We start from the raw sequence: 144179 nt of genomic DNA, 5'->3' as shown, positions 1-144179 counted from the left end.
TCGACAGCACGCCCCCTTTGATCAGACACAACGAGCGAAGGAAAGTCCTTCGCTCGTCGCGTCTGGCGCATGCGCACAACGGAGCTCCCTCCGTCGTGCGCATGCTCAGTGCAGAACATCGACCCACTTGCGAGCGGACAGCCGCTCGCGAGTGGGTCTGAATCAGGTCCCAAATCTTTTTTTTTATTTCATTAGCTTTGGGTAAAATTGGCAAAACTCACCTTGTGGCAATAACAATTGTAGTTTAATGGGAGTATTTTCAAAATCTTTAAAGATTCCGTGATCGGCTGGACCCAGTATCTACTGCCACACCCAAGTTTTTAAAGGTTTATATAGCACTGGAGAGGAGACAGACTGAGGGTCTCATTCAGACCCGCTCGCAAGTGGGTCGATGGTGGGGCACTGTGCACGTGCCACGTGAGTATGGTGCGTGTGGGGGTCGCTACAAAAGGGGCGGCTGTCGATGTTGATCAACAGCTCGTCCCGTTTTGCAGGCGAGGGAGGGTTCGCCAGACAAACGGAAACATTCTTGAAGGAACGCCTGCCATTTGTAGGCGGCCCTACTGACATCATCAGTGATGTCAGTAGGGTGCTTCCTGCCCTGTTAGAGTAGGAAGCTGCCTGGGGCTTGCGGTAGACGAGACCCTACCACAAGGGTCTCGTCGCAAGCCCTGATGGTCGCGATGGTCTTGACCATTGCGACCATCAACCTGGCCACTCGCTAAAGCTGTGGGTGGTCACCCACAGCTTAGTGAACGGCCAGGAGGCCGGCTCTTCACATAGAAGCGGCTGCCCTCATTCAGAGTGAGTGCTCGCATTTTTCGAACGGGTCTGAATGAGGTCCTCAGATAGATCAAGTGCAAATTGAAACAATCAAATAAATGTATACAGTACTATTAAGTGATGTTAGGAAACTCTATTGTTCATATGGAAGCATATAGGTTATGCTGGAATTACGGAGGGGACCTCCAATAAATCAAGTAAGAGTTGGATTTTATTTGGTAAACATAGTATGAAATGAAACTCGTAATCCCTTAGTGTTTACACAGCGTTTTAGCAATCTCTGGTGTCCAAATTGGTAGTAATAGATTGGCCAAGGCTGTAGTATCACCTGTTACGCGTTTCAGAGGGACAAGTTACCTCCTTCCTCAGATACAGAATCACACAATACACTTTTCCTGAATTCTTCCTATAATTAATATTACACAATTCGTACAACCTCCTAAAAAAACATAATTTGTGTGTTTCTCAATTTCAGCAAAGTGAATTCCAAATATAAAGTGCATTTACCATATAGAAAGAGAAACCGTACACTGCTTTATGTTTTTCCTCTATGAGAACAATTTTTTTTTTTATTTTGCACTTCTATCAGGGTGCTGCAACAACTTTTGAAGGGACAGAGGGCCTGATTCAGACCCGCTCGCGAGAGCTGAGCGCTCGCAAGCGGGTCGATGTTGCCCAAGTACGCATGTGCACGACGGAGGCGGCTCCGTCGTGCGCATGCTCGAGACCCGAATAACGACGGCCAAGCCAAGGGGGCGTGCTGTTGATGGTGATTGACAGCACGCCCCCTTTGGTGGGCGTGTCGGGGGCATGGCTGCCCAGACGGAGGCATTCCCATGGGAACGCCTACCGCCTGGGGCCGGCCCCACTGACATCACTAGTGATGTCAGTGGGAGTGCTTTTGGCTCTGATAGAGCCAAAAGCACTCCAGGGCTTGCGGCAGCGAGACCCTACCGCAAGGGTCTCATCGCAAGCCCGATGGTCGCGATGGTCTTGACCATCGCGACCATCATTTTGGCCGCTCGCTATAGCTGTGGGTGGTAACCCACAGCTATGCGAGCGGCCAGGAGGCCGCTGTACCACAAAATACTGAATTCAATTTGAGGGTCATGACCTCACTTAGTTCTCTGTTATTACCTGGAATATTTCGTTTTGCTTTCCTAATTTTATTATATATGTTTGTGTATTTTGATGTTGTTTGTATATATTGACACAGAGTGTATATATGTGTCGGGTGTTTAACCGCACACAAAACTGCATGGCTAACTTGATCTAAAACTTTTTAATGCATATCCAATAAAAGTTATGTATTTATCTAATTAGTATAAACACAACAGAGTGCCCCCAAAAAGAGAGTTTTTCCTTCTCCTGTCTTTCTAACAGTTGTTATGTACTAAGATACCATGGCTTCTTATGATGCCATTGGTATGCCACGTGTGCTCATCGGGATGTAGTCAGGAAGCCGGCGGTCGAAATGCCGACCTCCGGCTTACCGACAGTGAAAGCCTAGCATGGGACTAATGATAGGCGTCTAAATACCGATGCCTAACATTAGCCCGATGCCGTAATCCTGACGCCCGGCATACCGAATGTAGGTAAGCCGGGCATCGGGAGCTGTTTGCCGTGGGGTGGGGGGGAGGGTTAGGTTTAGGGACTCCTTAGGGCTAGGCACCCCCATGGGAGGGATAGGCTAGGGGAAGGGAGGTTAGCATCAGGCAACCCTGGGGGGAGGTTAGAGTTAGGCACCCCCCGGGAGGGTTAGGTTTAGGGTGCGGGAAGTGGGGGTTAGGTTTAGGCACCCCTGGGGGAAGGTTAGGGTTAGGCACCACTAAGGAGGGTTAGAGTTAGGGGGGGTGAGAGGTGTAGGGATAGGGTTAATACTTACTCGGGATCTCCATCTGCCGGCATCTGTATTACATCCGCCGGGCTTAGGTCTGGCGGTATACCATACCGATTCCGTGCTCATCTAATCACTGATATAGCAAATTTGTTGTCATGCATTGTGAAGACAATATTGCATGCAATTTAACACATTGTTATGTCATGGATTAGAATCCTATCAGTAACTGTGGTATCGTAACAAATTTTACCCATGATACAGTCTGTAATATCATCCATTGTGACGCCACTTATTGGCATGTCAATAGCTAGTAGCCAGCCACACATTATCACACCATCGGTGATGTCACCCATAAGAGTCATTCATTTTAATGGCTTCATTAATGTCACCACCCATTATAAAGTCAATAATATTACATGTGTGGAATCACTAGCACTATATCATTTACATATGTATTATCGCCCACCAGGGATGTCAAATGAGGTGATGTCATCAATTTTTATTACATCAGCAACTGTGGTATCATAACTCCTTTGTGTTTCTGCTCATTAAGGTGTCAACAAAGCAGTCATTAGTAATCACACTGTTATTGATTAGTCTATCTTTGTAAAATAATTTAAGCCCAAAGCCATAATTGTGGATAAAAAAAAGGGTTGTTTATTGTCTGAGGGTCACACGGTCCTAAGAGAAGTCTGAGCACGCAGCCTCTTACACACGGTCATAAATCATATAATGTATGTGTTTACTGACTTTACTATTAACATCTTGATAATAGTATAGTCTGTAAACAATGTATGTTGCCACCTTTTTACATACTTTAAGATAATTTATTCATTCAATACTTTATTAAATACATACTTTATGCTATTTACTACACTAAGGCCCATTTCTCACATACACAGGAGTTCTCAACATTTGCTGTTGTGATGCGATGTAACTACACACCGTACACACTGCACGATCCGGTGTACTTTGGCGCGTTACATGCTGCATGTAACAGCACCGCGTCATTCATTGCATCGTCTCATCTGCCTGCAACACAACAGATGGGAAGATGTGTTGAACGACCATTGTGAATGACGCAACGGGCGTAGACACTATACGTTATAACAATATATTGTACAATACATCATATAGTGTGCTCCCCAGCTTATGAGGCCCAGTTGAGTAAGAATGCCAAATAATAATATAAAATGTTTCACACAGAACATGTTCTCAGAGCGAATACTTAGATAGTGTAGTAAGTTTAAACCATGTAAAATGCACTTTATAAATTGCACGTACATACTCTAGAGCGCCCATGCCCAGCACCTTACACAGGTCCGTCCAAGTAAGATTTTTTTTTTTTTAACTGTAATGTGTTTGGGTGGTTGCCACAGAGACAAGGACGTAGTGATGTCATCTACTGGAGACTGCCTGAAGCGTGCCCAGATGAACTCGGAAGCCAGAACCCAGTTTAGAAACGGAGCACTGCCTTTTTTTACTGACAGGCTTGTTGCCCTTGATATGCCAGATTTCAAATTGTGTGATGTATATTCAATCTATGAAGTAAATTGTACGTGATTTTAAAGTTACTACACTATCTGCGCCCCCTATCTTATCTGTGTTTGGAATGTTTTAGATCAGGGGTGGCCAGACTTTTGGACTCGGTGATCTACTTTTCAAGCTAAAAATCTTCCATGATCTACCAAGTATCTACATTTGCTCACGTCGTAGGCACACACCCGAAAAGGGGGCTTGGTGTGTAAAAAGGGGGCGTGACCTAGCAGCAAGGGGCGTGGGGACTGTCCTGCCACAATCACACATTGGCCACCACAGGAAAAAAAAAATACACACATTGACCCTCACAGCAAAAAAAACAAACACATTGTCCCCCAACAAGAAAAAACAAAACATTGTCCCTCACATAAAAAAAATAAGATATACAATAAATTGCCCAACCCCCACAGAATACTGACCTGTCTGAGAGAGAGGAGCTCCCAGTCCCTCCCTGCCCTCAGCTGTGGGCGAAACCAGCAGCCACAGAGCAGGCCCATCAGTTTTGATCGGTTCAGGATGCAGCACTGCACCCCCTTTTGGTTTTAGTGCCTTCGACCCGGATCTGCCCCCGTGCCCCCGCTTAACCCGGCTCTGACACCGATGCAATGGAGGCTGTTATCTGTGACAGCCTCAGCCAATAACAATCAGCCTGATTCTTTTTGGCTATTACTGTCACAGCCACAGGCATCAGAGACAGCCGTGGATTCAGCTAGTCGTGGCTTCAGTTCGGTTATTAGCTGCTGATGGATTGGACACCTGACCCTAAGTAAACATGGTAGCTAATAAGAATCAACCTGATTCTTATTGGCTGCTGATGGACACCTGACCCTAAGTAAACATGGTAGCCGCGCCTTCAACTAGCTGTGGAGTTAGCACCACCTGTGATTTTGTCGAATCAGCCAATAAGAATCACACTGATTGTTATTGTACACTGCTAACTGCTGCTGGACGGGCCAATGAGATTGACTGGCCGAGTGTTGACACTTTGGCCACCTCTTCTCTTAGATGCTGCCCTTCAGAAAGGGTTAAAAGGGAGCTGTGATTGATGGTACTTCTGGATACATAACTGGACTATCCTGACTTGCTGTTATAAACTCATTTGCCCAATGGATTCTGTTCTGTGACGCGCGCGTGCACACACACACACGATTCTCATTAAGTGTTTCTTTAAGATAGAAGTTATAACCAGTATATAACATTACAGGGAAACTACTATAATATAAAAACCAACAAAACATATCTGCTAGCTAAGATTAAGTCATAGTCACATGTATGCAGGCAGTGTCAGAATTCCAGAGATACACCAGTCACCAACGTCCTGGCAGATCATAATGGTTATAGTGGTAATGACACTTTCACATTGACCAGCCTCTTTCTACTTCCTTATTGTTTCTATAGGTGGAGATGACCAGTCTTCATTAGATTAGTCTTAAAAAAAAAAACACCTGTGTACACTCCCTGCTGTACTTGACCCAATGCAGTGTACCTCTCTTTCATCCACCACATGGCTGAGTCCAACTTATCGTGCTTGTTGGCCCAACATCTATTATCCCAAATAATGTCTCACACTCCACTTTGTCTTGTTTTTTTTCTTTATTTCCGCATATTCCATATATCTCTCCTTCTCTCCTCTTACCTATTCTGTCGCGGTTCTCTTTTGTATGATAAATATAAAATCTCAATACACTCTCTTTAGTAAGTTACGTTTAAATGTGTTAGTTAAACAACACTGTCTTGATACTTGCTAAAATAGAGAATAAAACATGCAAACTGTCAAAGCCGGATAATCAGCTGAGACAGAATCTGTTTACAATCGGAATCTGTGCGACGCCATCTCACGAATGGCGACAAGACTCCATCTTAGAAATAGATCACACAATGCCATTTTGTTAAAACCACAGAGTAACACTCTTCCCCAGACACATACCGACAGTGTTTAACATACATAAAAAATGACTTATTAGCATTAGAACACTTTTTAGTAATCCTTCCAGAAATCATGCCCTGATGTACACAAAGCCCATTCTGGGGACAACCTTGCATTGAGAAATACCAAAACAACTAGAAAAACAGCCTCCTGAGAAAAGTAAATAGAATAGACAATACACCAGAATACTGTGAGTGCTTTACATACAAATTGAGAATCCCTGTATATAGACAAGTATAGTTGTGGCAATTGTAATATAACCCAGACATTGATCTACACAATTGAATTTGTCTGAATCCTAAACAGGTTTTAGTCTCACTACCAGACAGAATGGCCCCAGCTTCACAGCTGGGGGTCTCCACCTTGTTTGAGAAGTGAAGCTCACTGCCCATAACACATTTGCATTGCAGTTTGAAAATGTTAGTAAGGAATGAGATATTATATATATATATATATATATATATATATATGTTAAATCCATCATAAATAGAATCTCATGCATAAACACTGCACATTATGCACAGTTGCGCTGCTAACATGATGCACAGTAGCGAATGCACAATATTCTGCATGCGAACGCTGTTTATTAGCTGCATGCATGCATATCTGCCCCAAATCAGATAAACCTAACTAGCATCTTTTCCCAAACCCCTAATACTTACATAATGCACACTCACATAAAAGGTTCCATAGCCTTAAAGTATAAGATCCAAGTTTTATTCATTTATTACAAATGTTGTGAAATAAAGTCTATTTTGGTATCTATGTGATAAGTAAGCCGTGTTTGATATCATACTGATCCGCACTTTCTCAACAGCTTCCCGGTATCATCGGTGTGAAGATCGCAACATGCATTCTCAACTTATGGACCGTAGAGATATAAAGCACCAAAATGTATTTTGTGAAACCAACAGCCTAGATTTGCATGCAGGGGAAATAGAGGAGGCAACAAGCTGTTAGAGGCTGTTCTGTGTCCATTTGAACCAACCTGTTAAATGCCCTGTAACAAATGCACCCGCACTGGGAACCAATGGGATCAGCAACAAACTCCTCTATAGTGTTGTCTGTTTCTGTGAGGGTATAAATGTGTGTGTTATGACCCCAGTCTGGAGTCTTCTTGCTGATTGCTGATTGACGGAGGTTTCTTGCTGATGACAGTATCTGGTCCAGAGCGCGTGCGTAATGTATATCTGTATCTTGGGTCTGTATAATTCTTTGCGCTAAATTGTACTTAGATCACAGCGTGTAACTGACTGTACTTTACTTGAATAATACTTTGTGCTTTGGAACACATGTTCAAGGTCTAAAGTCTTTATTTTACTGTATGACTGCGTACGCAAATAGCGTCAATTTTAGAGGTTTATAGGCAGGGTTTAGAAGGTATAGGTAGGTACGTATAGAGGTTGAAATCCAGTATCCTTAATACATAGTATTCTTACTATAGTGGCTTACTTAATCATTTATAAATGGAATATATATTTTCTTTAAAATTGCTGGCTAAAGAAAACATGACAGATAGACAAGATATAACCTTGCAGATAGAGTATGTGCCCCTGGCATTAGCTAAGCCATAAATAATTGATGGGTTTCACCAACTCCAATCAATTTTGTAATCTTCACTTCCGTTTAATTTTAGATGGGATTTTTATTTGCAGGATTTCTGCTAGCAGTGGAAGAACTGCAAAAGATGTATATGAAGCAGTCAGCTATTTTTATCATGTAATACAATAAAATGCATTATAATTAATTATTCATAGTGTATATTTTCTCAACACAAAAACTGCTTACATTATTTTGTTTCCATATATAAATGTATATATACACACATATATATATATATATATATATATATATATATACACACACATATATATATATATATATATATATACAATACAGTCAGGTCCATAAATATTGGGACATCGACAGAATTTTCATATTTTGGCCTCTATTCACCACCACAATGGTTTTGAAATGAAACAAATAAGATGTGATTTAACTGCAGACTTTCAGATTTAATTTGAGGGTAATTACATCCAAATCGGGTGAACGGTGTAGGAATTACAACAGTTTCAATATGTGCCTCCCACTTTTTATGGGGCCAAAAGTAATGGGACTATCAACTCAAAAGCTATTTCATGGACAGGTGTGGGCTATTCCCTCGTTATTTCATTATCAATTAAGCAGGTAAAAGGTCTGGAGTTGATTCTAGGTGTGACATTTGCATTTGGAATCAGTTGCTGTCGACTCTCAATATGAGATCCAAAGAGCTGTCACTATCAGTGAAGCAAGCCATCATTAGGCTGAAAAATCAAAACAAACCCATCAGAGAGATAGCAAAAGCATTAGGTGTGGCCAAATCAACTGTTTGGAACATTCTTAAAAAGAAAGAACGCACCGGAGAGCTCAGCAACACCAAAAGACCCGGATAACAACTGTGGTGGATGACAAAATAATTATTTCCCTGGTGAAGAAAAACCCCTTCACAACAGTTGGCCAAATCAAGAACACTCTCCAGGAGGTAGATGTATATGTGTCAAAGTCAACAATCAAGAGAAGACTTCACAAGAGTGAATATAGAGGGTTCACCACAAGATGTAAACCATTGGTGAGCCACAAAAACAGGAAGACCAGATTAGAGTTTGCCAAACAACATCTAAAAACGCTATTACAGTTCTGGAACAACATCCTATGGACAGATGAGACAAAGATCAACTTGTACCAGAGTGATGGGAAGAGAAAGAAAGAACTGCTCATGATCCAAAACATACCACCTCATCAGTGAAGCATGGTGGTGGTAGTGTCATGGTGTGGGCATGTATGGCTGCCAATGTAACCGGTTCCCTTGTATTTATTGATGATGTGACTGCTGACAAAAGCAGCAGAATGAATTCTGAAGTGTTTCGGGCAACATTATATGCTCATATTCAGTCAAATGCTTCAGAACTCATTGGACGGCGCTTCACAGTGCAGATGGATAATGACCCAAAGCATAGTGCAAAAGCAACCAAAGAGTTTTTTAAGGCTAAAAAGTGGAATGTTATGCAATGGCCAAGTCAATCCCCTGACCTGAATCCGATTGAGCATGCATTTCACTTGATGAAGACAAAACTGAAGGGAAAATGCCCCAAGAACAAGCAGGAACTGAAGACATTTGCAGTAGAGACGTGGTAGATCATCACCAGGGATGAAACCCAGCGTCTATGCGTTCCGGACTTCAGGCTGCAATTGCCTGCAAAGGATTTGCAACAAAGTATTAAAAAGTGAAAGTTAGATTTAAGATTGTTTAGTTTGTCCTATTACTTTTGGCCCCATAAAAAGTGGGAGGCACATATAGAAACCGTTGTAATTCCTACATCGTTCACCTGATTTGGATGTAATTACCCTCAAATTAAATCTAAAAGTCTGCAGTTAAATCACATCTTGTTTGTTTCATTTCAAAGCCATTGTGGTGGTGAATAGAGGCCAAATTATAAAAATTCTGTCAATGTCCCAATATTTATGGACCTGACTGTATATATATATATATATATATATATATAAACGTGAAGAAAACAGCGGCACTCACGGGACTGGGTAAAATAAGACTCAGGTACACAAGAGGTGTAAGGGATTCGACGTTTCAGTCGGTGAGGACTTTTATCAAGAATAAAGTCCTCACCGACTGAAACGTCGAATCCTTTACACCTTTACCTGAGTCTTATTTTACCCAGTCCCGTGAGTGCCGCTGTTTTCTTCACGTTCATACATCAGGTTCCTCCACCTCAGATGGCACCTGGGCAAGTATTGATTGGTACCATGGAGTGCCGGCTCCAGTAACTTTATATATGTATATATATATTATATATATATCCCAATTGAACTGCACACTGGACCAGATGTTATCTCTTCATGGGGTGCTCCCTTTAAAGGCATACAGCCCAAAAGTGTAGAAAAATCCCAAAAAAAAGGGCACTCACCAAACTTCATACAAAGATAGTATTCTTTTTATTCACAATCATAGTGTGTCAATGTTTCGGTCCATCGGGACCTTTATCAAGACCCAACAGCAAACAACAGCACAGCTACTACCAAGGACCATGGTCCTTGGTGGTAGCTGTGCTGTTGTCTGCTGTTACACACATATATATTATACACATACACACACACATACAGAAATACCGGGACTCATTCAGATACCATGAAAGGATAAAGCCCTCATGCCTTCCACAACCAATTTGGTAAATATTAACAGAGGGAGGGATTGATGCTATACAAAAGTTGCTTGTCACCACAAAACCATGTCCAACATCCAGATTTAATAATCTGTACAACAACAACTAAATCCAAAAGGCGGCAGTCAAGTTTTAAATGAAGTTATAAAGCATAAGTCAGTTTCCAATGTTTCAGAATTTTAGTCGACTTTCCCCAGGGATGCAAATAAACAAATACACTACAAACCTTAAGTAGAGACCCCCCACCACCCATGCACGTTACCACACACCATTTGTCTGCACTGAAGCCAGGTGCAGCTAGGTGATGTCAAGAGATGTGCACCTATCACCATAGTAACAATACGCAATGCTTAGGACTAGGGATGTGCAGGCTCGGATAGGTTCGAGTTTGCACGTTGAGTTCGGATTTTTCCCTCCAAAAAAACGGAACTCAGAAAGAGGCAAAACGTCATCTTGCATGGACGAACATCCTCATTCCTGGACAAAAGTCCAGGAATGATGATGTTCGTCCATGCAAGATGACGTTTTGCCTCTTTCTGAGTTCCGTTTCTTTGGAAGGAAAAATCCGAACTCAACGTGCAAACTCGAACCTATCTGAGCCTGCACATCCCTACTTAGGACTATGGATTCCTGTGAGGATCAATCAATTACAAAAGGCAAGGGTCAAGTGATATGAATATTAATGCCTGCATGTAAAGCAGGATACATAATCACAAATGTCATAGATTCAAGTCACATAGTAATGAATCAAACATGTAAAATACTAACTAATCAAATACTGTATAACACAATATGAAAAACACTCTATATTGATGCATAGAAAAAGGTATATGTAAAGGTAAAAACCTGTTTAATATAGAATATAATGGTATCTACATAAACTAGTAAATTTAAAAAGGAAATAAATAAATATGTAAAGGGTTATACCAACATTGTTTCATTTGAAGATCCAACAAGGCTTGAACTGTAAAAAATGTAAGACTTATGGTCTCCCCTAATAGATGGAGGCACATGGTCAATTATTTTGCAATGAAGGGTTACCAAATTGTGGGGCGCCTGGGCAATATGGGACTATAGCCCACTGTAATACCAACTTTAGCAATGCACCCAGCTGCAGCAATACTACCCTCAGTAGTATTTCTCATTTTGGTTTTAACTCACCTGGACACTTGTGATGTTAATACTTTGGATATTCTAGTTATAATTGTGTACAAACATGTCTGCATCTAATCCAGGGAAGCAAGGAGTAGCCTGTGGTACCAGTTTAACCATCGGTAATGTATTCACTTTTTCCAAAGTAGTGGGGAAACCATCCTATATAAGGAACAGCTACAGAAGTATTGGCTTCTGAGGAAATACATGGCTATGGTTGAGGAAAAGGGATGTGGACTACCTTTATCATGGAATTGCACTACAGTATCTGATTATTTTAAAAGCCAAGCAAATCCAAGATGATTTAGATTAAAAAATATTGCAATTATAGGTTGCTAGAATGTCAGTTTTTGATAAAAAAAACAACAACAATGTGTAGCAATATTAAATAAGTGCTCCCTGGACCTCATTCTTCTGGTCATAGAAAAAGCCACCAAGGAATTGACCCTTAGTAGAGGAAAACTCTATCAGTTTAAAGAAAATGATCAAAGCACCCTTGAGCCTGACTCCACAAAAAGTGGTTGGAGATATTCAACAATTAGGTAGATACGAACACAAAGGATTTAATTAGATTAAAATTTTTTAATAAATTCTGACTATGAACATCAAAGAGTCTCTAGCTGGTTGACAGGGGCACAACAAAGGGGACCCAGACAAGTTGGAAGAAGACACTTTTCTTAACATCAATCTCACACCGATTCATAAGGAGAGTGTTATACTCCTGTGAGTGACAACAATTAGTACCTTACTCCAACAGCAACATCTGTACAAAATTTCCCTTTAGGGGTCAATACCAGGGCCCAATCCTATGGACTAAGAGAACCAGGACAAGAAAGTCGAGGCAGAAGAATCCACCACTGCATCATCCAGCTTAATATTCCTCCTTTCTGATCGAACCAAGGTTCTCAGCCAGGGTTTGTCTTTCATAACAAATGTCTGTTTTATACTCTTTTCATTGGCAAATTGAGACCTACAAACTCAAGAGATCTATCAAGTTAAAAGCAATTGAAACATTCTCTAGAATGCTAAATTAACCCATCCTGAAAGACGTCCTCTTATTACCACATCCACAGTCCAATTTACCTAACAAAGAAGTCAAAGCCTTGAAAGATCTGGGACAATACTCTGATATCACCATCCGCCCGGAGAATGTAGAATTTAGCTGATGTGGAAACAAACAAAACCCTTTCAGGTGATCCTAATGTTACCTATAAACAAGAGCTAGACTCTTTATTACAATGAGCAATGGATAATATCATCACTACGACTATAGAACATGTTCTTATTATTACTTATGTGGATGGTAATTTTTACATAAAAATCTCTGGATGTGCTATGCGCTCGGCAGTAGAGAAAGCGTAGATTTAGTGTACAGGTAGAGCAGACATGTGGCAGGTCCGAAACTAGGATATCTGTCACCCGGTGCAAGGCAGCAATTTTTGCGCCCCCTCTCTTCCCGTACCTGGATTTTGTCCTTGCTCCTCCATAAGGCAGTGGACTAGTCAAACGTCCCTGGTATAGTGACTTACATTATTCCACACACCATAATGCCCATTACACATTATGCCACACACTGTAATGCCTATTACCAAAGTGCCACTTACATATTTGCCCAACACCATTTTATGCCACACAGTAAGGCTTCTAATTACTTTAAAATTACCTGCTCGTTGTCAGGGGTTTTATGCTCATTACCAGGGGTTCCTTGCTCATTGCCAGGGGGTTCCATGCTCATTGCCAGGGGGTATCATGCTCATTGCCAGGGGGTTTCATGCTCATTGCCAGGGGGTTTCATGCTCGTTAGTGTGGGGTTTATGCTCGTTGCCAGGGGTTACATGCTCATTGCCATGGGGTTTATGCTCATTGCCATGGGGTTACATGCTTGTTGCCATGGGGTTTGTGCTCGTTACCATGGGGTTACATGTTCGTTGCCAGGGGGTTTCATGCTCGTTGCTATGGGGTTTATGCTCATTGCCAGGGGGTTTCACGGGAGAAGATGCAGCTTTCAGCATCTTCTCCCGGCACTTGCGCTGGCCTAACAGACACTAGAGGTCCAGTAGGACCTCTAGTGTCTGTTTCCTCCTTGGCAGTCGCCATTTTTGGATGGCCGTTTTCAGCACAGTACATGCGGAAGGCTAGTCCGCATGGAATCTGCTGAAAATGGCCATCCAAAAATGGCCGCTGCCAACTAGGAGATAGACACTAGATGTCCGGTAAGGACCTGTAGCATCTGTCTCCTCCTTGGCGGCGGCTATTTTTGGATGGCCGTTTCCTGAATCTGCAGCCTCCAAGCCACCGTGAGTTAGCCCTTTTTCACCCCCTGCATTCCCTCACCCGGTGCACGTGCACCTCTAGCACCCCCCTAGTTACGGTCCTGCATGTGGATTCACAGTGTTATTTACAAATGTGAAAGTGGAAGGCAGAATCGTTTTCATATGATAAAGCAGCCACACTCAGGGCTGTCATCAAAAATTAGGACTCCCGATATGAAAGTGGCTGGGCAAAACTCCTACATTTGTCCTAAAGGCGGGTATCCACTTGCCGACAATGAAGGACTGAACGATAACGATATTGTTGATTCTACTGTGCAGTGCCTTGACTGAATGATATGTCGTTCAGTGTAGGCACCCTCCCTCATCCCCGAACATGCTCAACCTGGCGATATTGTCAGGTTGACCATCATGTTCGGGCGATGAGCGATGCCAATGACCAGCGGGCGCATCGCTGGTCGTTGCCGGCATATCCACTGCACGATTAATGAACGGCTGAATGATAATGATGTCGTTACTGTTCAATCGTCCATTTATATCGGCAAGTTGATACCCGCCTTAAGACTCCTACTAGACCTCAGATGCCACGTGTATTCCAAGATTCTTTCACATACCACTCAAACTGCCCCACATCCACTTTACATGTGCATCGGACCTTCCTACATGATTATCATAACACCACACGCAACCTATGTCTCCCCATATGCCCTTTACATGTCCATCGGAACACCATATGCTCCCTAGTCTGCCTCACATGCCCTTTAATTACCTTTACCTTTTAAAGTGAATAAAAAACAGGTAAATGCTGTAGATAGTCTTCTTCATCATCGGGCATCATTGCACCAGCCCTCCAGCACATGCAAGATATACACCTCCCGATAGGAATATATGCATGTGTTCTGGTATATTGTACCTGAGTTGAAATTGTGTGAATATTCCCTTACTGTATTCAGCCTATGGTCATCTCCCTCTTTCCACCCACTGTTCTGCCTCCTATAAGGTGTAAGATGCAACAAAAGCCACATTGGAAAATATGTTTTACTAAATTTTTGTACTGAAATGCGTATTTTACACAAATAAAAAAAGATGTACATCCAACTCTGCATGAGCCCCTTAATCTGATAGCACTTACTAGTATTGTTGTTGTTGCTGCCGGTTCAATGAAGGATATTCTGAAATGTTTGATGACCATAAAGGAACTGGTATTAATTACAAAAATTGTGTTGCGTATGGGATGCTACATTATTGACCTTTTATATCAGTATATTGGAAGAAAATACAATCATCTTGGTGCTGGGGTCTGTTTGACATTTCGCTGCAGTAAACACTTTACCTCCACTTTTTAGAACATTCTGTAATGCTTGTATCTATTACAGAGAACCTTTCCAGTGAATCTTTTAATGGATACATTCTATTCATTTTCAGACACTAAACCAATGATAGCAGCAAATGATTGAATATGCAGATCTGAAAACCCTAGCAATGGAAAACTCCCCTGGTATTTCTAGTGAAGTAAAATGAGTGTGAATGTAGAAAATCTAAATTTCATATGATTATCTGTTTGGATTTGGAAAAAGCAAGTCCTCTATAATGTGAAAAGAACACAACCTAATTAGTATCAATCTTGAATACTTGACATTTCGGCTTGAGGAAAGTATAAATAACGTCTTTAAATGAGAGGCAGAGGGACTCTCCATATTGAAAATGAAAGGTAGGGATTAAATAATCCAAAACATCCTACAGTAGTTAGCGCCATACAATACGTGGTGCATATTAGTGACAGTCATACAATACAGAGAGCATTTTTATAACTGCCTCACAATACAAAACACATTTTTCTGACTGCATACAATACAAAGAGCAGTTTTGAGACCACCATACAGTACAGGGAGCAGTTTTGACATCCACTCATCATTAACCCCTACTCAAAAATCATTAACTTTTTTTACATCATCGTAACAACCCTATTCAACATAAACAGGGGAGTTTCCTACTCCAAACTAAATCTAGATTGCCTTTTGGAAGTCACTAAGGGATTTTGGGAGCACATAGCTTGGCAGTATTTATAGCAGATTTAGAAAGTAAAAAAAAAAAATATAATACACATCCTACAAATCCATGAGCCCTGCAGGGAGCTTCTGGATTTTTGGTCTCTTTTTACTTTGAAAGTAAAGATGGGAAATTGCATTAGTATAGTAAGAATATGTGTTTAGATAATATGGTCTCCTGGTATTTCAGATGGAATGCATATCAAAATGTTTTTCTGGATCCCCTCTGGCAAGGTTAAGGGCAATACTTTAATTAATTTGTATATGGTAATTAGTCCTGGGCTAAATTAGGTAGCAGCATTATGTGATTTTGTATATATAAAACAGTAGACCATATATCAACAGTGCAATCTTTTATTTAGTGTTGCCTACCTAGATTCCTCAATCTCTGTATATGATTATACTGGCTGGTGCCATAGCTTTCATTAAAAGTAAAATAAAAAAAAATCAGAGGGTACATTGGGCACCCTTGTCTAGTACCATTTGAAATGGAGGAGTCTGATGAAGAGCTGTTTGTTATCTTAGCAGAAGGATCTTTGTATAGAGCATTGATACTGTGGAGACACGGGGCCAATAAGTGCCATTCCTCCTTAATTTATTTTTTCCATCCACCAACAGTATTATTTTGCAGATTTTGAAATATGAATTGTGTTGATAGTTTTGTTGGTTGTGTCTCCAGCTTCCTAGCCAGAGAGATTGCCTTAAAAGTTTTTAAAGTTTTGTGATGGTCAACCCATCTGGGGCTGGGGTTTCATTTAGAGGAGCTTAGGCTATAGCTTTACTAATACCCCTTTCAGACATAGAACCCGTGGAATTTCCTGCTCAGACCTGGGAATTTTTTCTGTGCAAATTCCTGGGTATTTGGCCGAGACCCCCCTTTCACACTACAGCATCTACCTGGGAAATTCCCAGGTAGACCCCTTTCAGACATAAGCAGGGTGTTTTAGTTTTTAATATTACCTGCCTCTCCTCTGCCCTTCCTAGCCTATCCCCTCTCCGGCTGCCGTTGATGATGCCATCATCTTGCAGCAGGCAGCCGACCAATCACTACAGGCATTTTATTTTATTAAATTATTTAACTGTGCCCTGGTGGTCCAGCGGGAATGCGGGCAGCTCACTGTGGCAGAGACCAGCTGGTGAGTGTCCCCAGCATCTGGCGCTGGGGGTGGTGAGCAGCAGCGCTGAGCATCCTATAGGATGCTCTGCGCTGCCAACTCAAAGCAGCAGCGCTGAACGTCTGCGCTGCCAACTCAAAGCATCAGCACTGGGCGTCCTATAGGACGCTCTGCACTGCCAAATCAATGTAAAAGCTGCTTGGTGCAGCCCGGGAGTAGTAAATTCCTGGGTAGCACCATTCAGACATAAGCAGGGTAATTTCCCGGGAAATGAAGGGTCGGCTACGGGTAGGTACCTTTCAGACATACGCGGCAACCCGGGAATTTGGCTGAGGCAGGGAAAATTCCCGGGATTCTCGGTATGTCTGAAAGGGGTAGAAGTCTGAGTAGCAGGAAACACTTTTGCGAGATCTTCCTTGGTAGAATTGGTGTTTCCCATGCTGTCCTTGCAATGAGTGATTTATGCGCTTTATACTCTATCTCTAATATTTTTCTCATTTTATAGTCCTATTCAATGAAGCTTTTCCTTTAGTTACACAAAGCATACTTAGCACTATCGATGAGAAGTTTGTTTCGGTCTTTACGGGCTTCTGTCAGTGTATCTTTGCCTACTGACCAATTGTGGCTAAGATTTTTATTTCTTTGAAGTAAGGATAAACATTAGTAGTAGAGTTAAACATTTGATCAATCATTAACCTTCACCAGTAAATAGTGTCCACCATCTACAGAGTGGTGTGTCATGCCAGGTTATGAGATATCTAATTAAAGGAAGGAATGCCCCTCACATTTCATTATTACTGTAGAACACCATAGAGTATGTGTTTCCAGGAGGGGTTTACCCTTGTTTAAAATGATATACCTTGCTGTTCCAAATTTAATATTAGTTTACAGCAGGCCTGGGCAAACTATAGCTCTTTAGGTGTTGTGAAACTACAAGCTCCTGCATGCTCTACTCACAAATTAGCTTTGCTATGACTTGCATGTTCACTACACCTAAAGAGCCACAGGTTGTCCATACCTGGTCCAGGTTATTTCCTCCAGAACATGGTCTCTGCTATGCAGTCCCAGTCTAATATAATGTAGGGGAAAGTGAAAACTGGTCTTAAAATTAAATATGATAGTGACTAGTAAGAGCAGTTGTTTATGGTGGATAATATTCTGATGGAGGCAGCCAGAAAGTGAGAGTCCTCCTCCTTGTGTGCCAGTTGTGTTACAAATAGTATTACACCTTGACCTGTGGGGAAAAATACAGAACAACCTCAGTGACTTATGTTTGTATCCTCAGACATGGCTTTATTTATTTATTTTTTCTAATCATGTCCTATGATTGGTCAGTAAACAGTTGGAGGGATGTCAGTAATGGCATGGGTGATATAGCTCTCACACAACTGTTCTGTGGAGGAGATACATCGATGACATATTTGATATATGGGAAGGTAGTAAATAGGCTTTTGTTAGGTTCATGCAAGGCCTAGAGACAAACATAGTTTTGACGCTATTGTTTAGACATATGAATCCAGCTCAATCATCTCAACTGCTACTAAAAAAAGAAATAACATTCCCTACAGTGATAATTCACACTAATTGTGACCATAAAGAGGTATAGTGTAAAAAAACAACAACTATAAATTGGACCTTTGGATAGTTTAAATTCTGGTGCTATGAAGATGAAAACTATTAATCATGTGAACAAAAAGTAGAAGTTTGCTTTGGCCAGCTGCACGCAGGTGCGCGCGTTACCCATATCAGGACAGTAACATTTTCTAAAATTACTCCTACAAAAAACAAAACACAATCTATAAAAATAGAAGTGTGATGGTTTCCTGATCTGGGAAATACCTATATAAAAGAGAAGAGACAATGGAGTATTCTTTTAAAAATAAAATAGGAGAAACCCAGCACAAATGACTATAAATATAACTATTTGGCATGGCGACAATTGTAGAAAGGACACACTTTTTTGCAACATTCCTTGAAACTACATTACCCTTTTTTAGTTGTCTGCTACCTGGAGTTGATGTTATTGCTTGCCATTCAACATAGGAAGTGCTTGGAATTTCCACTGAGCCACAGTAGGTTTCCTGTTGAAGTTTAACTGCAAGACTTCCAACTATCCTGTCAAAATGATCTGACATATTACCTACAGGAACACTTACTCATTGCGGATGTTCGAGAGGAGCAGGCCTGCAGATACTGTTCTGGCAACTGAAGTATGCACGCTTATCTCCTGACATTGATCCTCACGTTCCCCCCTCTCTCTCTCTCTCTCTCTGAGTGTCCAATGACTTTCTATGGTCACATTCAGCTTGAAACAGAACTTTTTGTTTAATCCACTGGACCATGCACCTTCTTCATTTCATCCATTATGAACATTGCAGCAGGCATTCCACAAGATCTTTTGTAGCATTACGTAATGTAGTTTTCTTTTTCCACCTTAAATCTTTCATGCTCAGCATAGTCACCTAGTCCTGTCTTGTGGCATCTGACTACGTGATAAGAAACCTCAAAAAACAAAATATAAAACAAATTTCTCCTGATACAAAAACATTTTTTATCTATCCAGTAGTTAACAAAAAGAGTAACAACACCACTCACTACTACTTTGATAGTAACTCATTTGTGATGTTGTGCATTTCCTTACTGCAGGACATATGGTACAAGATCTCTCTATCTTCCTGAGTTAATCAGGATGATCTTGGCTGGAAATTCCTTCCATGGCACTGAACCACATGCCTCTGATTTCCTCTGTGACCGCTGCAAACACAAGAGTTACAGTACCCCTGAATTCTCAAAGCACACCAGTTTTGCTTTGACAGTGCAGACTGTAGGGTATCCATTTAAATGATCACTTTCCTTCTGTTCCTTTTCAGTAGCCAAATAACAGACCTCAGGACACACGGCTACTTTTTTGACAAGCAAGTGTTAAATCATAAGAAGTTAAACCTTTTAAAAGTATGGGATTAATTGATTTATAAGGAACTTATAAATGTATCATGCATCATTTTATTTGCATTCTATGTACAGTCACCTTCACATTCCATTCATTGGGGTGTTCCACATTGTTTATTGAAATCATGTGTAGTAAATTGCACCAAATAACAGTGCTCAGACTAAATAATGATAATATGTGACTAGGTTCAAATATAAAACACAATTTAATGACAACATAACTGAAATGGTCATTTGTTTCACACTGAAAAGATGGTTCTTTTTTTTATACTTTGAAGGCTCACACCCTTCATTCATCCTGCTGCTTATTCAGATCTTTAGTGGTATAACGCCTACATAAAGACACCTTTAGGTGTATTTTATCTTTTTTGCTTGGTTGGTATTAAATTGCACCTAACATGCAAATTTCTTTAAAAAAAAAGAAAGCTGAATTGCTAATAGTGTGTTTAAGAAATATTATTCTAGAGAAAACTATGCAGCATATTGCAGACGCATCCCTATAAACACCATTCAAACCTTGTGTGTTGATGCATAATACAATAAAGGTTGGTGGAGATTGTCCTGTGGGCTGAAAAGATTATGAAGTGGGAAATTGGTGTAGTCTTACAAACTGGGCTTATACTGTACATCGTGATGGTATGTGGTCCCAAGGTTTCACAGTGACAATGTCAACAATCACTAGGTCGATGTCAGTATGCCAGCGCGGGTATCCCTATATGGCTGAAATGCTACTTATAGTATTTCATCCATCCTAGTGTTAAGAATTTTAAATATGTCACTTATAGGTGTAGGCATACTGGGGTCGACCTACTGTACCAAACCCTTATGGACTCTGAACAGTCAAGAATTTGAAAAGTAAAATGCCTGGAAGTATGAGGAGATCTTAGGTGAACTCACATGTAATCTGTACACTAGCTCCTGTGTGGAAACATCAAATACAAGCAGATAAATTGTTTTTGGATAGCGGATATCCCAAATTGTTATTGAAATCTGCATATGAGAAATCTTTGAAGTTAGAAAGGGCTCGTCTTCTGTTCACAAAAAAAAAATCAATAGGTCCAACAGTAGAAATAGACGTGAGACCCCTGTCAATTCCAACACTCCGATGTACTAGAACTCCAATTTAATAACAAAGCCAATGTAATTTAAAAAACAAAAAACAAAACAGAACTTCAATATATTACACATCACATTCTCAATGGTACAATTGATCCTCGATTAAAGGTGATATTTAAAAATAGGAATCTCAAATGTATTTTAGCTCTCTAGTCCTTTCAAAACTCCCTTATGTCAAGTGGCTTCCCTCCCTCTAGGTTGCTACCATTGAGGGAAAACTAGGATGTATCACTTGTAGTTACATAACAGGCCATTTACAGTAACATCCAATATTAGTATAGAAACGTTCAACATTTAAGACTATTGTGATACCAATTTCTGCATTAATGTGTTCCAGTGCCCTTGTGGCCTGCAATATATTGGCAGGACTACCCGCAAGCTAAAATCCAGATTTAGGGAACATCGATTGAATAAATATCTTCCTAGTGTTTCCCAACATTTCTCTAAATGTCATGGTGGGAACCCCTCTGGGTTGAAACTAATAGGGGTACAACATGTAGCTTACACGGAGAGGGAGAGATTGGTTTAGAACTCTTTGTGCCAAAAAAAAAGCCCTTTGGATTTCAGGTATAAAAGGACAGCTTGCCCAAGCAATAATTCTCTTTGAAAAAAATCTCCCCGACTGGAGCAAAACACGTCAGTAACCTGCAAATATTTGGAAACTGATTTAGATCATTGTTCCCTGCCAAATGACTGACTGCCTTTATAATGGAGCCACGGCTTTAAGCTGTGACACTAAGCCGGGATAAGGCATCACTACGCTGGTATACTCCCACGGTGGCACTGGCGGTCAGAGCTGCAGCTGTCGGTATATGGAGGTGCTGTGAGTCCACTCAATATATATATGTGGAAGCAACTTGCTGGACACTGAGCCCGGGTACAGTAACACTGCGCTGGTCCAATCTTAGTGCCGCTGGGAGAGCTACAGCTGTAGGTGTCTGGAAATGCTAAAGCCACTGATCACATGGTGGAAGTAACCTGCATTTTGCTGCTTTTAAATTCTATGTGGTGAGATACGGATACATTTAGGGCCAACATACAGTGACAATATAGGAGTACAGATATTTAAAAATCCAGAATTCCACTGGTAATATGAAATTCTTTTGCCAAGTAGGAAACTCGCCTATATGTCTTTGGAGATGTTATTAATCACCACAACCCCATTGTGCACTGCTGGCATGAAGTTTACTTGATCCAGTGCCCTCATAGTAGATACTAGTAGGCCTGGCCAACCTGTGGCTATCCAGTTGTTGTGAAACTACAAGTCCCACCATACCCTCCCACTAATCAGCTGGTAAAGCATGCTGAGACTTATATTTCACAACAGCTGGAGAGCCACGGGTTAGCCAGGCCTGATCTAGAATTTCTGTCAAACCTGTCTAGCTCAGTGGTTCTCAACCTCAACCCTCAAGTTTTCACAAGTCAGGTTTTGAAGATGCATGTCTGTGGAAGCAGGTGGGATAATTACTGATACAGCAAAATACATTAAATGCAAAGTGTGTAGCATTAAAGAAATGCACAAAACATGACAGGTTGGGGGTTCTTGATGACTGGAGTTAGAACCAATGGCCTAGTCTACAGTCATTGCCTACTCTGTTAGCTACGGTAAGGGTGGAGGTAGTTCTCCAACTACTGTAAGGAAGGGACATACATTGCAAAACCAAAAGTGTGTGGACAACAAAAAAAGCTCATTCCAAATCAATGGGCAATAATATGGAGTAGTCACTCTATACCGCTATAAAAGCTTTCACTTTTCTAGGAAAGCTTCCACAACATAGCTGCAGCGATTCACATACATTCACACAAAAGCATTAGCAAGGCCGGCTCGGATATTGGGCAATGAGGTCTCGCTCGCAGTTGGCAATCCAATTCATCCCAAAGGTGTTTGATGGGTTTGAGGTTAAGACTCTGGAACCAGTCAAATCTTTCCACATCAAACTCAGAACATTTTTTTAGTGACCTCACACTGAGCATTAGGGACAATGTTGAAACAGAAAAGGTCCTTCCCCAAATGAATGCCACATTCTATAATGTCATTGTATGCTGTAGCAATTAGATTTCCCTTCACCGGAAAGAAGGGACCCAAAGCTCTTGGCATGGTGATCTGAGTCTTGTGTGGCTGATCACCCATGTATACACAATCCATGAAGTTCCAAACCAATAATTTTTGTACAGACTTTGCTTCCAGTGGCAGTGTAGAACTCTGTAGTAAGTGCTGCACGCTTTAGCACTTGGAAGTACAGCTTATCGATTCGCAGTTGAGAAGCTCTTGCTCCAAGACTATTCCACTTCACACTGACAGCACTTAGTTAACCAGTGCAGCTCTAGCAAGGCAGAAATTTGTTGAACTTTAAAATCTGGCATCCTATGGTAGAGCCATGGATGCAGTTGAAATGGCCAAACAGACAGGGGGGAACGTGTTGCATTACTGTAGAACAGCCACTGTTTTGAAGAGGAGACTACATAGGTTTTAAACTTAAAGAATGCTTTCTTAACTGATATAGCATCTATCTTCTATACTTCGTTGTAATGGTTGTGTCTGTACATAGAAAATTTGTTAGGAGAAATGTACTCCTTGGGACTGTGTATGAACTACGGAGACAGTTTTTTTCTGAATATTTGTCTGTCTGTTCCAGCATCACGCAAAAACTACAGGATGAATTTGGATTGCTGTTTCAATATTGTATAGCTTTGTCACCTAGAAAGAAACTGAGGTATGCATTATCTCAATGTGAAATCAGGGAGAGGAGCAATAAAGGAAAAAACAGATTGCTTGACACTCAGCACATGCAGGCTCCTCAAGCCAAAAATTATAATTTATATAAATAAATATTTTGGGACAAATACTTATAGGGACCATTTCTGAACTATAGAGACATTTTCTTTAAATGGAATTTGCACAGGCTCCTCAAGTCCAATGTTTCGGGGTGCAACCCTCTTTCTCAAGCCAACACCACAGATATATATATATATCTCCATATATTGGACACCCTGAATGCAGTTATATATGTATGCATGTAGAAATACAGATATAAATATCAAGATCCATTTCACAGGAAAAACCAACTATATATAAACCACTAATCAGGCAGCTTATCTTTCATGGATTTGCAGTATACATGTCAATCCAGTAGATGGCTCACCAAGACAAATACTACATATCAGAGTCGCTGCTCACGTTATTACAGTCTTTGTAAAATGAGTTCCGCTGAGCAGTAACAGACATCAATGCGAGCGAAGCTGCGGGCAAACGCTAGTTATATACTAAAAGACCTAGCACAGTAATCCCTAGCATAACGCTGTTATGTCATTCTGACAAGCTGGAGTACTAAATGAAAAAAAGCACAAAATAAAAAAAACAATTTCATGTAAGAAATATAATCATCTTAATCTGTTCCAAGAAGTCCTGGAAACTATAAAAATGAAGTGTGTGGTTTTTACACATTTTGCCCAAGCTCATAATCTACATCTCCACTACTTAGTACTGCCAGCATTCATTTCCACTGCTCTCATGCCATAAACATGGCTGCTTCATATAAGTTCTCACAAGCCTACAACAGCAGCTGTCTTCACATTTAATGAAATCCTGCTCCAGTAGTACAGCATGTCCTGCATGAGCTTAATAAAAAAAAATTAAGCTAAGGACATAAAGAAATTAAGAAAAGTGCTAATCGAACAGCGCAAGAACAGAGAATTCCTGTAAATATACAGAAACGTGTACTCCAAACAGGAGAAGAAAAAACTCCACCAAAGACCACAAGACACTTTAACATTGTTATAAAATGCTTTAATAAATAGTTTTTTTCTGAAACATTTTAAGAACATGTCAAACAAAGTACACTAAACAGAACAAGATCCTGCAAAGCAATTCCTGCATTCTGGTATAAAATAATTATCTTCAAGCATTCATGTTTATTGGCCAGAGTTTATATTTTCAAATACCACCCCAACTGGTTATTTAACTATATGGATGTTGCTTTACATTGTTACTGGAGGGGGAAGAAAATAAAATAATTTAAAAAGCAGCTTGTCTATAGAAAGTAGTGCAGGTCCATAAAATAAAAAAAAAATAAAAAAAAAGACTATTTTGAAAAACCATCTTTTTCTTGAGGTAATTCAATCTGGAGCATGCTGAAAATTTGTCCCCTTCATTAGGCCTGTAACTTTAACTATAAAAAGAACATAATATAATACCCCCTTCTAATTACCATGTTCACAAAAAGGAACTGCTTGCCTCACTATGTTGTTCGGCTACAATCACGGGCACTAGGTGTAAAGCCAACTTATTTCTTTTAAAAACCAGAATACTGGGGTTGATAAACATCTCTATATACTATTTACACATCTACTTGCTGTCACAATGCAGGTACAACTGACCAGACTCCTAACATTGATTATATTAACATCCCTTACTAAATCTGGACATCTTTAAAAAAAAAAAAAAAAAGATAAAATAAAAATAAAAACAAACTCATAAAACCTCCCTTCTGAAACATAAATTAAAAAGGAATGGCATGTCAAGAAGAAAAATTCTGAAATATTGTTAATAAATCAAATATACAGAGGGATTCCTTCAATATATACATATATACAACATGTTTACATTTAGAAAATAAATGTCTCTATGAAGAGGACCCTAGCACTCTGCTTATATATATTTTTTTATTTAAAGCAGAAGGTAGTCTTTGACAGTTGCTATAGAAAAGAAGTTTAATCTCAAGGCACTTATCACATACATCAATACTGCAATCCTAAAATAAAAAATATATATAACAAAAGTAACCATAATAAAAAATAAAAGACTTTATATGCCACAGTTCAAAAGATCTTTATCTCGCATTAATGTTGTTCTTGTTAAAAGATTAATAAGGCAAAGTTTGCAGAACCAGCAATAGAAGGAAAAATAACAAACGCATGTGAGCAGGGCACAGATTTCTATACCTCCTTGTCTATTGGGGCTTTCATTGGCGTTCACTGGGCAGAGGACTTGGTTTCAGAAAACAAGTTCAAATCACTTATTTTTGTCAACCTGGAGAACTGGATGCTCATTAAGTTATAAGCAATAAAACAAAAATATATTGTAAACAACTGTACAATCTTTGTGTAATAAATTTTACATGATATAATGAAAATAGAGAATCTTCCATCTTCTCTTGACTTTTAGGATTTAAAGCAAATTTTTATAAAAATAGCAACCATCAAAGAACTTTTCTTTTGTCTTTTTACCAGTCACAAATAACTTACAGAAAAACTACAGCAACAAGAAGAAAAAAAAAATTTTTTTTTCTACATAATCTAAAGAAAATAAGAGTCCAGATTTTAGTCCTGAACCACGTGTCCAGAGGAAAGAGGGCCCACAAGCATTGCTGAGCAACATGCCAAAGACCCAACAGCGGTAGAAGGGTCAACATATTGGAGATGAATTCTGTTTCACTCCTCGTTCTATCCATAGCATAGGCACAACATCCTTTCTTTGTATAGAGATACGGCTTTATTCCTTCAGTGCGGTGCATTCACATTTTTAACACATCTGTTATCTACTTTGTCAGGACTTGTCCGATGTGGTTTCTTGACAGGGGAACTTTTTGAGTAGTCAATATCCCCTATGCTCGTATAAGTCTTTGTGTATGATTGAGGGAGGCACTCGTCCTCCTCTGTGTCCTCCTCTTTATCCACTACATCCTCTTTCACCCCCTCTTCAGGGGAAGTTCTTTTTTGATTAAAAAGAAGGTTTTTGCATTCATACTGAATGTCTTTATAAGGCACCCCAATTGGGTTCCGTATTGGATTTAAAGGCTGACGTTGGTTATTTGTTTCATCTTCTTGGCGACTATCGCGCCTTCTCTCTCGCTCTTTTCTTCTCTTTCGCATCCACCAAACACATATGATTATACACGCAATCCAAACAATGCCAAAGACAACACAGAGAATTGGGACGAGATAATCTACAAAGAAAAAGATTAAATAAAATTAAATTAAAGTAAATAAAGAATTTTTAAAAAATCCAATAGCGGTGTCAAAGGACACAGGAAAATCAAGTGCGGCATAGAAACTTCCAGGAGAGTTTTGTAAGCGGATAAGAAGGGAGTTGTTGCAAGTGAGGCTATCATGGATATCAAATGGCCATTACCAAGATGACTATTTGGGACAAACATTAAAACAATTAAATCCATTTCTGACATCCAGTACTTGATGCTCTAATCCAGCGTTTCTCAGCCCTCAAGTTTTCCCAGCAGGTCATGTTTTGAGGATTTCTATTTGTGGAAACAGGTGAGATAATTACTGACCCAGCACCTGTGCATGATTAAAGGAATCCCCAAAACATAACCTTTTGGTGGTACTCAGACTGGAGTTGAGAACCCCTGCTCTGCAATTTCCGTTATTCATTACTAAGTCAAGACCAAGCAATTTTTGCAACAATATTCCTATTCCTGACTGTTTTGAAGCTTTAGAGCACTTAAGCCCATATCAGTTGCGTTATGTAAAACCACAATTAAGAAAATTTATAATTTATATTTTTATCTGGGGGAAAAAAAAGAAGAAAAAAAAAAAAAGTTTCAAACAAATTTCAAAAATTTCCAACACCTCAATTATTCTTGTACAATGCGCTGCCACTATAAAACAAACATGCTTAAGTAAAAAAATAATAAAAGAAATATGGACGTTACCTACCTGAACTGGAGCCATCTACCACCACTGTTTCAACTTTGACTTCTGTGACCGCCAACATAACTGTACTGTTTTGCCATTTGGTTACGGCATTGACAATTGTATTGGCAGCGTTTTGAATAAGATTATTGTCTTGACTATCTGCTTGTGAGACAAATGCCTGCAAGACAAGTGTGGGCAATGATGTAATTGCATCACCTACAGAACGTACAAATTTGAATACTATAGATACTAACGTGTTATTCGGAAACTGCTAGCATTAACGTGGGGCGCGAAGCAGCTAGGCCGCTGCACACGGACTGTGGAGCAGCAGCATAGCGCATCACGCTTTACGGTCCACCACTATACCGGGGACTTCAGTCTTAGCGTGCACCAAGCACCTTAATCAAACACGGAGGTTGGGAGGCAAGTGTCATACGGAGGTGTTGCTGTCAGTACTACTTTTTCTTATCGGAGGGGATTATTGTGCGGCAACAGCAGTGGTTACACATCCAAATAAAGGCGCACCGATACCCACTAGCACTGGTTGAGGTTACCCAATTTCACCTGAAAAGGTGATGGTTGTAGATATTGTCTGATCTAGCTAATAAATGACCGCTTACCAACGCCATTAACAATTCTGCTTGGCCGACGCATACCCTGACTATTGGGGCTTGCTGACAATACTAATAACCTGTGGCCACAGGGTTCAAATGTAATGATATATATGTGATTGCCGGCATTCTCCTTTATTTTTTACTTTATTAGAGTAATTTTAATTAATTGTTATTTGATTGTAGTAATAAATCCATTATTTAAATATACACAGCTGGTTTGGCAGCACACTTATTTTCTCTTGTGTATTTTTATTGTTATTTGGACAGTTTTATTTTACATACACAGGGGATAGTTTCTCCATTAGGTCTAACAACCCCTGGAGTAACATTTGTACAACAGTTTTAAGAGGTCTCTATTCAATCTGCATTTCTGTACTGATTTCTCAATAGCTTGTCTGATAAGGGTACAAAAACCTGACAATTTCTGAAACTCCATAAAGATTAATAAAGCATTATACTTACTACTGCGACCTCCACTGCCTTTTCTGTTGAATATGATACATCACACAAGATTATGAGCTGTTGTTCTTTGGATACAGTCCGGATTGATGGCAAATATCTGATCTCGGAGCAAATATTTTCAACTGTAGTTCCCTTGAAAATGAAAAAGTTTTTGTCTAATAAAAAACACACACAAAAAAAAAACAAAAAAACAAAAAACAAACCACACACACAAAGCACACACATTGATTGTTGATCAAATTAAATTTTACCTGTGGAACTTTTTCGCTATTGAATATTAGTGTTATTCTGGCACAGTTATTATCCAGGTATCCAGAGTTAGGCAGGCACATAATCAAATGTGACTTGTCTGGGGCACTACACTCCCCCCAGTCCCGGCATGGCGGTTGAAAGCATTTTGTGGAAGAAATCTTTGGCTCACATTCCTGGTCTTGGGGGCACTGACTCCTGTCATGAAGCTTTTCCAGTAGACATGGCTTTCGGCCACACCAAGTCTAAAGAAAATTCAAAAAAAGGTTAGATTGAAATGTAAAAAAAATGTATCCAATGCTAAATTCAGGGTTTTAAAGCTGAACACACACTAGCACAACGGATCAGCCGTCCGCCCGATCTGCCATCCTTTCTGACGATTGGCAAGTGCATAAACACTTACAAATCAACAGCCCGATGTGTCATGCCTGAAGTCAAAATGGGGTGAGCATTTACATGCACCCGCCCAGTGGTGTTGTCAGTCACTGGCGGCCTCTGCAGCAAGTGTACGGGCAGTCAGCTGACCACTCATACACAGCACAATGTGTATACATACACATACATACATAGTATATATAAAATTAATCTCTTCTAAAATCAGCCAGTATGTACCCATCATTAAATTTGCAAAAAAAAGCAGTTATAATTTGTATCGTAATGGTTACAACGGCATTTATTCAAGGTCATGAAACATCCACAAAAGGCCAAATGTGAGAGTTTACTGCTAAACTCACATAATCTAAACTCTCACCCCATTACATTTGGCCCATGAAGCTTTAAAGAATATGTACATTTTAAAATATCTGGTTAACACCTTCAAATATGTAAATTTTCTTTTGCTGCCAGTAGAACACAGTATTAAAACCCCCCAAAAACACATTAAACAAAAACCCTGTTACCACTCCAACCTGCAGACAGAGGCGCAGAAGAGTTTCATTATATGGTTTTGTCTTTACATCCATCATTGATTTTTCCCATTCACTAAATTGAATGACAGGGAAGTCAATCTAGAGACACTTCTGTTCATTAGACTATACCACAGGTTCTCAAACTCGGTCCTCAGGACTCCAAACGGTGCATGTTTTCCATATCTCCTCATAGAATCAAAGGTGAAATAATTAGCTCCATCTGGGGATCTTTTAAAATGCATCAGTGAGTAATTATTACACCTGTGCACCTGCTGGGTGACCTGGAAAACGTGAACTGTGTAGGGTCCTGAATTGGTGTCTAAATGCTCAAAAAGCGAATATTGAAAGGCCATATGTACCAAAGACAAATTCCAAGGAGCCACTGGTGGTACAAATGGAGGCTGTACATGGAGGACACCCTGTAGGAAAGTCCAAAAATCAGGTAACAGCACAATCGGTCTCTGTAAGAGTACAGAAAACGGCTGAAACCTGCACCTTCAGTGAAGCAAGGCAGAGGCCCAAATCCAGCTGCACCTGCAGAAAAGATAGGACTAGAGAGTCAGAATGACCTGGGGTTAAAATTCCTAGCCGAACATCAGTCACAGTAAGTCCTCCAAACCAGATGGTAAATTCTAGCTGAAGGGGGCTTCCAGTCATAGAGCAAAGTGTTAATGACTGACCTAGAGAACTCCTTTGCTCTCAGGAAGGAGGTCTCAAAAGCCACCCTGTCAAAGCGAGACCGGCCAGATCCGGATGAAAACACAGGCCCTGAGATCTGGCCGCAGTGGTAGATGCAGAGGAGATGTAACTGAGAGGCCCTGAAGATCCGCGTACCAAGCCCTTCACGGCCAATCAGGAGCCACTAGGTTCACCGTGCCACAATCCAGCTTCAACTTGCGGAGAACCCGTGGAATCAGAGAGATTGGAGGGAAGATTTATAAGAGCGGGGAAGGTCAACCAAACCGCCAAGGCGTCCACCAGAAAGGCCTCCGGATCACTGGTGCGTGATCAGTACCTCGGAAGCTGGCGATTGTGCAGAAACGCCATCATGTCGATGTCCAGCAATCCCAAGCAAAGAACCAGGAGTTAAAAGGCATCTGGATGTAAAACCCATTCACCCGAATGAACGCCCTGGCTGTTTTGGAAGTCAGTTTTCGAATTTTGCACTCAGGGAATGTAGACTGCCGTCAGGGATGTTCGATTTTGCTCCGCCCAAAGGAGAATGCGAGTGACGTCCCTCATTGCGCTACAACTGAGTGCCACCCTGGTTTATGTAGGCGACAGCTGTTGCGTTGTCGGACTGTACCTGGACCGGACGACGCTGGATGAGAGGCAGAGCTAGACATAGCTCTGTAAAGTGCTCAGAGCTCCAGAACGTTGATCACTAGCTGGCTCTCCTGAGCCTACCACTGAAACGTTTTATGACTGACAGGTCACCACACTCCACCCTTGAAGACTTGCGTTGGTGGTGAGGAGGACCCAGTCCTGAACCCAGAAGGGGTAATCCCTGATCAGACGGGAGCCCTGGAGGGAGAGGGAATGCCGCACTTCCTGAGAGAGTACAATTGTCTGAGACTTGAGCGGTAGATCGGATCCGTTCCACTGGGCTGCAATTTCTAACTGGAGAGGCGAGGAATGAAACTGGGCATACCCCGCCATGTCAAAGGTAGAGACCAGAGAGCCCATCTCCTGAGACAGTCAGAGGATTTCTTGCAATTGATGACCCATCCATGGACCTGGAGAAGGTTGTGTTCTCTGAGGACCTTTGGAGATTGGGCCAAGAGAAGTAAGTTGTCCAGACAGGGTAATATTTGGATTCCCCTGCTCCGAAGATGAGCCGCCCTGATCGCCATGACTTTCGTGAACACGTGGAAAGTCCAAATGGCAAAGCCCGAAACTGGAAATGTTCCTCCTGGACAGCAATCCTGAGGAATCGCTGGTGACAGACAAATTGGGACAAGCAAATAGGGATCCTGGATGTGTAATGGGGCCATGAAGTCCCCTGGCTCAAGAGCTAGTATAATTCAAGAGCTAGTATAATGGAGCGAAGAGATTCCATGTTGAACTTGGGAATCCTCAAGTACTTGTTGAGTGACTCCAGGTTGAGAATCGTCCGGAAGGAACCATCCGCAGCAGGAAGAGACTGGTATAGAAGTCCTTGCTCCGCTGAGACGAAGGAACCGGAACAATGACCTTGGAGGCCAGTAGAGACTGAATGGACTCCATCAAGGCTCCTGCTTTTTTTTGATCCAAAGGAAGACCTGTGGAAAAAAAACTGGCCCGGAGGATTCTCCTGAAATGTCAACACATATCCCTGGGAGACTACCCCCTCTTACCTAGGTGTCCGTTGTGGTTGCCCACCAAATCTTGTGAAAAAAAGTAGAAGCCAGCCTCCCAAGCTGGTGTCCCCCATGTGGAGACCCACCCAGTCATGGAACATGCTTGTCAGCTGGCTTAGCAGCCGTGTGTCTGGTAGACCAGGGTTGTTTAAATGCTGGCTTAGAACTTTTAGCAGGGGATCCTTGGGACCTAGAAAACAACAAGACCTTGGCTTTGCCCTGCGGACGAAAGGAGAGAAAATTGGAAGATGATCACAACCATGGGGCTGCCCCAGAAGGGTGAAAGACCATCTTAGATGCTGCCGAGTCCACACATAACTACGCATAACCCAGAAGTAATGGCATCCCCCAGATGGATGATAAAGGAAGGGGAGAGCTTCAATGGTGGTCTTAAGAGTCAGCATCAGCACGCCAAGAAAGAAGCCAGAGGACTCTTCTAGCTGACACAGAAGATGTTACACTTGTGTCTATGGCTGCCTCCCCAAGATCGTAAGCCACCTCTCGGATATGCCCTATGAGAGACAAACACTCATTCCTGTGGGTACCTGAAGGCCATTCTCCAGGGAATCTGCCCAGCAACCTATGGCCTTAGCAACCCAAGCAGATGCCAGGGCCGGATGAGCTACCACCCCTGCATTAGAATAAATAGATTTGAGAAAAGTTCCCAACTTTTTATCAGTCGGATCCTTAAGGGATGCAGTGTTAGGAAGAGAAAGGGTGGTATTCTTGACCAGGTGGGCAACATGCGCATAAACTAGTGGAGGAGACTCCAGACTGATTGGCAGCAGGCAGAGAATAAAAGAAAGTAATGCGCTTAGAAACCTGGAAGCGCTTATTAGGGTGGGACCATGCCTCCGCCAAAAGGTCCTCAAGCTTCGCAGAGGAAGGAAACTCTGAAACTGCCTTCTTTGGACACAATCACTGGAGTGTTGGACATAGGGGCCTGCTCAGCATCCTTGATTAGCAGTACTGATATAACCGCTTTAAATCAAAGAAACTACATCTACCTGAGGTTGGGATCCACCAGAATAGAAGCAATCTCATCAGAGGCTACAGATACATATTCCTCATGGTCTGGGGAAACCTCAGAGTCTGAATCAATATCAGACAAGGTTGTAGAGCTGTCCCATCTAGAGTGCTTACAATTAGAAGTGTAGTCACTGTCCAGCATCTGTTTGAAAGATTCTGACACTAGCGCTAAACCCTGCACTCACTGCGTAAAGGACTGCACCCAAGGAGGCTCTATAGCAAATGGCAGCAAAGGGGACGGCATCACATTGGAGATATGGACCGCGCTTGAAGGGACACCTGAAGAAGGAGCGGACCCAGTGGATGTGAGCCTATTAACTCTGCAATATTACCGGAAATAGCCAGGAAGCCCAAGCAGTTTCCTGACTGGGATGAAGTTGAAGGAACATCCTGCGATGAGGTTGTAAAACGGCGTTTACAGAGACCATCATGGTCCGGAACTTGTGAAGAAAACACAGCAGTACAAGTCCAACAATTACACAGCACAGAAGCACCCACCTCCCTGGGAGCTTTTCCACTGAAAGACATAGTACAGAAAGCCAAGGAAGTCCCCATACACCAGAGCAAGGAACTGTGATGTGCCAATAAGGGATACAACAGTGAATGTTAATGCACCACAAATAAAAAAAATAAGTGGGGCTATGCAGAGACCTGAGACTATACAAAGTGCGCAAAATAGTCTCACACATAGAACATTCAATGCAGCAAAAGAAAAAGGCAGTAAGCGCTCAACAAACCAACCCCAAGAGGGAAGGAAGGAGTAGTATAACCAGACTGCTGAGGACGAGGTCTACAGGGAGTCAAGGAGCCTGCACTCTCCGGACACAAGCTGAACTAGCAGGCACTTAGAAAATGGCTCTCTAAAGAGGGGAGATAGGAGGAGGCGCCCTGGGACGAAATGCCTTATAAGGGATAGCGCACAGGGGCAGGGGAGAAGCTAACAGGGAGAGCTTACCTCCCTCTTCTGTAATGGACCCCAAGGCAAATGGCTGCCCACACCCCTGCGCTCCGCTGTCCTGGTGGTCTACTGGGGATGCGGGAAGGACTTAGGTTGCCACAGACAGCACTACCAGTGTCTCCCTAACCGGAGGTGCAAGGAGCCGCCGCCTTACCTGTCCGCCGGATGTGGCTCCCTTCTGATCCGTGGAGCTGCAGCCGAAGATGCTGACTCAGTCTCCAGAGCTGTAGCTGCCGGTGCAGGGGTGGTGGAGCGGCAGTCCTAAAGGACGCCGAGCGCTGGCCACTCAGATGTTAAAAATAGAAGAAAAAAATAAATAAAAGTATGAAGATGTCTGCACAGCTTCCACACTGTGCCGCTGCTGCAGGCACCAACAAAAAACTGAAATGCCTGTGGCTGGGGACGGGGCATAGGGGGGAGGGAGCCTGGGCTAATGGATAACAAGTATTAACTATGTGGTGCCCAGACTCTAACCTATACCCAGCGTTAAAGCCTGTGTCCCCTATGGAGGAAGAAGAAAATATATTTAACTATAATAGATCAAAGGTTCACTATAATAGATCAAAGGTTCAGCATAGTGGATAAGAGATAAAATGCAACTGTCCAAGAAAAAAGGTTAACACCCCCCCCCCCAAAAAAAAAAAAAAACCTATAACATTTAGGAATAAATTTCAATAAATGTTGTTCATTTACAGCTTCTACCAAACTAAAAAGTAATTAGCCAATAGCAACATTGATGTGCACATTGGTGTAGTACTGTGCCCCTTGTTTTACATTCTACACTGGATATAAGAAGAATGGCACAAGAGTTCCAGAACCCTAATACAACAGATTAACCCATAACCAATACAATCCATACCTTGGTACAGTCGACCATGCCATCCATACAATGACAGCTATTACATTCCTCATCCCACTTGCTTCCATGGGAATACTGCATTCCTTTCAACCAGCAAGATCTTCCAAAGCCAATCACTAGCAGAAAGTAAATAAAATATAAAGACATTGGTGCTGTTTCAAACTGCTGCAAAAAAAAGAAAAATAAATAAAAATAAATAAAAATATCTAGATACAACACTGAAGAGTCCCCAGCACTTAGCTGGAGAGAAGAAACTAATTACCTTCCTGGCAGCGTGGCCCAGCTCGTCCTGACGGACAGGTGCACCTGAAGCCATTAATTTCATCTACACAAGTGGCGCCATACGCACACGGGGAAGACTGGCATTCATCTATGTCTACAAAGGACAGAAAAACAAAAACAATGATACCCATTCTTGGCAGTGTTTCCTTGTACACATAATAGGCAGCAATGAAATGGCCGAGAACACTTGGTTTACAGCAGATGTGCGATGCAAAAAGTGCTGAATAGGTGCTTAGGGCCGGCCACAAGATACCTTCCTCTTTATCCGTAAGTTATATAACATACGCATAAGCACAGGAGGCTCTCTATTCCCTATGTTTAATAAGGCTTGGACACCATAAAAACACTAAATACAGCACTGTATATCTATATGCAAACAAAATGAAAAACAAAGACTTACTGATTCTACAGTCAGGCCCAGCAAATCCAGGGGCGCATTCACATCGAAACCAGTTCACGCCATCAACACAAATACCACCATTGTAACTGCAAAAACATAATAAAAAAATAGGATTACTACACTTTATTAATAAGGCGCCACAAGTGGTCCGCAGCGCTGTACATATAACAGCAATAAGACAGTACAGGGCAGTGGCGGTTCCTAACGCAGTCCAAAATTCAAACAGGGGAGCCACACTAACTGCCAGTGAGGTCTGGCGGCGTTTGGGGTGATGGTTGCTGTGGTTCCCCTATTTGAACTTTGGACCGTGCTGCAGCCACCACTGGTACAGGGTATACAGAACGTTACAATAGTGACCAAAAGATAAACAGAGCACAAGTCACAATTAGCACCACAATTGTCAGTACACAATACAGCTGGGAAGGTGAAGGCTCTCATAAATGTGCTAGAGAAGAGGGCTGTAGGAACAGGAGGGAGTAGAACCCTGCTCCTAGGAGCTTACAATCTACGGGAGAGGGGAAACTGGTCCTCATCCACTTGCTCATGCCTCATGTCATCTGTCTAAGGGCAGGAAGTAGGCAAGGAAGAGGCTGAGGTAGGAGTGTGGGGTGAGCCGCCTGGTGACAGCGTTATGTGGTGGAAGGGTACGCTTTGATGAACATGTGAGCTTTCGGTGCATGTTTGAAGCTATGCAAGGACGGGGAGAGCAGGATCAAAGCAAGGGAGCTCATTCCAGTGAAGAGGGTCTGCATGGTCAAAATCTTGGATTAGAGAGCGAGATGCAGTAACCAGGGTGGAGGAGAGGCAACAGTCATTGGATGACAGGAGAGGGCGGGAGGAAGTATGTAAGGAGATGAGGTTGGAGATGTAGGGAGCGGTAGAGTTAGAGAGGGCCTTGTATGTGAGGGTGACGAGTTTGGAGAGGATTCTGTAGGGAAATGGGAGCCAGTGCAGGTTTTGGTGGAGGGGAATGGCGGATGTGGAATGGAGGGAGAGGAAGTCTATCTGCAGCATTGAGAAGACATCGGAAGGGAGTGAGATGGGACCATGGGAGGCCAGGGAGGCGAAGGTTGCAATAGTTGAGCAGAGAAATGATTAGTGAGTGAATTATCAGTTTGGTAGCATTCTGGGAGAGGAATGGTCTAATGCGAGCGATGCTGTGTAGCTGGGACAGGATGGAGCCAGAAATTGAATGTGTTTAAAAAAGTTTCTCACTTTAGGACTCGCAATGAGCCACAAGTAGGGGGGTTGGTAATAAGTTTCCCCATATCTCCTGAGCAGCAAGTTAGTAAATTGGAACCCTACATGTAAGGACTCACTGATCTGCTTATTACCACTTTTGAAAGAGAAAACAATGACTCAAGGTGACCAGGAAAATGATAGGTTGTCAAGTATAGCAGACAGCTGTACCATCCCCTGATAACTGATCATTACAGAGAGCCCAGTGTTTGCCTGATAACTACTGTATGTGAGGCAAATACTGAGGCTAGATTACAATCTAACAAGAGTAAAGTAGCATATTAATAAATAAAACGACACAAAGAACACTCACCAAGGGTATGGATTGCAGTCATTTGTATCTATTGGGTAAAGAAACAAAAATACTACTTACATTGTGCCAAACTGAACAAAAACATATAAAAGTAGTCCAAGTCTACACACCCATGTATAGTAAATAGGACCCACTGGATGCACCCCTGTAGTCTGTTTTCTATTATTCTGGTTAGGACAACAAGTGCAATGAAGGGGATAGCTGCTCTCTGATTCAGATAATGGGTGACAGAGGTGCTTCCACTATAGACTACATGGTTAAGGAGACATTAGATTACTACTGGTTTTATTATAGGACTTCTGACTTTGTGTAAACTGTACATTATACTTCCAGAGGGAGGAGAGCGAGAAAAAAAAATAAGTGCAGCCTTTCATAGAAAGGACCACCGAAATGTAAAATAACTTCTAAATATACAATTAAATATTCTCATACCATGACAGGACATGAGATGTCTGACATTCAATGAACAGTTTCTGCACAGATGAGTGCAATGTCCTACAAAACACTTAAAAGACAAAGTCTGTGGCACCTACACAAACTATTCCCCCCCCCCCCCCAAATAAAATATCTGCAAAATCTACAGATCAGATTTGAGATTCCGACTAGGAGCCCTTTTATATATGGGAACATAGATTTCATGTTTGTTAGCCTTTTAATACGTCCCATTCTTGTCAGACAGGCATTCTCGAACAATAAAGAAACAATACCTTATATTGTCCATTCAATAGATACAGACTTAGGGGTAGTTTTACTAAAACTTCTAATAAAAAAATAAATAAATAAAAAAAGGAAAAGGCTAAAGTAGCAACGAGATTCAACCATAGCAACCAGATTCTAGCTATCATTTTCTACAATGTACAAGAGCTAGAATCGGATTGGATGCAAATAAAATAGTTAGGATGCATTTATATTTGTATATACAAGTATGTATCTCTCATTTCACATCTGCCTTTTTCACGTACTCTTTTTCATAACCTCCAGCCATTTCCCATCCCGAATGAGTCAAATATGTTGGCAAATAAATAAAGGGATAAATCATGTTACGAGACACACCCAATATATAGCCTAAAGGAATAAAATAAAAGCTAAGGCTTACTCTGCGTGCAGGTACGTCCCTCCCATCCTTCCTTACACATGCATGAGAAGGAATCTCCGCTGCCCACGCAAGTACCTCCGTTTGCACAGGGGTTAGGGAGGCAGCTGCTGTTCTTTGCTGTTCACAAAAACAAGACATAAAAATATATATTTAAAAAACCCCATTGTTTTACTTTTTTTTTTCCAAATGACTGTAAAAACCATAGAATTACCCCATAGGGTACAGCAAACTTCAAGAAATGCAGGTTTATGCATTGTATTTAAAAAAACAAAACAAAAAAGAAGTACACTCATTCCCATACAGCTCTGACCTAGTCACGTAATACTCTCCCCTCTCTGCAATCAATACGTCTGACCTACACCTCTCCTCCTCTCCAGTAACCGCCTCTCACGCCAACCTCCACAACTTCTCCCGTGCTTCTCTACGCTTATGGTACACCCTACCTGCCTGACCAGAGTATCCCCCAACCTTCAGTCATTCAAATCCCGTTCCTTCACTATAGCCTATCCCGATATTTCTCCCACTGCATGTTCTACCACCTCCGGTTCCATGCCCACTATTGTTCCACTAGCTTCCATTGTGTCATTACTGCCATTTCCCTAAGGACAGTCAGCTGCTTTAGCTCACGTCTGCATCTATTAACTTTATCTGGATTGGGTGATTGTATTTTCTATGATCTGTAACTGCCCGCCTGTCGCTGCACCATTTCGGGTCTTCTTACAAAAAAACATTGATTATTCTAAAGGGTTTATATCAATAAGTGGCAATTAAGTATTATATATTTTCATACTCTGAGCTTGAAAGTAGGTATGGGTTTTTTTTTTTTTTTATTGATCTAGAAAATTTTAAGATCACCTAGGTTGATCAACCCAAATTGAATGGCTTCATAATTATTGACTCCATATATGGGTGACTGTTACAAACACAATACATGTACCATTAACTACACAGTACAGGATAACAATACCACTATACAGACTGGAGAACAGCACCACAGCATAAGCCACAATACAAGTAATAATTATGATACAATAGAGCAACATCAATTCACAAAGCAAATATCAGCAACAACCAATTGATTCTTACTGTGCTCTTTGGCCATTAGTTGAAATAATCCAGCAAGAGTGGTTGGGGAAAAAAAAAAAACAACATTCAGGACACGCAAAATTCACAATACTGTTACGTAGCACTGTCTGTTTTTGTTGCCCAAGTGCCATTGCATAGTCTCTACCATCTACAGATGGCACACCTTGGTATGTGCCACGTGACAGGCTTGCCACTTGCCCTCAAGCTGTGCAGCACTCTGATACAAACACAGGCTAAGCTAATGTGGCACAATGATGGAAAAGCAGATTAAGATGCTCTTTTAGCTCTATCTATAGTGCGACAAAATATGGAGCTGTACGTTGATGGGATCATGATGTCAACAAGTGACACAAACCAGAAGATAATGGTGGTCCTGCCCAAACGAGCTTACAGTACAATACGGTACAATTCAAGATCACAGAACTCAACAGGCAATATTCATTCTTACCAAGGTTACAGGTGGCTCCTTCCCATCCTGAAGTGCAGAGACAACGGAAAGTGTCACCAGTGTCATAGCATGTACCGCCGTTGCTGCAGGTGTTAGGGTCACACTGATATTCACCTGTTAAACAAATAGTCGAAATTTGCATAAATCCACCATAAAGCAGCACAAGGCTTACAATACATAAAATAAAGTAGCCGTCCCTTATGAGTAAGACTCATAACATAGGGAGGTTCTGAATTAGCTTTAAGTGTGTATAAAAGTTTGTACACACATGAAAAAGAGCACCGTACAATAGAGGAGGGGTGCAAGTACAGACTAAGGGGCATATTTACCAAAGTGCAGGTTTTTAGAAGTGGAGATGTTGCCTATAGCAACCAATCAGATCCTAGCCATTATCTTCTAGATGGTCCTAGCTAAATGTTAAGTAGAATCTGATTGGTTGCTATGGGCAACATCTCCACTTTAAAAACCTTCACTTTAGTAAATACACCCCTAACAATGCAGGCAAGTGAAATCAAAGTCTGCGGTTGGCAAACCATACCTGAAAGGACTGAAAGCAAATGGCTATTTGTTACTTACGCGAGTGACAAGTTTTGCCTTTCCATCCATTTTCACACTGGCAAACAAAATCATTTACCAAGTCAATGCATCGGCCGGCGTTCTGGCAGGGATTTGGGTTGCAATCATTATAGTCTAGAAAAAGAAAAAAAAAATCACAACTGTAAAGCATGTTTTAACAATAGCTAAAGAAAAATAAATAAAATAAATAAAAAAATACTTGAAAAAAACAGGCAAAAAAAAAGTGCCCAACAGCATGTAAAACATAAATATGATCTCCAATGAAATACCACATCATATGGACAAGCACACATAATTTCCAACTTACTTATGTCACAGAATTCTCCGCCCCAACCACTTGGGCAAAAACATTTGAAAGAGTCAATTTCATCTGTACAAGTTCCGCCATTTTTACAAGGAGTCCCAAGACAGTCGTTGATATCTAAAAGATGCAGACAGGTCTATTTTAAGAACACTAGAGGCTAAAATGCATTAACATGCTACTAACATAGTAAACACAACTTATAATGTCTATACAATAATACAAAAAGTACTTTTCTCAAACACTTACTTTCATGGCAATATGCACCAGTGAATCCTCGATTACAGGAACAGGTGAAATTTCCACCAGGCCGACTAATGCAGCGACCGTGAGGCCCACAGACATTAGAGGAGATGTAACGGATACCTTCCTGGGTGGCATTAGTAGAAATCGCTATTGTACAGCTGTCTATGACTAAAAATATAAAAACAGGGTCATATTAATGGCACACAGACGCTCACAATCAGCTGCATAACAAGTTCATTGGGGGGGGGGGGGGGGGGGGGGGGGGCGCTCCAAACTAGAATAGCAGCCAACTACTATTGCATTCTGTAGAGCATTTTCTCAGCAAAATCCAGATAGCTACAGCGGTCATAGGGCCCGTGCATCTTGGTCAAAACCGTGCTGCACTGCAGGCGGGGCAAACTTAATATGTTCAGAGAGATTTAGATGTCAGAGGGGTGTGTCCAAACTGACATCTAAATTGCAGTGAAAAACAAATGGTCCAGCATTTTTGGGCTACATGCAAAAGCAGCCAGTATTTACTCCATATGAAAAATCAAATGTATGTATTTGCACCCCTTGCATTGCAACATGGTTTGTACAGGTTCACAGTTACTTGCTATATTTTACTCTATTCCCAAAGCTGAATCAGGCCCACAGTCTGCAGAGTCGCTATTGCAGCTGTTGCACCTCTAGTTACCTTTGCAAGAGCCATTTTTGCAGTGGTCTTTAAGATGAGAACAGTTCTTTCCATCATAATCATCGGAGCATGCACAATAGTAATCGCCGCCTAGGTTGTAGCAAGGCGCTTTATTTTGGCAAGGGTTTGGGTCACAAAAGTCAATGTCCACCTAAAACATATAAAAAATAAATAAAAAAAAAAAACACCACAAAGCAATTAAAGATAAAGAAAGCGCAATGGTCACAGTCTAATTAAAACATGACTATTTGAACATGCATCTAACGCCACGAAATACTGTATAGAACAATTATAGCACGTTGTCTGCCCGGCACTCCACACCACCTTCCAGCAATTCACCCGAGTGCCTAACCTTAAGTCAGAATATATAGCCAGTAGTGTGTTATGATCAAAGTTTCAGTATTTTATGGTCTTCTGACTGAAACGTTGATCTTCTGCTGCTGTAGCAGTGTCAGTTTATGAAGACCTGACTGCCGCTCCTCATCACTTGTTTGCATGCATTTTATGCTGCACAGGCACCAGGCACAGTTTAATGGAGTGCTGGACTAAGATATAGATATATCTCACACAGCAGGAAGGCGGCACTAAGGGTCTCAGTACACAAGTAGAAAAAAAAAATCTGCAACGTCTTCAACGTTTCTGTTTACTCAGATATATACTTGGATATCTATATGTTTACACACACAAAATATATTATATTACAAATATACACATATATATTATATATATATATATATATATATATATATATATATATACATACACATACATATATATATATATATACACATACATACACACACACACACACACACACACACCTATACAGACTATATACCTCAAGTAGACCATTATTTAAGTATTAACATTTTGTCAAGCTACATTTACAAAAACCCAGGGGCAATCAGTTTTCTCCAGAAATGACAATACAACTTTGGAAGCTGCAGTCACACAATTAAAGTGCGCCCCAACCTGGTGCTGCAAATCAACAATGGGACATCTAACAATCAGGAGGAGGAGGAGATGAGAGTTTTACTATCCCTAGTGTAAAGAGATGGAGAGAATGGCACAACTGACACAGTCTACAATAGACCATCATCCATCAGGACACGGACGGGTCACTATGGCAACGTATCCTGGTACTACACCCTGGGCACTTCATCAATCTGAGCTTTATGGAAGAACAGCATAGAGCAAACCATCGTTGAAGAAGTCTCGCCTAGCATTTGTGAGTACATCAGAGACTCACATACAGTACCAAATGGAGAAAAGTACCATGGCTTTAGGAGAAAGACTGAACTCTTTGGTGTCACCACTAAGTGCCATGTTTGGAGCAAGCCTAATATTGTGGATGTCCCAGATCCATGTTGATGTGAACGGAATCGGTATGAGATGCCGGCGCTCAGGCTCCCGGCTGCTAGAATCCAGAAAGGGCTAGCATACAGACACTTGTTGGTCGGTATGCTAACCCCCCCCCCTCTCCCTACCCTAACACCCTAACCCCCCCCCCCAATACTTACCTTCAGTATCCTGGCGGTCGGGATGCGGGTGCCGAGCTTCTGACCGGCGTCAGGATTTTGTCGCCGGTAATAGGAGCACCTGCATCGAGACCGCTGGGAGGCCGAACGCATACGGATTTGAACAGGTTAAGAAAAGAAGGGAAAATGCCAACAGGGGGTAAACACTTTTTTCACAGCCACTATAGCAGTGTATTTTGGTGCTGATTAGACCATCATAACTTCTGCTTGTAAAACACGCTTTCAGCTCCTACAATTACTGTATGCAGTTTGTATTTCCAGTTCAACAAATCACCAATGCAGAGGGATTGCTACTGACTGCCATAAAACTCAGCTAAAACAATTTTAAGCCTTAAGGTGCATACACACTAGACGATATGCTCCCTGAGCGATATCGTCTAGTGTGTCCCCGGCAGGCTGTGCTCAATGTTGTCCATGACATTGAGCACAGCCGCTGAACGATATCATTAGCAATATCGTTCAGCGCCGGGCTCTCTCCCCCATTCCCTGACATGCAGCAACCTGACGAGGTCGTCAGGTTGGCCTGCATGTCAGCCCGATGAACGAGGATGACGAACGACCCGCGGGAACGCGCGTCGTCATCGTTCATCTTTTTTGTGTTAAAAATGGACGATAAAGTGGACGACTGAACGATAACGATATCGTTATCGTTCAGTCGTCCACTTTAATCGCCCAGTGTGTACGCACCATTACACAGGAATGACCAACACACCCAAGACTACTTAAGACCGTTTTAAAGATGCTGTCTAACTTCTGATGAATTTAATGACTTTGCATATGCCCCCCTGCAACTATTACTAAATCTATTGCTTCCCCCTCCTTTCTACTACTCTTTCAGAAATGTAACATTAAGGGCCGGATTCAGTTAGCCACAATAAGCCGCGTTTGTGAACAGTTTGCACAAAAGCGGCTCATCATGCAATCCTATTAGCAGATTTTCGGAGGTGCGAAATCTTCATAGATAAAAGCCGCAGAAAGTTTTCGCCATCTAAGAGCAGGTGATAAATTGCGCAAAATCCCTATTTATGGCTAAAAACGTCAGAACTTGGTTCAGAACCCCTTGGACTAAATAGTGCCTAAATAGGTAAAAATAATTGTTTAATTAGCTTAGTTTGGCCAATAAGGACGTGTCATTTTTGGGGTGAAAAAAAAAAAAAAAAGAAGTGTTGGAATTTGGTTTTAAAGTAGTGGGTTAGGTATTTTGGGGGGAGGCTGTACGGATGGGGCAGGTGCTTTTATAGTTGCAGGTGCAATTGAGAGGTGTATTTTTAAAAAATATGCACTTTTATGACAAACACTCACACCCATTTTAATGTACCCACAATTTAACTACAGCATATATTTTTCCCAAAAAATATTGTTTTCTATCATTTTTACACTGTTGGAGAAAAATGCATATAACAGCCATTTGACACACATGAAAAACCCCAAACCCTTTGGTCATGGTCACTAACACTCCTGCACTATTACTTTATCTTTGTTTGACTCATTTTGGGGTACAGGCAGATTTGCCCATTTTCATCTACACTTTTCTCCGTTAATGCCAAGAACATTTTTCGGGCGAAAGTGGCAATGTGTCTTTTGCAATAGGATTGTGCGAAAACTGGCAGACGCGATACATTCAAAAAGTGACATTTGGGCGAACAGTGCGAAAAGTTTACACATGCAAAACGTTAACGCGTCTAATTGAATTCCACCCTAAGTGATAAAGAGAACGCAGACAGAAAGATAAAAGGAATAGAATTAGCAACAGTTACAGGAGACCATGTGAAAGTCAATAAATTAAATAAATCCCAAGGCAGACAACTGAATGACTGGTACATCTGTGCGCACGCAGCCCGCGGCCGATTCTGGACATAAACAGCTTCCCACATCACAAAGTGCTAAACACTGAAACCCATGCAAGAGGACACAATCGTGCTAAATTTAATAGCCAGACAGATTATTTTGGAGGACCACAGTAGTGTATATCTAAAGATCCATATAAAAAGATTGAAAAGAGAAAACACAATTGGAATGAGGGACAGGCAGCGTAGGACCCAGAGTAGGGACGATTATGATACAGAGCAATTGGATTATCCAAGGTTTAAAATAGACTGGACCCAAAATAAGTCAGTAAACCCTACGGTTTATAGACCAGTTTGAATTTCATTGCATGCAAATATTAAACACTAAATTAGGGTCAAGGATACTGCATCTGGTCAAAAGATCCAAGCGCCATTTTGCGGTGGTCAGAGTGTGGGGAAAGTTACGCATGTATGTGTTTAATACATCTCCCTATACAGCAACAGCAGCATAGCCAGGCTACAGCCAGAGGTCTCTCTGTGATCAACGCAAGACAACAGCAGCGTAGTAACACATTTTACACAACACTTTTTCTACAGGTTGAAAGCCTGTCTGCAATTCACTATTAGGAAAAAAATGCCCAACTTAAACAAATGGTAAACCATGTAAACCTTTAAGCAGTTATGGCCTTTTAAGGAAGTCCATCTTAATAAATGGGCTTCGACCTGTCTTGACTGGTTATTGAAACCAGACAAGATTTTGTCATAAACCTAAAAATGTAGCCATTTTCAGTGTTCATTTTTTATTTTTGTTTAGCCTGGAAAATGTTAGTGTCAATGCCTGTTTTGGGGCATTTGTACAGGATAGTTTAATGCTATATTTTTTTTCCCCAGTCTTTTTTTTTTCGTTTCAAAGAGACAAAAAAAAAAAATAATTGTCCCCTTGCTCAGATCTCAGAGGAGATATAGTGTAATGTAACCAATAGGATGCCACCTATTGAAACGAGTTGAAACAGACTGGTTGGGCCTGTTGTACAATGAGCAGATCACCCCAAGGGGGCTGCTATATGCAGTCGGTTAAGCCACAGGCAATGCGGCTGTTGAGCCCATGTACAGTAACCTAGACTGTTTGCCGACACACAAAGGAGGCAGCCATTCTGATCTCAAGAATGCAGCCTACCACATCACTAGGAATTGGTGAAACAAGGCACCTGGCAATGTCATTGGTTCTCTAGTAAAGGGATGGATGCATTCGCATGAATAATGCTCCAGCCACTTTAAAATAGCAATATGGTTGTTTAATGTGTTGTAAACGTAGTCTAACTTACGATACCAAGATTAAAAAGAACTTTCCATTTCAACAACCTGGTCAAATATAAAAGCCAAAGTACTGTATGATGAAGTTGATTTATGGCTTAAATATGCTGTACATGGGGGAGGGTAACAGCTTCCACCTGCATGACCAAATAACTTTCATGTTTCCTATAAAAGTTAAGAAACGTGAAGCTCAGACAGTGGACAGTAAAAAGCAGAGGAGAAAAACTCCTCGTCAGGGTGTTGGCGACCAATCAGCCAGATGCTGCTACTTCAAAGACGAATGCCAAGCAAGGAAAGCCATGCCTGCCACCTCCCTGATGTAACGCAGCTCTGCTAAACACAACGTTAATAATACACCCAAGGTTTCTGGAGGGAGATTTGGCAGTACAGTACACTTGCAGACATTTTGTTTTTACACACAGCGGTTCTCTTCTGCCACATGCAGAGTCACATGGCTGATACAGTGCATAGCTTTCCTGTTGTCTCCTAACCTCTTCATGACTGGAGGGCTCCGTCCCCATGTGGCTACAAGCCCATTGTGTGCGATGTCCAATTATCTGGATTTGCAGCGATTTGTTCATTTTAGTTTGTGACCAGGGGCCCGATTCTAAGTTGCATGCAGGCGCAGCTTCATTTTATGCTAATGCTGTGGACGATATTGTGAATAAAAAAGACAGCCACTGCGGCAGAGCAATTCAGTCTCTGTCTTTAGCTACACCATCGAAACTTGTGCAAACCCTATGGCAGGTGCAGTTTGAACATGGCCTCCTGTGCGTGACACGCCCGCATCCGCTTAACCACACAGTTATCTCCCGGGAACTCCCACTTGAATCCATACTTCCTGTGTTCAAATCCTTTCTACGTCTGCGAGCGTCAAAATTAGGACACATGCAGTGTGTGACTCCAACGAAAAAGCATCAGCCAACTGCAAGAATATCGGCTAAGGGTCGTATTCAAGTAGCGGCGAAAACAGCTGGGTTTTTTTCGCCAAAAAAAAAAAAAAAGAAAAAAAGTTCTCCATTCCACACCAGGCGAAAAAAATGCAAAATCCCTATTTTTGCCTAAAATTGTGGGGATTTCTTTCAGAACCCTTTGACCACCCCCCCTAATGATAGATGACCCCCCAAAAATGTGTAAGTTGCGCACTTTGGCAAAAAACGACCGCACAAATTTTGGATTAAAAAAAAAGAAACTTTTAAAATGGTTTTAATGTACTGGGTCTGATTTTTCGGGGGACGGTATGGATGTGTGAAGTATTTTAAACATCGCACGCGGTCGTGACAGGCGTTTTTTTAAGTTTAAAATTGCATTTTACGACACAAAAATATACTTGCACCCATTTTAACGTACCCCCAATTTACGTTGCACAGTAATTTCATGGAAAAAAATAGCTTCCCATCAGTTTCAATTTTTTTTTTTCCACCCAAAATTGCGTGGTCGTTTTCCGGCAAAGTGCACAACTTACGAAAAATGTTTGGGGTAATTTATCATTGGGGGGGTTGTCCAAAGGGTTCTGAAAGAAATCCCTATATTTTTGGCAAAACAGAGGGATTTTGCATTGTTTTTCGCCTGGTCTGGGATGGAGAAAACTTAGCTCCAGTTTTTTTTCGCCAATTGCGTTTTCGCCTGTTTTTTTGCGAAAAAGGCCAGTTTTCGCCACTAATTGAATAAGGTCCTTAGCGTGTACGTCAGAATCATGGCCAAGATTTTGTTTTTTGATCATGAAGGAAAAAAAAAAAAAAAAAAAGTCAGAACTTAAGTTAATTTGAAAAAAATCTAAATAATTTTGTGCAAGAGAAATTAGGTGTGCCCCATCACTCTTTAGAGTCCACCAATATTTTCAGCTAGAAAAAAATTAAACAAAAAACGAATTTACTTTACATTTTCGTAACAAAAACTTTTCTCCATTTTCAACTAGCCCAGACTGGTTCCTCCCCAATAGCCAACCAAGACAGAAAATTGGCATATCCATCTAAACACACTGATGTACCCAGTTTCACCCAGGTAGACCTTAGATATTTCTGGTTTCCATTTCCATCTCACCACTCCAGTAACAGTAAAATTCCCCTCCATCACCTGTGTAGTAACACATTCCCCTCCCTCATCTGTGTAGTAACATTCCCCTTTCACTGCTGTTGTAACACATTTTCCTCTCACCTCTGTACTAGCACATTACCCTCCCTCATCTGTGTAGTAACACATTTTCCTCTCACCTCTGCAGTAACATTCCTTCCCTCACGCCTGTACTAACACATTCCCCTCCCTCACCTGTGTAGTACATTCCCTTTCCTCACTATTCAAATAGGGGAGTCACACCAATTGCCAGTGATGATTGGCAGCACTTGGTGTAACATTGGATGTTTGAATTTTGAACTGTGCTGCAGCCATGATGATTCAGTCATGAGCATTGCACAGTGGGAGGAAACATTTTAGCTCTTCTCAAACCCCTTAGGAGTCGAATATTGAAAAAAAATCCCTGCTTAGTGGGTTCCTTAGTCATGGAAGGCACATACTCCCTGTTTCTATTCTAGGTCCAGGGGTTTGGGCTGGGCGTTGAGGAGTCCGTACACTTGATTACAAAATACACATATATATTTGTGAAGTTCCCACACATGCCACCAAAACAACTTTGCCCCGGTCTAGGCATGGACTACACAAGACATCTAAAAGAGTCCTGTAAGTTGCGAGGTGGGTCCCCATTGCTCAGACTTTTTTTCAAGCACATTTCACAGTTGCTCAATCTGATGGAGATCTGGGGAGGCCAAATGTACACCTTGAATCTTTGTCTTGTTCCTCAAACCATTCCTGAACAATGTTTGCAGCGTACATTGGGCACATTCTCCTGCTGAAAGTCCCTGCCATGAGGGAATACAGTTGCCATGAAGGGTTGTAATTGGTCTGCAACAATGTTTAGGTAGGTGGTATCAAAGAAACATCCAAATGAATTCCAGGACCCAAGGTTTTCAAACAGAACATTGCCCAGAGCATCACACTGCCTCCGCCAGCTTGCCTACTTGCCATAGCGTATCCTGCTGCCATCTTTTCCCCAGGTAAACGACGCACACACCAGCTGTCCACGATGTAAAATAAAATGCGATTCATCAGACCAGGCCACCTTCTTCCATTGCTCTATGGGTCCAGTTCTACTGCTCACATGCCTGTAGGGGCTTTCGGTGGTGGACAGGGTCAGCATGGGCACACTGACCAGTCTGCAGCTACTCAGCAAGCTGTGATGCACTGTGTGTTCCGACACCTTTTGATCATAGTCACAATTAACTTTTCCACCAATTTGTGCTACAATAGCTGGTTTACCGGTTGTCTTTATTTGGACTACTTTTGGTAGGAACTAACCAATGCATTCCGGGAACACCCCCACAAGATCTGTTTTGGAGATGCTCTGACCCATCTACTCATCACAATTTGGCCCTTGTCAAAGTCGCTCAGCTCCTTACACTTTGCCATTTTTCCTGCTTCCCACACATCAAGAACTTAAAGAACTAAGTGGTCACATGCTGCACAATATATACCAGGCCCTTGGGCGGTGCCATTGTAACAAGATAATCGTTGATCGGTTAGATCGCTCTCTCGTCAAAACTCTAACATATCCATGTAAAACACAGAAAAGGACATGCCACCCCAGAAACATACTGACTCTGCAACATTTTCAATATCAAGTTACTCAAATCTCCCATTCTGTTAAGGTTTTTTTAAAGGAATCTTAAAATTTACTTATCATTGTTAAGGAATCAAATTTGTCATGTTGGGAGTGGTGAACAAAAAAATAAAATAATGAATAAAAATACTTTCAACAGACCAAAAATTTGCCACAACACGATTACAGATACAACAGACTTAATGCCCAGAGAGGAATGTTCTTTGTGCTAGCATGTCTGATTGAAGTCCTAAACTGTGATTTTGAAAAAGAAAAAAATAAATACACAAAGCTGAAGGTCAGGAAAAAAAAAAAAAAGTCTACATGTTTCAATTCAATGAAAAATTATGTATGTTCAATTCTCAGCGCTAAGCATGCGAGGAAAAGCTAGCATTTTTTCTTTAGATGTCCTCCTATCAGCTGCATTCACATGTTTCCTATTGTAGTATATATTTCCCTTTCCAGTTCAAGTTTAACAGTATGCAGCGAGGATACAGACAACCGTGAACAAAACTTCCTGCAATTCATATGGTTTTTAATCTGGTTCCTTGATCGTCTACAATAAAAAGAACAAGTAAAAAAAAAAAAAAAAAAAGAAAGCCGACCCCTTAAAAGTTACAATGCAGAAGAAAAAAAAAAATGACCTGCTTCCAGTAAATTGAATTCTGTCTGCTCTAAAAAAAACAAAACACAAAAAAACACCTTTCACCAATTGACTACAGATCATGAAAGCTAGAAGAAAATGTTAAAAAATATTGGGGGCAAATGTGCAGTGATTTATGTATTAATCCAACTAACAAGACGAAACCCACTGGTCGGTTTTCTGATAACCCTGACAGAGACCAATGGACTAGGAGAGCGAATGTCCTGCTTGAATCATTAAGGTTACCCGCAGATCCACCGAACGTTAGTAAGCGATGTCAAAGGTAATTTTCTCTAAGGCAAGAAGCACTTAATAAATTAACAATGTTAAGGACAGCTATTAAAACTACTAATAGAAAATAGCACAGGGAATGGTTAAGGACCACACTAGCCTAATTACTGTAATAAAAACATACAAAAGCTTTGCAGAGAACATCTATGAAAGGTATTTGTTGAGAGACGGTGCCTTGATAACTTAATGCAGAATAAGACTGATTTATTAATTATCAAGACTGCCGTTGGATCTATATAGTTCATATAAAGAAAAGAAATTTTTTTTATAACCCTATAAAAAAAAAAAACAACACATGACCTATATACAATTCCATCAAATTTACAGAAATACTTAGTGTTGAGGCTGATTATGTTGCCATGGTAACAACTTGCTCCCCTGTCTCCAACTAAGCACAATAAACAGAGTGGAACTAGACCCATGTCCTGGTTCTAAGTATCCAGAATACTGGTGGGCTTTAAGGATAATTTTGCTTTCAAACAAATGGCTCCAATTTACCATATGAAGACCAAATACAAACAAATATTTGCTAGTACAACATGATATCGTTAACTTCAGATTAGGAGAAGACCATATGCCTGCTCTTCTGTGACAATACTGTTGCAGTCTTGTTGCCATCAGTAACATAATACTATGAAGTCTTTGCCCTGCCTGTCCCCTTCCACCTCAACTCCATTTTGAGTTACCTTCTCTGCAGGTACTAGGGATCACAATTCAAATATTAGTCAATGCAACCATACTGCTGGTAGTTGCAACTGATGATGGCATATTCAGTAGTCACAATTATTGCACACAAACTTGTTATGCAACGGTCCTTCTGCTCATCAGGATAAGATCATCTTTCAATTTAAAAAAAAAAAAAAAGACAAAGCAAGAAACCTGCTAGTGAAATTCAAAAAAAAGTCTAAGAAAAACATTTAAAAAAAAATTATAAATTTCTGGTATCCAAAACACACACAAATAAATAATGAAATACCCCTCCAAAGGCCATACAGAAATTCCACTTCAAAATGGTCTTTTTTTTTCTCAATTACGCATCTCTTGAATTAGTGTTTAATAGATGCTGCACCAACTCAGAGGCAGCCTTACCTCGCACGTGTTGCCAGCAAAGCCAGGGAGACAGCGGCAGTGGAACCCGTTGACCAGGTCATCACAAACACCTCCGTTTTGACACGGGTTGCTTGCACACTCATTCACCTCAATCTCACAGTTCTTGCCAATATAACCACGAGGGCAAAAACAGCGGTATCCATTTGTCTTATCCTAATGGAAAGAAAGAAAAATTCAAGCTTTTCATTTCACAAAGAGCCAGAGACAGTCAAGTTTGCTTATCTGATGTTAAAAAGCCTCAGCAAAAATACCTACCTGTTATTCTATTTACAAAACAAGGATGCACGTACCAGCTGGGTTCATGCAGGCATAAATCCATCCATTAATCCTATCAGCCCTTCAGATATTCCTTTTAAATCTTACACATTTTTAATACAATAAAATACCGCTCTTCATGGTTTGATTGCTAAAGCAGGGTACATGACTACTTGAATGTTGTTGGTGAATGATCCTAAACCATTATCATCAAATTTCAAGATGATTTCATTGGTTATCACAGACTACAGTCACATGCCCACATCAAACACATTAAAGTCAGTTGGAGGTCTGTAGTAAGAGTCCTTGACGATAAAGGAAAAAAAATGTAATATATAGAAGCCCTATTTAAATATAATGAGGTTTATATCTGAAAATATGCAATTTTATAACAAGGTCTATATTCAGAGTTTTGAGTGTAGGACCAATAATATACCCTGCTTTAGAGATCGCAAATGAGGATAAAAGGAGGACGGTTCATTGAATAAGCCAGGACCTGAATGTGTGGAGTGACTGTAGGACCAGATTTGGAGACCAATTCAGAGGTGGAGGCAGGAGCACCCGCGTCTATTAGCGGTCTGTAACTTTATACAAACGCCGATACAAAGAGTCCGTACATGCAGTAATACAGATTGGTGCGTCCCTACACGCTACTGGTTGCACCTTAGGAACTAATACCAGCCCTATGTCATGTGCAGTATCTCAGTCAGAGTATGTGAGCGGTCAATCATCTGTGTGCACAACCCCTTCTCCCCCCAAAGATACTCCATCTCCATATGTGTCGCCCAGGAACGCTACATTTTTCAACACAATTCTCTGTGTGCTTCTGAAATTACAGCTGCGACTCTGTACAGACAGACAATTGAGATGTATGCGCACTAGCAAGATTTTATTTATTTTTAAATCGCTCTACTACGTCCGGCATCGGCAGTGCGCCCACCTCTGAACTGGAGCCTTGTGTGGCAGTTACCAAGAAGCGGATGTCCTGGTGTGGACAACTATCTTGACGTAAACAACCCTTAAATTAATATTCCAGCACTAGACCTTTAAGACCTCTCTAAAGCCAATACTTTGAGAGTAGAGGAAGAAGTGGAGAACTTGTTGTTTTAACGTATCTGAAGTCAAAGTGTATATACAAAAACACTAATCCTACTAAACAGTCACAGTTCAAACTAAGGCATTCAGAATACGCAAAGCTCACCTTACAAATACCTCCATTTTTACATTGACCATGGCAGTCGTCAATATCTACAAAATGAGAAAAAATTGATTTATAGACTACAAATCAATAATGCAAATAGAAAAAAAATTAAAAAAGCAAATAAAATAAAAAAAAAAGGAAAAAGTTTAAAGCATGAAGTTAGGATAGGTTGGAAATCCAGTCAGATAATAGCATGTTTTCATGGAGTTTGCAAGCATCTTGCAGATCATTGATGCACTGACAGCGGTGCACCAACTCATGATTTGACAGTGTAGTGACAAAACAAGTTTTGCTGGAATGTTTTTGAGTGGATAGGAAAATTAGCTTAAAATTAACCATTCAATACTAACTGATGTGACAGTTTATTCCTGTCCATCCTGTAATGCAGTTACAGTAATATCCACCAATCAGATTTTTGCAAGAAGCAGCATTAACACAGGGTTTTCCCTCACACTCATTAGCATCTGTGAAACAAGACAAAAGAAAGAAAATAAAAACACCATAAACACCATCCCAAGCACCAAGCAGTATACACCCACAGATTAAATGCTACTTGCTGATTACTATGACATTGCATGCAGATTGGACACATGTTCATGCATCCTAGTCGTAGCAATTTCATGCTGTTAATATTCAGTCAGAACCAAAAACACAGAACAGATGTGGAACAGAACAGATTCTATTCCGTGGGGACAACAGGGAAGGGATGCAGAAATAGGCAGCCATGGCAAGTAAAAAATTACTTTCCAGGCCAGTCAAACTATGGTCAGTACATCTAAAAAGGAACAGATTGACTAATATACACATTCTGTGGCCACTTTATTAGGTACAGCTGTTTATTAACGCAAATATCTAATCAATCATGCGGTAGCAACTCAATGCATAAAAGGCATATAAAATGGTCAAGAGATTCAGCTGTTGTGCAGACCAATAAAGAAAAAAAAACAAAAACAAAAACACATGTGATCCAAGAAACTTTGATCATGGAATGATTGTGTTGCTAGACGGGATGGTTTAAGTAGCTCAACCGTGCATTACTAAAATTGTATGCAGAAGTGTATCTCTGAATGCACAGCACGTCAAATCTTACTAACAGTAGAAGACCACACTGGGTTCCACTCCTGTCAGTTAAGAACTGGGAATGAAGGCTAAAGTAGATACAGGCTCACTAAATCTGGACAGTTGATTGGGATGAGTCAGACCAGGCTATGGTTTTTCCAATTCCTGCTTGGGTAGGGTCAGAATACATCAAACAGAATTCTGTGGATCAATCTTGCCTTGTGTTAATGGTTCAGGTTGGTGGTGAAATGGTGTGGGGGATGTTTTTTGGCACACATTAAACTCCTTAATACCAACTGACCATTGTTTAAAGCACTGTTGCTACCTTCCCATTTTGGCAGGGTCTACCCATCTTCTATGGCTACTTTCACCAGAATAGCGCACCTTGGAGATAATTCAATTGCAGGTGAAGGCAGCGAATTGCCGTGGCGTTTAAACGCCGGCAACAGTAGCCCATCTCGCACCCTTCGCCTGGCCTGAATGCCTGGTGTAAACAACACTTTTGTGAGAAATCCCACTGCCGTAAACCGCGGCAGCTAGCGCGCTGATTTGACCGGGTGAACAGATTTGCCCTTAATTTAATTCCCCCCCTATGGCACAAAGCACAAGTCATCTCAAAGCACCTTTAAGATATGGTGGAACAGGAGACTTGCATCATAAATTTGCAGCAGACAAACCTGCAGCAACTGCGTGATGCTCTCATGTCACTGTGGACCATAACCTCTGAGGAAAATTTTCCAGCATCTTGTGTAACCCATGCCACCAAGAACTCAGGCTGCTCTGGGGGCAAAAGGGGAATCCTACCCTGAGTTACAGAGATGTACCTCATAATGTGGCCCTTGAATGTATACTATATTTAATATAATATGTCATGTGCACAAATAGGCAGACATATTATAACACCAATATTTATTACAATGCAACATAACTAGGAACTAGTGACATAGGTCCTATATGACCTAATATATTAACAAGGAATATTCTCCTCATGAATCGATTGAAGCAATATTGCTTCAATCTACAATATGGCTGCCCCCTCAACAGCTGCACAAAAACCCACGGACTGGACAAAAATGTTTGTTTATTCAAAGCTCATAATGAAAGTAGTCAAGCTGTACATACTAGTAAAAGGTCTCTATAATAGAGATCTTTATTATGTTTTTATATGCTCCCATTACAGCCTCTCTTTAGTGTACTGACCAGTTTTACATTGTGCCAGTCTTCCATATACACAGTGGAAGCCATTTTGTCTGTGCATAGGAAACTAGAGCGCTCTACACAATTATTAAACAGCATCTCCACAAATAAAACAAAACAAAAAAAAAAACACACAATCGTCATGATGCACATTAAAAATCCCATCACCAGTTAAGTTACAAACTAAGGAAAAAAAAAAACCATCACCATTAGTATATATTATGTAAAAACACCACATGATGCATGATTAATAAGATATAAACCCACAAACTGCACTAGAATTGGACTTTGGAATTCCAAAATCTAAAAGGTGGTTTTCCTTTATAGAACTGTACAATATAATGCAAACTGAAGTGTGGCGATCAGAGTTCCATTTGTCAAGTGCATGTTCAGTGCTGCTATAGAATGTCACAGAGATATTGTGGCTATGTTTCCAGGAATGACTTACCCAGCTGACAGGTGGTCCCAACCCACTGTGGAGGACAAATGCACTCAAATCCATTAATAAGGTTTTTACAAATCCCTCCACTAGCACAAGGGTTGGATGCACACTCATCAATGTCTGGAAAATGGACAGGAAAAAGAAAAAAAGTTATGTACACATTATTCCTTGTTCCTCCATTATATGTAAAATGCTACATTTAAATCTGGCATAATTTACATACATCCTTAGGATTACCAGGTTGTGGGGGAAAAATAAAAGTAAAGCTATAAAAACATGATTTGAATGCATAAATGACACCAGTATATTCTTGCCCTACTGTGACCGTGTTTCAGTCTGTGTGGCTTCCCACTTGTCCCCCATTCACCTCCTAACATCACTGCACTGCCCCCATCACAAGTATCCTTACCCGAACTATAAATTAGATGAGGGAACAGGTTCCTTTTCTTTGTTTATTTTTAAAAACACAAGATCAGCACGCTCCTCTCCTAAAATGCTGTGCGCTGCAGTGAACGTTATGATGATCTGATTGGCTACCACATTGCATTGTGACTGTCCAGTCTAAAACCAGAGATATCTGGATGAGCAGGAGATGAAGACTGGGAACAAAAATGCACTAGACTAACCTATTCAAACACACCTTAATTCAAAGCGAATTTAGAGGACACCCTAAACTTGGAGGAAATCAAACTTTACAAGGATCTCCTCCGGCAATGCTCAAGCCTCCCCTCTGCCATCACTTCTCGTCTATTAGAGTAAAATATAACCAAGAGTCACCTAGTTGTTGCACCAGTACATCGAGGCAGCAGGGTAGTTGAGTATCTACTTGTGTAATAGGCACAGGACTACTGCAGTTATACTATCAGGGGGAAGGGGGAGTTCCTGGGGTAGTTGGCTCTTTACCAGTTCTTGTTCTTAAAGCAATTCTCTGCAAACACATCTACCCAAGTCATAAACCCATAAAACACCACAAATGCTAAATTTAGTGTAAAAAAAAAAAAACCTACCAACTGCGCAAGTTGGACCGGTCCAACCTGGTGGGCAATGGCACTCGAATCCAGAGGAGACTTCATGACAGATGCCATCATTTGCACATGGGTTAGAAGCACAGGCATGTTCAGCTGCACATAGAAACATTGGTCTTGTTAGTATGCGGGTTAAACTACAATGACAACCGTGTGCATTGCAAACTTATTGAAAAAAAGGACCTATATGACTAGCGTACTATATGTTATCATTTAGACTTCTAGAATACTGTGACAAAATATGGGTGATCACTGTAAGCATTGCTAAAGTACAGTGCTGGGGCAAAATAATAACGCATAATTATATATCTCTCCCTATAAGAGTACACTTACAACAAAGGGAAGTGGCTACTGCAAAATAGGTCAACACAATAAATACCATATTAAATCTATACATTATTATGGAGAAAACTATTTTAAAGACCTTCTAAAAAACAGACAAATGCTAGCAATTAAAGACCACAATTGTTCTACCTATTTCACAGTTCTTTCCAGAGTAGCTGTCTGCACAAGCGCAATGATATTTGTCAGGTTCAGTGTTCATGCAAGTTCCACCGTTTAGACATGGATGATGCGTTCCGCAGTAATTTAGATCTTTAAAACAAAGAGAAATAAAAAACATCTATGAAATAAGCATAGAACCTTCAAAGATCCTTCGTCTGGCTGGCAGTAGATGGACCTACAGCACTTTATGATAGGTCATTAGCGTAGCCCATCACCTTACATTTGTGTGTGTGCGCACAATAGTAACCGATAACAGAGAACGGGGGAAAAGGTTGACTAATGCCTAGCATTATTGCCAGCAAACTGCTGTGAGGGTTTATGCTGCTTTTACTAACCACTAATCCTTGTATGGGCCATAACCTAAGGAATGCGTAGTAATAAAAATTCTAGGCAAACATGAACACAAATGAAAATGTACTTTCAGAAGAATATTCACTTGTGTAGTATTATGCTGCTAGTGGACCTAAGGAAAAATAAAATGACATCCCTGCGTGTATAAAAATGCTGGACTGGCTCTGGTTGCCTTATGTGAGCAGAGACGTGCAGTGGCTTTGTAGGGACATATTTGGCAGGAGCTTCAGTGACGAAGACAGAGGAACTTGCCAAGGTTTCTAGAGCGATGGTGCCTAAGGTAATGTCAGAACATAACTCCAAGGGAAACCCATCAGTGGCGCAACCAGCAGGTGGCATCAAATACAGCCAGACGAGAACTTCACAGGTCAGGGTACTCTAGTCTGCTTGCAGGGTATAAACCACTCATCACACATGGCAAAGTTCTGCAAGTCCAGTGGAGCAAATGAAGGGCAATGAATTAGCAAGCGATGGAGGAAGGCTATATGGTCCGATTAAACATCCTTCAGCATGTTAGACAAAACAGGAGTACACTCCTTGATACATAGATCCCATAGAGTTCTTTTGGTTTGTATCCAGCAGTGCAAAGGAGTGGATAATATGGCCATAGTAACCAATAAGCTTCTACCCATCACCTTATAGAATGTACTCGATACCTCAAACCTGATTGGTTGCTATAGGCAACTTCTCCCTCCATTTATACTGCTTTATACATCAGTCTGTAAAGATTTTAGCGTTTGGTCCCAACGGTGAATGATCCAGAGGTACAGTACCATGGTGGGGTCCATGTCCTGCTATGGTTTGAGCGCAATTATTCCCTTCAAAAGGCAAGATCAATAGTTACTTAATGTTACAGAGTGCTCAACTTCTCCCCATGCTGTAGCAACTCCTTCATGGCGAGAGGACAATGCCCCCAAACAAAAAGCATGTGTGGCCATACAATGGTTTGAGGAGCACGATGCTGATGTTATCCATGTGTCATGGTCTTCTCAGAAACCAATTGTGGAGGGTCACTACATAAGATGGTGATACATACAGTAGTTTTAAAACCAGAAAAATATAAAACTTCCATACATACATTAAATATATTCTTGCAACCAAGTCCTGGAGATCATTGGAAGCAATTCAATCATTACAGTAAGATAATATTTATTAGTTCACAAAAATATAAATAAAATCTACCTTTATCGCATAGAAGGCCGCCCCAATTGGTTTCACAGTTACATTCCCATGGCAAGCGGCAACTCCCATGGACACAGCCGGGGTAAGAAACGCAGTTGTTGCAGTAATCGCCTTGCCATCCATAGTGACACCTACGAGACATGAAATGAGGCAGGGCTTATTTATTTATTTGGATTAGAGGTACCAGACAATAGGTCGGTCTGATTTGCCAATTTATTATGTCATAAGCTGCCAGTGATTTTTGTAGTGTGTACAGGAGCAGTGATGAATCATATACGATCAAACGATACAATATATCGTCCGGATGTATGCGATATTGGACATTGTGTATGCTTAATATCGAATATTCTGGCCTCAAAGCAAACTGGATGTAAAATCAGTCCAATTACAAGTCGTTCAGGCATGTACCTACCCTAAAAGAGTCTAGCCACCACACTAAACTATAGAGAAAAGAAGGTGAAAGTCTATTTAGGAAGAAGTGAAATAAGAAGGGATTATACTAGTAAATGTGGGAGAGGAGTGTATGAATTAATGTTGCTGTAGTATCTTGTGAAGGGTTAGCTTATTATGGAGGTAGATTAGATGCATCCCGAAGGCTCTGCATAGAAATTGGAAGAACATTAGAGAGTAAACGACTGTTTTCAATCAATCATAACACCCATGCAGTAAGCTCCAGGAGTAGAGGTCATCGTCTAAAGCTTGAGCTTGTTTTAGTTTATTTGCTTCTATACACACAGCCCTTACTTATGCTGGTTACACACTAGGCGATATATGTCGTTTGTACAGCAGACGGACAATAAACCGCTTAGTTCGTCTGACAGTGTGTGTACACGCAATATACCTGTGAAAGGGGTCTTTCACATATATATCATCAGTCGCATGGAGATATATCGTTCACATCTGCTTCTGTATATACACGACCCATCAATATGCTGGTCACAGGAGCCAGCAATAATAACATTGAAGCGGATTCTTCTGGCCAGACCTACTCAGCAGCTAATTGTGCATACACACTTGCCAAATTGTTACATCATCCTACCGACCATATGTAGAAATGCAGTAAGTGAAGAAAAATTAAATAAAAAACCCATACAACCAAACCCGCACTGCAATGAATTGATTTTGCAGGAGACCGTTGTAGAGTCTGCTTAATCAGGAACTTACTTGGTCATTGCGTGCCACATTCCTACTAGTCACTGACCAAAATAAGTCAATAAGGACCTTAAAAACACATGAATAAACCCCTTACGCCGTGGGTACACACTGCACGATGCAGTGGACGGCGGTGTGATGTGTAGTTCCATGCTGCATTTAGCAGCGAGACATCGTAAATCTTATCGTCCCATCTACCGTGCTGCACGGCACATGAGAACGTGATGAACGACCCATGAGTACACGCAATTGGGCGTACACACTAAGCGATCCGCATTGGAACAATAGATCGTGCAATGAAGCACGTAGCATGTACCAAGCTTAACACTCGTTTTCCACTAATATGTTCAGCAGATGTTTTATATTTGGAGACATAAAACAGGTATTTTTCTAGCTAGCAGTCAAAGCACATCTCAATGCATTCTAGTGACTAATCAAGCAGCCAAAACATTGGTCTGTCTCTTAAAACCCAGTTTTGTTCTATTAATGTTGTTTCAAATTGTAAAGCGCAATGGAATAGGCTGCTCTATGTAAGAAACTTAATAAAATGCATTTATTTAAATAAATAAAATATTTAAATAACCCCAATGTCGACATTTCAGGTGTGGACATTTCCCAGGTGTCGACAATGTAACTGCATACCTTTCATTTGTATTCATCTACACATATAAAAAAAAAAAAAAAAAAAAAACACTTTGAAACTATAAAAACCAATTGCAGTCTCGGTCATTCTGGACCAGACTATAATTCGGTACACATTTCACGACCATCATTTATTTGTACAGCACCACCACATTACACAAGATATAGAATACCAGTATGGTATCGGCATGTGGGAGACAACCAGAGCAACTGAAATAAGCCCACGCACACAGAGAATATACAAACTCCACACAGATGAGAGCCTTGGTCAGAGCATAGAATGTAACCATTACCAATACAAACTTTTGAAACAAACAAATTTAGCATCACCAGGCAATTTCCAGGACATACTTTTGGGCGCGATCACTAGGTTAGCCAATGTGTTGTTTTAGAGAGTGGAAGTGTTATTTCAAGGACTGGGGTGGGGGTGGGCGAAGAGACAGCTGTCTTGTCAGTTTTCAGTGGAGTTATTTTAAGAACCTTTTCCATACAATGAGTGTTATGTATTCACAATGTAGGCTCTCTGATCCTAATGGATCTCTCAGCCATAATGGCACTATATTTACAATGTGAGCCCCTCTACCATCCCACTATTAAAAAAGGCTAAAAGTAACAGAGTGGTAGAAAACTTAAACAACCATGCTCAACATATATGGAAGCCAGCAGTGAGTACATACAAACTAACTTTAAGCAGCCGTTCCTATTACACACAAGCCAGGAGCTTCACAACGTACCCTGTGCACATAACAGCAATTACAGTAAGCTAATTTCTGCTCGTATCTCCATGTCAAAACACAGCACAAATACTTACTGGCAGCATCTCGCACACGCAACTGAATAGGCACATATGTAGTATATTTTAAACACTATACCCGCTCACACAAAACCCACTTTTTGGAACGGTGCCAAGTACAGATGTGCCCTTGATTCAGGCTTGCATGGAAGCCGGTGCACATAAACGCAGGTCTCCACCCGTATTCAGAGTTGGCATCTATGCCCTTATCCATCACTTTAGGTAAAGTAGCCATCATCAAGATCAGCCTGCATTGCACCAGCACTATACCATATATAAAGTAATGCTTTTAATAAAGAATTGGAAACACCACCTGAATGTACCCTTAGGGGAAAGGTGCTAAAACCAGAATTGCAAACTCATATTACAGACACAAATTATTCAGGTTCTACGGTAGATTGGATCACTCTGTCCTACCCAGTTTTACGTTGGCTACAGAATCTATGCAAGCAATAGGTCAGTAAATAAGGGGACAACTTGGCAGAACTATAGGTGGAGCAAATTATTTCAACTGTGATACTGAGGAGATCTATATAACATGCACTGCTAGGGGTTCCAGAGGATTGGAGTTGAGACCCATGTTTAATCTATGCCAGTGATAGCAATGTCCAAAAACAGGATTGTTTTTTTGGATAAAGAAAAAACAAAAACAAAACCATTAGGTTAGAAATTATTTAGGTGCTGAATTATGGGACAAGGCTAAGTAAGCATAGGAATCTCCATTTAAAAGTAAATATAGGTGCAGACAGAGGAGAGGAGGTATTGAAAAGACTCCAGGTCATGAGTATGGACACCTAATAAAAGGGGAGGTAGAGTGTACCAATAGAGTACTACTGGAGGTAGTCAGGTTAAAGATCTCATTCCACCTTGTATCTGGTTTAGACCACTTCCATGTAAGCATCATGGGGACTTACCATTGAATTTTAAAAAATGTATAAGCAATAGGTGAATCGACCAAAACAAAACTCTGATTAATGGCTTGGCATCTATCTGTACCTATGCCAGAAAGCCATTCACCCTGGATGAATAGTTGGCCAAAGGGACACATAAAATAGGAGTCATCAGCATACCTCTACCCAGATTATGAATGATAACTGAGGGGAATATTCATGAAAGCTTAAGCTGGGTACACATTAAACGATATTTGCACCCAGCGATGCATCAATCGATCCCTCTGCTGGTGGGCCGACATATCGGGCAGCAGCAACACATTAGACGATCCGGTATCAACCGTCCAATGTCGGCCCATGCCACATCCCGCTTCATGGGGTCGACAGTCGAATAATCAGATTGAGCTGCATGTAGGGCCGACATGACGATGCGGCCGATGATCCCGCAGGGAAAGTACAACAGCCGACAGTGAGTACACAGACGATTTTGCAGATATGTCGGCCCGGTCCGTCAGATCGGGTCAAAAATAGCCTAATGTGTACCCAACTTAAGAGTTTTAAAATTGTGAAAGAAAGTACCAACCAATCAGCTCCTGTCATTTTTCAAACACAGCCTGTATTACCTTATAGTAATGGGGGCTTGTATTCCTGCCTAGATCTTTTGTACTGTATAGATTACATGCCTAATCACTCTGCTGAAGATTTTAGCTGACCTGTATGAAGTATCAGGTCGAGTGATCTGCAGATGATGGTCGTTCATACACACTGAACAGCCATCATCTGCTTGTGCCCTCGGGTCCCGGCGGCGTGTCCCGCCCACCTACTCGCAGCAGCCGCTGTGTGTTTACGGGCGGTCCGATGGACAGATATGTCTGCAGACATATCACATCGGCTGTGCTGTACAGCCGACGGACTTATATGTCTGAATGGCGACGTTCACCGACATATCGCGGGTACACACTGGCCGACGGGCAGCACATACATTGGGCGATCAATTGATCGGCCAATGTATCTGTCAGTGTGTACCCAGCATCGTTAGTCAGACAATTGGATGAGATATAAATAAGTGTACGTTGCCACAGTAATTACTGTATAGTGACCTCTTAAGTGTATCCAGTCTTCAAAAGGTTTTAAAATAACTACATTATTGTACAAGGAAGGACAGAACTGTCCTACTTCCTGGATCAAACACACAATATATATATATATATATATATATATATATATATATATATAAAAAAAAGTAGGATGTTTTGATCCTATGATTTGCCCAGGAAACCTAAGAGATAAATCGGTTCAACTAAGTTTGGGAAGTTCCTTCTTACGCAAAAAAAAAACCCCAAAAACCTTTCAATTAATTCCAAGTCAGAATTATGAATACCTTTACAGAAGAAAGATGCCATTATAGCATCCCTGAGAAGCAAAACATTTTGTTTTTTATGATTAGAGGAAAACACAGTGTTTATGAATCCAGGATCACTACGTGTTAAGTCCAGCAATTCTACCATGACATAGGAAGAGTAAATCTAGCCTTCCTCTGCAGCAGGAAGTCTGCTATGTCCTAATTTTACAGGTGATGGGCCAGCTTTAATTCAACTTCCTCATCGGAAACAGATTTACGCGATTCCTATGTCACAGTGTACTGGATCACTATGCACAAGTTTTAACAAGGTTTTCAGTGTCCTGCAATGTCCTATTGTTTCAGTCATGTCATCTTGTAACAAGTATGGTTTGTTCCGGGGGTGATGGACGATTAACCCTCTTCTGTTACTTATCCTGACCTCGCTCTGCATTTCCATGCCTAGCTGGGTTGTCTGCGGCAGTCAGTCCTCCTTGTAATATGGCCAGGAACAGCTTTAGACCACTCCCAGTCATACAATCACTGCGCACAGCATTCAATGGGAATGAAGCGTGCCGCAAATTCAGAAGGCTGCGAGAGCAGGCATACTGAATTTGGCAGGTTATGGCTGATCCATTGTTATTGGCACCTGACATTTTACATATTTTATACCTTTCAAAAAGAAAACTGAGGCCAATTAAGAAAAGTTAGCGGCTAAAACAGGGGTATTCAAATTTATTTATTTTTTTTTAAATGCGACCCTCAAGCTGCTGTGGAACTACACATCCCAGCACGCCCTGCCACAGTTTTGCGATTAGGGCATGCTAAAACTGTGGCAGGTCATGCTGGAATGTGTAGTTCCACAAAAGCTGGAGGGCCGCATGTGAAATACACCTGGGATAGGAGAATCCATTTTACACTTTCGGTCACATTTTGGCACAGTTTCAAAACACTGAGGAAAATCATGGAAGAGTTTTTTTTTTCGGTCATAATTTTAACAAATCTTCACCATAAAGAATGTACTTGAAATAAAAAGATTTATACTATAATATTATTATTACTGGAGTTAACATTTTGGTCTGCCCATGAAAGGGTTAAACAAAAAAAACAAAAAGAAAAACATTGGGCCAATATTGCTGCAGCATCACATCAATGTGTTGTGTGGTACCTCCAAATTCTTTTAGAGTCACTGTTAACAATGAGGAAAAACAAAATGTAAGAAAAATGTGACAGCAAGTATATTAGATTTTTTTTTTTCTCAACAAAGTATGTAAACCAAAACGGATTTGTTGCTATGCCTTACGGCACTTGTTGCAGTTACACAAGCAAAAAGTTACTGGTTCGCTAAAGCAAAAATTAAATATCTCAATAAAAAAAACAAAAAAAACACACAATGGTCACAAAAACAGTCAGACAAGCTGAATACAGCACCACATGAGATCAATAATGTTCTAATCTATACTGATTGCTGCTTTTTTTGTATTTGATTTAATTTTGGAGTTCTGTTTCTATCCATATTTAAAGTGCACGCATAAAGCTGGAATACAGAACAGGATACAGAGTTTAATCAGAAAAAATTTCAGTGTCAAGATGTTTTTAGTTTCATTTATGGACAATTGGAACCTTCTTTTTCGACCGTTTCCCAAAATAGCAGAAGAATGTGGGCGTTGTGTATAGAGCCACACCATCACATGTAGGGAATACAGAATGTGTGCCGCACCACATTTAAAATTGCTAAGCCATGCCCACAATGGTGTGTTACCTACTGTTAATATGTTTTTAGTACTGTCCAATACCCATACAAACAAATGAAAGCCAAGGTATGCCCTACTCTGGGATGTCAATGGTATGATTCCCATGAATAGGGATGGCTGCACACTGCAAGTTTGTCTATAGTCCTTCTGGATGGCTAGTTGAACAGGAGAAAGCAGTTTTGTTTTTTTTTCAAATGATCAAACATCTTTAGGACATTAACTATGAAAAAAGTGCTATTGTTTGAAGAAATGTACTAACACTAATGTGTGCAATAACAATCCACAAAACATATAGAACTCATCTAGCCACCCTCAGTCGAATGAGGAATTTGTGGCAAGTATTGGTTTATGGACTTAGAGGGGGGTTAGTGACTAGGGAGGGAAGTTAGGGTTAGGCACCCCTAAAGGAGGGTTAGGGGGGGGTAGTGACTAGGGAGGGAAGTTAGGGTTAGGCACCCCTAAAGGAGCGTTAGGGTTAGGGGGGGGGGGGGGTGTCAGGTTAGTTAGTACTTACCTTTACATAGGTCTGGCGGTATTTCATACCGATCCCGTTGAGCACAGGTGGTTAGATCAAAATTGACTGAGGTACTAATTAAGTCATCTGTGCTCAACCAAGGATCGCTCTAAAACCTGAACTGTTGGGGAGCCTTGAGGACCGCGTTTAGCAACCTCCGGTTTAGGTGGAAGGGTTAGTGTTAGGTGTCGGAATTCCGGCGTCTGGATTGTGTTGGCGCCTAATGTAATGAATATGTAAAAAGTTAAATTTCAATGAATAGCAAGAGATCCCTATGAAAAACTTTGCAGTCAGAAATTGACCCAAAATAATAAATTCTTATGTTCCATCCATTAAAACGCTGTAAGGTCAGCAAATACCCTTATAGATGCATCTAAATGACAGATCTGTATGAAATAAAATAAGCGCTCTTGAATCACAACTGAATGCACAGCTAAGCTACAGTAAACAGCTTTCAGACAGAGACCTAAAATGACTTGTTCCATAGAGCATTATGAACAAAAAAGTCTTTTCACTAAACACATTAACAAATTGTAAAATACAGAGCGGGATGGAAACACAAACAAATAGCGTTTGTGTAGTCTAGGTAACCTTATCAGGCTCCCAACTCCTATGTCTGCACCAAGGCAATTGTTATGTGTAGGATACAGCGACCTTGCAAAAGAGAGGAAGAGGCTTCAAGGCGGAATTTCATGAAGGTACAAAGTCATTCTTTAAATTGCATCCTTGAAAACCAGCTGGCATCTTGTATACAAGGAATATACGAGGGAAGGAAATACAGCAGAATTGGTTCTGAGGACATCTCTGTATACATATATGTATTTTGTTATTTAAGACAAGACAAAGTTCGGAAAGTGGGCTGGAGAGGATGTATGGCTGGAGCTTTGTCGCTTAGATCCACATTAAGGGCCCGGTTATGGGAATGGGAGCAAAGCAAAATAGAGCAAGTAACTTTGCATTTGGAACCAACTATGTTGCACAGCAAGGGGTTATAATAATTTTTTGCATGGGGGTATATACTGGCTGCTTCTGCATGTAGCCCAGAAAGCCTGGCAACTTATTTTTACACTGCAATATAGATTTGCGTTAGGAAACGCCCCTCCCACATCTAAATTTTGGCACATTTTACATCTGTCCCACACCTGCAGTGCAACGTGGTTTTACTAAGGGGCACAGTTACTTGCTCTTTTCGGCTTTGCTCCCAGCACAGAATCAGCCCTTAATTTGCCTGGTCAACCTGGGTCCTTTTTCTGTGTGAAAGGGTCAACCAGAGTCAAAATTCCCGGGACTTTGACCCTGGTTGCTACCAGGGTTATTCCCGGGGTCACGATGACCATGGGCTTGTCAAAAAGGAGCTGATTGTAGGGCACAGTGGGTGCATGGAGATTACATTATCTCCAAGCACCCACTGAGAGACCAGTAGACCCCTGGTCTGGTGTGAACGGCAACGACCAGAGTGTAACTCAGGTCCATCCGCTAGTGTGAAAGGGGGTAAGTACTGAAACCACAGCTTCAACCAGAGTTCACTGTCCCGGCTATGAGCCGGGGTTTCTGTCTGAAAGTGGTATTCGTGAGTATTTGGGAACAATGCTCATCATCTTGTGTCAATATACTTCTGTTTACCTGCAATATTGTGCAGGATAACACAAAACGGAACATGGTTTTCTGGATTTAGTGCAAATCTGGGTATTAGTTTGTGCTAACAGCAACAGACAGAAGTGCCATTATTTATAGAACCATTGCGGAATCCATGTGAATGTCATCAATAATATTACATGCTCATACCGTCCACTATTCTGGACCCAAACCACCCCTCTCCTCCCTTCTATAGATGAAGCTTCTTGCCTCTATTGCCAATCACACCAGAGCTTTAGAAGCAGAACACTCCAAGGAAACCAATGCCAACACAGATAGAACCATACAAACTCCACAAAGATTGGGTCCTGGTGTCCCCAGTGCTGTGATAGCAATGCTGAATACGATGCAACCACGTTGCAAAAAAAACTCTTCATCTCCTATGTAGTGTACAGGGCGTAGTGTATATTTCATTCCTTTGTGCAATCATGGTGCAAGTTTATTAAAACACAACATGACTGCATTTTGTTTTTTTAAACAGGACCTTCTGAGGGTGAGGAGAAATCCGACTAAAGTACCAGACGCGAGGCTGTTTTCTGCATTTGTGCGCCGCTAGAGGTTTGAGGTCGGCGCTTTATTAGGAAAATGCCGGTTCTCGCGACTAAAACACCCTGCTTTAGTCGTTAGAACCGGCATTCTCAGACTTAAGCGATTTTAGTCGGACTAGAATTGAATAGCTCCGGGACCAACATCCCAGAGCTAATACCATCCCGGTGAATTGAATCGCCCCCATATTGTACCAAATGAATAATTTACATTGCATTATTCTGTATAGACAAGAACTATGTGTTAGTTACATTCTCCAAAACATCATGGTCACAGAGATGGGGGAGAGGTGGTTTGCAAAGCCAAACCTGTGAGCACCTATAATTTTTGGGCAGCGCTTCATAGGCTTCTTGCATCATTCATGGCCCATTACAACTGTAAATGTTTACCAAGTACGTCCAACTTGTTTACACCCCTTTAGGGGTCTCTTGGAATAAAACGTAGGTGGATGTTCAAAAGAAAATAGATTGCTCTTTTAAAACATGTATTCTTTTTTTTTTGTATTAAACTTATTTTCAGTTGAATTTAAACTAGAAAAAAATAAAAATAAAAGCACCCCCTACCCCAGGAACACATGCAGCAGGTTGAGTAGCCTGACTTTAGAGTAAGAGTTTGCACATTGTACCATGTAAGGTACCTTGACAGATCTATCAGCTGGTCAGTGCTATACAATATATGCACCAAGGTCAAGTAGAAGAGAACACATCCAAAAATGAAAAAAAAAAAAAAGTCCCGTCCATATTACTTACTATGTTCTCATCAAGACAAACCAACGTAACGATTATATATTCAGAGTAAATAGAGGCCACAAGGAACACAAAATTGTTCCACAAGTCTCTCGATTGGTGAAACAATTTACATATTTAGGCAACCAAACTTGGCAAGAACGGTAATAGGCTTAATTTGCAGATGGTTAATGTCCTATCAAACACAAGTCAGTCACAGTTTCCAAGTAGCAATGAGGAAAAAAAATAAAAAAAATTGAACTGACGGCAGTGGTAGACTCTGTGCACTAGAGTGTGCCCGGAGTCTATTTCGCAGATCACTGGGAAAATGGCGCTGCAGCCGTCTGCCTGGTGATTTCCTACTGCGCAAAGTGCAGGGAAAATGCCCACAGCGGCTATTTTCCAGGCATTTTCTGTAGCGCTACTCCGTGGGACATCGGAGTGGTAGGTATAAAAAAAAAAAAAGGTATGGGTGCAGAGTGTGCGGTGCGGGCCCCCCCAGGGGCCCGTGTACACCATAGCCCCTGCACCCATTATAAATATGACCCTGATACAGCCATACTTGTCTACCATCCAGAGGGATTTTGAAAAGGAGATAAATGTATTTCAATTCAGCAAGAAGTGCGCACGTTGGGTACTTATAGTAGAGTCGACATCGAAAGTTTCCAAGCTATGGGGCAAGAGAAAGCTTGCGATACATGCAGGACAGAGTGTGCCGTTCCAGAATGGCACACCATGTTGATGCCAGTACTTGAATTTTCCCCAATGATTTGTAGGAATATAGGTAAGAAAAATGAATATCACACCCATTGCTTATAAAAAGGGTACTTATTTTTATTTTATTTTAAATAGCAGGTTATGTGAAATTGCTGCTTTAAACCATAATCGCACGAAAAAAATAAAAAAAATAAAAAAAAGAGGATTACACGCAGTTTCATTTTAAATAAGTCGTTAATAAAAAAACTCATTGTCTTGAATGATAGATATTTGGAGTGTTTGGCATTTATAAGAACGCAAACGTCCTGTAGAAGATTAAGATACAGTAATCAGCTCAAGCCTCCAGGTTGTAAATGGATTGCTGCTATGTACTTCCCAGATAAACAAGGCCAGTACTCTACTTGTGGCTGTGGCCAGCCAGATGTTAATCAGGTTATAGAAAAGAAAAACACTGGGATCAAAGGACTGCTGACAAGTCTTGTGGACGAGTTAGCAACACTCGGTCTTTACAGGGCTTTATTTTGCTAGATAAATTGGCTTTGATCAAATGCTGACCAACACACAGAACCCAAACATCAACTGATTGAGTGACTGCAGCCCAGTCACTCAATTAAAATAGTCAAAATCATACAAAGTCAGTGAATTAAAAATAAAAAAAAGTTCTACAATTGCAAAAGTATTTTTTATTTTTTTTGTTTTGTTTCTGGTCCTTCAGCACCTTAATGAAGGGTGTTCTCTCCTTCTATTTAACCTGTGCTGGGCGATCCATTGTGAAATTGGTTTCTAGTGGAGTAGGTCAGGCTGGCCTGCTGTCATGCCACCACTTCATTCTGATTCACTCATGTAAGGTCATAAATGTACAGCACATTAACTATTTTTGGTCGGACTGCAAAAATGTTATGTCAGCAGAACACGGACTACAGGAGGTAGCAGTGGACAGGCCCAAAATGAACCTCTGAGCAACAGGCTCTGTAAAATCATCCCAACCCATTAGTGCCAAGATATCACCAAAGAGCCTGCCTCGAACCAGCAGGGGGTTGCCAGTGGAACAAACCATCCAACACTAATATAATGAAGCAAAGGATGTGATAACTGGGCCAGTTAAGTTTAAAAAAATGTTCTATGTCGCCCCCCTTTAAACTTGTTAATAGGCAAACATACATCTTGCTGGGCAAATAAGATGTATTAATTTTTGCTAACATTAAACCAGGGGTGGCCAGCCTTTGAACTTTGATCTTTTGCCATCGATCATAGTATGTAATGTAGTACTTAAGCCAATTAGGCAATAAAATATCAAATCCTTCCTGTATAAGATTGAATTGAACAGAGTTATAAGAAAAAATTAAAAATTCAGAAACATCATTAGTTTCACCTATGTAACCCTGACCTCACTACACTTAAAAGTAAGTAGGCCCAATCCGTTCTGCTTAAGGCTACAATCAGTGCCCAAAAGCAGAACAACATTGAAAGGGGATATTGATAATGGACATTACATACATCAAACCTAAGCATAATGGTGACAAGTGGCAGATCAATTGCTAATCTCTTGCATGACCAGCATTATTAAAACCAAAAGACACATCAGTTCCAATCTTGTAGGAGTGCAGAGATGTGTTTGCTTCATAAATTTGCCAGCAGAAGCAGCAAGTCTATAGCGATTGTCTAAATTGGCCACAATCTACTAGTAAACAGCAATTTACCATTTGACCATCACTGCATTAAGAGATTTGAAGCAAACAGTGCTTCTAGAAGTCACTTGTACTCAACTGGGAAAGTTGACCGAGAGGGAGATGTATCAAACCTTGGAAAGAGGACGTGGAGACAGAAAATGTCAACAAATCAGCTTTTAACTGTCATTTTTTAAACAGCCTATAAAATGCAAGTTTGAAGCGGATTGGTTGGGTACTTTCTCTAGCCAAGGTTTGATACATCTCCACCTGGTACTGTAGGGGTACAGTACACATTAGTCAACATGGACTACCCCTTTTTTCAAGTGAATACATGATTTTGGCAGGTTTGGACAGTTGGGAAGAAATGTCTAAGGTGCAAGAAAGCTGAGTGAATTATGCAGAGAATACACCTGCAGGACAAGGCCTACGTAGTGACTAGTGATTGTCATCTTCATCATCCCTTATTTATATGGCACCACAAGGGGTTTGCAGCGTCTTATAAAGTATATAAACAGGAACAGTATGAACAAAAAAAAAGTGTGACTTACAGCATAAAACATTGCAGAACATTGAGAAGATTTATTTATACACATTGCTGCATTAGTCATAATGCCAAATAAGCAGTAAGGGCGGCAGAACCCAAAGGTTTGGTGCAGTCGTTGGCAGTGGGGAGAGGATTGTATAAGTGAGGGAAGGAAACGCACAAGAGGCCCCTGTGAGAGATATATACATACATATATGTGATAAATTTAAATATGTAAAACTGTTTGAGCTTAGCATAACTAAAGACATTTAATAACAGTTTGGTCTTGAGTAATTCTACAGGATACAAGTGCCTGCCAATCGATACCTTCATTTTGTATATACTTGTCTTCCTTTACGCACACGACTTCATGACCAGCAGAGAATTATAGCTCATCAGTGCAGTAGATTGGTTCATACAATATCAAAAAATGTCAACTCCCCATCACGGTATAGGAAGGTTTACATGTACATTTATGTATGTTTCAATGGGACTTTTTACAATGCATCTTCCTGGAAGTTTCTCTTAAGAATATCAAGCTTAAGGCAATAAGAGCTTGAGTCCATTAACTGATCTAAACATTCAGACACCAGAGTAGAAAAGTACAAGAGGATCGCAGACAAATATAACAGAGTATTATAGTGTGTTTTACACCACTGTCGTGAGTCAGCCAATATACAGATGACAACACAGTTCAGCAATTTGGCACAAATACGGCGACACACGCCTATACTGCTTCCTCTTATTCCCCCCCCCCCCCCCCACTCAATTCAAAGAAAAAAAAAAAAAACTTTACCTGCCAAGTGAAAAGTGGCAGCGCTCCAGGAATAAAGGCAGGGGGTCGGGGTACAACTCCAACAAATAAAACACTAATAAAAGTCCAACATCCTTTATATATATATAATAAACCAAAAACCACGAGAGTTTATAGAAGAGCCCATGCATCTCCTGTCCGTTTGACAACGCACACATACACCTACAAACAAGCATTGGATTCTTCATTGCATGAATAATTCTTCCTACGCAAAAAGTCCATTATTTCTATATAGGCAGCATATTTTATAAGAGGTGCACTGTAAAGAGTCTCTGAACACTACCCAGAGGGAATAAAAATAAAATAAAAAATGAAAAAAAACTTACTTGCATTCTCCAGGAACAGTACATCCACCATGGATTAAGTCACATCCCTGTTTGCATATAGCTGGAAAAAAAAAAAAAAAATAGTAAAATTTGAAAACAAAATTGGTAAAGTTTAAAAATACGTCATGGCCTAGACCAGAGCTGTCCAGTTGGAAGCCAGATGGTCCCTTCCAAGGCTCTATGGTGACCACCAATTTGCCAGAAACTCAGAATATTGTGTTTCAACATATTAAAAATTTGGTCTAGGAACACAGACTTAAAATAATTCAAAATGTTTTCACCAGCAACTCTTCAATAACGGGTGCCAAACAGAGCAATTCAATTGTTGCTCCATTCGTGCATGATTGTCGCCGACGCAGGCATTTCTGCTCGCACCCTCCTATGCAATAAGTCCCTAGCTTGGGAGCCCTAACCAGGCCATTAGATGGGTTTAGCCGTTTTACGTGGCTAAACTGGGTCTAATTGGGCGGGACAAGTGCAACATTTAATGGGCGCCTCAAAAACAATTGAATTGCTACATTGGGCACCTATTAATTAGTGCACCTAAATAAATAATTGAATCGCCCATACCCAAGACAAACCTTAACTAAAAAACAAACATGAAAGCACAGTTTCAGGTTAATATAAAAAGTAATACAGAATATGAACATTATTTTTACACCTGCTCTCATTTAAACCATGGATTAAAATTGTTCCAGATCTTACAAACAGAAGGCAACTAGCTTTGCTTTCTTATACTTGAGACCATGTAATCAATATAGGTGGCAAACCTTTGAATATACAGATTTAAAGTGACAAAAATATAAACAGGTCGTCAACGTACCTTGTTTACATTCTTCTCCCATCCAGCCTTCCATGCAGGCTTTATTTCCATTATGGTCGCAAGTGTAATGACCGACAAAATCATCCCTGGGCCGGCAAAGCTTGTTGCATGTAACCCCATAGTAATTTGCATCACATTTGACTCGGATTTTCACGTCAAAGTGGGCAATGTGGCCATGCAAGGTCAACGGGGTCCACTGGTCTTCCGGGTTGATGACTCCAGTATGGGGAACACGATCAATCAGAAGACTGTCATCTGGAAAGAGACACCAATCAGTTGAGTAGAAGACTGCATTCTTAATGTGCTGGCTAATCGGCCAAATTACGCAATTTTGTGGAATTGCAATGAACCTGGCGGCAAAGTCCTATAAAGGAATAAATTGTTTTCCCATTTAAAATCGGATCCAAATCTTCCTTCCTATAGCATAGCATTTGGTAGTGGCACATGGGACAATATCACACGCATGACCAGAAAAACCATTATCAACAGAATTACCAACCCTGTAAGTTCTCTTAACTTTGCTCAATACGAAAAAAAAAACACACCTGACTGAAGTCTATAGTGACTGAGGTACTATATGAGGAAATAAAATAAACTTAAAATGGGAAACGTGGACCCCTACGTGAAGCAACATTTTTTTTTTTTTTTTTTTTTTAGTGGTGTAGGGTTCAAATCAGAATATAAAAGAAAAAAAAAAAAGCCATTTCCTTTACAACAATTTGCACAGGATACAGACTGTACAGCTCATCCCTGCATTCTCAGACTGTTCCGTGTACCACTGCAGAACATGCATGATGGAAACACAAGCTGGCTTCATTTATTATGGTTCTTGTTGCCGTAAAGCAGAGTAAAACATCATTATTTTAAAACCAGGGCAGCGTCAGTCTGTAGAGTGAAACAACGGTAATATCTTACTCTAAAACAGCTACAGTACTGCCAAAAGCAATCTATTAGCCCATAGACCAAAAGACAAACAGATGTCAGCCTTACATGTAAATTTAGGTTCTGCAGGACATGATTGCATTACCAATGCTGGCAGAGCTAGATCCCGTAGTCCCTAAATGATGATGCAGTACAATGCAGATGGAATAACAGCCCACATGGAGAATTCTAAAGGTAGGAGTCCTAAATTTGTATACAAGTTAAGGCATTATAGATTTATTCACTTAATTCGTGACCAGTAGTAGCCTAGATGAATTTACCAAATCATTTACTAGCTCCTTTTAGGACCTTCACATTTGTCAAACAACTCTCAAGAGCAGCTCATTTGTAGGGCATAAGAAAACTAGGCTTTGCCATGCTTATTACTGGCAGGCAGATGAAAGCAGTCTCGTTCACTAAATCATGCCCGTGATGAAGCCTCTCAAAATGCTGCGCTGTATTTCTGCATAGATGTAAACAATTTTAAACCTTGTACAGAACGCCCTGCAGTACAGATACGTGCTCCAATCCTCAGCTATTATGTGATCAGTGAGCACCCCTTATGCATGGAGCGATATCTCGCTCACTGTGTACTTTACTTTCTTCGGTGGGATTGGGAGGTCAGCATCTCCATTTGTTAAGCAGCTCATAATGTTGGGACTACACAGTTCAATTATCTGGCCAATCAACCCACTGATCAGGCCGATAACTGAACAGCGTATTGCTGTGAGCGAGCAGTAATGGTCAGTCTGTCAAACATGTCTAATAGATCCGATAATTTGTGCTCGGATTTCAACTATTTGACATGCTGAAAGCATCCAATATATTGGATGTTGTCAGCATGTCAAATAATTGATCTGCCGCAGTCTAACAGACATTTTAATCTCAAGGTGTATGCCCATCATAGGTGATCCCCCGATCCGACCTATGCAGCAGCGTTTGAAGCAGTTTATCGGCTAACGCTCCTGTATACACACCTATGCAACCATCAGGCTTATTATCCGATATCGGGTGATCGGCCCTTCAATTGCAATGGTGTGTACTCTGCTAAAAAAAAAAAAAAGTCACGTGATAAAATCTGCGCGCAATGTGCATGTCTGCGGATATTAGCCGGTCTATTGGTCCGTATAAAAATGTTAAAAAATAATAATCTGGTATTGCTGATAGCAACCAGATGTTAGGTGACAAAATGCATGAAACCATTTGAAAAATAAAATCGTATCTGATTAGTTATTTCTTTAGCAACCAGGTTTTCATACAGTTCTCTATAGATCAAATGTCTACGCCATGGAACATTTGGAGCGCCTTCCTCTATCCTCTACTCTGCACCCTTCTGATCACAGCAACAGACAATCACTTCTCAGCCCAAGGAAATAAAATGGTGAAGAGGAAGAAGCTGTATTAATAATGATTTTAAAACTAAAATATTCAGTAGCTAGGGTTACTGAAATATGCATAGCTGATCTGTTCTTATTCCGGCAGATCTCTATTATGGTAACACATGGTAATTTACAGACGCGACAAACTGCAGTTTGCAATGTTACCACAATCTTTCCTTTTCAGAACATGGATTATCTCTGTAGAGAAAAGACCACTGCAAGTAGTAGTTGGACTTTACTAGTTAAATGCCAAATCAAATGACCGCAGCCTGTTAGTCAGAATATATGCCAGGAGTCCTGGTCAAGTAAGCAGAAGACCAATTTTAGCTAGGAAATAAACTTTAAACTCCTTCCACTACCGGCTATAGCTATGCCATGTGGGTGATTTAATTCAGCGCAAAGCCGAATAGCCCCGGGCAGGAGTTCCCGGAGCTACTCAAGTGACTGCGCTGTTAAGCCCGAATACTGGATTTCTGCTAACACCCTCCTGAGGTGCGAGCAGAAATCCGACTGAAGTGCCGGAAACTATGCAGTTTTTCAGTTTAGCACGGCCTTGCGGCCAGCACTTTAGTCAGAGAATGCCGGTTAGCACGACCAAACACCCAGCTTAAGGCGCAGTCACCGGAATTGTTTGACTTAAGCGTTTCTAGTCTGACGTAACAGCGCGGTCAATGGAATAGCTCCGGGAACTCCTTTCTGGGGCTATTCAGCATCCTGCTAAATTGAACCACCCCATCCCTATGTGACTGTTGGAGTTTAAATCAAATTGCCATAATTGCTCCTGATGTGCATGGAAAAACATTTATACAGTCACTCTCTTGCAGAATTGTACAGATCTCTGCCAGCACCGCCCCTATCTTGATACTTCGTCTCGTAACAGTCATTAGCAGGTCGCACAATTCCGCTGAACCAGTACTCAGTGAAATTTATCTACTTCCCAACACATGTTCCCTACCAGTTTTGCCTCTTCGTGTGCACTCAACTCCGGAGAATGCGCTGCGCAAAAACACACCAGATCTGTTTGCCAAATAACTTTCATTCAACTGTGCATTAGCCCCTTTGCGTCTACACAACTATATAAAAGGAAAAGTAGATGGCGAACATATAAGTGGATCATGATGAAAATGGTTTTACAGGTAAAAACACTTCCCACAGCAACTTCAGATTTTTCCCTTGTTTGATCCACACCACCTACTGTTCTATTACCTCTACAACAGTTTTCATAAAATGTCCTCAAGTTACATCTAGATAAGTAATTCTCAACTCCAACCCTAAAGTCCCCCCCACCGGGCAGATTTTCAGTATTAGTCTGTGGAAGCAGATGGGATAAATACTGATCTAGCATAATAGATCAACTTAACTGTTTGCGATTAAAGAAATCCAGAAAACATGACCTGTTGGGGTACTTGAGGACTGGAGTAGAGAACCACTGATCTAGAGGGAATTAGACATTCACCAAGCACAAAACACATTAACGCAGGTGACGAAAAGCTAAAGTAGCCAAAGTATAAAATTAATTTAGGGAAGATAGATCAAAGCAAAAACAGACAGGTGCTCTATTCCCATGGAGGACAACATGCTGGCTTGGTTACAGAGAGCAGACAGGCTAGATTGGGAGGAAACCTCATTACAACGTGCATATTCTTATGCAGTCATTGAGCAGATGTAACCTACAAGTAGACTAAAAAAAAAAAAGTTTTATAAATTTAATCACACAGCTATTAAATAAGGTGCTTATAAAATAAAATTTAGTTAGTGTCACAAGACGTGCTCAAACCAAAACAAATAAACACAATATAAGTCAATCAGCATTACCATTGGAAACTATTGTGTATTTGCCAGTCTACAAGCAACCAGATTATACTAGTGTGCCATTAAAACATTGCCCATTTCAGCATTTTTTTTTTTATTTTTTTTTAGAGCAGAGGTGGCCAACCCTTGTCTTTGAGAGCTACCAACAGTGCATGTTTTCCAGGTCTCCTCATAGAATCACAAGTGAAATAATTCGCTCCACCTGTGGATCTTTTCATAGATGTCAGTGAGTAATGACTACACCTGTGCACCAGCTAGGTCAGTGGTTCTCAAACACTGTCCTCAGGACCCAACACAGGTCACGATTTCCAGGTCACCCCAGCAAGTGCACAGGTGTATTCAATACTCACTAAAGGCCCCCCATACTCTGTGCGATATGCACCTTGCGATGCGACGACCGATCCAATGGCCGACATAAAGGGCGGTCCACATAGACGGAGCGATCGGGTGGCCGACCATCCGATATACCAGCACCCCCCTCCCCCACACGCATAGTGCTGCATGGGATCGTACATCGCTCCCCCAGTTCAACTGAACATGCAAAAATATCTGGAGGAGCGACGTACGTTCCCACAGGAGCGCGCATTGGCCGATATCATACCCACACACGGAACGATATAGCAGCGATAATGTTCCAAATCAGTCAGATCAGCTGCTATATAGCACAGTGTATGGGGGCCTTAACACATTTGAAAAGATTCACAGGTGGAGCCAATTATTTCACTTGTGATTCAGTGAGGAGACCTGGAAAACATGCCCCGTTTGGGGTCCTGAGGACAGAGTTTGAGAACCTGTGAGCTAGGTGTTTTGGAAAACGTGAACGGTTTGTAGCTCTGGAGGACAGAGGTTGGCTACCGCTCTTTTAGAGGAGAACTAGATTTATAATGGAATAGAATATAGTATTGAACCTCTTGGACATGACTCCATGCAAGAAACTTCTAATGCTCAGAATCAACTAAAGTTTTAAGAGATTTCCCTGCCGATTTCTAAATAACTATTTAAATGACGGTGACATAGCTTTTGCATTGCTGCAACCAAGTCATTAGTATCGTCCTCAGAGGTCTCGTTAGTCGTAAGCTCAGGAGAGGTGTTTGGGTCCCTGTACTTTATTGGGAACAGTCACATCACCATGCAGAGGATTGTAGGAGATGCTGATAGATTCAGTCACACAACGTAAAATAAAGGCACTTACCCACTTTGGTGTCATTATCCCAGTCCCACGCCTCCAAAATTAATGTAAAAGATCTCTGAAAAGAAAGAAAGTAGATTAAAAACAAATGTGTTAAAAAAGACAAAACCAGCACAGCTCTCTCAGGCACGTGCATTACTCATGGATGACAGCGAACAGTCTCTCCCATGGCATACTACAGATGTCTCCTCACTTACTGCTTCTCCGTATGCCATATGGCAGGGAGATGCCCAGCATGACAGACGCTCTGAGAGCAGTAGCGTATTTTTCTTTCAATTCTGCGTCTTAGTCGCATTGCAGATGCAGCGGAAAGCCGCTCACAGTGTATCAGAGACGCTGGGCCGCGACTTTAACCGCACAGGAATTGGTTTTACACACATACAAAGTGGCAGATGAAGCCCAGCAGGCGTATGTTAAAGCCACGGCCACCCGCATCAGAGCCTTTTTATGACGCACATTTTGAGCAAAAAAAAAAAAAAACTGGCCAAGTCACATGGGACACATCTGTAGGTACCAGGATTCAGAACTACAGGTCAGACATGTACTAAATCTCAACAAATAAGATGGGCAAAGAGATAGTCTTACAGGGAGCACAATTCATTCAATTATTAAAATATACAATGTAACATAATTAATAATTAAATACAGAGGGCAAAATACACAAATAAATAAGTAAAATCTGTATATCTCCGGTACTATTAATTGATGGAAGTGTATATATAAAAACAGAGTAAGTCCATATAGTGAACGGTGAGTAAAGCGCTCATATCATTAATTGGGATCAAGAGATTTAGTCATACTGCCGAAAATTCACACTCATCAGTACAAGGTGCTGAATTATAAACCAGCTATGCTCAAGCACTCTCATATAATGCAATCAGCCGGAAAGAGGGGAGGGGTGATAGAATCCTCTTTTACCCTCCTTTTGGAAGCTGGCATCCTCGTATTATGCAGCCACGGCAGTACCAGTGTGGTAGGTATAGCGCTTGGTCTCAGTTCTTTGGTGCATTTGGCAAAACAATATTGCCAAGCTGGGAACCGCATCTAATTAATTTCGGAGGACATACATAGTTTGGTGGCTTAGGTTTGCGCTAGGGTTTATTTTGTTGATCTTATGTATCAAACCTATACAGTATCTACTAAGGTATAAATCATAAATTAGCCAAAGCATCATTCATGTTTGCACAAATCTTTAGTAGGATGATTGGCAGCCTTAAGGCCCCCATACACTGTGCGATTTGCAAACGATCCAATCTCGTTTGAGATTTCCTTTGAACTCCTGGACTCTCCCGGTCAAACGATATTGTGCCCACACACAGAACGATTGTACAAACGGCCAAATGATATAGATATGTCATGTACGATATATCGTTTTTAGCAAACAACCTCACAATGCTTGAATTTAAATAATGGGAGGAAAAGTGACATCGATCAAAAATGGCCAAATTGTGTAAAAAAAAAAAAATTAAATAAATCGCACCATGTATGGGGGGCCTTTACATTTTTTGGCATGAACAAAATGCTGATATTCTAGGTTGCAGTGATTCAAAACGTTTGGGGACCACTGAAATAGGTGATTCCAGACACAAAAGAGGAAGAGGGGAGAATCCATCCAGTCCTATGACTAGGCCTACTTGTGTACTGATTGAGAACCCATATTGCAGAGACCAGTGCTCCACGTTAAAAACGAACATTACTGTGAATGCTGATGCTGCCTGTTTCACAAGTGAAGATCGCCAGTGCTGGTGTCCCCATCTACAGTATTGTATCCACAACCAATCACAGAGAAGTTTATTTTTGCATGCATAGGTTTACTTTGGTTCTTATGGACCATTGGACGAATTGACGACTACATTTGAGGTCACCAATATATCCAGCCCACCACTATTTTATAGAATAAACAATGCAGAATCCTAATACATGCGGCATATTTAGTCCTTTAAAAAACACTTAACATGGCACTCACTTCAACAAAACATTTAGGGGCAATGTGCCACGGAATATCCCATGTTTGCCTGTGTACATACAGTATGTGTCCTCTATGGTAGGATCAACATTGCAAGTTGTCCTATGTACCTGCACGGGGTGTGAGTAAAATCTAGCCATGCTGCTGGATGAAATGTGCCTCTGTGATGTTTGACAGCATAAAATTTGGAAATAAATTATCCATTAAATTGCCCCCTCACAGACTTTAGGGATAGTTTTTTTTTATTTTTACCAATAGGCTCCTGCAGTACTGACTGACAGAGAGCATTATTTTTTTTTATAGTTTTATTGATGGTGATAAATCATTTTGTTTTTTCCACTTTTGTAATCTCAATAACCCGTCAGTTTTCATAAAGCAATAGGCTCGTAACATTAGCAGTGCCATTGTCAGCAGAGTTAAAGCCGAGAGTTCCGAAGTGCCTGCATGGGAGCAGTGTTCTAAGTATGTGGGCTCGCTCTGGCACAGGAATTATGTTAAAAAGTAAAAGATCATGGGACGGATTTAGTAGAGCGGAGGTATTCAACGTACAGCCTTTAAGTTGCTGTGGAACTACACATCTCAGCTCACTCTGCCACAGATTTGCTATTAGATCATACTAAAACTGTGGCAGGGCATGCTGGGATGTGTTCCACAGCAGCTGGAGAGCCACATGTTGAATAACCCTGGTTACAGCACTAAGGTCTTGGGTTTAATTCCCACCAAGGACCTGTGTGGTGTTTGCATGGGTTTCCACTGGGTGCTACGGTTTCCTCCAACAACCCAATATAAAAAAACAAAAAAACAAAACACTAACCCTAGTCTGTGTGTACGTGCGAGAAGAAATATGGATTAGAAGATTTGTGAATGGCCCATTATTCTCTGTAAAGCTCTGCAGAATATGTGCACTATATAAATAACGGTTGATAAATAAGTCATGTGAGTATGCTGAAGTACAGCAGCAGTGTAATGCCGCGTATCCACTATGCGACATTATGACATCATCGTGCAAACGCTCAGTAATCTGGCACAAATTGCGCACACTGTCGGAAACGATCAGCGATGCGCGCTCCCGCTGGTCGCTTCCGACATCAATCATCGCCCGAACATGCTGGTCAATCCACCAACAACGACAGATTGACCATGTTCGGGGATGATTGATGGTGCCTACACTGAACGTTCAGTGTAGGCACAGCACAGACTGTTAAACGACTGCACGATTACAATGGCGTGATCGTGCAGTCGTTTCATAGTCTGCTAGTGGATACGCACCTTGTGACAGTACCACAGAGTGAGATTGTTAGCTCTGTGACAAGAGATTAGTATAGAAGTTGATAGTTCTATGTGGGATAAAAGCTTTTTCCCCCCAATGCATAGCAATCACAGGATTTGTAATGCCAAAGTAAATTTATCACAACTAAAACCAACCTATGTGATAAGAACATTTGAAATACTTAATAAAATAAAGATAATTATATTATTCAAAATCAGGATAGCCTGGTGGACATTAATTTCATCACTACACTTGATGCATATATACTACATGTACCCTAATGCTGTCAATGTCACATGTAAGGACACTTGTGAGCTAATGTATGGCTCCCTGGCACCTAAGATGGACAGAGAAACTGAGTCACAGGTACTACAAGATAGGCAGCATTAAAGATAACACTACCACAATCAGGCAAAAGGAAGGGGCCATTATTCCATTGAGGAGCTAAGGAGATGCTCTCTATAGGAAGTGATCTTCTGCTTTCTGTGTCCAGCGATGTTCAGCAGCACCTGGAAGGTGAGCACACCTCAGAGAACAGAGTGTGGAAACATGTGGAAGAACAGCCTCTGAATGGAGGAGGACAGAAGCTATGCTCATTACCTCTTGGGATCATTAAATATTCAGAAGCACATAGAACCCTGTCTTTGTAAGGAGTGAGCACATATCCTGTAGTGACTGCTTCCTAGCCTAAAAGGACAATGTAAAAGATGAAATCATGGACAAAAAGAACTAGTATGCATTTCACTAGTCCCAGATGCACTCTCCCATTGTCCTATAGAGGGGAGGGGGAAGAGTTATTGCAGCACATTAAACTTTATTTTGCTGTAGTGTCTAGAAAGATCACCAAACCATAACTTTATATGCATGTCATATAATACTAATTATATATCTATAAATCTCAAAACGTGGAAGGCAACCATCCAGCCAACCATCCATAAACTACATGTTCATAGGTATCCTATTTATTACACTGCTATTTTAAAGTGAACCGTGCAATGAACACACAATGGGCTATATTTACCACAATCATTAAAATGCAGATTGTAGTGTGATAATTCCGACTGCAATATCACAGGGATTAAAAATCCCATGCAGGGACAGAGCTTGTGATAAAGCTCTGTCCCTGCGAATCCCCTCCGCAGCCTTATCACGATATTTTTAATTAAAAATACAGTGACAAGATTCTGCGCATGCGCCGACTGGCCGCCGTTACCAATCCCCCCGCCAAAGTGACCCCCCCTTGCGCCCCTCCCTCCTCCTGCGACCCCCCCTTACTTTTACTTACCTCCGGTCAGGTCAACGCTGCTCTGGTGATGTCCTCCTTCCGGGGCTTTGGTCAGCTGGTCTCCCATCCAGCATTGTGACCTGGTCAGCTGTTTGATGTAGCAGTTGACCAGGGTCACAGTGCAGTAGCCGGGAGACTAGCTGACCGGAGGGAGGACATCACCGGAGCACCAATCACCGGCCCTGGATTCAGGCAAGTTTTTTTTTTACTATTTTTTTGTTGTTGCAGTGATCAGCTTGTGGTCGGTTTACACCACAAGCTGATCACTGGGGCCGGCTGCGGGCTCTGCCTGTTAGAGCAGAGCAGGAGTTCGGTAACCGGGGGAAAGCCTGTATAACGCCACCTCCAGGTGGCATTATCATCACAGGGCTTCCCCCGGGATATTTTTCACATTTTATTTTTAGTAAATCTCAGGCAGATTGCATTTGCCATTACAATTATGGGAAATGCGATCTGTTTACTAAAAATGTGTGATAATTAACTCTTGGAGTAGAATTTTACGAATTCTACTCCAATTGCCCTTTAGTAAATTTAGGTGAAACTAAACGAATGTGAAAGCACCGTTTTTCACTTTATTTTAGTAAAAATAATGTTAAAAAAACAGATCCCTAAGTGACACCAGCAGCTGTTTTGCCACAATACTAAAGATGGGTAAAGCTTACAATTATGCAACCCAGCAATGTGATATAGCGATACATCGCAAAGTATAGTTACATGCTGCATGGAACAGCACTGATGTGCAGCACCGCAGATGAGATGATTCAATGATAGTCGGCCAGCAATGATGGATTGGGCATAGATCGTATAGTGCAGTAGTTCTCAAACTCGGCCCTCAGGACCGCACACAGGTCACATTTTCCAGGTCAGCCAGCAGGTGCACAGGTGTAGTCATTACGAACTGACAGTTTAAAAGATCCACAGGTGGAGCTAATTATTTCACTTGCAATTCTGTGAGGAGACCTGGAAAACAAGCACTGTTTGGGGTCCTGAGGACAGAGTTCGAGAACCTGTGGTATAGTGTGTACTCAGCTTTAGTTATTAGAATAGCCATTTTTACAGCTGAGAAATACACTCCTTCTCCCCAACTGGTATTCTGTACCTCATGTACTACCCCCCTCTTCCTCCAACAGTTATTACATTCACATACTAGAATTATACGACACCTCAAACATGGTAGAGAAAAAGGTTTTGAGGATGAACCACTTGGATTCTTGTACACTGTACACACAATGTGTGGTCTGGTTTCCAGCACTGGATCATCAAGTCTGTCCACAGCAAGATAACAGATAATCCTCAAATGCTCTCAAGTCAAAGCACAAAAGGAGACCACTTCAGCCGCTTTGCCCCCCAACCTCACATGATTTTCCAGGGTCCTAACCAAGTGATTCTATCAAGCCCATATAATGCAGCGTATATTTCTCTAACACAACTAGTGTTGACACAAAGAAACGGTTTCTTCTGATTACTTTTTTCCTTTCGTACAATAGGCACCACATAGTTGGCAAGAGCAAAGGTGTGGGCAAACCCGACATTAATCCCTTCAAGTATAAACTTGACTAAAATGTTTCTGTAGAGTAAATGAAGTGTGACCAGGTCTAAACTTTGAATACTTGTGGTTTCCTCAATGTGTGTCGTGTACCTTACTTGTGGTTCTTAAGGAGGAACATTTTAATTATATTGCTCAGTCTATCGAGGGTAAATGTTCTAGTCCCCACACAGACACGCTGGCTGGCAGAAGTTACCAAGGTGGTAATTTTGTTACGATTTAATATGCATTTACTACAACGTCCACATCCAGGTGATCAGATAACAAAGTTACAAATAAAAAGAGAAATGAGAATTGCATATAGCAGTCACCAGCAATTTGCGGGTTTGCAGCTTGGCGCCACAAGTTCCAGCAGGTGATGCCAGAGAGGTTCTACAGTGGTTATGGAACCACAGGTATCCTAAAGCCTGACAAACAGGTTTAAGACCAGTCTTTTCTGGAGAACACCTAGTCAATAGACTTTCATTTCTTATTCTACATCTTTAAACCTTTAAGACTCTGCCCTTGTATGCACAGCCACTCCATAGTGCAGAGGTGGTAATATAGGTCCCTATAGCAGCCCTGAAAACATAGGGGGTTGTTGATTCAATTATTCTAACTGCCAGAAGGTGCCGCACTTTCTAATTGCCTGTAGGGTTGAGTCTAAAAATCTGCGCGTCCAGGGCAAGATTGGGGCGCAAAATAAAGTGCCCTTGCTAGTGTTTCCACAATGATACAGTGGCAACTCACCCCTCTGGTGCCAAACTGAGATGACCCCTTATTTTGAATTCCAAATTTTTAAACAACTATATTGCAATATTTTGCACAAGTCAATTTTCTATCAAATGAAAACTGATCTATGGGGCGATTCAATTGCAGATTGCTCCTGTAGCTCCCATTTTAAGTGACCATGAGCTATTCAATTGTTTCGGGTGACCAGTCCCGAGAGTGCACTTCTAGCACCCTAACGAGGTGGAAGCAGAAATCCACATTAAGAAGGGCTTTAGGGTTGGTGGTGAGTGCCGGGCTCGCCTTAAGTGCAGTGCGCCCAGCACTTGAGAAGCTTAATACAGCTAACCCCAAGCATTAGGGCGCAAGAATGCAGCCATCGCAACAAACACTGGGCTGGTTGTGCAAACAATTAAAATGCTTCCGGTCACTTAAGACGCCAGCAACAATTACATTCCGCCCTATGAGACACAAAACACATTCCTGGTTAAAGATCCACATAAAGAGGTGTCTTCACTTGACTTTGCTGTAGTCGCACCAAAACAGAACCTCTCAAGGCTCCTGGTCCCATGAGACTTTGCTATCGCCGGAGGTCTTTTTAGTTTGCAACATAGATGCATTTTCGGCAATGTGATGCGACTAGGATGAACCAGAAGACTGCGCTGTTTAATTTGATATGCGAGACTTGTATATTTGTGTGCACCAGAGTCTCTCAATCAGCATGCAAAGTGCTACGATGCAGCAGCCACAGCTTTTTTCCACGCAAAGTTCCATTTACAGTCTTAGCTGCATGCAGATATGAAAGTGTCACATTGCAAATAAAAAATTAATCAGTCTCCTGGTGTGCCCTAGTCACATCGCGACTTAGACACATTTTCAACAGGAAAAAAAAAAGACGCTCGGCACATCAAAAAGACACTAGGCCTATCAAGCTGCATGGAGAATTCAGGTTAGATGTGCAAGGGACTCAACTAAATTTGTGGACTTCAAAAGACTAAAATTTCTTCCATGCCTTTGGGATGACGCTGCTTCTTTGTAAACAGCAATGTCATGATGGATGTAGAGACATGAATATGCACATGTATACGCTTGGTGTCTGTTTTAGATATGTTTATGTGCATTCTATTTAAACAGTGTATACCTACTCTTACCTTGCAAAATCCATTAGGTTTCATATATTTCCCTCCAAGATTTAAGTCCCACTACGGCCAAAAGTTGAGAATGACACAAGTATTGATTTTCACAAAGTTTGCTGCTTGTGTTTTTAGACCTTTTTGTCAGATGTTACTATGGTATACTGAAGTAAAATTACAAGCATTTCATAAGTGTCAAAGGCTTTTATTGAAAATTACATTAAGATTATGCAAAGAGTCAATATGTGCAGTGTTGACCCTTTTTTAAAACCTCCAATTCTCCCTGGCATGCAGTCAACCAACTTCTGGGCCACAAACTGACTGATGGTCGCCCATTCTTGCCTAATCAATGCTTGGAGTTTGTCAGAATTTGTGGGTTTTTGTTTGTCCAGCCGCCTCTTGAGGATTGACCACAAGTTCTCAATGGGATTAAGGTCTGGGGAGTTTCCTGGCCACGGACCCAAAATGTCGATGTTTTGTTCCCAAAGCCCCTTAGTTATTACTTTTGCCTTATGACAAGGTGCTCCATCATGCTGGAAAAGGCATTGTTCATCACCAAACTGTTCTTTGATGGTTGGGAGAAGTTGCTCTTGGAGGATGTTTTGGTACCATTCTTTATTCATGGCTGTGTTCTTAGGCAAAACTGAGTGATCCCACTCCCTTATTGGAGAAGCAACCCTATTTAAGCTTTACTATTGGCATGAGACAGGACTGATGTTAGCGTTCGCCTTTCCTTCTCCGGACAAGCATTTTTCCAGATGCCCAAAACAATCTGAAAGGGGATTCAGCAGAGAAAATAACTTTATCTCAGTCCTCAGCAGTCCAATCCCTGTACCTTTTGCAGAATATCAAGTCTGTCCCTGATGTTTTACTAGAGAGAAGTGGCTTCTTTGCTGCCCTTCTTGACACCAGGCCATCCTCAAAAATGATTGGTCTCTGTACGTGAAGATGCACCCACACCTGCCTGCTGCCATTCCGGAGCAAGCTCTGCACTGGTGGTACCCCGACTGCGCAGCTGAATCAACTTTAGGAGACGGTCTTGGTGCTTGCTGGACGTTCTTGGGCACCCTGAAGCCTTCTTCACAACTATTGAACCTCTCTTCTTGAAGTTCTTGATGATCCGATAAATGGTTGATTTAGGTGCAATCTTACTAGCAGCAATATCCTTGCCTGTGAAGCCCTTTTTGTGCAAAGCAATGATGACTGCACATGTTTCCTTGCAGGTAACCATGGTTAACAGAGGAAGAACAATGATTTCAAGCTCCACCCTCCTTTTAAAGCTTCCAGTCTGTTATTCTAACTTAATCAGCATGACATAGTGATCTCCAGCCTTGTCCTCGTCAACACTCTCACCTGTGTTAACGAGAGAATCACTGAAATGATGTCAGCTGGCCCTTTTGTGACAAGGCTGAAATGCAGTGGAAATGTTTTTGGGATTAAGTTCATTGTCATAGCTGTACAGTAATTGGCCAATATGTGCACAGCCACAACATATAGTGCCAAACTGAATTCCCCCCCCCCCCAAAGAATCCAGATGCAGAGCCTTTAGCGACGGGAAGCCTGTGAGACGTGACAAATCACAGCACAGATCTCTAGAAATAGAAGTAATAGCGCATTTGGGCCTTTCAGTCGCATCAAGGAACGCTGCGCACACTAGTCTCTTTTGGCCAAGGAAAAAAAAAAAAAAAGCTATTGCATTCAGTCATTCATTACTTGTTCTCCCCTCGCCTATATTGTTTATACAGGTCAGAGACACCATTGTTTGATACATTAAATCCTCACCTTCCTGTTTTAGAAAAGTACTAGTCCTTTACATACAGTGGAAGCAGCTATTTTGTGGGATAAATATTAAGGAGCATAATTTTTTTTTTTTTTACTAGGAACCAGGGTACAAGTAAAGGTGCCTACACACATAGCGATGTGCTCACGTTCCCACAATGTGTACGATTTCCCCCTGAACTCTCCCTGGGAGCTCCCCGACAGTCGTGGGCACGATTTGGTCTGAAAAAGCTGCCAATTTGACCCACGATCTATCGTGCCTCCTAAACTGTCCAGTGCATCGTGACTTGAGATTGTCAGATCTGCCTTACAGGACGGCAGATCTGAAGATGCGATGTGCGACCTGCGGGAACAGGCATCGTGATAGTGAGTGGGGACTCACAATTTGGGTATATTTTACACGATCTGTTTCGATGCATCGGAATCAGCCAAATTGGGTAAAAAAAAATCGCCGTGTGTAGGCACCCTTACTTTTGTGAGGGATTGGACTTCTAATTAATGGATATGCTGCGTTCACATGTAGTTTGGACACCCAATTTACAGATAATCTATCCAAACAAAAAATAAATATTCAAACTCATCAGATATTGCAGTAAAGAATATTTCATACCTTGCTATACTCACTCAATCTCGAGTCTTTGGGAAAAGATAATAAAACAACACATAAGCAACTCCTTTCAGAGCACGTAGCTATCCTTCACCAGTGGCCCTTGGCTTTTTTGATACGGCGCTAGCAATGTGTGGCACTTGAAAAAAAAAGCCACACATGACCCATAAAGAGTTCCGGTTGCCCATTCCCGCTATAGAATGTCAGATTATCCTGCTAAGTGCAGGAAAATGCTCTATAGCCAAGGATGCTGGCCTGGCACCTTAAGAGGAGCACTGTACTCACTTTGGGCCAGACTCAGATTTAGGAGTGTAAAAAAAATTAAATACAAAAAAAAATAAAAATAGTAATTTTTTACCTTAGTAAAACCATGTTACGCTTCAGGAAGGGCAAATTTAAAAGCTGCAAAAAGATTTAGGGTCGGGTAGTAGACATGACCTAGCGTAAATGTTAATGTACAGTAAAAACAAAGCTAACTAGTATTCTCCACATGCAAAAACAGTCAGTAGTTCCCGGTATGCAAAAAAAAAAAAAAAAAATGCATTTGGACGTCGTGCGTTGCAATTTGGGGGGAGATGTAAGAGGAGGAGGTAAGTGCAAAATGTGCTGTAACCAGCACTTGACATTTACAACAGACCTCGGTATGTATGAAAGCAAATAACATAGAAAAATATTTTTTTTTTTCCTACGTTCTCTGCAAATATCTAACTATTCTGCTGTCACCAAGCTATTGTACGGGAAAGGAAAATCATTCAGGTGTTATTAAATAAGCAAACTTGTGGTTTATCGTTTTTTTCACATATCGGTAGGATTACCTGCCAGTATGTGCGCCAACATCGGGCAGCTTCTGAGGTCGTCCCAGGCTGCACACAAGATCCTGCGCATGCGCAGTGGAACCGGCATCTAGGCTCATGCACTGTGGGTCTTGCAGGGATCACTGGAGGGTAAGTTCTCTGCCCCACTCCGGTGACCAAGATGTTAATACATATGGTCATTATTGCTTCCTGCTTCACCTTAATAAGAAGCAGGAAGAGCTATGGTGGCACAGTAAGTACATGGTTTGTTACAAAAGCAAATTACGCCTTTTATTTGCTCCCAACTCTGCAGAAGAGCCTTTGAGCATGACTCGGAGTCAGATGCATGTGGGATTGCGGACAGATTTTGCGGATTTCAGCATACTGAGCATCTGACATTGAAATATATTAGGAGACTAGTATTATGTTCTTTAATAGATATAAAACATATTATAAAGCTTTTATGCAGAGCGTTGGAATGCAGACACTACCGTACACCATAAGGACGATATCATGCACCAATTGTTTTTGGAATTAAATGCCCCTTAAAAATATTACGAGGAGCAATTGTACTCCACGAAAGGGAAATCAAACACACACACACAGCGCTACCACTGTAAATCATGGACACACATCCATATACACACACACACACACACACACACTTAAATGCCATCACAAATGGTATTTACTGACCCATACCACAATTGGTGAAGCAATATACAGGACAGCGCAGTAGAAAACGTAAGACACCGTATTGGTGCAGCCAGCCATTTTTTTACCATAACAGCAAGAATATTAAAATGCAAAATACACATTGAGAATTGGTGGCTGCTTAGTACAGTAAATCTAGACCTAAAAATCAATGAATCTTATTTGCATGGGCAGTCAAGTTGTAAGATCTGCATGGTTGCCAGAACAGTTCATGTAGATTTACTAGGTCATCCTTAAAGGGATTGCTTCATAAAGATACTCAGCAGGATTACACTGCCGACATGGAACACATAAAAGTGTAATAATGACAGGCCAGTGAGGAAGCAACATCACTGTGCAGAGAATACAAGGCATTGTAGAATCACTGTCTCAAGGTTAGACTGTCATTCCTACTGGTATGCGTTTCCTCGCTCCAGTTTCTAACAGCTTGCAGTCTCCAGTGTAGTTGGATCCCACCAGTATCAAATAACATTGCTTATTCCTGGCAACCTTTAGAAAGAAAATGACGCTTTCATGTCATACATCCAGGGTCGCTTTGCTTGCTTCACATCAAATCTTTGGTTATTTGCACATCTCTAAATGAAAAAGGGTGGGAGGAATAGGGTCAGCGAGTTAATACAGAACGAGCACTTAATTAGTCTCAGAGTTCTGTAAACAGTCACTGGGGAGTATATGCTACAAGTGGGGTCTGTGACCTAACCACTCTCCTGCTTTACTTTTATAAGTGGGGAAAATTATAAACCAAAAAATAATCAGCGATCACACAGCACTTTTGCCTAAATTGAGACAGTTGACATGGTATATACAGGTACACGCACTAGATTCTGGCGCACTAACACGTTACCAAATGTAGAATACTGGCTGATGATGTCAGAGACATGTTTTTGTAGCCTTTAAGATTTTCCATAAGAAAACAAAAGCGAGTAAAAATAAGGAATAAAGATTAAAAACGTAAACATGAATTAGCAAACACCCCATGCCATTAATCTGTCTAGGGCAGAAGTTCCCAAACACGAGCTTCAAGGCTCTCCAACGGTCCAGGTTTTATGGATAACCATGCTTGGGCACAGGTGACTTAATGAGTACCTCAGTCTTTTGATTTAGCCATCTGTGCTCAACCATGGATATCCTTAAAACCTGCACCGTTAGGGTGCCTTGAGGACAGAGTTTTGGAGTCTCTGGTCTAGAGGGTACCATAGTCATGAGTACACAATACAACAGCATCGTGTGGGATTCCTCAATAGTCATATTCAATAATCCTAAGAGTGCGGCCTGCCAATTCAATAGAAAACATTACCCAATTAAGTTATTTGCTCAAAAGGTGCAGCAGTTAGATTCCTGCTTGCTAGGAAATGGATTCTTCACGCCACAAAATACCACCATCCTATGTATGCTATAAACTTGGCTACTCCTTAAAACCCACCAATAACTCACACTCAAAATCCGCTGGTAAAGACATACACTTAGGCGGCCATACAGGAGCGCACATCTCTCTACAACGGTCAGTAGTTTGTAAGCACTTAATATGGTTTCCAAATGGACAGGACATGTCTCAGTGGCCAATCTTAGAGTCGGGGCAGCCAATTAAAACAATCAAGCCCATTATGCTGAACAAGGTTACAGCAACCACAGGTTGTCACTAATTTTTTAAACAAGATTCCCAGGAGCAGACTTCACATAGTTAATGTATTTATCTGCACCAATATGGGCATTTCATGTTTGCTTGGTAGTGTGATCTTGGTAAATTTAAAACACTCTGTTTCAATAAATAGCCTTTTACAGAAAAAGAGGGATTGTACTGTGCTGTTCAACATTGAGAAAACAGGGACTACGGTCCTTGAAATCTGATACAGTATATGGACATAATGGAACATTGACAACAAATCCACTGTCTAATTATTTCCCATTTGCTTCCATGAATCAGTTGGCTGTTGGCAGAGCAGGGGTAGGCAAAGAGCTGCACTCCCGGCTGCTGTGGAACTAAAGATCTCAGCATGCCCTGCCACAGTTATGCAAGAGCATTCTAAAACTGTAGCAGGGCATGCTGGGATATTTCATTCCACAACAGCTGGTGTGCTCTTGTAGAGCCTTTAGAACAGCATTATCCTGCTAGATGCCTGCATGAACTTAGAGATATTGAAGTTTTGATTGGCTCAGCTACTTGACCTTAAATTAACTTGCAGCCAGCGTTTTATTCCTGTGAGAATTAGAAGACGAGTTTCACAACTACCAGAACAAGATACAACTTATCACAAAAATGTGATGATGTACTGAAAGTGGTAATATTAAGGGTCACATGCACAGAATTCAGTTAAGGAGAAAAAAAAAAATGTCAGACTAAAAAGTGATTGATCAGCATGTGTTCAGTGACATTTGGATAAAGAATACAGTGTACGTGAAAGGATCTAGAATCTGTTTCCCACTGCAGTGTCCTATAAATAACTCGGAATTAGAGCGTGCAAGCCAGAGCGGCTCCTCTCCAAAAGCAGGCCTATAAACACTCGCAGGCTGCAAAGCACTTCTGTGCATTTAAAGTGTACGTACCACATGCAAACATACAGGACAACAGCTACATCTGGCTCCAGAAGGCTGGGATGTGATAGAATGCTGGAGATGGCGGACACAGTAACAGCCCGAGTATAAAGGCGTCAATTTCAAAGTCAACCGAAAAAATGAGGAGCTGTAAACAAAATTTGGATGCGAGAGTCCCTCACGAGAGCCAGACTGGAGCTAAAACTGAGAACGGCCTCCTAAACCTTATAGGATCATTTCTTTGGTTGAATCGCCAAAAGATTCCCGTCTTACACCAAGAGATGTTAAATTGGATCATCCCTGTAGGACAAAAGAAATGCTGTGTTTGGAAGCAGCATATATAAGTACCACTTACAAATTAGCCAAAACGATTTATACTGCGGTATCCAGTAGCCAAAAGACCAAATAAAGGAAAAAACCTTGACACATTTATTCATATTTCAGCTTGCAGGTAACCAGCTGCCACTCACAGCCATCACCAGCACTTAAGTACAGCTTGCTCATACCGATGAGTAGCATGGTGATGGCAGAACATCGGAGAACAGTACCAATGCTCTAAGAAGCTTGCTGCTGGCGACTTTGATTACTGGCAGTGGCAATGACCAGCTCCCAGTTACGTATGCGCAAGACTGTCGCTTTGCTTTTATGACCCACAGGTCTGGAAATATTTTCGAGTCACCATGGAGCCCGATATTCATAAAGCAACCCTTTAAAATTGTGATGAATCCTAGTTTTGGTGCAAGAATAATCTGAAGATACTAGTTTGAACAAGTTAGCTACTTTAGCAGATTTAGGTCATGGTACATGGCTCATTTGTATTGTCCCAAATCTATAAAACTTTTTTTTCTTAAAAAAAAAAAAAAAAGGTGTTACATGTACATTACAAAAGAGTATTAGTACTATGCCGAGAAGCAGCCTTCCATCCATTTCACCTGACAAGGCAATAAAGTACCCGTCTCCATGGATGAGAAAACACTACTGAAATATTTAAGTTCCCCGCAGAGCTGAGTGAAAACTGCATGGGACGGGTAGCACTTGCAAGTAGATGGAATGGTGTAGTCAGAGCTTTCAGGAGTACTGGGAGACAAGCCAGCATAGCATTAGTAGCAGACAATGTACATTAAGGGAATCAGAGCTTTCTTGCAGCTGATCTGCTTACCATCACTGTATAGTGCACAGGGGTTTACTTATGATATTAGAGCTCATCTTACATGTCACAAATCTGTTGTTTGAACGACTTAAGGAACATGACCACATGACTGACCCAAAAACACTTGGAAAACAGCTTCCAGACACAACCAGGCTACATTAAATGAACAGTAGAACTAATACTTTCACAACTTATTCACAACCACTGCATGTCAGTAACTGTGTATAACAGCAAATCTAACAAGGGCAAAATGCAGTTTAGGCCTTTGTGTCACACTTAACTCTGCTTTATTCTTTACATCCAGTATCTTCCCCAGCCAGTTTGCTTCCGCCCTCCAAATATTGTTAGAATATGCCCCTTTCTTACCCAAGATGCTACCTCAACTCCTATACACCATCATTATTTCCCACTTTCACTACTGTGACCTTCTGCTATCAGATAATACCCTGACCCATCTATCCCTGTGCTTCAGTCCATCTGTAATGCTGCAAGATGGCTGATCTTCCTCTCCTGTCACTTATCAGCAAATCACTATATTGGCTCCCCATGTCCTGCAGCATCCAAATAAAAACTACTCACCCTTGCCTACAAGTCCATCAACACCACTCTTCAGATAGCTCAAGATACTGTCTCTCAGAAGTACCCCTACACGGTATACAATCGGGAAGCCGGCTGCCGCTTAATAGCGGCAGCCGGCTTCCTGACTGTCATATCCCGGCGAGGTTGAAATGCCGGGCGTCTAGACGTAGACGTCTGAAATTACCCAGACGCCGGGAGACCGGCATCCCGATCGAAGGGATGCTGGGCGCCGCGAGCGGACAGCCGCGGGGGAGGAGGGTTAGGTTTAGGGCACCCGGGGGGGACTTAGGGTTAGGCAACCGCCCGGGAGGGTCAGGGTTAGGCTAGGGGGAAGGATGGTTAGGGTTAGGAACCCCCCGGGAGGGTCAGGATTAGGCTAGGGGGGGAAGGATTGTTAGGGTTAGGCACCCCCTGGGAGGGTCAGGATTAGGCAGCGGGGAAAGGGGAGGGGTTGGGGAGGTTAGGGACCTCTAAGGAGGGTTCGGTTAGTCAGTACTTACCTATCGACGATTGGGATTTCCAGCGCTGTCGGGCTTCCGCTGCTGGGAACTCTGCTTTGGTTGGCCAGGCGCTGCCAGGAATCGGCCGGCGGTATTTCATACAGATTCCCACTACACGGTGCTTGGCCTCAGGTAACCACTTGCGCCCACAAGATTTCTTCTGCACCACTAACCATTCAGTGAATGCCTTTACACAAAAAGGGTTCAATCCTATTAGGTACAAGATGAAGAGTTTGTTTCGTTAAACACGCCTACATCGCACGAATGCATGCACCAGAAATTGAGAGATCCAATCAGAAATGCCAATTCATGGTAGTCGTGGCAGGGGGTACAACTTTTCTACAAAATGCGCCCTGGAAGAAGTGCGAGCAAAAGTGGGGGAACCATTCTAGACCCCAAAAAATTGGCAACTGAGATAGCAGGGTCGTATAGAAGACAGTCAGTGGCCATATGAAATATAAAAACTCTAGTAAAGTATCAAATGTCTAAAATGATTGCAAACAAGTGTTTTTCAGCAAATTAAAGTCTTTTCAGCATTTTGGAGTACAGAGAGGAGGTCTGTAAAGTGATTTTTCAATGTTTTTATACAAATTTGTAAAAAGTTGTAATAACTCTTCTAAAGCAGTGTATCCACTTGCCGATTAAAATGAGCAATTGAACGATAACGATATTGGTAAATCGCTAGTTAATTGTGCATGAATCGGGCATGAAAATTTCAAAAATGACCAGCAATGTGCGCTCCCGCTGGTAGTTTTCGACATCGATCATCGCCTGTACATGCTGCTCTATCTATCTACCGATAACGCCAGATTGACCATGTTCAGGGATGAGGGAGGGTGCCTGCACTGAACTACATATCGTTCATTGTAGGCACTGCAGGGGAAGAGGAACGACTGTACAATTACAATGTTGTAATTGTACTGTCGTTCCACAATCTGCTAGTGGATACGCACCTTAACTCATCTGCAAGTTCAAAAACCTCCTTTCATTCAACAAAACACCTCAATATACCTGTGCCGCATCATTTATACCTCCACATACCTGTCCTGTGTCATTTAACCCATCATTGACCTTTTAGAGAAATTCACCTGAAAGCGGACAAGCATTTATTGGCCAAATTATGCATTTTGTATATGAAACCCCTCCAAGTGTGTGAATACTCATTGGGAGGAGTGTAACAAAGGTTCTGCACTGTGTCCCAACATGTTTACCTAAAGGGGGGTTATCCACTAAAAGATCTGAAAACGACTGCACGATTATGACATTGTAATCGCGCAGTCGTTTGTCAACTGTGTGATGAGCCTGCACTGAACGAGCAGACGTTCAGTGCAGGGTCAATCAATCATCTGGAAACATGCTGAACCTGACGATATTGTCAGGTTGACCAGCATGTTGGAGAGATCATAGTCGTCTAAACAACCAGCGGGCACGTGCATCGCTGGTGGTTTTAGACATTTTTTGCAAACGATCGTTATCGTTCACAAAAATCACTAAGTGGATACCCCCCTTTAAGATTTTCCCTACCTTTTCACTTGCTCAATGGAGTGAGCACAAAAAAAAAAAAATTAAAAAATTAAAAAAATATATAAAAAAAAATTTTTTAAAATTAACTCAAAAAAAAAAAAACCATGAGTTTGAAATTGGATTGCAAATGTAATTCGCAGTGCGAGTACGCTGAGAACTGCTTGCAGGACTCAACTCGCACCAAATAGGATTGAGCCCAGAATCAGACTAATTCTTTAAAAGCTCTCTGAAAGCCCATTTCTTTATTAGAGCTACCACTCAACTATACTACCCACACGAATGCACTCCCGAACTGGCCCAATCTCCACAGTGCCGCTCTCTCTGCTTTTCTCAGCTGTAAGCGGAACCATGAGCAGGACCATCCTTACACCTTTTGGTTACATGTCTGAATTTAATATTTCTACTTTGTATGTCTCAGTTTTATACATGCTCTACTTTCACAAAAGTGCAATATTTTAGGTTCCACAGCTGGGAAAAACAAGAATATATCCCTTTTGCATTAAAAACACTTCACAAGTGATTATGTATAACATTCTGCATAATTTAACTTTATTTCCGGGTGAAGCAAAGCATATTATTTCTGTAATGTTTTCCACAAGCTATTCTAGAATGACATCAGCATCCTAAACCGCATCAGCAAATAACCTCTTATTCTACCAACATTTATTTTATTATACAGTAACTAAAAACTGGTTTGGTATTAAATTCTAAAAGTTTAAAAAATATATAAAGTATATTTGATAAGTAACATCCAAAATAGGATTAGACTGCTTTTATCTATGAGAGCAGCACCCACTTAGGACAAGTAAAAATGGTGTATTCCAAATCATACAGTATGAATAAGACACACTTCGTACATGTATCACAGACCTATTCTCTTTGAACCATGTGTTTACATATCCCTATGTTTAGCCTATCACATGTTTATATCGTATCACAAACCAGTCTTTTCAATAGTACAAACACTAGAAAACTACAGCGTTCAAGCTTTCTACTAGTGTTTGACCCATTTGTTTGAACCTTTAAAGATAGATCTGCAACATGAGCTAAAAGTGAATTTGACACCTAACTGAAGCGCTCCAAAACCAATTAACTTGACGCATTTCAACAATAAGAAAAAGTACAAGTGCACAACTCCAACATTACTAATTATATACAGTATAATACATTTTGCAATAAATAGAGGTTTTAGCATAATCATGGCCAAGGTTATGGGCCTACCCACCACGTCCAGGTAACCTCTAAGGGTAGGTCCCTAAAATACTGGGGTTGAAATCCAGAGCATAGGACACCCCCAAACCAGCCCAGCTGAGCCACCACAGGGCATCACTATTTTCAGGATGTGCAGTCTCGGGCCCTTCTCCGCGTTTCAACAATTAGCCTTTTTAAAGATATATTGTTTTTCGAAAATGCGTCGAAAGAGGTTTCCAGGAAAACACATTGGCTGCTGACCAGGTTACTTGGTCCACTGGCTCCAGTTATCTGGAACTGGAAACTTTATTACCAAGCTGTCTTTCTAGCATCATATGGTAGGGTACCCAACTGTTATTCAGGATATTGTAGTTTAAGTACATGTTATTTCAGATTCTATTGTGCATGTACGAATACATTCTTTATCTGAGATAATGACTTTAGACTTTCTTCACATAACCCTTGTCATTGGAGGAGCATTCTGAGAAATACATACTAGATAAATTGCAACTTGCTTCGTTGCATCATTAAAAAAGAGGTGAGGGGTTTCTCTATTGATTCAAAGGGTATTACATTATTTTATTTCCATTTATTCACACATCATTTGGGTGGAAAACTATACCATCACCTGTGATCTTTCCATCAATTTCCACTACAGAACATTGGAACCATTGGTTTGGAACATCCTTCCGTCTGCCTCTACATTCAAGGATTGATTGCACCTAGAGATGTGAAATAACCCCTTTGCTGAGCAGTCATATAGTAACAGAGTTCTTATAGCTAGACTTGTAATAAATATCAATGCCACTATTGTGTAGTGTATGCTTAAATATTTACATTTGAGATGACAAAATGAGAATAAACCAGACATCTACAGCATCTTCGAGGTAGTACATAATTAAACTTGTGAGAACATAGCTCCTGTGCACTCATTCGTGCTCCTCATAGAAAAGCAAAACCTTTCACTAAACATTAAAAAAGGTCTATAAAAGCTTTCAAGGACCATTGCATTTTAATTGACCCTTTAAAACACAAGCTAATGTGGAAGGAGACTGCACTTGAACATTGCTAAAGCAATTCACATACAAGTAAACATTACACAGGACTTTAATTAGTGTACGAAAAAAAAAATTACTTAACAAGTACAATATGTGAATGCCTTTAACATTAATACAACACAAACCCTAATTATAATATACAGTGTTTTCCCCAGGGAATGGGTATGGGACGCCTGCACTTGGGTTCCCGGCAGTCAGAATGCCGACAGTGTTAGCATCGGGGACACTTGTCAGTCAGTACCCTAACCCAACCCCTCTCCCCTGGTGTTCAAACCCAACCTCCCCCTCCCCGCACCCAAACCTCCCCCATTAGTGTCTAACCCTATCCCTCCCCCTAGTGTCTAACCCTAACACTCCCCCTAACCGCAGTGCTCACAGTTGGGATGCCGACACCGGGATTCTGACAGGTGTCAGGATTGAGGCACGTGCATTCTAAGCACTGGCATCCCGACTGTCGGGATATTGTATGAATCCCCTCCGCAGGGACTTTTTAATGGGCGCACCACCAAACTATCATCAGCTACCTGGGGCTCATACATCTAGCCTGTATCAGGGTAATTCCCCATTCTGCTGACTTAGGGGGAAAATTGGAGAAATTCGAACCATAAAGGAACTTGGTGGCGAAAAAAAAACCTGCGGTCGTATCAGTTCTTTGTACACCGATAGAAAAGTGTTGTATATCAAACAGTCCCTGATGCCTCTGCGTCGCATCGCAACTACGTCGCATTTTGTGGGCCAAAAAAAGATGCACATCGCAAGTAGAGTTGCACAGGACCTGGCGTGTCGTGGGGGGCTGTTCGGTGTGACTGCGGCAATAGGGTATGAGGACACATCTCTAGAAGGGACCATTTTGGTAAAGGAATAGACTCTCTTTTTAACTTAGAATGTACAACCACACATACCAGTCAGGTTTAATTTATTTTGTTTTTAAACTAAAAAAGGCATGAGGAGTTCTTAACTCTAGAGATGGGTCTTTGCCTGTCTGCATTATAAATGTAACCACATCAATCATAAGAAATAAATTACATAGCTCATGCAGAACAATAGACAATCAGTAGATGGAATCTCCTAAATCAGGTTTATCCTGAACCTACTATCCGCAAACAGACATGGGACTACTCAATACTGAGACTTCTGAAAACTGGACAGCAAAATGGCATTTGTGCTCTCAGGAGGTCTCCTGTGTGTGTAATTAAGATAAGGGGAACATAAACCTAACAAATACCTGTCACATCTCTAATGATACCTTATAGGACTACCACAGGGGTTAAAAATGATAGGTCATCTGACAAATTGACAATGGTTTCCTATAGATTGTAAGCTTGCGAGCAGGGCCGTCTTACCTTTATATCTGTGTGTTACTACCCAGTTTTGTTCTAATAATGTTGTTTCCAATTGTAAAGCGCAACAGAATATGCTGCACTATATAAGATACTTAATAAATAAATACACCTCACTTCATCAACAGACACGGGGGGGGGGGGGGGGGTCTGTGTCATACAAAACATCGCAACAAGAGGGTCCCAAAGCAGAGTCAGAAATTTTGCACATGGCTGTACTTTTTGATGTTATACTTTCTACACCATGTAAGTCTGTTATGTATTTGCTATTTCCCCAATAAACACAGTTTACATAAAATTCTATATCATGCTGAGGTCTTTAGATCACAAGTTTTCTAAAGAACACTGCACCGCAACAATGCTGGTCCAGCTACTGTAAATTCTTACAGGTATTAGAAGTCACCTTGGGCTTCAATGGACTTAAATATCCATATAATATATTTTAGGTTAATAACAGTAATTTGTGTGGATGCATTCTACCACCAACACATAAATCAGAAAATGCAAAGCAAAAAAAAAAAAAAACACACCTCAACAAGATTCGGGATCATTTTAAACAGCTTGTCTGAAACTTTTAGGACCATGATAAAATGTTCATCTTCTATTAGAACAGTGGTCAGGGAACAGGGGTAAATTACCCCACATGGGGTAAAAATGAAATACCTGGGGGTAATGGACGGACAGGAATCATATTATATTATATTATAGAATGATTCATATGCATGCCCGGCTGTGCCACAGGGAGGATCTAAGCCAGACGCCCGCTGAGATATTATTACCAGCGGGCGCCCGGCTCCTTCCCTGCAGCGCCCAGTTAGCCGGAGGCTGGAGTTCTCTTCTGAACTCCAGCTTCGGGCTCTCTCCATGCGCATTATGGGAGAGACGTCATGACATCTCTCCCATAGTTCCGAGGAGCAGCCGGGCGGACAGGACGGCGGTGGATGCAGGAGCAAGTGGTTTTGTACAAGCGGAACTACAGGAGCACTATATGGGGGCACTACTACAGGGGGCAGTACATCAGGGCACTACTATATGATTTCCTTCCTTTCAAATCAAGGGGGTAACGTCGGTGTATCTAAATATATTTTGGGGGGTAAAAAGGTAAAAAAGTTCCCTGACCCCTGTATTAGGAGATATTTACAGTACCATATATTTTCATCTCCAAATAAAAACTTCATAAACTGCTCATCCTTTGGATTGTGAATGGGCTGCAGTTTTAAAATATATATTTATTTTTTTGGGAAGAAGGCTCTTTAAAAAGATGCCTATTACTTTAAAATGTACTCATTGCCCTCAGCCAGTAAGGTCATCTTGATGAATAAACCACTACCATGAAAAGGTGGCACATCTACAACAAGGAACCAGTGACATTGCCGACAATGGCAATACAACACCCCACATTTGCTACTAACGAGAAATATTGCTGCTTGCACCAAGTTTATAATTCCCACCTCTATTTTATTACAAAACACTTTTCTATTGAAAATTTGTCATAACGTTTAATTCCTTTGCTAAATATTTGCCTATTCCGTATCGCCATAACTTGAGTAGTACCAATCAGAGGTAGCGAATGTTTTAAAATTAAAACAAGTTTACACTGAATAGTGGAGTTTATCACAATTCCCATATAGAATTAAAAAAATAAATAAATAAATAATCCATCTCAAATGATCATCAAGGTTTGCATCAAGCACCAGTTTATCTGGATCACCATGGACTATGCCGGGATCTTCGGAAATGTCAAATATATTTTTAAGATAGTACAGGTTGAGTCTCCCATATCCAAATATTCCGAAATACGGAATATTTTTGCCATGACTGAGCTAATTAAACCTTTGATTTTTGATGGTTCAATGTACACGTACTTTGTCTAAGGCACAAATTATTACAAAATATTGTATAAAATCACCTTCAGGCTGTGTGTATAAGGTGTATATGAAACATAAATTAATTTTATTTCTGTACACAAAAACTTTGCTTGAGCCATAAAATTATTGAAAATATTGTATAAAATGACCTGCAGGCTGTGTATAAGGTGATAATATAACACACAAATGCATTATGTGTGTATATTTGGGTCCCATTTCCAAGATATTTCATTATGATATGCAATTATTCCAAAATACGGAATATTCAGATATCCAAAATACCCCTGGTCCCAAGCATTTTGGATATGGGAGACTCAACCTCTTTTAACTATGTTTGTAAACAGTGATCAGCTAGGCAAGGCCAACAACGTACATGTGTATTATGTTCTAATAGTATGTTGGTGTCACAATAGTAGCAGTAATAGGGAACCAGTAATCAATGTAATAAGGGGGAGGGTGATAACATTACTGGGGGGGGGGGGGCAACATGTCAAATGGGAATTTCAGATAAGTGGTAAACATGGATTTAACAGACATGCCTCATTAATGTGCAGCGGCCACCTACAGCCGAACACTTATTGGCCTGTACTTATCACCCGAGAACAGTGTTTTCCAAACCCAGGGCGGATTTGGCACGGAACGTCACTGCGAAAATATGCAAATAGCTCCAAAGCTTACCAGAGCATAGGGATGCCCAATGCTGCATTCTCATCTACGTACATCGTTGATTACCAGCGTAAATATCGGTAACATCGATGCACATAGACCAGCAATGCCGGCCTTACGGCAGGTCTGACCTGCCTCAAATACAGCGGCTCTCCTGGCACACAGAGCTCTCATGCTACGTAGAGCAATTGCTAATTTATGCACGCCCATGTAATGGTGTTTTAAACGATAAGACACACCTGCGATTTTCGAACCAACCCCTATTACCTCCCCAAAATGCCGAATACCTGTCACTCACTTTGCGAATGGGTCCTCTGTGTATGCGTAATCGATATGCGTGCACAGTGTGGCTTATACATGTGCGCAACGGCAAACAATCACCCGATCCGGATAAAAATCACCATTGCGTCCATCTCTGAATCAGACCCCAGGTCCTCATGGCTCACTTACGGTCCATACATTAGGAATAGATCTGCTTCAGCAAAGGTGGGTAAAGCAAACTGGCTGAGGTAATAAATGAAGCCACCTGTGCTCAAGCATGGATATCCCTAGGACCCGACCAGCCTACAGACTGCCCCCCTCACCAGACTTGGGCCTCTAGTAGGATTCTTCTGGAGCTCCGTGAGCGGTAGCGTGGCCCACATTACAGGTGACTGAGTGCAGAGGCGCATGTGAAAGGATGCCGACATGGCAGAGACAGCAGCAGCAAATGACAGACAAACTTTGTACTCAGACCAAGAGGGGTAAGTAATATAAGGGGCTCTGGGCTGGCATATACTAGAGTGGGGTTTTGGGCTAGAACATAAATACTTACAGTCAGGTGCATATATATTGGGACATTGACAGAATTTTCATATTTTGGCCTCTATTCACCACCACAACGGCTTTGAAATGAAACAGACAAGATGTGCTTTAACTGCAGACTTTCAGATTTAATTTGAGGGTAATTACATCCAAATCAGGTGAACGGTGTAGGAATTACAACGGTTTCTATATGTGCCTCCCACTTTTTAAGGGGCCAAAAGTAATGGGACAAACTAAATAATCCTAAATCTAACTTTCGCTTTTTAATACTTTGTTGCAAATCCTTTGCAGGCAATTACAGCCTGAAGTCTGGAACGCATAGACATCACCAGACGCTGGGTTTCATCCCTGGTGATGCTCTGCCAGGCATCTACTGCAAAGGTCTTCAGTTCCTGCTTGTTCTTGGGGCATTTTCCCTTCAGTTTTGTCTTCATCAAGTGAAATGCATGCTCAATCGGATTCAGGTCAGGGGATTGACTTGGCCATTGCATAACATTCCACTTTTTAGCCTTAAAAAACTCTTTGGTTACTTTTGCAGTATGTTTCTGGTCATTGTCCATCTGCACTGAAGCGCCATCCAATGAGTTCTGAAGCATGTGACTGAATAGGAGCATATAATATTGCCCGAAAGACTTCAGAATTCATTCTGCTGCTTTTGTCAGAAGTCACATCATCAATAAATACAAGGGAACCAGTTCCATTGGCAGCCATATATGCCCATGCCATGACACTACCACCACCATGCTTCACTGATGAGGTGGTATGTTTTGGATCATGAGCAGTTCCTTTCCTTCTCCATACTCTTCTCTTCCCATCACTCTGGTACAAGTTGATCTTTGTCTCATCTGTCCATAGGATGTTGTTCCAGAACTGTAATGGCTTTTTTAGATGTTGTTTGGCAAACTCTAATCTGGCCTTCCTGTTTTTGTGGCTCACCAATGGTTTACATCTTGTGGTGAACCCTCTATATTCACTCTTGTGAAGTCTTCTCTTGATTGTTGACTTTGACACATATACATCTACCTCCTGGAGAGTGTTCTTGATTTGGCCAACTGTTGTGAAGGGGTTTTTCTTCACCAGGGTAATAATAATTCTTCTGTCATCCACCACAGTTTTCCGTGGTCTTCCGGGTCTTTTGGTGTTGCTGAGCTCTCCGATGCGTTCTTTTTTTTTAAGAATGTTCCAACAGTTGATTTGGCCACACCTAATGTTTTTGCTATCTCTGATGGGTTTGTTTTGATTTTTCAGCCTAATGATGGCTTGCTTCATTGATAGTGACAGCTCTTTGGATCTCATATTGAGAGTCGACAGCAACTGATTCCAAATACAAATGTCACACCTAGAATCAACTCCAGATCTTTTACCTGCTTAATTGATAATGAAATAACGAGGGAATAGCCCACACCTGTCCATGAAATAGCTTTTGAGTTGATAGTCCCATTACTTTTGGCCCCTTAAAAAGTGGGAGGCACATATAGAAACCATTGTAATTCCTACACCGTTCACCTGATTTGGATGTAATTACCCTCAAATTAAATCTGAAAGTCTGCAGTTAAAGCACATCTTGTTTGTTTAATTTCAAAGCCATTGTGGTGGTGAATAGAGGCCAAAATATGAAAATTCTGTCAATGTCCCAATATTTATGCACTTGACTAAGTGAGGACTGTGGACTGGAATATAGAGACATAAGTGAGGGAAAGATATTTGTAATAGTTTTAGAGTTACTTAAACTAAGATTTTATCAGCAAAGAACCCTTACCAAAATGTAGGGAAGAGACCAGGATATCCGTCAGCTGACGGAGATTTAATGACCTCTATGATGTAACTGTAACAGCCGGCTTGCGTGACCACATGGTCAATCAGCCGACCCATATGATCGTAGATTATTCTATGCTGCTCATTTAACAGGGTTCCCGAACTTTCACACAGCCAACCTTAGCCAAACACCTTCTGCACTGCTGGGGTCTCTGCAGGAGTGAATGAAAGCCAGCAGCTGATTGGAGGAATAGCAACACTCAATCAGCAGCCTGCTTTCATTTACAACCATGGTTTAGATCAGGGGTCTTCAACCTTGGCCCTCCAGCTGCTGTGGAACTACACATCCCAGTATGCACTGCCATAGTTTTAGCATGCTGTTATATCAAAAAGGTTGAAGACCCCTGGTTTAGATCGTTCCTGTTGAGACCACTAAGAAGCACTGGAAGTCTAATGTCCTGGTCACTCCGCCCTCATTTCGTAGGGATGTTACTTATACCTAGTGTTTACAAAATGGCTGCCTTTGTATGTAGCCTGTAGGTACAATTTTTAAAAGATGTCAAATAGAAAGCATTATCCTCTGTGCATCCACCACAGGCTGGGTTCTTAGCCATTATTATCCAATATCAGTACATCTCAACTGTGGCTAAAATGTTTACATTTATACAAAATACATTCCAGTATACCAGCAAAGGATTAATACTGGCCCTGAAATTCAAAATACCTTCAAATTATCATTAAACTGTATATTGTGCTGTACTCTGTCTACACCCTGCCTATGTAAAAATAAGTTTTCATACAAGTGTGTTCTCTACTACTCTCAAAATGGCACACACAATTTATCCAATGCAACATATATCATTGCCCTCTATGCTGGGCTTTTCTGCTGCATGAATAGTGTTCATTCTAGCACCTGTCACAAACCATACAGTTCCTCTTTCCTGCCTGGTGTGTCGCTCTCTGCCCCTGTGCTTCTAGCACTCAGCTAATGCAACAACCTGCTGAGATACAGACCAGAGTGTGCTAGAAGCACCAGAGCAGAGAGCAACACCCCAGGCAGGAATGAGGAACTGCACGGGTTGTGACAGGTGCAGAGTGCCAGAATGAACACAACATGGCTTAGTTTTGAACAGTCCTGCAGTATGGCTAGAACCTGCACACTTAAGGTGGGTACACACTAGATGATATTTTGAGCGATTTGGCAGTTTCCCACGCATCGGAACAACAAATCGTGTAGTGTGTACCCACTATCACGATGTGTGCTCCTGCGGGTTGTCCATCGCATCCTCAGGTCTTTAGTAATTGCAGAAAGATGTGAGGATGTAGCTAGCGATGCCATACTGCCAAATTGCCCCCCCCCCCCACCCCCCCATATCGCTGCCGGCATCAGCAAGCGTGTACACACTTGCTGATGCTGGCATCCTGTCTAGTGTGTACTGGCCTGATCTGTAATGTGACAATACAGTATATTATCATTCGCTGGTTATATTAGTGGATAAAATGTGATTTTAATGAAAAGCCATTGTGTGAGCTGAATAGATTTTCATGGAAATGCACTCTACTAATTCAATGCCTCATGCAGATCATTCATAAAATTACCTGGTGATTTCACTGATCAATGCAAAGAGGAAAAAAAAAAGTCTTGTTCATTTCAGTCTTTGGCAGATTACCCCCAGTGCTAGGAAAACGCCAGCAACACTGCATGACACGCAATAGTAACCATGCAGGACCCTCTAGTAAGTCCCTTGAGTTCCTGTGTAGTGAACATGAGTGAACAGCAGGAAGCATTTGTTTTTTTTAACATTGGCACCTACTCTGGTTAGCAACCTGTCAACCCAATTTTTTGGCAAACAACTTAAAGGGGTTATAACCCTTTTTTTCCATTGTCCAGATGTGTCAAGTCTGAGGCACAAAGTGTAGGCTGGTGATCGCATTGGCTTATTGTCGCAGCAAAGAATTAAGTGAAATTATACTTTAGGTAGTTTATACAAGCCTACTTTGTTAGTGGATACGTACAGCATGGCAAGTGCATCACCCACTTTACAAGGCAGCGTTGGCAAGATCTCTTTTGGAGTTCTGTGGGGTGGGGGTGAATAACCTCTACTGCTACCCTGACAATCGATTCTGCAGCAGCCACTATAGACTGAGAACACCGGACTACCTTTTTCTCAGCTGTAGATGGGACATTATTCTGCATATGCATCAGTAGAAATACTGATGTAAAATCGGGTATCAGGGAATAAGCTACCTACCAGTTGGAACAAAACCAAAATATTATAAAATATATGAAGGAAAAAAAAAAAATAAATAAATCCATAGTGCAATAGTAATTTTTATCACAGCAAAATAAAATAAAAAAAAATAAAAAAATTCACAAAAAAAAACGTAACTTCTGCAAACTATTTTTAAACAGCAAATGCATTATCAATAACACTGTATAAATGAATTTCAAACCACAATAGTGGTTCACAGATGGTGACTTAATACAGGAAAAAAAAAAGTCTTCTTTCTTAACAGATTCCATTTTCCCAGAGGAGAGAATATCCCAAAGCAGAGAGTCAAGCAAAATAATATTGATTTTGTATTATCATTTACAAAGGGGGTGGGGCGGGTGATCATTGAAGTTTGTTTATAGAACTCTTACAAATCTTATCCCAGGTGAAACCTGAACAGGTGTTTAGTTTCTGAAGCGTCTGTCCACAGGGCATATATCATTGGTTACTTATAGCCTGTTGCTAAGGAACAGCGAACTAGTCTTTAAGCTCCGAATCAAGTATGACAGAGTGACACTTAGCCTTGAAATCCTGTTTCTCAGCTGCAGAACAGAAGATTTTGGAAGTCATTATAGTGACAGTGTCTCCCACTCACTGACCTAATTATTATTTATTACCAGTTATTTATATAGCGCACACATATTCCGCAGCGCTTTACAGAGAATATTTGGCCATTCACATCAGTCCCTGCCCCAGTGGAGCTTACAATCTATATTCCCTATCACATGCGCACACACTAGGGGTAATTTGTGTTGGGAGCCGATGAACCTACCAGTATATTTTTGGAATGTGGGAGGAAACCGGAGCACCCGGAGGAAACCCACGCAAGCACAGGGAGAATATACAAACTCCACACAGGTAGGGCCGGGGTGGGAATCGAACCCATGACCTCAGTGCTGTGAGGCAGTAACGCTAACCATTACACCGTCTGTGCTGCCCTAATGCACAGTCACAACTTCGCTGGAGAACAGAGACAATAAAACATGCTAAAATACAGGTTACTAAGAAGGTGAAGCATAGTCTGTGCCCCAAGGCAAAGAAATTAGAAAAATGTACTGATGTAGGGATTCACATACACTAACCTGGATGCAACTGCTGCCTGTACATAACAGGTGTGAACGCAACCTATCAATGCATGTACTTGGTGAGTGGTATTAATTGAACTGTTTAATCTACATACTCTGACTACATTTGTGAATACATTCTGCTGTTAACCCCCCATAACAAGTCTGTCACATTTACAATCGTCAGAAGGGATCAGTGGAACAGATATATTATGTAGATAAAGCTTAGACCAGAGGTTCCCAAGGAATACATACGAATTACCGCCGGATACAAATCCCGACAGCGGCAGGCCGACACGGCTGAAAATCCTGATAGTCTCCAGGTAAGTATCAACTAACCTAACCCTCCTTAGGGGTGCCTAACCCTAACCTCCCCCTTCCCCACTGTCTAAACCTAAGTCCCCCGGGGGGGTGCCTAACCCCAAGTCCCCCCCAGTGACTAACCCTACCTTAGGGGTGCCTAACCCTAAAGTCACCCCCGGGAGCCCTAAACCTAACAGTCTCTCCACCCCCGGGCGCACAGCCGTCCGCAGCGGCGCCCGGCATCACTTCGATCGGGATGCCGGGCGCGGTCTCCCGGCGTCGGTAAAATGACAGGCATCTAGAATTAGACGCCTGTCATTTAACCCTCGCCGGGATAGAGCAGTCGGGAAGCCGGCTGTCGGCCTTACGTCCGCCGGCTTCCCGATTGCATGCCGTTCCCAAACACGATCCTCAAGGCACACCAACAGTTCAGGTTTTAGAGATATCCATGGTGAGCACAATTTGTTAAATCAAATTGACTGTGGTACTAATTAAGTCACCTGTGGTAAAGCATGGATATCCTTAAAACCTGGATGGTTAGGGACAGAGTTCGGGAACCTCTATCTTAGACATCACACCTTAATTCTATTAACATACTGTATAAGGTTGATGCCCGAGACATTACAGCCTGGTCACTCCTGCCTATGCTACAGCTTGAGCTGCACCTTGTTTGATACATGTTCAAATTTTCCCATCTACAGTATGCCGAATAGCACGTTAATCTTTAAATACAAAATCAAATCTACCTCTTGGTGAAAACAAAGCCCAGCTAATGCTATAAGCCAGGGGTCTTCAAACTTGGCCCTCCAGCTGCTGTGGAACTACACATCCCAGCATGCACTGCCATAGTTTTAGCATGCTGTTATATCAAGAAGGTGGTAGTGCATGCTGGGATGTGTAGTTCCACAGCAGCTGGAGGGCCAAGTTTGAAGACCTATGCTATAAGCGAATCATGCATTCCATTTCTAAATGCACTTTCAGTATTCAAGTTAGCTTCAAAGCCCATTAAACAGCTCATCAGGGAAATGAGCAGATACAGTAGGAGATATTACATTACTTCTATCAGAATGGTCCAAAGCACCAAAAAATACATAAAACCCATAAAACTGTCATGCCTGAGCCTAGAGGCCGGAAACCTGTGGCTGCATCGTTGTGTAATGCAAGCTAAATTCAGTCAGGGAATGCTGGGACTTCTAGTTCTGCAAAGCAATTAGAGAACCACAGGTAGTCTTTTGGTTAGGTCTAGATTACACAGCTCCAAGGGACCTGTGACGTCACACCCACGTGACCAGTCATCAAAGGGGGAGGGGCAAGGATGATAAGGGGTTGGGCCAAAAGTCTCCCCTGCGGGCTTGCTACACTTCGGACACGGTGGCTCGCCACAAAAATGTATTCCCCCTCTATGCCCACATGGATGGTAACACAGGAGCGATCTGCCCCTCCTGCAGCGTTCACATGACTGCAAAGTTACAGAGGTCCTTTCTCCACATAGGATCTAGCAGCAACCATAGTCTTTTATGGCAGGAATCTAAAAGAGTAGTGTACATACCATACTGCAGAATTATTAGTTGTGTAAGTTCGGGTCAAGATATCACAAAGTTTTAAACAGGTGAGGTTTCATAAGTAATAACCTTGTTAAAATGCAGTTATGCAGGTCATTGGTCTTTTAAATTAAAAATATTTTTATTATAATGTATTATTATTACTACTACAATAAATAACAATAAATAGAGAATCAGACTTCCACCATAGGAAAAAAAAATATATAACTTTCAATGCATTATTTGGTTTTTTGAATTCTTTAAAACAAGTTTTCGTAAACCTGTTCCAGGAGGACACCTCCTAAAATAGCACAACTTACTGTATTATATATTTTATCCCCCCAATCCACAAATTCAAACGGTTTAATGAAAACTATAAAAGAAAGCTGCACAAGATTACCTGACAACATGCCTGGCCTGCAGCTATACAAACTCTCCAAATGACATTTAAAAGCATGATAAATGAAAGCACATTAACTGTGCAGTGACACCAACATACTTCAAAATGTTATGTTCTAATATGCCATGTAGGATTCAAAACCCAAAGCTCAGTGTCACAGTGTAAGGGGAACACAGGTTACACGAAAAGACAATATTTCATAAACACAAGTCAGTCAATTTAGACCTGTGGATTTTGGTAAAGGAGGTATAGGTCTGCAGCATGTATTTCATCTGCAGTGGCGTACACCTGTCTCCGTCAAAGAGGAAGGGGTGTGTGTGTGTGTGTGTGAAGGGGGGGCACGCGAAGAATTGAGGAGGAGGAGGGGTGAAAGGCCAGTTATATGAGCCACTGGTGAAGCCCGTGTGTTTAATACACTTTAATCTCCCACAGAGTCAGTACTACTGACATGCCTCAGACTCACACTTGGATTGGGTTTCTCACAGTTAGAGGAGACTGGGCATTTCTGTGTATGGTAATAGGGCCCGTTGACCGCAAAGAACAAGTTTTTAAATATAGTAAAACTAAATTTGTCTTGATCTAAAAAAAATAAATAATTAAAAAAAATATCACAACAAAAAAAAAAAAAAAAAATTCTATCTGCAGGTACACATTCTCACAATACTCTTGCAAACATAACTACTGTTGAGGGCATCAATTTTAGTTATCAAAGTTAAGTCTCCTACACCCTCTTTTTGTCCCAGTTTTGCAATCTGTTGGTAAGAAAGAAAAATAGGGAGTCAAAAATGCAGATTACACTCATACACAGCCCTGGAAGATGTTCTGCTCAGCCCAGACATAGGACTGAATAACAATAAGCTGCAAGGGGTGTTTAAACATACACGTAATGTGTTAATGTCATAATCCTCCCATCCTCCACCCGTATCAAAGCCTCACGCTGGCTGAAAGCCAACTGCGCAGCACACCCCTAAGGTGAGAAAGCGTTCCCCGGAGGAGTCTCCAGCACAGAGCCGGCCTCTCTCCAGGCTGCGTTCTGTCTGTCTGGAATATCAGATTCCCCAGGTAAGCAAATAGTACAGTCAGCCTCACCCCATGATTCACCAATAAACACGTTCCAACCATTAAAACCGCCAGCTAGTTCTCGCATTTGCAGATTTAATAATCTTATTACAAAATGATAAAGCACATGAAAAATTTGCTCAGTCAAGTCAGAGGTAGCCCATGCACAAAGCTGAAAGAAACACAAAACATTGTCTATTCTTAATAAGCTCATCTGTGATACACCCCAAGTGGGGAACCCAAATCATCAGATAGGCTATCAAACATTTTGGGAACCCTTCTTTTGGGGTCCCAGAACAATGGCACACTGATACTTGATAAGGTACCAGTGCATATCTTAGTGATATACAATTACACACTAAAGTCATAATCATCTACAATTCTCAAGACAGCCTTATAAACAGATCTAGCGAAAGAGAGGGGAAAACAAACGTCCTTAGCCAAGGTTACTAGCAGAGTATCTGACTAACAACTCAGCATGTATACTCAATGCTGCACCCTGTGCAAACCGTTTACAACAAGACACCCAGGTACGGTAGCCATGCAAACTAAGGTAAACTGAATGCAACAATTCCCTTCCAGTGCAAATTCACTACTAGCGTGTAATTATACTAAAACAGAGGGAAGGGGGAAGACCGACAACTTTTTATTAGGGAGGGGAACACAAAAAAATAAATAAAAAGACTGGTTCTCATCAGAACATAAAGACCCAAGCTTAGCTGAATGAAGCCGCAATGCCTGGAAACCACACTGGTACAGAGGAACGGAGAAACTGCTGCAGAATATTCTTAAACAAAGCCGAAAACCGCCCTTTACTTCTTAAATATAATCCACATATTGTCAGCAATAATGAGAAAAATTGATAAACCATGTAGGGCATCAATATACCACAGGGGCAATTATTACACTGCCCTCTAGAGAAGATACTGAGATAAGCACCCATCCATACAATAATCAGAACAAAACAATTAAATGATTCAAGTAAACAAAATTGTCACCTACCGGCCAGGCAAACTGGAAAGGGATAACAATCCTCCCGTTTTCTCCAGGGCTGTTTTTACCCTGTTGGTTTAATTTGTTCAAATAAATAGTATTTCCACCGAGAACCGAAGTATGTCCAGAGCCGTAGCTGCACGGCCCAGTGGGGGCAATCTTGGCCCGAAACTCCTTGAGGCACACTCGGAGATAGGTGTCACACTCATCCTTGCTGCAGTCCTGGTTCTGGGAGCTCTTCACATCATCGCAGCATTCTCCGCTCAACAATTCTCCGTTGACATTCTTCAGTGAGTTCAGCTGCAGCTCGAAATAACCCGTGGACTGGGAAGCCTAAATATAACACATCAAACGGGGGAGACATCACTACGGTGCCCTGGGAGCTGCCCGGGGGGGGTGTGTGGAACATGTTTCACATCCCCCCCCCCCCCATTCAGCAGGACAAATGCAGAATAATTGCTGCCGGTCACTAACATGTATTGATTGCATGAGGGAAATGCAGCAGGAACACAACTGCACCACATTGATCTATGACAGGCATCACTTACAGCATGAGAGGGAGTATTATACTAATATAGAGCACAAAATAGCAGCTCTTCAGTCCCTAGACAATTGCACACCCCGGTCTATGCAGAGAAAATATATATATATATATATATATATATATATATATATATATATATATAATGAAAGGTGCACACCACATACATGTACAGAACAGGAATGCAGTTCACCCTTTAATTTAAAAAACAAAAACTTTAGTCAACACAGTTTCATATAGGGACCTAAGGATGCACAGTGCACGAACATATTTTTGCTGGCTAGATAGAAAGATAGATGGATAGAATAATACATAGTTTATATATATATGTGTGGATCCCCAGCTTGTCATAGAAGTTATAGTCATTGATAAACAGATCTCGCTAGGCATGCAGCTAAATCTCTGTATATGCCCACACACATAATATATTATGTATAATGTATTTTTTAATCTATATCATAGCTAATATAAAAAAAAAATTAGATAAAAAAAAAAAAAGGGTTGTTAGGGTGCAGGCTAACCACAGATAGGGTCAGGGGTGGTGCTCAGGTGGTGGCTGTGGGGGGCACCCGGCAGCGGGGTACAGACCGTTAGCCTAGGAGAAAGGGGTAGCCTTACCTGGACGCAGAAAGTTATTAGGATGAGGAGCACCGCGGTCAGAGGGCAGCCCGGTTTATCCAGCATGGCCAGCAGCGAGCTCAGGGCTGCCGCGGGGAATGGCAGGCGAGCAGCCATGGAGTGAAGGCATCAGGCGGCTAGCAGCAGCGCAGATACATGGGATGGATGTCAGGGAAGCTCCCCAGCCAACTCTCACATCACTCTCCCAGCTCTCCCAGCCCAGGCTAACCAGCATGTGAGCTGCCTGACTGACAGACGCGTCAGCCACTCGCCAGCGGCTCTGCGTCATTCATATTCATGAGGAGGCGGGGAGCGATGGGCGTGGCCCTGGAGGCCGACTGTGTGGCTGCAGGTGGTGTGTGTCAGTGTGAGTGTGAGTGCGTGCGCGCACCTCCAGCAGCAATTGTTATGGATACATCATACAATCATACACACAATGCTATTTACCCACATGACTGCTGTATATTAGCTAGATATCTGCCTGTCTCTATATAGATATATCGATAGCTATCAGATATATTTAGCTCTGGATGGAAGGATATGTACATATATATATATATATATATATATATATATATAATATATATATATATATATATATTTTCTATAACAGATATATATATAAACACAAAAATCCGACATTCACGTAACCCAATTGTTTATCCACCTGCGAAGTGACTGCAAGATTTGTATGTATCCATCCCATGAAGACTAGTGTCCAAATAAGAAACACGACACTGCAGGGATTTATGAAAATATCCAAAATGTAATTTTATAAATGATAAGTCAACTTTTTCGGGCCTCACAGGGCCCGTCATCAGGTAAAAAATCTGGGTGTTTCATGGTTTCTATAATTACATCTCCTCAGTCCTGATGACGGGGCCCTGTGAGGCCCGGAAACGTTGATTTAGGGCCTGATTCAGACCCGCTTGCAAGCGGGCCGATGGCTGGGCAGTGCGCACGCACCGCGTGCGCGAGCCCCGGAGCGAGTGGGAAATTCACTCGCTCCGGGGCTCGCTACAAACGGGGCGGCTGTTGATGTTGAACGACAGCTCGCCCCGTTTTGTAGGCTTTGGTCAAACGGAGGTGTTCCTGAAGGAACGCCTGCCGTTTGAGGTCGGCCCTTACTGACATCACGAGTGATGTCAGTAATGAGCTTCCGGCTCTATTAGAGCCGTAAACTCACTGGGGATTGCGGCAGACGAGACCCTACCACAACGGTCTCATCGCAAGCCCGATGGTCGCGACCATCACCTGGCCACTCGGGTCACCCACAGCTTAGCGAGCGGCTAGAAGGCACAAAAAAACTCCGGCAGCGAGCGGGTCTGAATCAGGGCCTTAGTGAGGATTAAGATGTATCATTTATAAAATTAAATTTTTGATATTTTCATATATTCCAGCAGTGCCGTGTTTCTTATTTGGACACTAGTCTTCATGGGACAGATATATATATATATATATATACATATATATGTATATATATATATATATCTTATAAATATATAGAGAGACATCTCTCTCTCTCTCTCTTTCCATGTTGAGAGAGTTATAGATCTCGATAGTCTGGAAGCAGAATCGGGGTGGGCTGTATCACAAATCATATTTTGATTGCACTACATCCTGTCCCTATTTGCAGGCATACCGGCATTTATTAACGCCAGTATCCATGAATACCTACCTGCCGAGACAGCTCTTTTGATATAGAACTGTCCCTGGTGAAGCAGTGACTTACGGACTTATGCCCCGGGAGTCCTAATGCGCATGCACTGACATCAACCAGTGAATGCGGAAGCCACGGGGACCAGAGGGAAACTTTGGAGGGAACCAGCTACTAGATGGTTCGATTAGTCTTTTCAAATCCCTCTCAAATCCAAATCCCTATCCAAGGACTTCTTGCGGAAAGAAGCCCATAGGTTCTATAAGCAAAGCCATCTATAGATGGAATTGTCTATCGGGGAGAAGCTAAGGAAAGTTACTCTTTCTGGAGCTTGCTACATATGGGCACATTTTAACACCATACAATTCCATGGTGCTTGCAGTCCTGTGGATCTGCAACAGATATCTCCAAGTTGGAGAGACAGTTCCCCAGGTGCAGACGCCAATCCTGCTATATAGTTTGTTTATATAACTGATTTGTCTTCTTATTGTCTTCTTCTGCATTGTGCAAGGTCACAATGACAAGATTCACTGTCAATCTGATTGGCTGAGGGTTTGCTCATTCGGCAGTGCAGAACTCCACAAAATTTGTGATTCCTCCGGTCATTCTGAAACATTGGTGACGTTTGATATATATATATATATATATATATATATATATATATATATATATATACATATAGTATTTGTCAGATTAAGATGTGGCTACAGTGAATTGACAGCTGCTGCAAATCATCTTGATCTGTGAACTACAATGCTCTGCTATTGTGCAGGGCAAAAGCTAGAAAAAAAGTGATTGATTATACAGTGCCTAAAAGAAGTTCTGCAGCAGCATGAAAAAAATGGACTCAAGTTTTTGATCTTTTTATGTGTATCTACCTGTTTCTGTCACTTTTCACAATATATATATTTTTTTTAAAAAGAAAATAATCAGAATAATTGCGATTGGGCAAGTGTTTTTTTTCTTCCCAGAAAATGAAATCTGGCACCAAATAGTTAATTCTTTGATGGCACCTTCATAAGAGAAGCACATTTTCCTCATATACAACGTGCATTTCTAATCCATTGAGCTCCCCCTTCTGCTTAATTAATGCAGAACATTGGGATGAGTGTTTAGTAATTCTATAGAGGATCAAGAGCAACTTACAAAGCGCAATATTATTTTTATTCATTTTTAACATTATCTAAATTATTTCTTTGTTTTCAACTTTCATTAAATGTAGTGAAACAAATGTCACGGTTAGACATGCTTATAATGATGAATGACTTTTGAAAAAGTACAGAATCAGACATTAATACAGTATGTTTGTCACCATCATAGCTAATTATTAAAAGGATGTCTGATTTCATGTTTTTAGGTTAGCCACACATGTAAAGATTTTGTTATTAACTAAACAATCAAATCAGAGGTGTTATGGTGCATACACACGGGACGATCGTCAGCAATAACGATATCGCTGAACGATCTCCCTGCACCTTCCCGATGTGCTGGTTGATCGATATCGATCATCCAGCACACCGCCGACCCACCAACGACGGCCAGCGACCCGCAGGTCCATATAGTAACCTGGTCGATATCGACCAGTTGGCCTGCATGCACGGTCGATGGACGATATCTTTATCATCCATACGTGCCCGCGCATCGCAGGTTGTTGGTGGGTTGGAGGCACCGAAAAATGCACGATATGAACGTTAACAATATGATCGATATTGTTATCGTTCATATCATGCATTTTTAGCATACCGTGTATACGCACCTTTACACCCCCCCGTAAAAAAAGAGAAAATAAAATAAATATGGTGCCTACATATCTATCTATCTATCTATCTATCTATCTATCTATCTATCTATCTATCTATCTATCTATCTATCTATCTATCTATCTATCTATCTATCTATTCACACGCGCAGACACACTACAATTGAATATGTGAATATGTATCTATTGAGCCTATTTACTAAAGAAAATTAGCAGGCTATGCCCCGAAAATATGTTTTAGGGATATGTCTGCAAATTGACATTGTTCCTTGAATGTATCTAGGGGGGACCCCACAGCAGATATCAGTGATAAATACTCGCTGCAAGCGACTACGGTAATGTATCTTGACGCATGCGCAGTGCGTCTCAGACACAAATGCGCAGATGGCCGATAATCGCTCAACTGCAAAAATATCAGCATAACCTACAACTCTAAATGATGCCCATAAATATTGGCCCCCCCAAAGGAAAAAAAACACACACATTGTTCCCCACAGGAAAAAGCACACACATTGGAGTCCACAAAAAAGTAAAACACATTGGCCCCCAGAGAAAGAAAACACACACGTTGACTCTCACAAAAAAAACCACATATTGGCCCCTGCAAAAAAAACACATACATTGGCCCCATAGAAAAAAAAATAAAACACATTGGTCCCCACAGGAAAAAATAAAACACATTAATTATTGCCCCGGCCCCTCACAGAAGGCTTACCTCATCTGTCAGTAGCAGAGGAGAGAGAGGAGCTCCCAGAGGCCTGATTCAAAGATTGACACAATACCAATGTTTTTGGAAATGGCCAATGTTTTTTCTACTGTGTATGCATTGGAGTTGCACTGCGCATGTGCAGTGATGACCTTGTGATGGCAGACTCAGAGAGGATTTATTTGTAAAGTGAATAACAAGCAGGGTTGTTTGTAGATGGCAATGGGGTATGGCAAATCAAACGCAGGCGTGTCAGACTGTTTTGGGGGCTTGTTTCAGCCTGCGACTGAGATCCTGTACGCAGTTGCAAGGCTCTGGCGTCTCAGTTCCGGCAGCCATTCTCCTTGATCATAGAGTTACTAAGAACTTTGATATTCGACTGATCTGTTCTGCATCTGATGCTGTGGGCGTCTCAATATAGCTGCGACATTTGCATATTTTTGTACAATCGCTGCTACAAAGACGCAGTTGCAAAGGGATTTGCGTACATTCTCTGACTAAGGGCCTGATTCAGAGCCGCTCGTAAGTGGCCGCTCGTTCGTTCTGACCAATGTTCGCACATCTGCGCATGCGTACGGATTGTAATACGCATGCGCGAACCAGTCAGTGCGGCCGAAAATCGTTTGTTCACTATATAGCGAATGCCTGCTATTTTGAGTGACAGAAGGAGGCGTATGTGGGTGGTAACAGGGGAAGGTGCTTGAAAATGGGGGTGTGGAATTAGATCGCAGGCGTGCTTAAAGGTCAAAACGGGCGTTTTAAGGGAGTGCATAATTAATACAGCAGCGTCATTGACCACGTCACTTGGTTTTTTTTTACCCTGAACTGATCGCAAAATAGCGGTTGAAAAAACCTGCCACAAGAATAGCGAGCAGTTCATACGCTGTTCGATGTGCTCGATTAATCTAATAAATAGCGGACATGACGTAGGATGCGAGCGGCCAGGGGGCGTATTTTTCAAAAATACAACCGCAAGTTTTGCTCACTCGTTCAGACTTAGAGGCGTGAACAGACCGCAATTAGCGAACGGTTTATTTGAATAGCCACCCCTTGTTTTAGAACGAACGACCGCAAATAGCGAGCGGCTCTGAATCAGGGCCTAAGCCCAGAGTGTAATGGAATTGTTTTAGGATTACGGATATGCGCCGACCCCTGTGTTTTGGTTTTGGATCTGTACCTCATTTAAGGTTTTGGATCTCGATTTCGATTTACAAAACCACCCTTGCGTGTTCTGGTTTTGGATCTGTATTTTTTCTAAAAAATCATAAAAACAGCTGAAATCATATAATTGTTACGAATCCCGATGCCTACTCCATGCGAGACCACTAGAACCCAGCTAGTGAGATCTTCACCAATAACAGCCGCCCGTTGATCCCATAGAACTGCGAAACGTTCACCGGTACTTAGGCGGCCACCTGGATTTATGCTTGGGGTAGTAGCGGCTCACATGGAGGTACAAGGGAATTCAATAGATAAAATGTTCACTTAGAATTGACACCGATGATAGTGCCCATGGTGCAGCAATAGCCATTAGTAAACAGTGTAGGTTTAAACAATGGCTTGGGAGCCGATAGTACAGCAATTGTGTCGATGGTGCGGCAGTTGAGCCGATGATGCCGTGAATATAGTTTGGTTTTGACAATGGCTTGGGAGCCGATGGTGCAGCAATTGTGCCAATGGTGCGGCAATAGTGCCGATGGTGTGGCAATGGCTGTTAGTATACAGTTTAGTTTTGACGATGGCTTGGGAGCCGATGGTGCAGCAGTTGTGCCGATGGTGCGGCAATTGTGCCGATGTTGTGGCAATTGCCGTTAGGAGCTGATGAACTGATGGCAGCAAGAGAGCTGCTTGGGGTGGCTGAGAAACCGTATGGAGGTTTGATGAACAGATGGCAGCACGGGGGCTGCTTGGTGCGGCTGGGAAGCCGTATGGAGGTTTGATGAACAGATGGCAGCGCGGAGGCTGCTTGATGCAGCTAGGAAGCCGTATGGAGGTTTGATGAACAGATGGCAGCACGGGGGCTGCTTGGTGCGGCTGGGAAGCCATATGGAGGTTTGATGAATAGATGGCAGTACGGGGGCTGCTTGGTGCAGCTAGGAAGCCGTATGGAAAAGTATCATGAAGAAAAAACAGGAACAACCTGACTATGCAGCCAAGCCGAGGGAAATCACAGATACTCTATAGTCGGCACAGCTGCACTAGTCCAGTGAGTACAAATAGGTTGACGCCCCAATCAGGTTTGCACTGTGGATAACACATCACTTCCTGAGGCATGCCGATCACCAAGCAACAGGAAGAATGAAGTAACCCCATCCTGTCTGGGCAACCTGTCAGAAGGATTCAAGTCGTGATCGCTACTTGTAACAGTACCCCCCCTTGACGCGGGGTTGAAGTACCCCCAGAACCTGGTTTGTCTGGAAAATCCTGAAAGAAACATCTTCTCAACCAGGGAGCATGTAGTGCAAGATCAGGAACCCAGGAGCATTCCTCCGGACCATAGCCCTTCCAGTGAACTAAAAATTGCAGACGAACCCTGGAAATTCTAAAGTCCAAGATTTTCTCCACTATAAACTCGTGCTGACCGTGGACCATGACTGAAGCAGGCCTGGATGAAAACCTGGGTTTGAACTTGGCTGAAGAGAAGACCGGTTTGAGCAAGGAACAATGGAAAGTATTATTGCTACCGAGAGAGTTGGGTAATTGAAGTTTGAAAGCTACCGGGTTCACCTATGAAATGATCTGGAATGGGTCAATAAACCTGGGACCCAACTTCTGCATGGGCCTGTGACCAAAGATGGAACCCAAGCCAGAGAATGAGGTGATTTGATGGGAAGGTTTTGTTCATGTTTACGTTCCCAAAGCCACCGGTCAATCCTAATGGCTTGTTGCATAAGACCATCCAAGGACTCAGAAGGTGAATATTGAACAAGGATATCCTTGATGGCCTCAGAAAGATCCAGATGATATTGCCTACATAAAGCCGGATTGTTCCAACCAGAGTCAGTTGCCCATCTGCGGAACTCTGATGAGTAATCCTCTGCTGCCTTCTGAAACTGTTTGAGGGTACACAATTTGGACTCAGCCAAAGCAGCACGGTCCGGGGCCTCAACGGTCTGTAATGCCGCATGGGTTGAAGGCAGCCGGAAGGCCCAAGTCTGTGGATCCCCCTGAAGGAGAAAGATTACCAGTCCTACGTGTTGCAACTGTGTCCCCGAAGAGACCGGACGAAGTCGGAAATAGAGCTTGCAACTTTCACGAATGTTTAAAAACTGCCGGCGATCCCCAGAAAACCGATCTGGTAAATTCATCTTTGGTTCAAGATGAGGAGCTGCATGCACAGGACAACGGTTCTCTTGAACTTGACTAGTGAGTTCCTGGACCTTCTGGGTGAGAGTTTGGATCTGGGCTGCAAGCACCTGGGCGAGATTCTGCCCCTGTTCCATGACAGCAGAAGCTATAAGTCTGAAATGACTCTTCCTGTATCAAATTCCAAGTGCGCCAATGGGGCCAACTTTAATGTTATGAATCCCGATGCCTACTCCATGTGGGATCACTAGAACCCAGCTAGCGAGATCTTCACCAGTAACAGTCGCCCGTTGTTCCCTTAGAACTGGGAAATGTTCACCGGTACTTAGGCGGCCGACTGGATTTATGCTCGGGGTAGTAGCGGCTCACATGGAGGTACAAGGGAATTCAGAAGATAAAATGTTCACTTAGAATTGACACCGATGATGATGATAAGAATATCGATGGTGCGGTTATAGTGCTGATGGTGCGGCAATAACCGTTAGTAAACAGTGTAGGTTTAAACAATGGCTTGGGAGCCGATGGTACAGCAATTGTGTTGATGGTGCGGCAGTTGAGCTGACGATGTGGCAATAGCCGTTAGTATACAGTTTAGCTCTGACAATGGCTTGGGAGCCGATGGTTCGGCAATTATGCCAATGGTGCGGCAGTTGTGCCGATGGTGTGGCAATAGCCTTTAGAATATTGTTTGGTATTGACAATGGTTTGGGAGCCGATGGTGCGGCAGTTGTGCCGATGGTGCGGCAATAGTGCAGATGATGCGGCAATAGCCGTTAGTATACAGTTTAGTTCTGACAATGGCTTGGGAGCCGATGGTTCGGCAATTATGCCAATGGTGCGGCAGTTGTGCTGATGGTGTGGCAATAGCCTTTAGAATATTGTTTGGTATTGACAATGGTTTGGGAGCCGATGGTGCGGCAGTTGTGCCAATGATGCGGCAATTGTGCTGATGTTGTGGCAATTGCTGTTAGGAAGCTGATGAACTGATGGCAATATGGGAGCTGCTTGGTGCGGCTGAGAAGCCGTATTGAGGTTTGATGAACAGATGGCAGCACAGGGGCTGCTTAGTGCGGCTGGGAAGCCGTATGGAGGTTTGATGAACAGATGGCAGCACAGGGGCTGCTTGATGCGGCTTGGAAGCCGTATGGAGGTTTGATGAACAGATGGCAGCACGGGGGCTGCTTGGTGCAGCTAGGAAGCCATATGGAAGAAGTATCACGAAGAAAAAACAGGAACAACCTGACTATGCAGCCAAGCCGAGGGAACTCACAGACACTCTATAGTCGGCACAGCTGCACTAGTCCAGTGAGTACAAATAGGTTGATGCCCCAATCAGGTTTGCACTGTGGATAACACATCACTTCCTGAGGCGGGCCGATCACCTAGCAACAGGAACAACTGAAGTAACCCCGTCCTGTCTGGGCAACCTGTCAGAAGGATTCAAGGCGTGATCGCGACTTGTAACAATAATTTGGGACTATTTTTGTTCCTGCAGTATTATTAATCTCAATAACATTTATTTCCAGTCATTACTAGTCAATTTTGATCACCTTACAGCTCACAATATTGATTTTATCCAGTTTAGGCCAAAAGGTTGCATCGAGCTACTGTAGCTGGCTGACTAAGCTAAGCGACAGCAGTGGGCAGCACTAACATGTGGCAGTTCAGCTTCCAACATGGCAGAGTTGCACTGCAGTGGTAGACAGGATGGCAGTATAATAAACTATACGACCCCATAGGAAGTTTAAAAACCAAGAATGTTTTCATTAATCAAGAACCAGGTCAGAGGCCCAAGGGAGTTGGAGTATGTATGTAGTTGAACGCAGGGAAAGGAAGGTTTAAATAGTAGTACATTTAATTTATTTTTTTGATTCCAAAGCAAATTTATGAGGAAGGGGAGGAGGGGAGGCATTTCCAAAAATATTGAAATCATTCACATCAGTCCTTGCCAAAAAAGAATCCTTGAGCACTATGCCTGCTGCTGGGAGTTTATCTTCATCCCAGAAGGGGACCAGGAAGACTACTAGTAGTAGTTTAGAAAAAAACAATTAACTGTTAAACAATCCTTTGCAAGGGGCAGTAAGTATGACAGCAGTCACCCAGGGGCACTGCATAAGAGCACTGCTGGGGGTACTGTATGAGGGCACTACTGGGGGCACTGCATAAGGGGCACTACTGGGGGTACTGTATAAGGGGACTTAATGGGGGCACTGCATAAGGGGAACTACTGGTGGCACTGTATAAGAACCACTACTGGGGGCACTACATAAGGGGCACTACAGGGGGCACAGCGTAAGGGGCACTAATACAGGAGGCATTGCATAATGGGCTTTAATACAGGAGGCATTGCATAAAGGGCTATAATACAGGGGGCATTGCATATTGGGCACAAGTGCAGAGGGCATTGCATAAAGGCACTACTAAAGGGGAACTGCATAATGGGCACAGCTACAGGGGGCATTGCATAAGGGGCACTACTACTGGGGGTATTGCACAAGGGGCACTACTACTGGGAGCATTGAATAAGGGGCACTACTACTGTGAGCATTGTATAAGGGGCACTATTACTGTGGACATTAGAGCTGATTCACAGCCGCTCGCGAGTGCACAGCGTGTGCAAGTGGGCCGATGATTTTTTAATGCGCATGTGCTGCATCTTGCGTGCGCATGCACGAGCCCCGCTGAGCGACTGAAGTTCAGTCGCTACGGGGCTCGCAACAAGATGGGGCGGCTGTCGATGGTGAGTGACAGCTCACCCCGTTTTGTGGGTGGGTAGGGGGGGTGGCTGGACAAACGCAGGTGTTCCCTTAGGAATGCCTGGCATTTGTTGGGAGGCCACTTGGCCTTGCGGCAGCTAGACCCTACCGCAGGGTCTCGTCACAAGGTCGATGGTCACGATTATCATGACGGTCTCCTGGCCACTCACACAAGGTGTGGGTGGGCTCCCACAGCTTTGCAAGCGGCGCAGTAAAAAAAAAAAGCCCACAGATCCAGCGAGCTGCCAGCGGCAGCGATTAGGTCTGAATCAGGGCCGTTGTGTATAAGGGTCTCTAATTTGGACATTGTGTAAAAGGGGCACTACTGTGTGTCATAACATAAATAAGGGACACTACTTTATGGTGCAATATGAATCAAGGGCACTGTGTGCGGTGTAATGTGAATAAGATTGTGCTACTGTGTGGCATAATTTGAATTGGAGATAGTATAGTATGACCATGCCCCTTTCTTTCAAGATCACGCCCCTTTTTGCGCCACATGCCTTAGGTGCACGCTGTCCTTTTATTGATAAATCGCAGAGGAAGGGAAAGGGGGGGGTCATTCCACCATGTCTCTAGGACCACTTTAAGCACTGCTACCCAGAATAACGGGCATGGCGTCATCACGCCCGCCGGGTGCACCCGGCATTCTGGGAGGGGCACAGTGTGACTGTTGGACTGGTAAGGGGGAAGAGTTTGTGGAGCTGCGCAGCTTGGTCCCGATGTTTTGGTGGTGGGGCACCACTGGGTGACACCAACCCTAGTGACGCCTCTGACTCCAGTATGCTGTTGTACCCACTGTCCACTTAACCACAGATATGTGGACTAGCGGAACAGAGCAAGCACAAGATTACATGACTTTAACTGCCCACAGAGGGGATATATTGCATTCAGCGGCACCAGCTGTGGCAGCATATAAGAAACAGCAGCTCATTCAGAGGCAGGCTACTCTGTGTATCACCGGTTTCACTAAGAGGCATACCGCTGACAACCTTTTGGAAAATTTCAGGGAAGTCATTGCATAATGGCTTACCACACTTGGACTCTCCTTAGGATTTGTGATTTCTGATAATGCCACCAATATTGTGAGAGCATTAAAGTTGGGTGAATTCCAACACGTCCCTTGCTTTTCTCATGCAATCAACTTGGTGGTGCAAATTTTTTTTAAAAATGACAGGGCAATGCAGGAGATGCTCTCTGTGGCCCAAAAAATTTCTGGACATTATCGACATTCAGCAGGTCCATGTAGAAGATTTCAGCACCTGCAAGAAATGTTGAACTTGCCCTGCCACCAGCTGAAGCAAGAGGTAGTTACAAGGTGGAACTCCACCCTTTATATGCTTCCGCAGATGGAGGAACAGCAAAAAGCCATCCAAAGCTAGACAGTGAGCTATGACATAGGAAGAGGGGGGAATGCACCTTACTCAAGCTCAGTGGAAAAAACTTTCTGTGTTGTGCAAAGTGCTGAAACCCTTCGAAGTAGCCACCTGTGAATTGAGTTCAGATACTGCCAGCTTGAGCCAGGTAATTCCCCTAATTACACTGTTGGAAAAGCAACTTGAGAAACTGAAGGAAGAGCTGAAATTAAGCAATTCTGCAAAATACACTGGACTTGTAGATCAAGTTCTTTATTCACTTCACCAGGATCCAAGGGTTGTCAGGACCTACCATTCGGATCAATAAATTTTGGTGACCCTGCTGGATCCTAGGTGTAAGTCATACATCGTGTCTTTCTTTCCAATGGACACAGATCTGTAGAGATGCAAAGACCTGTTGGTAAGCAAATTGTCAGCTAAAGTGGCACATGATGCAGCGATGGCTCCTCCTTCAGTTTATCCAGCAAGTGCTGCTGACAAGGAAAAACTAAAGTTCCCAAAAGACCCACTGGTGATGCAGTTGAGTTAACACAATAAATTTTGACATCTGGTTGGATCTGAAAGAATTGCCTACAATTAAATTAATGAGACCTCTACCGTGACCCCATCTGATATGGTCACCATTCAAAGAATGGTTGAGGGCTATTTTTAATGATAGCATCCAAATAGGCATGTCAGAAAGTCCGTTTGACTACTAGCAGTATAAAAAGGCTATTTGGAGGCCCTTGCAAAAACTGGCTTTACTTTACTTGAGCTGCCCACCCTCCAGTGTGTACTCAGAAAGAGTTATCTGTGCTGACAGGAATCTTGTCAGTGAAAGGCGTAGTAGGCTACTTCCTCAAAATGTGGAAAGGATGATGTTCATCAAAATGAACAAATTCCATGAGGAAGACCTTTACCGCCATTATTTCCAAAAATTACAGAGGCACCTGTAATGCTGGATTCCAACTGGGGCGAATTAATATTGTGTGAAGAAAGATGATGTAGACATGATGAGGGTGAGGAATCGGATGATGATGGCGACAACATCTTGCCTCTGTAAAGCCAGTTTGTGCATGTACAGATCATTGCCAGCAATGTCAGATGCCCTTTAGTAGCTTGTCTTCTGGAGGCCCAAACAAACCACTACATGATTGAGGATATTGTTGATGAAGGTGTTGGTGGTTAAGATGGCAGGTGCTTGGATCTAACAGAGATAATGGAGTTAGATGATGCTGGACTGCTAGTTGTTTCTTTTTTAGCCAATGTTTCTGAATTCTAAAAAAACTTTTTGGATGGATGCGCTGCAGATGATGTAACAGGGAGGAGGTTCCTAGATGTTTAAGGTCCCTACCTCTACTTACTCTGGCTTTACAAAGTCTACAGATGGCTTGACAATTGTTGCCGGAATTGGTAGAAATAATTCCACACGTAAGAAGTGGATTTTATTTGTCTTTTGCCCAGACATGACTATGGGTTTTTCCTTATCATAGGCAACAACTGTTTCTTCCACTGGTGCCTGTTTAACACAAACAACAGCCACATCAACAACATCCTTATTAGCGTCAGCTACACAAATATCCTCCTCATCCTGGTGCACTTCCACAGTAGCATCCTCAATTTCTATGTCAGCACGTTCACTTGTGCTTAAATCATTATAAGAGGCAGAACCATCAGTCATAAATATAGGCCAAGGCCTTAGCCTTTCCTTTCCACTTCGTGTGGTGAAAGGCATATTGCCAATTTGATATCTTTTTGCAGCTAACTTTCCCTTTGATGGTTTTTTCTTTACCACTGTAAAAGATTGCTTCTTTGATTTTAGATACCCTGACTTAACCCCTGTATGCCCTTGGGCATCGGCTTTAGTAGATGATGTAGACGGAGTAGTATCGTCATGTCTGGTGGTACTGGCAGCAGCTCCAGCACTAGTATGTGGTTCCTGCTCTCCTCTCAACTGATCGTTCTCCATATCAACAAACACGAACAAAGTGGGGTAATGCACACACATCAATTTGTACCAATTTTAAATATTACAGTATCAATGACCTGCGGTGCCATAATATTTTTTATGAGTAATACATTGCGCTACCACATACAGTGTCACAATATTTTTTATGAATAAGAAAAGTATAACACTGCACTATCACTTTCAGTGTCACAAGATTTTTTATGAATAAGACACTGCGCTACCACTTACAGTGTCACAATATTTTTTATGAATAAGAAAAGAATAACATACTGTGCTACCACTTATAGTATCACAAGATTTTTTTATGAGTAAAACACTGTGCTACCACTTGCAGTGTCACAATATTTTTTATGAATAAGAAGACACTGCGCTACCACTTACAGTGTCACAATATTATTTATGAATGAAAAAAAGAATGAAACACTGCTCTACTACTTACAGTTTCACAATATAATTTTATGAATAAGAATAAGACACTGCACTACCACTTACACTGTCACAATATTTTTTATGAATAAGAAAAGAATAACACACTGAAGGCCTGATTCAGTCCTGGACGCTCTGACAGAGCACTCGGTCTGAATCAGGGCCTTCCTTCTGTTTTTTTAGAGTGGCCTCCTGGCCGCTCGCATAGCTGTGGGTGTACACCCACAGCTATAGCGAGCGGCCAGGAAGATGGTCGCGATGGTCAAGACCATCACGACCATCGCGCTTGCGATGAGACCCTTGTGGTAGGGTCTCGTTGCCGCAAGCCCTAGATTGTTTTCGGCTCTACCAGAGCCGAAAGCACTCCCACTGACATCACTTGTGATGTTAGTGGGGGCCGGCCCCAGATGGTAGGCGTACCCATGGGAACGCCTCCATCTGGGCAGCTACGCCCCCGGCCCGCCCACCAAAGGAGGCGTGCTGTCACTCAACATTGACAGCATGCTCCCTTTGGTACGAGACCCGGAGTGACGGTTTGCCCATCGCTATCCGGGTCTCGCGCATGCGCACGATGGAGCCGGCTCCGTCGTGCGCATGCGCACTGGGCCACCATCAACCTGCTTGCGAGCGCATAGCACTCTCGCGAGTGAGTCTGAATCAGGCCCTGAACTACCACTTACAGTGTCACAAGATTTTTTATGAGTAAAACACTGCGCTACCACTTACAGTGTCACAAGGTTATTTTTTAATAAGAATAGAACACTGCACTACACCTTACAGTATCACAATACGTGGATGATAAACTACGGTCTAGCCGGCAGTGTCACCGAACAATAATAGCGTTGCTAGCACACACAACAAAAAACTGATAAATAGATATTTTGTTTATTTTTTGTGGAATGCTAATTTTATTTAACTTTTATTTTTTTTACACTGGGGAAGAGCACCCCTGAATGAGGCAGCAGCCCCTTGATGAACAACACAGCACCCCTTTATGGACATCAAAACACCCCTGCGGAGTGCGTACAGACCACCTGCAGAGTCAGAATTATGTGGATGATAAACTGCAGTGTGGACAGCAATGTCACCAAACAAAAAATTTTTTTAACACTGGGGAATAGCACCCCTGGATGTGGCAGCAGCCCCTTAATGAACAACACAGCACCCCTTTATGAACAACAAAGCACCCCTGCGGAATGTGGATGGACCAGCTGCAGAGTCACAAATACGTGGATGATAAACTGTGGTCTGGCCGACAGTGTCACCGAACAATAATTTTTTTCACACTGGGTAAGAGCACCCCTGGAAGAGGCAGCAGCCCCTTGATGAACAACACAGCACCCCTTTATGGAGAACAAAGTACCCATGCGGAGTGCGGACGGACCACCTGCAAAGTCACAAATACGTGGATGATAAGCTGCGGTGTGGCCAGCAGTGTCACCGAACAATAATAGCGTAGCTAGCACACACACAAAAAAAATTAGAAAAAAAGATCTTTTATTTTTTTATTTTTTGTGGAATGATTATTATTAATTTTAACTTTTATTTTTTTTTACACTGGGAAAGAGCACCCCTGGATTGACAGAGCACCTCTGGATGACACAGCACCCCTTTTTTGAACTGCAGCCCTAGCCCCTTGATTGACAGGACAACATTGACACAGAGAGGAGTGACTTCTTTGCTGCCCTTCTTGACACCAAGCCTCACTGTGCATGAAGCTGCACTCACACCTGCCTGCTGCCATTCCTGAGCAAGCTCTGCACTGGTGGTGCCCCGATCCCACAGCTGAATCAACTTTACGAGATGGTCCTGGCGCTTGCTGGAAATTCTTGGGTGCCCTGAAGCCTTCTTCACAACTACTGAACCTCTCTCCTTGAAGTTCTTGATGATCCGATAAATGGTTGGTGTAGGTGCAATCTTACTAGCAGCAATATCCTTGCCTGTGAAGCCCTTTGTTGTGCAAAGCAATGATGACTGCACGTGTTTCCTTGCAGGTAACCATGGTTAACAGAGGAAGAACAATGATTTTAAGCTCCACCCTCATTTTAAAGCTTCTAGTCTGTTTTTCTAACTCAATCAGCATGACAGGTGATCTCCAGCCTTGTCCTCATCAACACTCTCACCTGTGTTAACGAGAGAATCGCTGACATAATGTCAGCTGATCCTTTTGTGGCAGGGCTGAGTCACACTGTGTATAAGTTCCGATGGTTAGCGCTGGGAGCCGCAAAATTAATTTGGATGCAGAGAGAGGCTATTTATGCGACCCAGGTCAGACACATAATATGCAATACCATAGGACTAGTGCAATGTTCGAGGGTGCAACTGATGTGCAGCTGATGGTGCGTCTTAATGCGTACAGCAGCGGATTAGCACTGCAGCCGGTGGGCATCTCTATATGAATCCCATCAGCTGTGGCAATAGCATAAAGATGCAGTTGTGCTGTGGCAAAAGACGCAGTCACGGCTGCAATAGTGTGAACTTCTGAATCAGGCCCAATGGCTCTAGACTTATCTGCAGCAAAATAATGGCATGTGAATGTGTGGGCAAGTAGCAGAGCTTCCAATTGCCTATTGGTTCATGCAGTCCAAACCCCCTAGGTTACATTCTGTGGCTACTAGTTGTGTGCGTGGTCAAAGCCCAAAGCTGTCTGCACATGCCCTGGTGCCCAAGAAGACCATTGAAGCCCTAGCTCCTTTTCAGCAGCCCCCAGTCAGCAGCCCCCAGTCTCCTTCTTAGCTCTGATTTTGAGAAAGTCACTTACTTTGTTGGCTGAACCAATCTGTATTGTTGTAAATTTTGAGGACCAGGTGTCCTCAAGATATGTGCACAGGGCTTGTTTGCTCTGAGGCGATAGACCTACTATCCAAGAGTGCCACCAGGGGGGGAAGGTACTAATTACTGCAGCCTTGTCTGGGGGTCTAAGCCAGCCAGTCTTTAAAGTCCATACTTTGCTGAGCAGGTGTGGCCATGACCCCAGTCCAGCACTGGGGTCCACAAGTTGTCTCTGCTATCTAGAACCTGTCTTCAAGCAGCCACATATTGACACTGTACTTTGAGTTGCACGTATGATAAAATGCATGTAATGCAAAATACACACATTAGATAACAGTTTCGCGGCTGAAGGTTTTCAAATATATATTCGTTGAGGCAACCATAATTTGCAAACAACAATGATTTCTAGTTATATTACTAATAACACCTGCTGAATACCATTTTGCATAAGGGAGGAGGCTACAAAAAGAAAGCACAGGGAACATAGGTTTTGGTTCATTGGCCGGCTTTGGTTTTGGTTTTGCCAAACCGCTGTGACTGGTCTTAATTTTTTGCAATATAAGGAATAGGGAAGAAGCCACCTGTCAGGATTCAGTCTGGGATCGGCTGTTACTTACCGCAGCGATGGCTTCCCCTCACTAGTGAGTGCGGTGAGACGTCAGGTGCGGCTGAGGGTAACATGCCGAGTATTCTCCCCAGGACCCAGGTGATTTCCATGTAATCCTCCATATCGGAGTTGCTGCAGTGGCGGTCATGGGCGCAGCCATGTTGTTTGAATCACATGACTGTCTCTCATCCAATGGTAGCCTTGTCAGTTCTCAGCTGACTTCCTCCTCCAATGGACAGCTACCTGGGGATATAAAACAGGACTCCAGGTAACAGGAAGTTGCCTGAGGATCATCAGTCCACATTGATCTGTTTTTTACATTTAGGCTTAGATTTTACCCATTGATTGATATTTATATTGTACTAGCTGGAGTACCCGGCATTGCCCGGGATTTTAAGAATGTTTGTTTACACATCCTCCAACCAACCTCTCCTTAGGCAGGCCTCACGAAAAGTGTGACAAACTTCCCCATTAACAGTCCTAAGGTCTTCGAAGGAAGTAGGACCTGTAATGGTGTAAAGCAAACTTCGGAGATAGAAGCATTCAAAATTTGTCGGATGTACAGTGTAAACACGGCCAAGAGCTTCTGTTGCTCTGATACCAGGATGACCATCTACAGCGACTCCTTGTTTTCTGCGCATAAAAACTTTTTGAGAAGCATTCCATGTGTAATATTTTGGCATCTCACAGTACAGCAGGGTCCTTGCAAAGTCATCATTTTGACACAATTCGAAGAAAGAAGTCAATGTTGTTGCATAATTTGGTATAGTCAGAGAGCTGAGAATGCTGGCAAAGCCTGCTACAGCTCTCTTCGATAATAAACATTAAGATCATGACAAAACATGACAACACAAAACGCTTGCTCCGAGGCCCTACCCATATGCCGTGAGGCTCCACAATGAGCGTCCAGCAAAAATTGTGTTTTTCAATTAATTAAAAATTAACAATAATAATTTCGATTGCACATTTTTTTAGTTGCCTCCACCGTGTTTTAATATGCTCGTATGTAAAATTTCACGATCTTCGCTTGTAAACTGTGGATTTGTATAGAAAGACAGAAGGACAAATTTTCGCTTTTATATAGTAGAGACGATAGAAAATAAAAAATAGTAGATAAGCGAAATCCTTTTCTAATTCCGGACCTGACCTGTAGAGGGCAAATGCTATGCAAAAATTGTGTTTTTTAATTACTTAAAAATTAACAGTAGTTAATTTCGATTTCACGATCTTGGCTTGTAAACTGTGGATTTGTATAGAAAGACAGAAGGATAGAAGGACAAATTTTCGCTTTTATATAGTAGATTAACTCATGTGTATTTATATGTGTTTATAATCATATTAAAAGAGCAACATTGGACTCATCAACTGTGTCAGTATTTAGCGCTCTACATATTTTCATTTTCCTTCTATTGTTTTGTGAGGTGCAGAAACCACTTGTGATATGCTACAGACACAGTTGGGATTGGGAATTATCGACAGCGCACCAGATATCTTCTTTGTACATATTATCAGAACCTCATAGTACACAAACCCTCGGTGATATTCTAATTATCACTCCTGTGACTTCCTTCCCTATTGTTCTTTTGTCTTCTGCTAGTAATGGATATCTGACCAAAGGGCCACGAACCTGCTTGCTGGGTGCCGCTGAAACCCACATCCCAATTGGAGGGGTCACTGGCGAAGACCTCCCAGTAAGTTAGACTCCGCACCTTCAGTCAGGTATAGTCAACATCCGGTACTGTTTTAGAAGACATGGTGCATAAACATGGGATGAACGTCAACAATAATGATATAGTTGAATGATCTCCCGGGTGTGCTGGATGATCAATATCGATCATCCAGCACAACATGAACCCACCAACGATGGTTAATGACTCGCGATCAATGATCGCGGGTCCCTATAGCAACCTCGTAGATATCGACCAATTTGTCCTGCATGCATGGTTGATGGACGATATCATTATCGTTCATACGTGCCCGCGCATTGCAGGTCTTTAGTGGGTTGGAGGCACTGAAAAATGCACTACATGAACGATAACGATATGACCGATATTGTTATTGTTCATATTGTGCATTTTAGTCGTGCCGTGTGTATGCACCATTATTCCCAGTCTCCTCGGTGGCTGCTCTCCACACCCTAGTTCTCTGACTTCTAACCCTCTGGCTGAGGATCTCCAGAGTCTCACCGTGGCATCACCTAGTCTTAACAAATTGGATGCAGTAATACCTCCGATCATTACTGTGGATATTGAGGATGAAGGTGTTGGCGGTAGAGATTGCAGGTGCTGGGATCTAGTTGAGAGAAGGGAGCTAGCTAATGCTGGACTGCTTGTTGTTATTTTTTACCACCAGTTTCTGATGTTGTCAAAATTTTTTCATGAGTTTGCTGCAAATTACGTAACAGGGAAGAGATTCCTAGATGGTTAACATCCCTACCTCTACTTATCATGGTTTTACAAATTCTACAGATGGTTTGACAATTGTCAGGATTTGGGTAAAAATAATTCCACACATAAGAGGTGCATTTGTTGGTCCTATGCCCAGGCATGACAATAGCCTTCCTCTTATCATGTCTAAAAGCTGCTTCCACTGGTGCCTGACTAACACAAACAACATCCTCATCCTCAACATCCTCACTAGTGCCAGCGTGAGCCATACAAATAACCCCCTCATCCTCTTGCACTTCCTCAGTGACATTCTCAAATTCTATGTCATCAGCTATACTTCTGATGCTCATCCCCACATTTGCAGATTGAGCAGAAATGGTGGAGGGCGGCTTCTCTGTGAGTACAACAGTATCAGAAAGGTCAGGATCACACATTGCACTTGTTTACACACTTGGGGTGTATCCAATTAGTGGTAATCAGTGACAAATGGGAATTTTTCTCTGATTATCCCTGTTTTTTGCTGATGCTTTTTACCCCCTATCCTATTATTTTGGACAAAATAAAAGGATATTTCACCTGAAAACACAAATGATCCATTATAAGCTCACACATTTATGTGTTTTCACCATGTCCTGACTTAGATCCTCTATGCCCTTGAGCATCGGCTTTAGTAGATGACGTTGAAGAAATAGCATCATCATCATTACTGGTGGCAGCAGCTACAGTGACAGTATTTAGTTGCATTTCTCTAAATGAAACGTTATCCATTTTTCAATTTGCAGGTCACTGCACGGCTTATATATGCATGTGAACAAAGTGCACCAAACAGTACAAACAATACAATTTATTTTTATTATGTCACAGCTCTATTCCTGCGTGTACTTGAGCCACAGGGCTTATATATATGCACGTGAACAGAGCGTACCAAACAGTACAAATAATACAAACAATACAAATATCTAATTTATTTTTGGATGGTGCAGCTCTATTCCTGCGTGGACTGGAGCCACAGGACTTATATATGCACATGAACAAAGCGCACCAAACAGTACAAACTATTATTTAATTACATTTTTTAATGTTGCAGATGCAGGTCTATTCAAACAACATGGAGTGAAGTCACAGGTCTTATATATGCACATGACTGTCTTACTGATGGACACAGCACAGCCAATACAGCAGAGTACAGCACAGCATACAGCAGCGTGCACTCCCTATACACATTGATTACGGAGCACAGCCACTTGTGACTTGACTTATGAGGCTGGACACAGCCTATACAGCAAAATACAGCACAGCATACAGCAGCATGCACACCCTGTACACATTGACTAAGCAGCACAGCCACTTGACTTGAGTCTGAACACAGCCTATGCCGCAGAGTACAGCACAGCATACAGTAGCGTGCACCCCCCTATACACATTGACTTAGAAGAACATCCACGTGTGAGTCTGGACATAGCACAGCCTATACAGCAGAGTTAAGCACAGCATACAGCAGCGTGTCTGACAAGGAAATGTCGCCAAGTCCTGTCCGCTGCGCCTTATATAGAATCCAAATCCTGTGAGAATCCGACGCCGCAAGGATGACGTTTTGCCTCGAAGTGAAATCTGAGTCAGATGGGAAGACCCAATCCACCGCTCGGATTGACTTGGACCCCGATGTTCGAGTGGGTTTGGATTCCAAGGAATCCGAACCACTCATCTGCAATATAAAGGTGCAACATCATAAATTTTTGGCGCAAGATGAGGGTTCATTTCTTGTGTATATATATATATATATATATATATATATATACTAGGGTTGGGTACGGGATGCTGGCACTCAGGTTCCCAGCGGCAAAATCCCAATGCCGGCATCCTGACGGGGTTAGGATACCGACACCTGTCGGTAGGTATTCTAACCCTTCTCCTACCCCTAACTTTCCCTCACCGGTGCCTAAACCTAACCTTACCCCCTAGTGCAAGGGTTCCCAACCACGGTCCTCAAGGCACACTAACAGTCCAGGTTTTAGGGATAGCCATACTTGAGCACAAGTGACTTAATTAGTACCTCAGTTATTTTGATTTAACCATCTGTGCACAATCATGGAGATCACTAAAACCAGGACTGTTAGTGTGCCTTGAGGACCGAGGTTGGGAATCACTGCCCTAGTGCCTAAACCTAACCTCCCCGCACCCTAAACTTAACCTTCCCCCTAGTGCCTAAACCAAACTTCCCCGCACCCTAAACCTAACCTTCCCCCCCTAGTTCCTAGCCCTAACCCCCAACCCTAACCCTGCCCCTAACCCCACTACTTACCTTCGGGATGACAGCGGTCGGGATACCCGTGCCGGGATTCTGACAGGTGCTGGGGATGCCGCCATCATCCCCTATCCCCTTTGCTGGGATATTGGGGGTCATTCAGAGTCGGTCGCAAGCGCTGAGCGCTCGCAACCAACTCAATGTTGCTCCACTGGGCATGCGCACGATGGAGCCGGCTCCGTCGTGCATATGCGCAAGACTGGCTAGCGATGGACGCTCCGTCGCTAGGGTTCTCGCAGCAGATGGGGCAAGCTGTCGATGGTGAGTGACAGCTTGCCCCGTTTGGGAGGTGGGCAGGGGGCGTGCCTGCCCAAATTGAGGCGTTTCCGCCGGAACACTTGCCGTTTGAGGCGGCCCCACTGACATCATTGCTGATGTCAGTGGGAAGCTCCCTGGGGCTTATGAGTGCCCAGACCCAACCTTAGCGTCTGGTCGTAAGCCCCGATGTTCGCGATGGTCTTGACCATCGCGACCATCACCCATGTTGGTCGCTAGAGCTGTGGGTGTTAACCCACAGCTTAGCGATCGACAAGGAGGCGGTCGTTCAGGATGCAAGTGGCTGTCCTGATTCAGTGCGACCGCTTGCAACTAACAACTGCCTCTGAATGAGGTCCATTGACTGTATCCCGTATATATATATAAATATATATATATATATTTATATTTACACTGTAATATATATATATATATATATATACACACACACACACACACACACACACACACACACACACACACACACACACACACACACACACACACACACACACACACACACACACACACACACATAGTAGGGCAACCTAGATTAGTAAAGATGTATTTAAAACTTTACATTATTGGGTTTTGGTTGTGCATGGCATATAAAATAAAACCTTTTGAATTCGGCATTCTGTTAACAATATTTTTTATTCTCTTTTATCTATCTATTTTTACATTTTAATTTTTTTGTTGTCACTAATACCCCATTCAAATTGCTAATGGCAGTTTGCACACAGGATTTGTGTGCGTCGATCCCGGGTGCGACCCACCCGAGACCCCTTTCAGACTGGCGGCCCGACCTGGCATTGCTGCTGAGCCGGCGCTTGGAGATGAGATCATCTCCAAGCGCCAGCTCTTCCTATGCAGTGAATGGGACCCGGCTCGCCTCACCCCGGATTTCCCGTTCACACCACACCACAAACCGGGTTGCAGCCCGCTCATGTGCAGTAACCCGGGTTACTTGATGGCAGTGTGAAAGGTGGGATTAGTGAAACTGAAGTCCCAAAACAGGGCTTTTGGTTCAACTGCATACAGTATGCATGATACAGCTAATTGGGTCATGCATGCACATATCCTAGGTGACTGGCTGGGTTAGGCAGTAAGTAAGATCTTACCAATGCTGGCCAGTATCGTGCCATGGCAATATTTTCTTAATAAAACATTGCGATACTCAGGGCCAGTTCTAACATCACGCATGGTACGTGGCCGAGTAGGGCGCCACATAGTGAAGGGCGCCGCGGCTGCGACCGCAAGCATCCTGATTTATTACTTAACAATAGCCAGCAGCAGAGACTGGAGGCAAAATTGCGGGCAGACTGTGTCACTGTGACACAGTTGCACCGCGGTTGTAATGGGTGCCGGGCGGCTGTCCGATGCAGGTATGGGGTGACGTGACGTCATGACGTCACAACGCAAATTTGCGGGCATATTGCTCTAAAAGGACTAGGGAGGGAGCGCGGTGGTGGAGTCTGGGACGGGAGCCATAGCCAGCGTTTGGTTAGGAGGCGCGCCCATCTTTCTACTTCATGGCACTGTAAAACTTTTTGTTTTGTTTTTTTTCCCTCGAAGGAGGCATGGCCTCGTCTCCCATGATTAGGCCATGCCCCCTTTTCCCGGGCCCACCACGGCTCTTGGCGGGCCTGAATGTGGGAGAGATGATGCGTGCATAGCTGACTGATGGTCCCTGTAGGTGCTGAGCCTGTGGAGGACTTCCAGCTGAAGCTGGGGATCATACACCTCCCTGGGGGAAGGGGTTGCTGCTGAGTCCCCCTGAGGTAATGAGGTTTAGTGAATGGGAGCTGGCTGGTATGGTTCCTTAGACAGCGGGGAGTGGGGGTATGCCTCCGTCACAGGAGGAGGGCACATTTGGCACACTTTGCCAGTTTGTGTTTGTAGGGGTATGCTGTCACACTTTTTGTATGTGTAGTGGGGTGAGCTGTCTCATTTTGTGTGTTTATTTTAGGGAGTGCTGACACTATTTGTGTATGTAAGGGAAGGGAGGAGGGAGTGTTGTTACACATTGTGTAGAGGGGGTGGGGGTACTGTTACACTTTGTGCAGAAGGGGGGCTGATGTCACATTCTGTGTAGAGGGGGTGGGGGTACTGTTGCACTTTGTGTTTAGGGGGAGGGGCTGCTGTCTCACTTTATGTGTATGTATGGGGAAGAGTTGTCACGCTTTGTGTATGTAGGACTAGAGGTGCTGTCACACTTTGTATGTAGAGGGTGTGCATGCTGTCACTCATTGTGTGTGTGAAAGGAGTGTATATGTCGCAGTGTGTATGTGTAAGGGGGTATGCTGCCACACTTTGTGTATGTAGGGGCAGAGGCAGGGCCGGTTTTATAATTTAGCATGGTACGCAGCTGAGTAGTGTGGGCGCCTTGGCTGCGACCATGCTAATTTATTATGTAACACAAGGCAGCGGGCCGCTGGGCAGGTAGACTGTGTCACTGTGACACAGCTGCACCGCGCTTGTAATGGGCAGCCCCTTGCTTGTAAGGAGCGACATCACGTCGCAGGTGCAAACAGGGCTGGAGCTGAACTATGCGATGGGACTTGTGGGAGCTGCAGCCCACATTTGAGAAGGATCGGCAGGCATATTCCTACTGCGGGCAGAGGTGGCAGCACTGCCCGTCCAGGCCGCCAGGGTCAAAGAGATGGGCGCCGTCTGAGAAGGAGCTGTGCAGCCAGGTCAGCTCTATAATTACGTCGGGCACACTGAGGAGGGGACCCACCGAGGAAGTTAAGCACAGTGTCAGCTTTGCTCAGAGACAAAGGGTCAACAGAATGGGTGACTGTAGTGTGTGTGATAGAGAGAGAGAGAGAGAGAGAGAGAGAGAGAATGGGTGACTGTTGTGTGTGTAAGAGAGAGAATGGGTGACTGTTGTGTGTGTGAGAGAGAGAATGGGTGACTGTTGTGTGTGTGTGTGTGAGAGAGAATGGGTGACTGTTGTGTGTGTGTGTGTGAGAGAGAATGGGTGACTGTTGTGTGTGTGAGAGAGAGAATGGGTGACTGTTGTGTGTGTGTGTGAGAGAGAATGGGGGACTGCTGTGTGTGTGTGAGAGAGAATGGATGACTGATGTGTGTGTGACAATGTCTGACTGCTGTGTGTGTGTGCGCATGTGAGACAATAGGTGACTGCTGTGGGTATGCAAGACAACGTCTGACTGGTGTGTGTGACAATGGGTGACTTCCATACACCTGCATAGTAGCCATATCCAGGGGCTGGCTGGCAACTTTTAGCCTGGGGGGCAAATGCATGCAGGCGGCCCTGGCAGAGGAGTAGCATGTAGCCAGGGTGCCCGAAGAATGTGCGTGCTACCGCGCCCCCCCCTCAAATGTTTCAGGGAGGAGGCGGGTCCATATGGGATTAATGTAAGGTAAAAATAAAGATTAGGGGCAGCCCCCTGTCGTAGTGCCCATATGCAGTGCCCCCGTGTGCCACAGGAGAGAACACCCTTATGCAGGCCTCCAGTAGTGCCCCCAGTAGTGATCCCCCCTATGCAGTGCCCCTTGTGCCCCCAGTAGTAAGCCCCTTATATAGTGCCCCCAGTAGTGATCCCCCCTGTGCAGTGCCCCTTGTGTCCACAGTAGTAAGCCCCTTATATAGTGCCCCCAATAGTGGTACCCCCTATGCAGTGCCCCTTATTTAGTGCCCCCAGTAGCAGTCCACCCCCCATGCAGTGCCCCCAATAGTGGTAACCCTTATGCAATGCCCCTTAAATAGTGGCCCCAGTTGTAGTCTCCTCCCTATGCAGTACCCCCAGTATTGCCCTTTATGTAGAGCCCCCAGCAGTGGTCCCTCGATGCAGTGCCCCCAGTGGTAGTCCCCTCCCCCTATGTAGTGCCCCTAGTAGTAGTCCCCTCCCCCCTATGCAGTGCCCCTAGTAGTAGTCCCCTCTCCTTGTAGTGCCCCTAGTAGTAGTCCCCCCCTTGTAGTGCCCCCAGTAGTAGTAGTACCCCCTTGTAGTGCCCCCAGTAGTAGTCCCCCCCTTGTAGTGCCCCCAGTAGTAGTAGTCCCCCCCTTTGTAGTGCCCCCAGTAGTAGTAGTCCCCCCTTTGTAGTGCCCCCAGTAGTAGTAGTCCCCCCCCTTTGTAGTGCCCCCAGTAGTAGTAGTCCCCCCTTTGTAGTGCCCCCAGTAGTAGTAGTCCCCCCTTTGTAATGCCCCCAGTAGTAGCCCCCCCTTGTAGTGCCCCCAGTAGTAATAGTCCCCCCTTGTAGTTCCCCCAGTAGTAGTCCCCCCCTTGTAGTGCCCCCATAAGTAGTAGTCCCCCCCTTGTAGTGCCCCCAGTAGTAATCCACCCCCCTGGTAGCGCCCCCAGTAGTAATCCCCCCTGGTAGTGCCCCCATAGTAATCCCCCCTGGTAGTGCCCCCAGTAGTCCCCCCCCCCAGTAGAGAGAGACTTAATAAAAATTAGAAAAAATCACTTACCTGAAACTCCCGCTCCTGGTCCCGCCGCTAACAGCTCCTCCGGCGCTTTGCATGGGAGAGACGTCATTACTCATGATGTCTCTCCCATTACCCACTGCGGGAGCCGGAAGATGGCTCCCGCAGTGGGAGCAGCAGCAGCCGATGAGAGTCTGACAGACTCTCAGCGGCTGCTGATTACAGCAAACACACAGCTGCCGGCTCCGGTGGCTGTGTGTTTGTGCTGTGTAGCGCTGACCGAACTCCGTCCGGTCAGCGCTACACACGCGGTGCAGTCTGTGTCACAGTGACACAGACTGCCCGCGGCCCGTGGCCCGTATGACGCTGCGGCCCGGGGGGCACATGGCACCCATCCCGCCACTGGCCATATCTATCCTCTGTAAAAAAAACAAAAGGCTGTAGCTGCTTTGAGCAAGCAGTGAATAAATTGTCGTGCGCATGCGCGCCGCATCTATTCACTGGAGAGAGCATGCATCCAGTCTGACAAAAATGGGGTATGGCTTTTTCCATGAGACCATGGCCCCTTAGTTTTTTCAGGCGTGCGCAACAATATGCCTGGGGGCGCCAAAAAATATACTCGCTTACCAAAAAATTTGGGCTAGGGCCATACTGTAGGTGCTTTTATTGTTATTACTGCGATAACCAGTGCTAGAAAACCAGCCCTCTTGCCATGTTACTAAATAGGCCTGTCTGGTGTTCTACTACCTTGTATATTCTTCAAGATCTGTGAAGCCTCTAAGACTGACTTGGTGTTCTCCTGTTCTGAATTCTGAAAAAAATAGAGCTTCAGATTGAATCAGGCAGAGATATTGTAGATGCCGCCCCTTGTGCACAAGTATCATTCGCGTTGAATGAGAAATACACAGTGGAGGGCATGGAAATCGTCACTGTGTCTAGACTACAGGAAAGCAGTGTAGGACCACTAATGGCTTGACAGATCCAACATGATGTTCAAATGGCACATTACAGTTAGAGCCGCCACGTAACTAGACTTTTTGGTGCTCTGGGCCAGAAAGAGCATTAGCGCCCCCCTTATTTTTCAAATAGGTACATAAGTCGCATGCACGAAAAAGAAGCGTGGCTCATGGGTAAGGGGCATGACAAATCTGATTTGTCCTGTACGATGATGAAGGGGTACCGATCCCGTTGTACCTCTGTTATTCAGGTGTCACTGCCAAATACAGTGTAAATCCAATGGCTGCATTGTTGATACACAATAATTATGCAGTATATCTCACCAGCTCTAGAGGTAGGAGAGCGCTGGTGAAGCTGCACTTGCTGAACGATTTGTCCATAAGATCAGCCATGCACAAGCCTGGAGCCGGCAGTGTAGATTACTGACTGAAGGTATAGAAAGATTTCTACTTGTAGTGTATATGCAGGAAATATCAGCTGCGGGGAGATCCGTGTATGTATCCTGCACTGGCAGCTAAACTCACTGGCAAGGGTACTCGAGGTGTGCTTGTAACACCTGGGTCAGAAATCAGTGACTGTGTTCAGGGCTGCTATCAGAAATTGTGGGGCAGGTAGCTGTGTGTGTTAAATAAAAGTGGATGTGACTGAAGATGCTTGGAGAGGTGGCCAGATGGAGGGGGAGCAGGCCAGTGACGAGCTAGGTGGCCAGGAGATGCCGAGGATTACAGAAGTGAAAGCTACAAGTGAGATAGATTATAAATAAAAAATTGACTGGCCCGAATAGTGCCCCCTGCCATGCGTTGCCCTGTGCCATGACACTTCGCACCACCCTAGTTACAACCCTGACAGTTACATAAATCAGTGGCTTTAATAATAATGTGGTGAGCTCCACCAAATACTAGATACTGCATTTTGGTCGGATGAAGTGCTTTATTTAAATGTAAGGATCCCAACACCCCCCCCCCAAAAAATAAATAAATAAATAAATAAAGAAATATATATATTCTGCATTTTATAGCTGATTGATCCACATACATTGTACCTGCGTATATGTGCAGGGACCACATGTACAGTTTTTAGTACATCATGACCTCACAGACTGATCAAGGTATATATGTAAACAAACATATTTTTGTTGCTCCTTTATTCATGCAGTTGTCTCCAGAATGAAGGTACCAGCAGTATTTTTCACTAAATACCTGTATAGGATACTTGCTTTATTCCATCGATATGACAGGTAATCTTTACAAGTATGTAGATATCTTGTTATGACTTTCATTATAGAAAACAAGGCAGAGGCTATAGCAGCTGTGGAACTGAATGGAAGTGATTATTTATGCTATAATATTTACAGTATGATGTAAATAAATCCCTGCTGTAAATGTATGGATATTAGATGTCACAGGGAAGGTCCATATTAATTATTATATTTATACAATAATCTGAGGTGATTTTGGAGGCCAGCCACCCCCCCCTGCCCGCCTCCAAAACGGTGCGAGCTGTCGATCAAAATCGACAGCCGCCCCCTTTTGGTGAGAGACCCAGAGCGACAGATCGCCCATCGCTAGCCGGGTCTCGTGCATGCGCATGCGCAGTGGCCAAACATTA

At 42.4% G+C, this 144179-nt stretch overlaps 1 protein-coding gene across 2 annotated transcripts; it reads right to left on the bottom strand.

Moving 5' to 3' along the window:
* Window positions 1-24732: 24732 nt before the first annotated feature.
* On the bottom strand, window positions 24733-115176 carry JAG2 (jagged canonical Notch ligand 2). 2 transcript variants are annotated; one of them, XM_088471249.1, is made up of 26 exons: window positions 114962-115176; window positions 113812-114135; window positions 79404-79458; window positions 74100-74354; window positions 73277-73337; window positions 59237-59367; window positions 57674-57793; window positions 57182-57295; window positions 56181-56294; window positions 53827-53940; window positions 53477-53523; window positions 52000-52173; window positions 41686-41836; window positions 41013-41177; window positions 40770-40883; window positions 40463-40576; window positions 39887-40000; window positions 38353-38469; window positions 37257-37284; window positions 35705-35790; window positions 35285-35398; window positions 35023-35138; window positions 28932-29174; window positions 28681-28812; window positions 27626-27782; window positions 24733-26898 (listed from the first exon to the last, which is right to left on the bottom strand). In XM_088471249.1, exons 1-26 carry the CDS (start codon window positions 115076-115078, stop codon window positions 26453-26455), a joined length of 3723 nt encoding a protein of 1240 aa, XP_088327375.1. In that variant the 5' UTR covers window positions 115079-115176; the 3' UTR covers window positions 24733-26452. The 2 variants fall into 2 exon arrangements, with proteins under 2 accessions (XP_088327375.1, XP_088327376.1); XM_088471250.1 differs by lacking the exon at window positions 53827-53940 and having other exon boundaries at window positions 114962-115150.
* Between the last annotated feature and the right edge of the window lie 29003 nt (window positions 115177-144179).

The sequence above is a fragment of the Taudactylus pleione genome, unplaced genomic scaffold, assembly GCF_031769625.1.
Source record: "Taudactylus pleione unplaced genomic scaffold, aTauple2 ptg000113l, whole genome shotgun sequence".
NCBI classification, from domain to species: Eukaryota; Metazoa; Chordata; class Amphibia; order Anura; family Myobatrachidae; genus Taudactylus; species Taudactylus pleione.
The sequence above is the reverse complement of the archived record's forward strand: the minus strand, read 5'-3'. Positions and strand labels throughout refer to the sequence as shown.

Bases quoted from the DNA above. Each gene is read 5' to 3' on its own strand.
- JAG2 (XM_088471249.1), bottom strand. From the start codon at position 115,078: ATGGCTGCTCGCCTGCCATTCCCCGCGGCAGCCCTGAGCTCGCTGCTG. The intron at 57,794-59,236 runs GTAGATTTTATT...TTTGTTTTAAAG, and splicing joins CGGCCTTCTATGCGATAAAG to ATCTAAATTACTGCGGAACG. The intron at 40,001-40,462 runs GTAAGTAACAAA...TTTGTTTAACAG, and splicing joins AGGCAAAACTTGTCACTCGC to GTGAATATCAGTGTGACCCT.